Here is a 110,408-nt window from a genome sequence, read left to right as displayed (position 1 = left end):
GGCCCGTGTTTCCTCCAGAGAGAGTATCCGAACCGTGAGAATTCCAGGACTGACCAATCCAGTTACTAAGAGGACTGATAGCATTAATGAAGGGTCCTAGAATGGAATCTTTTTATTTATCTCTTTCCTTTTAAAAAAGGTGCATATATTTGTATATATACATAGATGAAGGGACCTGTTCAATTTTAAGGAAAAATCAAAGGAGGCGTGTTCATCCACTTTTAGAACCCTGGTGGCTGTCTGGTTCAACGCCCTCATTCTGCAGTCAGCCGGGCACCATAGAGCTGTCTGCACCAGATCATAGTCGAGAAGTTCTAAGTTCAAATCTAGCCTCGGACATTTACTCACAACCTCTTTCAGCTTCAGTCTCCTAATCTGTAAAATGGGGACAATAATAACAGCTAGAGTTGTTGGGAGGATTAGATGAGAGAATAGAATAGTGTTCTCTAGATTGCCAGTTATTAAATCAGAGGGAGCCGAGGCCTAGAAAAGATAAATAATTTGCTCAAAGGTCACACGGGCCAGGAGGGGAATTGAATTCCAGCGATTGGAAGAATTAGAGCAAGACGAAATAATTCTGATGTTTTTATTTAAGCCTTTGTTTCCCGCCGGTCCAAACCCCAATAATAAGTAGCCCAATCGCTTGACTTCTACAAAGATGTAGCTGTTAGGTGATAAGGCTCTTGAGAACAGAGATTTGCTTTGTTTTCATCCTTGCCTTAAATTCCTTAGTTTGAAGTTCCCGCGAAGCCGTTTTGGTCCCAATTCTGCCCTGACTGCCCCATTCCATCCAGCGGCACCTACTGTGCGCAAGGCCATTCACATATGGAGATACGTTTTGATTGACCATGTGTAATAGAAATAAAATTGCTTGTCTTTTCAAGGAGGAAGGAGGGAGAGAAGTTGGGCATCCAAAGACAAATGAAAAAATTATCCCCATCCTCAAGCCTGTATTCTACTTGGGGGAATTACAGCGAGAAAATAGCTAAGTACGTTCTGGGTAACATGAGAAGGAGAGAGAGAGCCCCAACAGGGAAGGCTTCCCATTGGAGGTGGCCCGTGAGCTGACCCTTGAAGGGAGGGAGGGATTCTAGGAGTGCCTCAGTGGAGATCCGAGCTGGAGGCTTGAGTTCCTAGTCAGATCGCAGCTGACTGCCGAGACATTGAACACATGACCCGACTTCTTCGCGTTTCAGCTCTTACCTCTATGTCGGGGGAGCAGCAATGGTTTTCTTACAGATCTGTGGGAGGGCCAGAGCACTATGAGGAGGAGACAGGCTAGGAAAATGGGTGGTGACCAAAGTCAGGTGGAGAATGTGTAAGGGTCCTCCAGGGAGGCGAGAACACGCTCGCCTTTCCATGGCAGGCTGGGGAGCTGAGGGCAGAGACTCTGGCACCCGAGGGCACACTCGGCTAGTGTCTGCTTGGCTTGACCGGACTGGACTCTGTATTCATTAGAACTTTGAACCGGGCTGGGTTTGGGTAGTCCTTTTACTGTAGTTATTATGAATAAACTTCTAATATAATATACTAATATATTATAACATATTAATTTCATATTATAGTAATATTGCTATTACTATAATAATATAAAATATAATCGTTGTTGAATATTAACTTGAATCATTACAACGCTTTCATGCCTTTTCTTCCATTGTATCAGGGATGCTGGGAGCAGGAAGGAGGGTACTTTGTGAAAGAAAGACTCTAAGAACGAAAGCTATCCGAAATTGTAAATAGACACCCATACATGTCTACACATCTGTATGTCTATTTATACACATGTATTTTCTTCATCTTCTACTAGGGTAATAAGAGCCATGGAATGGGGACGTAAGCTGGAACGAACCGGGGGGAAATATGGAAAATGTAAAGAGGTGAAGGGGGTGAGGGGTTTTGTTTGAGTTTTTGGTTCTCTTTGAAGGGAAAACAGAAGGGGGCAGCTGGGTGGCTCAGTGGGTTGAGAGCCAGGCCTAGAGACAGGAGGTCCTAGGTTAAAATCTGGCCTCAGACACTTCCCAGCTGTGTGAACCTGGGCAAGTCACTTGGCCCCCATTGCCTAGCCCTTACCACTCTTCTGCTTTGGAGCCAATACACAGTATTGATTCCAAGACGGAAGGTGAGGGTTTATAAAAATAAATACATAAATAAAAAGCTCATTCTGGGGCAACTAACAGGCTCAATGCATAGAGAGCTGGACCTGGAGATTGAAGTTTAAATCTGGCCTCATACACTTCCTAGCTGTGTGACCCTGGGCAAGTCACTTGACCCCCATTGCCTAGTGTAAAAAATAGACTTGAATACAGGACTACAATCCCCACGAGCCTTTGCTCCACTTCCCCAGAATGCCTTGTAATCTCACCTGGGCCGAGATCGAGAAGGTATTTAAGCTGATTCAAAGGCTTTTGTCTCTCTCTCTCTCTCTCTCTCTCTCTCTCTCTCTCTCTCTCTCTCCTCTCTCTCTCTCCTCTCTCTCTCTCTCTCTCTCTCTCTCTCTCTCTCTCTCTCTCTCTCTCTCTCTCTCTCTCTCTCTCTCTCTCTCTCTCTCTCTCTCTCTCTCTCTCTCGGCTCTTTTTGGACTTCCGTTTTGGAGCAGGCGGTCTCTTGCGTGATGTGAAGTTATTTTGTCTCGGCCTCTGGCCTAGGCACATGTTTCTTACTTGTATATTCTTTAATCTTTAACCTTTAATAAACCTCTAAAAAATATAATACTCCTTGCAGAGAGAAACTAATTTCTACCTGCCTCAGTCTCCCCATCTCCCTAAATTTTAATCTTTACACTGGCCCTTACCACTCTTCTGCCTTGGAGCCAATACACAGTATTGATTCAGGGAGGGAAGGGAAGGGTTTAAAAAAAGTGAAGGGAAAACAGAAGAAAACAGCCAGGAGGAATACATGAGGGGCTCTCGAGTTTGATGAGTGAGGAAGCCTCGGTCCCTGCACACTCGCCTTAGCAAACCCCCTAAAGAAATTAACTCTGGGGGGAAAAGCAGTCGCTGGGCTCTCCTGGGATTAAAGATGAAGCCTGTGGAAAAAGCTGAAAGCACCTTCTCCCTTCACCCACTCCCACCTCCCTCCCTCCCATGTGGGTCCAGGAACCTTCAAGTATGGGAGGTTCAGACCGAAGACAAGGAAAATCTCCCCTCCTTGCAAGAATGTGCCATTGTTTTCTTTCCATCCTTCACTGAGGATCCTGGTCCCACGCTGGAGGCTTGACAGCCTGAGAGCCGTAGAGCCCAGCACTCCCCATCCGTGAGGTCGAGTCCATCTCGTTTCCCACAATTCTGTTATCCTCCAAAAACTCTTTTTAAAAAAAGCTCCTTAAAGTGATTTATAAGGCCCGCGCATGCCACTCAGGGTGCTTTATGGTAGCCTCCTTCGACTTCACGATACACGGCGAGATCGGCAAGAAAATCTGGAACATTCCTCCCCCGGATCGCGAGTCTGGGGCGAGGCAATATGAAACAGGAACCTCACGGTCCAATTAGCCGCCTCCCAATCGTTTCCACTCCCCCCAGATGGCCGATACTGTTGGGCTCAAATGTTCAATCGGAGCCCTGCTTGTTTCCATGGTGGATTTCAGCCTTTGCTCCATTCTGTGAGGTATTTGGGCAGGAGGCCTGGCTTGGGGATTTATGTTTTCTTGGTGAAGGTATCGAGAGACCTCTGGGCACAGGTAACTATAAATTAGGAGTTATTATTGCGATTAATAATAAATGCATTTTGTCAGGCCCATAAAACACAACCGTCGGCCCCGAGATGAATTATCTTGTAAAGGCAACAAGGCTTTCTCTTCACAGATCCTCCGTGGAGGAGTCGGGGGGGGGGGGGGGGGGGGGGAGAGAGAAGGGAACCCACTAGACGACGTTCGAACCCGCTTCATAAAGCCCGCTTTGAAACTTGACTTCGGGGGCTGATTACCAAGGGAGGCGTTATCGGCAATTTGTCGGGCCTCGCGTTCTCAGGGTCCTCCAGTTCTTGCTAGCCTCCACTCATTTAAATCCTGGAATTTCAGCATTTATCACCCTTTGGGGGCCTATGCAGAATTTATTTTCATTCAGAGTTGCCATTCTCCTCGACAAGCTAATTTAACAAATAACAAAGTGTAGAACGGCGAGGATAAAAATTAAAAAAAACAAAAAATGCCCTGAAATGTCGCCCCACAAATGCAGTTCCTTCACAACCAACAGCTAAGCTTTTTTTTTTTAAGAGAAAAATCAATGCCACCTGCAAGCTGTAAATATGTGTATTTAATTTTTTTTCTTTTCAGTATTTGCTTTGGCTCTGACCTCTTCTAACATTCAGCTGAACAAGAGCTAAAAATTGTCAAACTGAATTCTTGTTTGAGAGCGCGGCTCGCACGGCTGCCAGTTTCTGAGGAGCCCCGATCCAGGCTTGGGGAATGTGATTTGTTTGTTTTGGCTGTGACATGGGGCAGAACAGTTTCCATCCCATCCGAATGCAGTCAAAAGGTTTTGAAATATTACACAATAAAAGTCATTCATTATATCTGTCTCCTCTCCCTTCCAAAAACAAAAATGGCTGACCAGTTCCAAATCTGCACAGGGGGCAGGAAGATGGGAGTCAAAGGTTCACTGGAAAGGACCCAAAACTAACACCAGGTTTTTCAGGTTGGGACTTGGGAATCTGTTCCGACTCTGCGTCCTCCACGGAGGCTGGAGGTTTTCTCTTCCAGCTCTCTTGGAGCCGCTTATTGTCGTCGTTGTATGAGATTTGCAAGACTTAATTACAAAATGAAAATGTCGATCTTGTTGGAGCCAGAGACTAAAAAAGCCCCCAGAACAAACCCAAGCACCCCGGGCTGTCCTTTGCATCGTGGGGATAGCTGCTGAGTGATCCAATTCTACTTTTGTCTTAAAAAAAAAAAAAAATATATATATATATATATATATATATATATATATATATGTTTGTGCTTCTCCCAGAGTTTAAGGATTTGGAGTAAATCCCACTCTGTCCCTTGTAGGTATGGGATCTAGGAGAAAGAATACTGGCTCTGGAATCCAAAGGACCAAGATTCAAATCCTACCTCTTATTAACTGTATAACTACAGACAAGCCATTCAGCAACTGGGTCTCAGTTTCCCCATTTGTAAAAGGAGTTGACTTCTGGGGTCACTTCTGCCTCTATATTGAGATAACATTGATCCTACAAACTTGTGTGATCTTGAGCCAATCATATGGCATCCCAGAGCTTTGGCTTCCATTTGTAAAAAAAAAAAGGGGGCATGTGTGGAGGCCCCATTAGGTAAGAGAGGTGGAAAGAGTTCACCTCTAGGTCCATGACTAATTTTGGGGGGAATAAGAGCCTCCCTTCCTTGTTCTAGGTGGTCGTTGGAAAAAGAGGCACGTGTCCCCAATAAATATCTGAAGCGCCACCAAGCAAATGGACAAATGTTTATTTTATTTTAATTTTTGGAAATTTTTCTTTAATTTTGAATATTTTCCCCATGGTTACAAATTCAAGTTCTTCCCCTCTCCTCCCCAATCCCCCTCCTGTAGCCTATGCTTAATTAATTCCATTGGGTTTTATGTGTCATTGATTAAGATCTATTTCCATATTATTGATATTTGCACCAGGGTGATCGTTTAGGGTCGACGTCCCCAATCATATCCCCATTGACCCATGAAATCAAGCAGTTGTTTTTCTTCTGTTTCTGCTTCCACAGTTTTTCCTCTGAATGTGGAGTGTTCTTTCTCCTAACTTCCTCAGAATTGTCCTGGGTCACTATGTTGCTGCTAGTAGCAAAGTCAGTTACATTCAATTATGCTACAATGTATCAGTCTCTATGTAAAATATTTTCCTGGTTCTGCTCCTTTCACTCTGCATCAATTCCTGGAGGTCTTTCCAGTTCACGTGGAATTCCTCCACTTTATTATTCTTTTTAGCACAAGAGTATTCCATCACCAGCAGACACCACAATTTGTTCAGCCATTCCCCAAAGGGCAGCCCCTCGTTTTCCATTTTTTGCCCCCACAAGAAGCACAGCTATAAATATTCTTGTATATGTATTTTTTTTCCCTTTTATCTCTTTGGGGTACAAACCCAGCAGTGCTATGGCTGGATTAAAGGGCAGATAGTCTTTTATCGCCCTTTGGGCATAGTTCCAAATTGCCCTCCAGAATGGTTGGGTCCATTCACACCTCCACTAGTGTATTAATAGACAAATGTTTATTGGCACCTCTAGTGGCTCAGATACTGCACTACTATGCTGGGTGGTACACATCGAGGAGGAGAGTTCTAACATATTTGTACACAGGTTTCATTTTTTATCTATATATAAATGCATACATTTCTAGATCTATATCTGTCGATCCACATACACAACCTCTAAATAAAGAATGCTTGCCCGCCAGAAGAGTGTGCTCTACTCCGGATGAGATGTGTCCATAAATGACTGTACTCAAAGGAAGGATTCTCATGAATAGGCACAAGAGAGCATTGGAGGCTGGATGAAGGAAGGCTTCCTAGAGGAGGGGGCATTTAAGTGAAGCGAACCTAGAGCTTAAGTTCTCTGCATTTTCACTGGCTGTTCCCCAGACTTAAAATGTGGTTCTTCCTCCCTATCTCCTGGCTTCCTTCAAGTCTCAGCTCAAATCCAGCTTTTGGCAGGAAGCCTTCCTCTCTAGTCTTTCATTTGTCCTCTTTTGCTTGTTGACATATACATTGTTTGCATGTTGTCTCTCCCCATTAGAGTTCCTTGAAGGCAGAGGCTGCTTTTGCCTTTCCCTGTATCCCCTGACCCACATTTATGCTGTCTATTTGTACCCTGTCAATTAGGTCAGTGCCTACTAAGGGCTGGGCACTGGCTCACCCCCAGCCCATACCTGGTCTGCTCTTCTCTAATCCTGAGGTTGGAGGAAGCCTCGCTGGAGGCCGAGGGTCCGTGCCGGTCTTATCATCCCTCCTGGAAGCCTTCTCCTGTGCCATAAAGCCTTTGGTTTTCCTTCTCTGCTGCCTTCCTGGTGGCTGTGGGTGCCTTGGTCCCGTGATGGTTCTCTAGAAGCAGCTGACTCCCTCACTCCCCCCCGCACATCTCTGCCTCTTTTCCTTGCCAACCATGCTTCTCCCATTTCTCCTTCAGGAGTTTGCTTCATCAGCCCTCCTCTGCCTCGTTTTCCCTCCCCAGGGGTTCTTTTCCCCCTTCCCTACTTACTGAGGTCTCCCCCATTCTTAAAGAACCCTCATTGGATTGCCCCAACCCGGGCCCTTCTCTTGGCCTTCTTCCATCATCAGGCCTCAAACCGCCTCTCCTTACCCCATGAAGACCGCCAGATCCCCTCCCTGGACTTACTCGCCAAAAGCATCTTGTCCTGCGTCTTCTGAATGTGCATTTCCAGCCTTACACCGTGGGGCTCGGGGGAGGGCCAATTCAGGCTCCTGAATGTCTAGTTTCTTGGAGGCCCAGACCCACCGGAGCCCACTGAAACCCACTTCGAGACCCAGAGAAGAAATGACCGGGTCGGACGGAATGCGGTTATCCACTTGGTTTCCCCAGGGTGGATGGCTAGACCCATCATTTCCGAATCTCTGAGGCTCGATGCAATGAGCATCGCATCTAAACGGGAGCAAGTGGAGCAGCTCATGCTGGATGAGGGTCGCCTTTTGCTCGGACTCTTGCCAGAGCCTCGGGATCCGACCTCTTCCTGGACGATTTCAGCAGCCTCCTGTCTCCCCGTCTCCAGTTTCTACCTTCCAATTTATTCTCCAAAAAGTAGTTTTCATTTATTCATTCCTTCGTTCAAGCCCTACCTTCGTCTTGGAGTCAAGGGGATCATTGCCGTGAACTGAACAGAAAGGCCGCACGCCGTGGGATCCCGTCACCCACGTGCCCTTTTCCAGCCTCGACGCTTCCCTCCCGGGTACAAGGCTCTGGAGAAGGGCCCCGTCTCGCCCCAGGGAGTGGGGCCGGGCCTGCGAAGGCCCGCTTCCGTGACGGCGGCCATACAGACGAGAAAACGTGCCGCCCCAAAGGGGGAGCCGAGCTTCCGGGGCTGAAGCGGCGCGTCCTCCACACAGCGCGCACCAGGAGAGCCGAGCGATCAGGGCCCAAAGAGGGAACACGGTCCCGGGATCGCGCCTATCCGGCCTCCTGAGGAAGAAGCCCCACACAGGGATCCGGCTCCACACAGGCTAACCTTTGACCCGGGAACACAGACAGTGCCAAACGAGGCAAGATCTGCGCGGACCGTTACCGGAGAACTCGCTCAGCAATAAGAAACAAACAAATGGTAAAGAAGAGTGAACAGCAATTTGTTTTATTTTCAGAATCCAGCCAAAGAGGTTAGAAAGTGAATTTCTGTTTAACCTATTTTACTGGTAAGAGTCCAGGACGCTAGATGAAATCTGACAAAGAAGAAATGATTCTAGGCCGGCGGGATGTCTCTATTCTCTGACAGGCCCCCAGACCCTTGGTTGCGTGGGGAGAGCGGCATCCCTCTCCACAGCTGTCCTACCCAGACTCCCGGCACTCTCATGCTTTCCCAGATGGCCCCCCGGGGCTCCTAGGGGGGTGGGGTGGGACGGGGAGGGCTGGCTCAGCAGCAAGGAGAAGAGGGAAGAGGAAAGAGCAGGGAGAGAACGCTAAAGCCAGAGCCCGGAGGAGCTGGGGAGGAGCGGGCCCTCCTCGGCACAGGCTTGCTGGACCCGACGTGACTTAGATCAGCCTGCCTCCACGGGAGCTATCGGGGAGGCTAAGAAAACAAAGGTCTGGCGAGCGCTCGAGCTGGAACTGGGTTCAAGCAGCCTCTCCTCCCTGCGCCTCCCCCGGGGCATCGTCCCTGAGCTGAGATCGAGCACTATCGTGACGGTTCTGGGTCTGCATCGAGCTGGAGCTGAGCCCCGAACCAGGACTGCGTGGAACGGGAGCGGAGGGAGAGGGACCCCGAGGATGTCCGTGCGGGAGGGGAGCTGCCGGGGCTGACTGGCTGGGAAGGATCGGTGGGGCCCATTTACCTAGTCTTATTTTATACCAAATAATCGGGGGTCATTTGAAGCACGAGCACACAAAATGAAGAGGGGCTGCCTGGAGTTAGAACTAAATACAACAAGAAGCCTCATGTCAGGCTGCCATCTTCTGGTACAAAGCAGAATGTACATCAACATAAAAACCAATTCAATGACTCCATCTGAAAATGTTAGGATACAGGGAAGACTTCAAGAAAACGTCCTTCTGGGAAAGCTGCTTGGTAAGCTTAGCAGGCAGAAAAAATGGACACAACAGAAGTACATCATGATCTTTGTTTTTACCACCCATGAAAAAACAGTAAAAGCAAACAAGCATGATCCAATACAGAAATCTTAACAATTAAAAATTTTACAACACAAACAGTTTTGTTGGATGAAATGGCTTCTTAAGTTGCTTTATTTCTTCAGATCTTCTGGTTTTTTGGGCAAACTGCCTATTGTTATCTGTAGAAACCAAGTAAAATATTTGTAATGAAACATTTGGAAACCAACAGTAATGCAAAAGCGTATTCTACGATACAACACTTTATTTTCATCTTTAATCTGACAAACACGTTTACAATGAAAGATCAGTAAGAGATAAAGGAAACAGATACACATACCAAATATTTTCCCTTCCCTATTAGTAATGGCTGAGAATTGAAACAGAGAAAATTAAGTTTTAAATCGCACAAACATAAGAGTCATCTGATGCTGCGTTTTACTCTGAAAGACAAAACTGAAATCTAGATTATATGTCAGAGCCATTTTACCTTCATGTGCTACAATTAAGAAACAAAAGACAAAATACTGAGAGCCACAGACTAAATTTGTTGTTGGAAAAAAATGGAACCAGAAACTGAGCATTGTTTTTGAGGCACAGACGACTCGCTAACCATATCATCCACCATAAGGAGAAAGAAAAGAAGCTCATAAATGTTTTATATTGCAAAAAACCCAGTTTTGGAAACAATCCACCCTTTAGCAGGAGTTGGGATCACTTTGAGTGTTAATGTAAAATACATTAGTCTTAGCAGCAGGAGTTCCAGACCTACTGGTGCCAAGAAGGTAACGCAGTCTCTCCACAGAAGGGAAAAAATGCTACAACACAGCAGGAGCTTTTTTCCTTGTTGTGTTATTTATAAAGAGTTCGATTTGTTAACAAGTTAGTGCTATCATGGTAGAAAGGTTCAAAAAGGACTTCAAAGAAGACTCTGTAATGATACAATGATTTATATGGATTTTTATAAGTCCAAGACGTACAAGGTTTGGGGTCTTCCAAGTTACGCGTGCCCATTCGCCCAGCGACTGAGGAGACCCAACTCTAGTGCTGGCGGAAGCTCCTGAGTGGAAATGCTACGGGATAAAGGCAAGGGCGCTGCTTTAGAAGAGCAAACTTGGACCTACTGCCATCTACACGCTAGCAGACTCCTTGTCTTGGGTCTGACTTAAATTCTGACTATCAATTAAATGACTTCCTATTGAGAAGAAAATGTTCAATTAGCTTCCAAGTTAGCTATAGCTATATGGGTGATTTGGTTGCCAAGAATGACGTAACACTACATCTTAGCCAAAAGCCTATTCATTTGAAGAGATATAGATATCTTAGGTGAAAGCAAACAATGCCTTCTAGTCTAGATCATTAAAAAAAAAAATCTCAATGGTGAATTTATTTTTTGAAAACAAGTCAATGAAAAAATCACTTTAAAGATTATATATTTCATTTGGATCTTAATAATTCTATAAAATTTTCACTAAATAGACATAACATTATTGAGCATTTGAAATCTGAAAAGTGAATTCTAGCTTTTATCAATGACTAAAAAATTTTTCTTTAATTTCTAGATAAATGAAGTGCCTTAAAAAAAAAAAAGAATCTAGAAAAACTGTCTCAGCATGCTTACGGCATTTTAAAAGTGAACCCTAGCCTCTTTCTACTATTTTTTCATAATCTAGAGTTCATTTGATTCCAACGAACTCAAAATCCCTTCTAACTCTTACATAATGGATATCAATTGACTATTTTTCTTTCATTCTTACTTTGAGTCTCACTAAAGCAAGAGGAAGAAAAAAAATGATGAATTATTTTCCTTTAAAAAGATAATTACAAAGTCAAACCTAACATATTTTTAACTGGTTCAGTTTCTTGACCTAAGATGTTACAACTCTAAAGCATTCTGAAGAATGTCAACTGCAAAAATAAACAATCTTTGAAACATATAGTTACCTTCCCCCTTAGAAAACGAAGGCTGGAAATGTCAGATATTGTTTGGATTCTCTAATACTTCCATTTTTTCTAAGTCATTTGGATGGTTTTCCTCATTCCTATGAGAAACGCTTGTTCTTCTGTAGTATTTGGGACGAGAGGCATTTCTGTTCTCTGAAAGAGCAGATGTACAAAAGCTCTTCCTTCTGGAAGCCCCAGACACAGAATCATTCTCAGAGTTTTCTCTGCCTGAAACAGAGGACAAAATACAGGATGACCCTTGGGTGTAGGGCAGATTTTCAAGCTCTCCGCTATTAGATGAGCAAATTGTCCTCCTTTTGGCTTGGTGAGAAGTAAAGGAGGTGGAAGGGCCTGGAAGTGAAACCCAAATAAGGCCCTGATTTTCTGTATTTCTTTGAAATCTTGTGCTACGTCTGACTTTGACTCCACCGGCGCTTAATCTCTTAAAGGCTTCTTTGATAGACTCGGCTAAATTGTTAAAGAGTTCAGATTTATCCAAAGGTAAGTCTTCTTCCATGGGAGAGGAGGTAGGCAACTCATTTCCACTTTCTTCAAAATCGATCTTCTCATCATTTGGACAATAAATAGAGCTTCTTCTCAGCCTCTTTAAAAGATTCTTGTAACTTAAGAGGTCACTGCTTGCTTGGGGTTTTCTTCCTTTCAACTCTTGATTGTCACTTTGGGTTTGGTCCACGTCCTCTCTCATATCAGCATCTTCCAGACTATTCTCTTCCCTCTCTGAAGCAGCTGCTAAATGACTCATCTCTAGCCCTTCGCTGGAAGTTACTACAGAAGCATCTTTTTGCTCTTCACATCCCGTACTCAGTCCTTCATCTTCTTCCTGCGTGTTGTCAAAGCTTTCCGATTCACAAACACTTCCCACATCTGGAAGAAGAGCCTCAGGCGGCCACACAAAAAAACTGGAATTAGGCACCATCGGTGTTATCTCTTCCTTGGTTGTCAGAGTTAATGTCGGGGACAGAAAGACATTTTGGCTCTTAGTCTTTTTCTTCACGTGGTCTTGCTCCAGCAGCTGGTTTTTATGTTGAATATGGCCACTTCCATAAAATGATACCGTACTTACACTTGAAGAACTTTGGTCAAAAGAAACAGGACCAAAGGAGGATTCGCTTTCAATATCAGAAGTGGAGTGTTCCGAGGAAGTGGTTTCTTCATACAGTTGAGACAGAGTCAGGGTTTCTGGGTTCTTGGACAAAAAGGATTTTCTGGATCTTTCTAATGGTTTTTTTAGATCAGAGCTCATGGCATCCTCTTTGGAACTGTTGTAATCATCTTTGTGCATATCAGGACCCTCAGCTAAAATGAACAACCAAAAGAACACATGAAAACGGTTAAAATTGTGGATGTGTGTGTGCACGCTTTACTATAACGAAAGCTATTTTCTAACAAAAGCTCGGCCCACAGGAAGTGCCGCCTCCTCCTTCTCTCCCATAACAGTAACGCGAGAGGCTCACGAGTCAAGGAATATCTCCCGAGTCTATGAAAGCAGCTCAACTTTATATAATGCTTTTCAGGAGATATATATTTTGTATAGAATTTTTTAAAACTACTTTAATTTTTTCCCCATTTATAAAAAAAATATTTTCAATGTTTTTTCTTTAAATGTTGAGTTCCAAATTCCTGTCCCCCCGTCCCGAGAAAGAAAGCAATTTGATACAGGTTGTCCACGTGCCATCCTCGAGGAAGCCCCGATTCAGCGTGGAAGAGGCCCCCGATCGAGCTCAGGCTCGGGCGATCCTCCCCACACTAGGAGCTGCTCAGAGAGGCCGCACGGCCGAGGCCGGGGCTGGCGCTCGGGTCTGGCCCGCCGCTCCGCTCTAGCCGCGGGACGAGCCTTTAAGCTCTCCGGGGCCGCCCGTTCCAGGGACTTTATCTGTCACAAGTGGCCTCACAGACGGACAAAAATGAGTCCGAAGCGCCTCTCCACTAGCCAGGAACCCCGTCCAAGTGGAGGCTGAGTTTTTAGGCCAAGCCTCGGTTTCCACGTGCTTGAGAGGCGCTGCTGCTGCTCACACAGTGCACTCTCCAGTAAAACGGGGGAAGCCCGCTACAATGCAGGCCGGAGGAAGCGGGAGGCCTCTGCCCAGCGGCCCGGCCACGGCCCTCCTCATCTCCTCGAGCTTCTCTGCTCCCCATTGGGAGAGGAGGAGGGTCAGTGGGAGCCATGGCAGGCGCCGGAGGCACAGGGCAGGTGCAGCTGGCGTTCATGACTGCGTCAGCTGAAGAAGGGACCGGCAGAAGGAAACCGAACGAAGGGCCGTGCAGAGCCCCCTGCCCATCCCCAGGGAAAGGCTGCGGAGAAGCGCGTGGCCGCCCTACCTGTGCACCACAGAGCTGGGGAGCGTTGCGGGGTGGGGCTCTCTGGAGACGGGCACTCGGGGATCTCGGGAATGGGACTCAGAGGGGGTTTCCGGGAAGCCACCTCTCGTAATCCGTAGAAAGATTTCTTCAAACTCTTTCCCCTCCTTTTCTTCCTCCTATAATTTTTTAACACCTGAAAGAGGGAATCAAACGCCGTGGGTGAGGCCAGGGCGGTGCCAGCGTCCTCGCCGGGCATCACTCCTGCTTCCTACAAAGGGCCAGCCTCTTCCCAGTCAGAACAGAGGCCTCCCCCGCAAGCACGGGAGAAGGGCAGGTCATAAAGGAAGGCCACGTGCTCGGCTGCACGGCTGAGGAGCGCATGAGTGACTGGCAGCCAAGCAGCCCAAGCCAGAACCCAACAGAAGAGGGTTGGGAGGACAGGGAGGATGGGGAGGACGGAGAGGACAGGGAGGATGGGGAGGACAGAGAGGACAAAGAGGACAGGGAGGATGGGGAGGACAGAGAGGACAAGACGACAGGGAGGATGGGAGGACAGAGAGGACAAGAGGACAGGGAGGATGGGGAGGACAGAGAGGACAAGACAACAGGGAGGATGGGGAGGATGGGGAGGACAGAGAGGACAAGACAACAGGGAGGATGGGGAGGACAGAGAGGACAAGAGGACAGGGAGGATGGGAGGACAGAGAGGACAAGAGGACAGGGAGGATGGGGAGGATGGGGAGGACAGAGAGGACAAGACGACAGGGAGGATGGGGAGGATGGGGAGGACAGAGAGGACAAGACGACAGGGAGGATGGGAGGATAGAGAGGACAAGACGACAGGGAGGATGGGGAGGACAGAGAGGACAAAGAGGACAGGGAGGATGGGGAGGACAGAGAGGACAAGACGGCGGGGAGGATGGGGAGGATGGAGAGGACAGAGAGGACAAGATGACAGGGAGGATGGGGAGGACAGAGAGGACAAAGAGGACAGGGAGGATGGGGAGGACAGAGAGGACAAGACGACAGGGAGGATGGGGAGGACAGAGAGGACAAGAGGACAGGGAGGATGGGGAGGACAAAGAGGACAGGGAGGATGGGGAGGACAGAGAGGACAAGACAACAGGGAGGATGGGGAGGACAGAGAGGACAAGAGGACAGGGAGGATGGGGAGGACAGAGAGGACAAGACGACAGGGAGGATGGGAGGACAGAGAGGACAAAAGGACAGGGAGGATGGGGAGGATGGGGAGGACAAGACGACAGGGAGGATGGGGAGGACAGAGAGGACAAGACAACAGGGAGGATGGGGAGGACAGAGAGGACAAGAGGACAGGGAAGATGGGGAGGACAGAGAGGACAAGAGGACAGGGAGGATGGGGAGGACAGAGAGGACAAGAGGACAGGGAGGATGGGAGGACAGAGAGGACAAGACGACAGGGAGGATGGGGAGGATGGGGAGGACAGAGAGGACAAGACGACAGGGAGGATGGGGAGGACAGAGAGGACAAAAGGACAGGGAGGATGGGGAGGACAGAGAGGACAAAGAGGACAGGGAGGATGGGGAGGACAGAGAGGACAAAGAGGACAGGGAGGATGGGGAGGACAGAGAGGACAAGACGACAGGGAGGATGGGAGGACAGAGAGGACAAGAGGACAGGGAGGATGGGGAGGACAGAAAGGACAAAGAAGACAGGGAGGATGGGGAGGACAGAGAGGACAAGACAACAGGGAGGATGGGGAGGACAGAGAGGACAAAGAGGACAGGGAGGATGGGGAGGACAGAGAGGACAAGAGGACAGGGAGGATGGGAGGACAGAGAGGACAAGAGGACAGGGAGGACGGGGAGGACAGAGAGGACAAGACGACAGGGAGGATGGGAGGATAGAGAGGACAAGACGACAGGGAGGATGGGAGGATAGAGAGGACAAGACGACAGGGAGGATGGGGAGGACAAAGAGGACAGGGAGGATGGGGAGGACAGAGAGGACAAGACAACAGGGAGGATGGGGAGGACAGAGAGGACAAGAGGACAGGGAGGATGGGGAGGACAGAGAGGACAAGACGACAGGGAGGATGGGAGGATAGAGAGGACAAGACGACAGGGAGGATGGGGAGGACAGAGAGGACAAAGAGGACAGGGAGGATGGGGAGGACAGAGAGGACAAGACGGCGGGGAGGATGGGGAGGACAGAGAGGACAAGATGACAGGGAGGATGGGGAGGACAGAGAGGACAAAGAGGACAGGGAGGATGGGGAGGACAGAGAGGACAAGACGACAGGGAGGATGGGGAGGACAGAGAGGACAAGACGACAGGGAGGATGGGGAGGACAGGAGGACGTAGAGGACAAGAGGATGGGGAGGACGGAGAGGACAAGAGGATGGGGAGGACGGAGAGGACAGGGAGGATGGGGAGGACAGAGAGGACAAGATGACTGGGAGGATGGGGAGGACAGAGAGGACAAGAGGATGGGGAGGACGGAGAGGACAGGGAGGATGGGGAGGACAGAGAGGACAAGACGACAGGGAGGATGGGGAGGACGGAGAGGACAGGGAGGATGGGGAGGACAGAGAGGACAAGACGACAGGGAGGATGGGGAGGACAAGAGGACAGGGAGGATGGGGAGGACAGAGAGGACAAGAGGACGGGAAGGATGAGGAGGATGGAGAGGACAGGAAAGACGAGGAGGATGGGGAGGACAGGAGGGCAGGGAGGATGAGGAGGATGGGGAGGACAAGAGGACGGGGAGGACAGGAGGACAGAGAGGCCAGGAAAGACGAGGAGGATGGAGAGGACAAGAGGACAGGGAGGACAAGAAGACAGGGAGGATGGGGAGGACAGGAGGATGGAGAGGACAAGAGGATGGGGAGGACGGAGAGGACAAGAGGATGGGGAGGACGGAGAGGACAGGGAGGATGGGGAGGACAGAGAGGACAAGAGGACGGGGAGGACAGGGAGGACAGAAGGATATGTCCTGATGAGCCTAATGATCAAGGTCCTCCATGCCGATGATGACAGCTGAAGGATGCTGCTAAGCAGGTTGGGGTCTCATCAGAGACGTCTGAACAAGCCAGTTCATGGGGAAGGGGCAGTCTGCGAGGAGTGGCCTCTGCTAGGGGATGGCAATGTCAGGATGCTAACTCAGGAGGCAGCTGACAAAATGTGCAAAAATGAACCAGCAGAAGCTCATCTAGAAGCTCTCAAGTGGCAAAGTGCCGGACGGTTTTCCACCTGGTCCACAGGATAATGAGTGAAAGCGGGCTGCATCCTTGCGAACAGCCCCACCAGGAGCAGCTACGCCATTCGCGGAGCCCTGCACTACCAGGGTCCTCCCAAGCCCTCCAGGGCCCTCATGTTGCCTCGCCGGGGCCAGACCGGAGGCCACAGCTCGGGGTCTGTTTCAACATCTAGCCTAAGACGGACTTTAGACCAGACGCAGAACCCCCAAGTGAACTGGAGTCCAAGTCCCAGAGCGCTCACAGAGTCGTTTTCAGGTCTTACTGACCAAAGGAAGCACAGTGCCCAGCGGGGCTGCGCATCGGGATGCGGAGGAAGACAGAGGCAGGGGTACCAGGGGCCTGGAGAGAGAGGAACTAGAAGAAATGGGGATGCGGTGCTTTGAGAAAATGAGCAGCTATGGGGCTCAGTGGATAGAGAGCCAGACCTGGATATGGGAGGTCCTGGGTTCAAATCTAGTCTCAGACACTTCCCAGCTCTGGGACCCTGGGCAAGTCCCTTCACCCCCATGCCCAGCCCTCACTGCTCTTCTGCCTTGGAATGGAAGCGAGTCTCGATCCCAGGACAGAAGGTGAGGGTTTAAGAAGGCTCTCCTCTAGCTCCTTTCTAGTGGACCCACTGCAGAGGGAGCTTCGTCCCAGTGGCGCTGCACACACTTACCGGCATCTTTTTCGATGTGGATCTGCTTGTGCTCTTTGCTGCTTGGGCTTTCTTCCTATGCGGTCTCTTTTCCTTATTCTTAACATCTATACTAACTAGGTTGCTAAAACCGTCCTCTTCGGTAACACCGGCCAACTGCTATAGCAAATAGAAAATTTGAAGTGAGAGAAAGATGATAAGTTTTAAAACTCAAGTGTGAGTCATTAGCTATGGTGCTAAAATAAACAAAAAGCACACCTCCTGCCTATTGCATAATTCTTTTTGTAAATTGCCCCTACTTTTCCATGTGCTGGTTTCCTCAGACCCACTAAATTTAAAGCTTGAAGAAAAAAATTGGTGGAAAATCCCATGACAATTTATCAACCATTTCCAATCTGATCTTGAGCTGACACAGAATGCTAAGACTGTTCTGTAATACCATTTCCATCTAAAGAAGGAATAAACTAATCATTTATTTTTAAAGATCAGAATTTATCAGATGAGGTAAGTATTTTTTGATTGGAATACAAAGAGATAAAAATCAGAAGGGGGTACTGAAATATTTTGAAATTGCAAATAAGATTCGATTAATTAATTCAACAGCTCTTAAATTGGAATCATTCAGAGAACATTGTTTATAAAACAGCTCTTAGATCTCATCCCCCTCCCCACCCAAGGCTGCCTACATCCCCCACTAAAATTTCATAAGACAATACAGCTACAACAAATGGCAAAAAAATTTCTAAATAGAAACAGTTTTCATCAAATTAACACGTCTTGGAGAAAACATCAAGTTTTAAAGGATTTTTCTTTTATAAGAATTCACTGGGGGACAGCTTGAGAGCAAGGTCTAGAGACGGGAAGTCTTAGGTTCAAATCTGGCCTCGGATACTCCCCAGCTGTGTGACCCTGGGCAAGTCACTTAACCCCCATTGTCTAGCCCTTACCACAGTATTGATTCCAAGACAGAAGGTACGGGTTAAAAAAAAAAAGAATTCTTCACTAGAACCCAACTAAAATGGATTTTCTAAACGTAGGGAAAGGGAAAATTCACTTCATGAAGAAAATTTTTTTCACTCAGAAATCCAGAAGTGTTAACACTTAAAACCCCCCCCACAAATGAGAACAAACCCCCCCAAACAGCTCACCTTCCGTCTGCTAGAGGACCGTGTTATTCTATCAACTTTAGAGGGGGAAGTTTTTTCATAGTTATTTGAAGAATTAACAGCATCAGTGTCTGAATGAACAAAATACAAGCAAAATCAGAATTTTCATTCAAGCTGCTCAATAACACGAAATGTGTCCTGTCGCACACATTTAAGCCGTAATTGCTTCGTGCCATCGTAGACGACCAAGTTAGGTGGAGCACACCGCACCTCTATTGGGCCCAGTGAACTCTGCTGTCCTGCAAGGGCCCCTGTCGCCTCTCGGTCTGCGCTCTTCAAGATTCCGAGGCCATCTCCGTGCATTCAGAGAAAAGGCTGGATTTAACGTGAACTCTCACAATATAAATGTAAGCACGCTACAAATACCGGGAAACGTGTTTGCTGAGGGGAAAAAGAACTGTGTGGACTTCCAGTAACGTTCCCTAGAATGGCCAAAGCCAACGGAAGCTCTTTGTAGGCATTTTTCATTTGTCTTTCTTTCGTATGAAGAGTGACAATTTCAGAAATGTCTATAGAATGAGACGGTGTTTGGGTGTTATAAAGTCCCAAAGACGGCCTCTATCGAGGGCTCTCTCTTGTGAGCACTTCTCTACGCTGTCATCTTGCTCAGAGGAGAGGGTTCCCATCTGCAAAATGGGGTGGCCGCCAGGGGTCTTAGGCCTGGGAAGGGAGCCAGGAGTCCGTCTAGTTCAAGCTATCCCTCAACCAAACCATCTGCGGCCGAATCCCCACTGAGTCAGCGGGCACAGTCTTTCTTTGGCGCCTCCCACCGCCTGGAACCTCCCAAAGGAACTGCTCCTTGCTCCCCTGGGAGAAGTCTCTGCAGGTAGGCGGGGGCGGCGCAGAACAAGAGGTTGTGCCCCCTCCCCTTCCAGATGAAATCTCAGCTCCGGAAGTCGCAGCAGCCCGAGGGGCTTCTCTGGGATGCTGCTGCTACCCACCCCTGCAGATGTGATCTCAGCGAGCAGATGCTCCCGAGGCTGATATGGTCAGGATCATCTGAGACATCTGAGACCTCTCCCTGGAGGGTCTTCCCAAACCCTTCTGAATAGATTAGAACTTCCACTGCCTAGCTTGGGCCTTCCGGTCTCCTCTGGGATCTCATGTCCAGGGGAAAGCCTGCCCTGAGGAGCCCGGCCTCTCCAGCCTCCCCTGGCACCTCCCTCCATCCTGTTGGGCTCAGCACCCCAGTATCCCTCGCCAAACCTTCCAGCTTGTCTCTTTGGCGGCCCTCCACTGTCCACCTGGCTCGCTCCTGCTTCCAGGGTCTGGTTACATCTGCCTTGACTGAGGGTCCCCTGGCACCCCACAGGTCTCTTTCCCTTCTCCCCAGAGCTGGGTGAGGTTTAGGGCTCCTACAGAGCCAGAGGAGCAGCTGCAGGGCGCACCCACGACCCCACCCCTCTCTTGGAGAATTCCTGCCACAGCGCCCCCCCCCCCCCCCATCTTCAAAGACAGTCTGGTCGGGGGAGTTGGGTTTGTTTTACCCTTGAACCATAAATCGTACCTTCGATAGTTTCAGAGGATGAAGAGTTAGAAGCAGGTCTGAGAACCGCAAAAGATACTTCCAGGGGTTCCATGCTCACCTGAGAGTGCAGAGGAAAGGAGGGAGGACAATGAAGATTCTACCATCTGGGGTTTAGCAGAGCCCGAGAGAAAAACAACCTCCAAGAAAGGCCCCGTCAGCAGGGATCCCCCACTTAACCCGGCAGCCCTAACGCAGTGTGCTCCCTCCCCGCCCTGCTCAGGGCAGAGCAGGAAGCCGGAAGGGCCCAGGGCTCACACTCCACCTGGCTTTACCTCAGGCAGGGTAGGCCTCACTTTCCTAATCTATAAAATGGGGAGTAACTGTTTGTGCAGAAGACAATGAAGGAGTCTATAAAGTAAGCCAGTGTCATGATGGAAACATTTATTTTCTGCTCCCTTGGCCAGCAAATTGAGGTTAGTGCCACACGCAAGCCATCAAAATTTAAAAATGTACAATTAGAAGCAATATACTCAGTCCGCTATATTTTATTGAGAAAACCCACTTTGCTTACCACCCCTCCCCCCGCCCCAAGAAACAATAAGTCGTTCTCGAACAAGACAAACGATTTCCAGGATAGATGGCGGCACAAAGATGGCATTACTCAACAGTGCTGGGATCTTGCCTGAGAAGAGGTAATGGAGGGGTGGGGGTAGAAGTCCCAAAGACATCTCCTCTCGTTTGGGGGGTTTAGAGTTTACAGTAAAACCTAGGTTTGATACTCCCAAGAATGATCCCCCAAGATTTCATGAGAATAACGTCATTAGAAACCATCCAATACTGACGGCCATATTTGACTTGAAATTGGTCACACATAGCATTAGAACCCCACATGACAACGTTACGTAACTATATATGAATCATTTTCCTTGAACTCCTCACCTTCTGTCTCAGAATCAATGCCGTGTATTAGTTCCAAGGCAGAAGAGTGGTAAGAGCCAGGCAATGGAGGTGAAGTGACACAGCTAGGAAGGGTCTGGGGCCAGATTTGAATGCAGGACTGCCCCCGTTTGTGAACTCTGGCTCCTGATTTTTAAACAAATAAACAACACGAACCTCTTCTAGTTAAATGAAGACACCAGAATTCTCAAAAGGAAGAGTAACAAATCTAGGTGACTCCAAAAGGGGGGCAAGCTGGGCTCCTGCCCGGCCTTTTCTCACTTACCAGATCCTGTTCTGGCTCTTCGAAGATGGGCTGGGATATCGCCTCCGAAATGGTCAATTTGGGGAAGAAAGGAAGATTGCTGTTTCTTACACCTTGTTGTCGAGCAGGTGTACCTCCTTTCCGCAGTGGAGTATTTGCTGGCAGCGATTCATCAAATACTTCTGGGCTTAGCTCTTCTCCAAACGTAACTCTCTTTTTGTGCCATGATTTTTGGACTTTAAAACTGCTTTTATCTGCAGCACACAAAGAATGGAAACCTCCATTATTCAAGAACCAGGCAGCGCCACAGAACGCAGCAGCAATATAAAGTGAACAGCAACGAGGATCACTGGACATTTCTCCAATGTCTTAAATTCATAAAAAACAAGATGCAAAGCAAAATTCTATTTAAAACTTTGCCAGAGTGAAGGAATGGAGAGATCAGAAGGCAACCAATTCAGACTTGGTCCTCAATGGCCAGGGAAGCCCCAGGGCGACACCCTGACCCTCACCCCACAGGCTGAGCCCACAGCAGGCAGTCACGAGCCGACTTGAACTCGTTTCTCGGCGCTCGGTGTCCTTCCAAAACCCTGCGGCAGCTTGAAGCTGGCTGTCATTCTTATTCTCTGACGCCATTCACTGAATCTTGGCATTCACTTGGCAATCACTTGAACCTGCCCTCCTGTGAGCACCCCAACCTCCCCCCAAACCCTTGCCCAGACCCAGCTGTGCACAACAAAGACAGCCTGATGGCCCTGATGTTGCACCCCCACACTATGCTCTGGACTGAGCATCCTGGCGCCTCCCCCTCCTCATCCCGCGGCAGTTCCCACGGAGCTCCTGGTCCCTTCTCTTAGGACTTTGATGAGCCCCGCTCTCCACTGCCTTCATTCTTACTAGGTAACAACACTGGAAAAAATCCTGAAACTGTGCTTCCTGGATCCACTCCTAACTTGTTACATCATCTCAGTCAGGCCCTCCTCCTCCCAGAGGCCCTCCCTGAGCATTCCCTGTCCCGCTCTCTGCATGGCGGCTCTTCCTGTCCTGGAGAGTTTTGCTTGGTGTCTCACTGGAGCCTTCCCCTCACCTAGACCAAGCGGCAACAATGAGCGCAGCCTGCTCTCCACCTTCTCTCCAATCTCTCCCCGTCTGCTGCCCTGCAAACTCCTCACCACTGACCTCTTGATGCTCAAATGGCAAATGACCTCCTCACGGTCAACTGATAGCTTCTGTCTTCTGGCCATCCCCCCGGTCCCCTCCTCTTTAAGCTGTCAGGACGCTTCTTCCCCCTTCCCCCCCTTTTCTGGCTCTCTTCTCTCCCTTCGGACCCACAGACCCAGGGCCACTCCTTAAGGGCGCTATCTTAGGCCCTCTTCTCTCTTGGGGTCATCTATCACCTTCCATAGCAAAAGGACCATTTCTAGGCAGAAGAATCTCCCATGGCCAGCCCTGCCTGCTCTGGCCTCCACACTCGCCTCATCATCTGCCTGCTGGATGTCTTGTGCATCAGGCACTCGTCTTTGCTCCCGAGTCCTTCACTCCTCCTAACTTCCTTGTCACCATTTTGGGGGGGTGGGCTGAGGGGTACAAATCCTCAACACTTTCTGCTTGCTCCCCACATTCAGCTCAGGCTCTGGATCTGCCTTACGCCTCTCCCCATATCCAGCTGCCTCACTAACCTTCCTTAACAGGTCAGAGCACAGGTATAGTCCCTTCCTACCTTTCCAGGCTGGTTCTATTCTCCTCCCCGCCTATGACTCGGCCAACCAGTCCCATCAGCTTGTCTCTACTCCAGCCATCGTCACTGCCTGACTCTCCCTCATGCCTGGAAGAGCCTCCCTCTTGGTCTTTGCCTCCTGGCTTCCTACAACACTCAGCTGGTGCCTTCTGCAGAGGCTTTCCTGGATCCTCCTTCCCTCCACATTTGTGCCTATTAATTTGCCTACAGCCATAATGGTGAACCAATGGCATAAATGCCAAAGATGGCACACAGCGCTGTGTGGGTGCACAGCCACCCCATCCAGTTCCTTACTAGAAAGGCAGACTTGAAGGGAACTACTCCCCTTCCCCCTCCCCCCCACATCTCCCCGCCCTTCGGCCCAACAGCCCAATGGGAGCTCTTCCTTTCTCCCCTGTGTGGGATGGGGTGGGGCACACCCAGCACTGGCTCTGAGGGGTGGGGTAGGGGCGTGGCCTGGCATTGGGTCTCTAAAAGGTTCACCATCACTGGCTTATAGGTTGTCTCTCCCATTAGACTATGAACTCTTAGAGAGCTGGCACTGGTTTGGCCTTTGTACCCACAGTCCTTATCACTGTGCCTTTAAACACTTATTGATTTGTAAGTAATCCTGAAAACTGCACCCACCAAATCATTATTTGTAGCAAAAAATAATTCTTAGAATCAGAAAATATAAATTTCCTTACCATTTTTCAGTTCCTCACAACCTTTTGAAAGATCTGAGAATGAAAATGATTGATTTGCATCATAACTGGAGGTGTCACAATGTTCCTAATAAAACAAAAGCCAGGGACACATTTTAGAAACCAAACATTTTTAGCAGGGTGGTTTAGAACTTTTGCTACCCAGAATAGCACCAGGGTTTAAGATTTGCTTGAACTCCAGTGTCACTGTGGATGGGGAAGCACACAGAGTGAGTCCATTTCTGCCTCTCACTAGTGAGCCTGGGGGTAAAACTGCTTCTTGCCAATACTTTGTAGAGCAGGACTTGAGGGAATGTCTCTACATGATAAAGCAGAAGAAAAGGGGGGGGGGGGCTCCCTCTCTGTCTAGCCGTGTTCTCTTCACTCTTATTATCACTAGATTTCCAATTCCTTTTCTCTTCTCCTCATAAGGCCTCTCATCTTCAAGGAGCCTGGAGGAGGATGTGGGACAGTGTGCCTCACAGGAGGGTTGCCAGATGCCATCCACAGAATTGGCCTGGCAGCCTTTGCCTCATCTCGGATGAGAAGGACCAGAAAGAAAGCGCTCTACCGCTCTCAATAACCCTGTAGGGGAAGAGGTTAGAAATCTCACTGAGGTCAGCACTTAGTGATTAAGCAGACAAGGGAATTATGGCATGATATCACTTCTAACCGGCAGGGATAGTCTCAAAGTCTCTCCCCCTCTCTCTGCCTGTCACTTTCAAAGACCCAGAGATAGTGGACATGATTTGCCTATGAGTAGAGATAGAGGGGAGCAGCTAGGTGGTACAGTGGTTAGTTCTGAGCTTGGAGTCAGGAAGGCCTAACTTCAAATCTGCCCTCAGAGACATACTCCCTATGGGACCCATGGCAAATCACATCACCCTGGTGGCCTCAGTTTGCTCATCTTTAAAATGAGCTGAGAAGGAAACGGTAGCAAGAAAACCCTAAACAGGGTCACCAGTGAAATCACTGAGCACCAGTAGGTAGAGGCACAGGGAGGATCAGCCTGGATAGAAATGGCTCACTGCTGGTCACAGCTCCTGCCTCCATCCCCCTCCATAAGTGGAGAAAGATGGTGGGGGCGCAGGCCCCCTTTCTCTGCCCCTCGCCCCCACCAAGGAGGCACACACTTGACCAGAGAGCCCAGAAGATAACGCCAGAAGCCTAGGTACCAGCTCGGCCTGCATGTCACCAGGGAAGAAGGGAAAGCTAAGGAGCACCCTTCAACCCACAACTCCCAGACGACTCCTGGCTTCTACTTTTGAAGGCGACACCATTCCAACCTGACTCTCCTTCATCAACCCTCTGACACGGCCCTCCTCGCCTGATGAGGCAACCTCCTGGCACGCTCTGTTCAATGCCAGCCTGAAGGCAGTGCAGCTCACAGGGACGACTTTCTAATCCTGAGCGCCCGCAGGGGGAGGCTCGGACTTCTCACACCTCTTTAGCGGTTTTTTCCACAGGGAGCTGCAGGGCTCAGTCAGGACAGCTCAAAACCCTTCCTCAGACAACTGGCCAGTGCCCTGGGCCGCTATCAAAGGGTCAGTCATGGTCCATCCCCAGAAGGGTACCCAGCACTGGCCCTGGGACCAATGGCCCGTCCTGAGGGTGGGCAGGGGAAGCAGAGTAACTACAGCTGGAGGACACCCCCACCTCCTGTCACAAGTGATGCATCAGAGGCATTGCAGCGACTGCTCACTAACGAGGGAATAAAGCCATTTTCACAATGACAAAGTCACTCGAGCGAGCCGGTATGGGACCAAGGGTCAAGCTCAGACATAAAGGTCTCAGGTTCAAGTCTTGTTTCTGGGTAAACTGAATCAAAATGTCTAGTGACCTGCGCTATTCTAGAAGACTAGAAATTGCAGATACTCCGGGTCCATGTGGGGAGAGGTGTCCTCCCCAAGGACTTCCTATTAGACTGAAAAAAGCTCCCTCATTGAGTATGCGGGGAGATGGGTGGCAGAGAATTTCGAGTTCTCCCAGGCTGACAAGGCTCCAGAGTTTTGTTTTTGGATCATTCTCTGAAGAATTCTCTTTGAGCCCCAATATTCTGTTTTCAATTCTGGTACCTGCAAGCTTTCCAGAAGCAGCTTCACAGGGGTCTTCTTCAGGACAGAGCGAAGGAAGGAGGACTCACAAGATGAAAGGTCCCCTTTGTACACAGGCGCAATTGGAGGCATGATCTCACCAAATGTTTCCGGGCTCAGTTCTTTCTCAAATTTGCCTCTTTTTCTACAGTGTCTTGACGCAGCATTACTCGCTCGTTCTTCCTCTGTACATCCAACAATGTTCTTCCCTTGAAAAGGAAAATACAAAAGCTTAAGATTTTAGGCCTGGGTCAAGCTCCTATGAATTTTTTTAAAAGGTCATTTGTTTACATAAAAGTAAGCTTTGGAGAAGATTTTTTCCCCTAATCTTTAAGTAAAATGTCTTACCTTCTTGTTTGGAAGCACACTGGGGAGGAAAGCAGGATCTTTGTTTTAAGTCTTTTCTCGTCAAAGATGCCCTCACTATAAGACAGCAAAATGCTGCCGCTGTTCCTCAGAGGGGCTGCTGGGCTGAAATAGCTCCAGACAGCTTCTGATGTCCCTGGTACTGACCTGCCTGACCACAGAGCCCAGAAAGGCTCTGGAGGCTCACATTATGGCTTACAGAGACCAGAAAACTAGAGTTGGGGCAGTCTGTTCATGTTAAACACAGAAAATAGATATTTAATTATAGATATGGACCTTGGTTTGGAGAAAAATATTTTAAAGTACCATTACAGATAAAAAGTATTAAGTAAAAAAAAATGATTTAACTTTGAATTCCCAGCCAAAGCATGATGGTGGCGCACACCTACTGTCTGCTACTGGGGAGGGCTGGAGCTGCGTTGGGTCCACACTTGCTTCAGCACCCATGGAGGACCATCGAGCAGCTGAGGAGAGGCCACCAACCAGGGTCAGACACTTGAGTCCCAGCGGCTCACTGGTCAGCAATGCAGAATGGGCCAGAGACAGGGAGGAGATGCAGTAGAAGTAATGATGACAAAGAGGAAAATAGCGCCTGGGAAAGAGTCGATCTCTTCCAGCTTCTCCGTGGACTTGGGCACGACAGATGCCCAGGAATGGGGAATCAGTGGGAAGCGCTGGACAGGGGTCAGAGGGCCCGAGTTCAGGCCTGGCTCGGCGGGAGAATCAAGCGCTGGGTTCCACATGATCTATGCTGACTCCCTTGGAAGTGGTCCGCAGAGCACCCAGGCCTCCGAGGCTACAAAGGGGAGCTGTAGCTGCCACAAGGCTTGTCAATGACGAGGTAAAGGTAGGGCCCTGGGGGCCAAAGAGAGGGTGAGCCTGTACAGAGCTGAGAAGATGGTGGGAAAAGCCCCCACGAAGCCCAGGACTGGTCACCCAAGGCTGTCTGGGGAAGGCCTCACAGAATGGCCTTTATGAGAAAGAACTTGCCTCACTTCCACAGGGAGTCAGAAACACCTGTAAATCCTCTTGAGCCACTCTGAACAAGATCAGGAGGCAGGACCATTCCTGGAGGAGGGGCTGCAGAAGAGGAGCACCGCTGGGGCTCCAGGTGTCAGAAATGGGGCACCTTGACTCTTCTCAGCAATATGAGGACCTGAGACAATTTCAAAGCACTCGGAGGAAGAACTGACACCCTCTTTTGAACTTTGTTTTTGGTGGGGGTGGGTTCCTGTGGTTTTTTTCACAACACATTTTTGTATGACAACACACATGTATAATAATAATATGTATCAAATTGTTTGTCTTCTAAGTGCGGACAGAGGAAAGGGAAGGAGAGAATATGGAGTTCAAAACTCTTAAAAACAAATATCATGGGTAGCTAGATGACTCACTATTCATAGTTAAGACAGGGAGGTGGGGGTATGAGGGTGGGAATGATCTGGGTACAAATCAGGCCTAGATGCTTTCTATCGAGGTGACCCTGGACAAGTCACTTAACCCCAATAGCCTACCCCCTTACCACTTTTTGCCTAGGAAGCAATACTTATTATCAATCCTAAGATAGAAGGTAAGGGTTAAAAACAAACTTTTTACATGTAATTGGAAAAAATAAAATTATTATTAAAAAAAGATGTGATGAGAAAATATCATGAAGAGGCTGCAATCTAAATGGGGGAAACAAGTGAGCTAAGAGGAGCAGCAGCGTGTTGAACACATGGAGCTGAATATGCTGCCATTGGGCAGGAAGGGGTGGGGCGCAGATCAGGCCCTCTTGTAGGTCATCTGAACTTTACTCAGCAGGCTAATTCAGAACACTAGAAGAATTTTGAGCAACATATGAACATGCACGTATGAAATGCAGCCAGTTCAGTGCTGATGAATGTATTTATTATGAGGAACAAAGAAGAGAGGCAGCAAGCCTGGTGGAAACTTGAAATAGTGAACATGAGGTCCTAGATTAGGATATAACTATAGGAACAACAGGAAGGTAAGAAAATTAGGAAAGGTACAGAGAAAAAAAATATAGCACCAAGTTTTCAAATATGAGAAATTAGCTGAATAAAAAAATCTCACTTAGTAAAAGATTTATCTTCAGGAGTTCAAATCCAGCCTCAGACACTTCCTAGCTATAAGCCAACCACTGCACCTGTTTGCCTCCACTCCAGTATCTTTGCCAAGAAAATTTCCAAAGAGGTCACAAAGACTGGTCACAATGGCTGAACAAATTGGGATATCTGATGGGGATGCACTGAAAGGAATGTTGAACTGGAGAAATTCCATGCAAACTGAAAAGACCTCCAGGAACTGATGCAGAGAGATAGGAGGAGCAGAACCAGGAGAACCAGAAACTGATACACTGTAACATGATCAAATGTAATTGACTTTGCTACTAGCAGTAATGCAATGACTCAGGACAATCCAGAGGAACTTAGGAGAAAGAATGTATCCACATCCAGAGAAAGAACTGTGGGAGCAGAAAGGCAGGAAGAAAAACAAGATCAATCATGTGGTTAGATGGGGATATATGATTAGGATTTTTGGTGTTAAAGGATCACGCCAATGCAAATATGACTAACATGGAAATCAGTTTTGAACAATGACACATGGATAACCCAGTGGAATTGCTCTTCAGCTCTGAGAGGGAGAAGGGAAGAAAGGAGGGAGAAAATCAGGAATCATAACCATGGACAAATTCTCTGCTGCAGGGCACAGGTACCACCCAGCCAGGGAGTACCTTTTTGTGCTCAGTGGAGAATTACTTGAATCTCAGCCTGAAGGCCTCATTGCCCTGTGTCTGGTGGAGGCAGGGGTCCTAATAGACTTGCTTTACAAACAAGCAAGGACTTTCTGTGATTGAATATGGTTTCAAGAGTCCAGAAACTACATTGTTGTCTTGCAAATGATTATGGTCAGAATAATCCAGTTAAAATCTCTAATTTCCATAGAAGCCAAGAGAAAGCATATGGCAAAAGGTCTAGGGAAAAAGAGAAAGGAAGGTTCACAAATGGTTAGAAACTGGGCAAGTAGTAAAGGTGAGGGCAAAGGAGCTAGTCAGCCCCATGACTTGGAGGCCGAGAAGACCTGAGTACATCTGTCTATGGACAGAGCAAGAAGACAAGCTGGAGATGGTGGGAAGGGGGTGCAAGGGCACCAGAGGTCCTGAGAGACCTGCCAGGAGAGCTTGAGAGACAAGCAGGGTTAGCCTGGCATAAAACTAGAGGCATGTGGGGGAGAAGTGAGAGTAGGGAGTCTTGCTGCCTCAGTATTTGTCTTGGGGGAGCAGGGGCTGGGCAAAGAGAAGGTCTAAATGGTGGGGCAGAGCCTGAGACAGGAATTTGTTGAGCATTTTTATCTTTCCCCCAAAGCAGGGAGGATCTAATACTTATCAGTCTGACTGAATAGATTATGGTCTCTGGTGACTATTCAAACCCTGTTATCTGCTCCCTCTCCCAGACAGATTATTCTCATTAACATTTGAAGTGCTAAGGGACTTAGAAATATCCTATTAGCATAGGTTGATAAAAGAACTGGAGAACAAAGTAGAAAATATCCCAGAGTAGGAATTCTAGAATAAGGGCAAGATATAAAGAAGGCTTGGGTTCAAATCCAAGCTCAGATAGGAAAACAGGTGTGTGACCTTGGGTAAGTCATTTAAACTCTGTAGGTTGACTCAGTTTCCTTATCTGTGAACTGGGGATTCACACCACCTACTTCCCAAGGATGTCATGAAAATCAAGTGAGATAACAGGAAAAGCATTTTGCAAACCTTAAAATGCTATATAAGGGGGGGGGGGGGGGGGAAGGTGTCAAGATGGTGGCTTAGAAAGCACAGAAGTAGAACCCTCTGTGACTCTCTTTTCATACCAATCTTTAAAAAAGCACTTCAAAAATCCAAACCCAACAAGACGAAGCCCCAGGACTCTCCCATAGAACACAATTAGAGAGTTGGGCAGAAAGGGGAGACCTTCACAGTAAGAGGGAGAGACTGGACACACCTACCCCACCCACTACCACATCCTGGGACTGCCTGTGGGATTCTGGGCTGAGGGCTGCAGCCATAATGAGGCACCCTTCAGTACCTGCAAAGCTCAGGGCTCAGATGGCAGTAGGCAGGGAGGAATGGGGGAGGGCCAGTTGGTTGGGATCCCTCACAGCCTCTAGAGCAGCTGATGATTTGGCTTCAGGACAAATTAGCTAGGCAAGTCTAATCCAGTATACCAGTAAAGCAGAGAAGACCTAAGATTCTCTCTAGGGCAGAGCAGCTCAAACACTCAGAGTCCAGTAAAAAGGAAAGCCAGTGGAAAAGAAAAAGAGTGAACAGAAGAAAAAAGAAAAAAAGTATGAATAAAAGCTTCCAAGGGAATAAAGAAAAGAACTAACAGAGGAGGATGGGATTCAAAGAACATCAAGCAAAACCTCAAAAAATCCAGGGAATTGGACTCAGGCTATGGAAGAGCTAAAAAATGAATTCAGACAAGTTGTAGAAAATTGTGAAAAGGAAAACAACAGTTTAAAATAAAATCAAAAGAATGAAAAATGAAAAAAATATGAAACACACCATCAGGAAAAAAAAAACTGACCTGGAAAATAATAGATCCAGGAAAATTTAAGAATTATTGGACTACCCAAAAGTCATGACCATAAAAAAACCTAGACATGATAATTCAGGAAATTATCCAAGAAAATTGCCCTGATATTCTTGAACAAGAGGGTAAAATAGAGATAGAAAGAATCCATAGATCACCTCCTGCAATAAATCCCCAAATGACAACTGGGGCAGAGCCAAGATGGCAACATAGTAGCAGGAAAGTCTTTATGTTGCTCAGAACATCTTCCCAAATCAATAATTACAAATCGTCTTAAAAGGGCAGAAGTCAAAGCAAAATGAGTAAAGAGGCTCTTCCACAGGACACAGTGTGAAAGATGGGCAGTGAGAGGGGATTTCCAAAGCTAAAAGGGGGCAAACCAGCTGAAGGAAAGCACAGGCTCACCTCCCCTCCTCCACCGATGGCAGAGGGCAATCTCCAAATTTTAGGGGGCTGGCTAGGAGCACTACAGCTTGATAGTGCCTGACACAGTCCCAGGAATGGAGACAGTAGCCCAGCCATAGGGGGAGCACTGGGACCAGAAGATAGCTCAGGGCAAAACACTGCAAGACAGTATCTAAGAAAGAATTGACCACCAATATGCAGGACTCCCAACAATAGCAAAAAAAGCTCCTGAGCCTGGAAAATTTCTGGGGAGAAAAAGAGCAAATAACAGAAGCAAGAGGAGAGAGTGAGAAACAAGAAAACATGTTAACGCTCAAAAAAAAAAATTTAAACTGGACACAAGCTCTGGAGGAACTCAAAAAGGAGTTTAAGAACCAAGTAAGACAGATAGAAGCAAGATGGGAAGAAAAGTGGAAAAAGGAAATTAAAGTTATTCCAAAAGACAAAATCTCCCAAATAGAAAAAGAGAGACACAGAAATCAAATGAAGTAATAAGGAAACTGGAAACCAAAATTAACCTACTAGAAGAACAGGCAAAGAGGCAGTGAGGAAAGGAGTGCCATTGAAAAAAGGGATAGACCAAATTGAAAAGGAGAATAATATCATAGATGAAAATCAAGTCTTTAAAGGCTAGAATTGTATAAATAGAAGTTAATGATTTCATAAGACATCAAGAAATAATAAAACAAAATCAAAAGAATGAAAAAAAAGTTAACATGAAATATCTCATTGAAAAAAACAACCAACCAGCAATTTGAGAATTATTGGCCTACCCAAAAGCCATAAAAAAAAAAGCCTAGACTTCATACTACAATAATAAAAAAAAAAGGCCCTGATATTCTTGAAAAAGAGGGCAAAATAGGCATTGAAAGAATTCATAAATCACCTCCTGCAAAAAATCCCCAAACTGCCTAGGAATGTTGCAGCAAAGTTCAAGACCTTCCAGGTCAAGGAGAAGATACTACAAACTGCTAGAAAGAAACAATTCAGATACCAAGGACCCCAAGTCAAGATTACACAGGATCTGGCAGCCTCTACATTGAAGAAGGCTTGGAATATGATATTCCAGAAGGCAAGAGAACTGGGTCTATAACCAAGAAACACCTACCTATCAAAACTGACTATATACTTCTGGGGGCAAAGTATGGGCATTTAATAAAATAGATTTCTAAGCATTCCTAAAAAAAAGAACAAAATTAAATAGAAAATGTGTTAACCAAATACAAAATTCAAGAGAACTATAAAAATTTAAAAGGGCTTCAAAAAAGTCAAATTGATTATACCCTGATATGGAAAAATGATATAACTCTTGAAAATATTTTCATTATCATAGTACATAGAAGAAGAAATATACAGAGGATATGGTATTAAGCTGTTTAGGATATGTTAAAAAATAGGGGAAAAAAAGAGGATCATACTAAGAGAATGCAAAGAAAGAGGTAAAATGGGATAAATTATATCACATAAAGAGGTGCATGGCGAGGGTGGTGGTAGTGGAGAATATTACCATAATGAGAGGATAAGGGTGGTAACAGTTAATGCTTAAACTGTTACTTTCAATGGAATTGGTTCAGAGAGAGAACAGTCAATCTGACTGTTAGTATAGAATTCTATCTTACCCTATAAAAAGTAAAAGGGGAATAAGAGAGGTGTGGGGAGGAGAGTGATATAAGGGAGGGAAAAGTTGGAGTGGTTGGCATTTAAGAGACCCTAGATAGAAACAAGGAGGGGAATAAGAAGGGAGAGGGTGGGAAGGGGAGTAAAATAAGGGATAGGGAAAGAGGAATTGATAAAAAGCAAAAAACTGAAAATGAAAGGAGAAAGGGCAAGATTAAAAGAGGAAATCAAAATGGTAGGGAATATATAGATGGTAATCATAACTCTGAATGTGAATGGGATAAACTCACCCATAAAACAAAAGTGGAGAGTAAAGTGGATTAAAAACCAAAATCCAACTATATGTTGTTTACAAAAAACATAGGAGGCAGGTAGACACACACAGGGTAAAAGTAAGAGGCAAGAGAAATATTTATTGGGCAACAACTGAGACAAAGAAGGCAGGAGTAGCAACCATGATCTCAGACAAACTTAAGTAAAATTAGATTAGATTAAAAGAGATAAGGAAGGAAATGACATCCTGATAAAAGGCATAGGTATAGGATCCAGATTTCTTAAAGGAGAAACTAAAGGAGTGCTTAAGGAGCAAATATATAGTAAAACTACACTAGTGGGGACAGACCTCAACCTTCCCCTATCATAACTAAACAAATCAAACTAAAAAATAAATAAGAAAGAAGTAAGGTAAGTGAATGAAATGTTAGGAAAATTAGAGTTTATATATATCTGGAGAAAACTGAATAGGGAGAAAAAAGAATATATCTTCTTTTTAGCAGCACGTGATACACATACAAAGACTGACCATGTACTAGGGCACAAAAATATCACAAACAAATGCAGAAAAGCTAAAAAAAATAATGCAACTTTTTCAGACCATAATGCAATAAAAATCATAATTAATAAGGATTCATGGAGAGTCAAATTTAAAAATAATTGGAAAGCAAATAATCTTATTTTTCAAAATTGGTGGATCAAAGAACAAATCAAAGAAACAATTACTGATTTCCCTGAAGAGAATGATAATGAGGAGATAGCATATCAAAATCTATGGGATACAGTCAAAGCAGTACTCAAGGAAAAATTTATATTCTTGAGTGCCAGTATTAACAAAATAGAGGGAGATTAATGAATTGGGCATGCAACTTAAAAAAACTAGAAGAACAAATTAAAAAACCCCAGACAAAAAAACTAAATTGGAAATCTGAAAAATCAAAGGAGAAATAATAATACTGAAAGTAAAAGAACTATTGAACTAATAAATAAAACTAGGAGCTGGTTCGTTGGAAAAAAGTATTAGTTAATCTAATTTTAAAAAAGAAAATCAAATTAACAGTATCAAAAGAGAAAAGGGCGATCTCACCTATAATAATGAGGAAATAATAATTATTAAGGAATATTTTGCTCAATTATGTGATAATAAACGACAATCTGGATGAAATGGACATTTACAAAAAATAAATTGCCTAGATTAACAAAAGAGGAAATAGAATACTTAAATAATCCCAGCTCAGAAAAAGAAATTGAACAAGCTATCACCCAGATGAATTCACAAGTGAATTCTATTACACGTTTAAAGAACAATTAATCCCAATACAATACAAACTCTTTGACAAAATGAGCAAAGAAGGAGACTTACCAAATTCTTTTTATGATACAAATATGGTACTGATTCCCAAGCCAGGAAGACCAAAATCAAGAGAAAGAAAATATATAGACCAATCTCCTTAATGAACATAGATGCAAAAATCTTAAGAATACTAGTAAAGAGACTACAGCAAGTCATCACAAGAATTATTTAATTATTATTCACTACTGATCACATCAACAACCAAACTAACAGAAAGTACAAAATACAACACCCATTCCTATTGAAAACACTAGGAAGCAAAGGAATAAAAGGGCCTTTCCTCAAAATAATAAGCAGTATTTATTTAAAACCATCAGCAAGTATCATCTGCAATGGGGACAAATTAGAAGCCTTCCCAATAAGACCAGGAGTGAAACAAGGATGCCCATTCCCTTATTATTTAATATCATACTAGAAATGCTAGTTGTAGTAATTAGAAAAAGAAATTGAAGGAATTAAAGTAGGCAATGAGGAAACTAAACTATCGCTCTTTGCAGATGATAGGATGGTATACTTAGAGAATCCTAGAAAATCAACTAAAAAGCTAGTGGAAATATTTGATAAATTTAGCAAATTGCAGGATCTACCCATAGAAATCATTAGCATTTCTATACAGTTCCCAAAAAATCAGCAGCAAGAGTTAGAAAGAGAAACTCTATTTTAAAAAGACTCTATAAACAATATAAAATATTTGGGAAACTATTTGCCAAGACAAACTTAGAAATCATATGAACACAACTAAAAAATACTTTTTCACAGATATAAACTACCAAAAACAGCAAGGGAAATAATGAAAAAAAAAAGAGAGAAAGATGGGGATCTAGCAGTACCAGATCTTAAATTGTACTATAAAGCAGTGGGCATTAAAACAATATGGTACTGGCCAAGAGACAGAATGGTAGATAGAAGGGTAAATGACCTCAGCAAGCTATTGTACAAGATAAATCTAAAGATCCCAGTTTTTCTTTTAAGAGTTTACTATTTGACAAAAACCGTTGGGAAAATTGGAAAACAGTATGGGAAAAATTAGTTTTAGATCAATATTGTGTTCACTCTATACCAAGATAAAATCAAAATGTGTAATTGACTTAAATATTAAGAAAATTATAAGTAAATTAGGGGAACATGGAATAATATACCTTTCATCTATGGGAAAGTAAAGAATTTAAGACCAAAGAAGAGATAGAAAACATTACAAGATGCAAAATGAATAATTTTCATTATATTTAATTTAAAAGGTTTTGTACAAACAAAACCAATGCAACCAAAATTAGACAAATGGTCAAGAATATGAATAGGCAGTTTTCAGATGAAGAAATCAAAACTATCAATGTTCTTAATCTCTCCTTATTAAAGAAATGCAAATTAAAACAACTCTGAGGTACCGCCACACACCTAGCAGATTGGCCATTATGAAAGTAAAGGAAAATAATAAATGTTGGAGGGAATGTGGCAAAATTGGGATGCTAATGAATTGCTGGTGGAGTTGTGAATTGATCCAACCATTCTGGAGGGCAATTTGGAATCATGCCCAAAAGGTTGTAAAAGACTGCCTGCACCTTTGATCCAGCAATACCACTGCTGGATTTGTTTGTACCCCAGAGATAAAAAAAAAAAAACAACTGGGCAAGGACCTATTTGTACAAAAATATTTATAGCCACGCTCTTTGTGGTGGCAAAAAAATTGGAAAATGAGGGGGTGTCCATCGATTGGGGAATGGCTGAACACGTTATGATAGCTGGTGGTGCTGAAAGAGATAATGAACTGGAGGAATTTCATGTGAACTGGAAAGACTTCCAGGAACTGATGCAGAGTGAAAGGAACAGAACCAGGAGAATGTTGTACAGAGACAGATACATTGTAGCACAATCAATGTAACTAACTTCGCTACTAGCAGCAATGTAATGACCCAGGACAATGAGAAAGATGCTCTCCACATCCAGAGAAAGAACGATGAGAGCAGAAACACAGAAGAAAAGATATAATTCATCACTTGCTTATACGGGTATGGGATTTAGGGTTTGGGTTTGGGGTTTTAAAGAACTACTCTATTACAAAAATAAATAATATGGAAATGGACTCGAATGATTATATATATATACACACAGACAGACACACACATATAAACCCAGTGGAAATTGCTTGTCAGCTCCAGAGGGGGGGGAAGAAGAAAGCGTGAATCATGGAACCATGGGGGGGAAAAAATTAAATAAAAAAAATGCTATGTAAGTGCTAGTTTGTATCAGTGCCTTCTGCCCAGGACAAGAGAACACCACAATAAAAATGGAATAATTACCTTTTATAGCACCTGAGAGATCTTTGCGTGGAATGTCCTCTAAAATCAAGCATTCAGACTGGGCAACAAAGAATGGATCCAAAGATTCCTAGGGGGCAAAAGAACCCATTACTGACAATTAATTGTTAAAAATAAAGGAATCAAAGGTGGATTTCTTGCCCAATCTGGTCACAAATGGTTTTCCATTTTATCTTAAAGGAAAAGCTGGGGCAGCACAGGCACATTCAGTGCTAAGCATTTCAGTTTACTTTTTACTCCAAAAAAACCAGAGTCAAAGTCAAATTTAGAGGATAAACATACATATTCTTTCCACCCACTTTCTACAAGTAGTGCCTTTTGGAATTTGTTCAGCAATAAGACTGATGCTAGGAGATGGTTTATTTAGCAGAATATTAATACACTGTCAGAAATGATTCTGCAGCTTTCTTCTTTAAAATTTATCAAGACCATATGGTAAATTTCTTATTTTCACTAAATGCAGAAACTTTAAAAGTATGCAAAAGTCATATATATATTTCATTAAAGAAGGCCATCTGAAGTCCCCAAAACAATGGAACCACACGGAAATTTAAGGGACACTCAGAGGCCATACCTCCCAGTTCTACCCATACCTCCCTTTAGAATGGCCACAATAAAGTAAGCAGAGTCAATTTGACAACCAGTAAGGCTGGATGTTCTTTATCTGGTAATTCCTACCTTAGAATGATCTGGCGTCCAAGTTTCACAGGTATAAGTTCGATTTGTGTCAGGCAAAGTAGCAATATGGCATATCTGGATGTCAGTCAGTTTCTTTTCACCATCGGCTATATTTTCTTTTAAGTCTCTCTGGTAAGATATTCGCCGTCGCTTGGATGCTAAGTCTCCACAATGCTTGGGCTGGTCACAACGTTTTGGATTTTTGTTCTTCGCTAAATTTCGAATGGGGGTTAAAATGACATATTACAGATGATACAGATAAAGAGGCAAGCTTATAATGAAATCCAGTAACCAAATCTTTCGAATTAGTCAATATTTTATTAAAGCCACATAAAAGATGCTAATACTGATTCTGCCTTTTTCTGAGGGGTTCTTCAGATCTATTTGGGGAGATCACTATTTAGAAAATCTCAGCAGTTTCTTCCCCACATTCACACTTCCAATCTCTGGCCTCCAAGGCCCTCCCTTATCTCCCTAAACTGGAACCACCACCTTCCCTCGGACAACCTGTTGCCACCAGATATGCCACCATGACTCAGTCAGATTTTCATTTTTCATAGCTTTTGTGATTGCACAATTAAAGATGACCACTGCATTATTAGCAGTTTAAATGTTGAGGTGAGGGATGATCTATGATTATGAAAAATAGTTTGGACAAATTCTGGACAAAACTAACTTTTGTTTACTTAACTGCAGTCTGTTGCCTGATTGTCCTCCCCTTAAACACGTTCTCACAAATGAGCTGTATCATCACCTGTACTGTTGCCCACATCCATCTCTTGCCTGCTTATTATAAGGGTTTTGTTTTTCTTTGGTCATTGATCAGAAGGGGACTGGAGTGGTGATAGGGAGAGAGGATGATAAAGAGAATAGCCTAAGAAGGTCCTGGAAGCATTTTTTTCCCCAAATGAATAGAGGGGTATATAGTTAGGTAGCACAGTAGATAGAGTACTAACTAGGCCTACAGTCAAGAGTACCTGGGTTCAAATTTGACCTCAGATCTTTCATGGTGTGTCAGCCTGAGCAAGACACTTAACCCTGGGCAGAGGGGTGAGTGATGAGAGGAGAGGGGGAGGAGAGTGGTGGAGTGATCTGCTCTTCTCTAGCTATGTGCCATACTGTGAATTCTGCTCCCTCAATCCTAGCTCTCATGCATCATGTGAGACATGCCCCCCACTACCACTCTCAACACCTTACCCCAGACAGAGGAGTGAGAAAGCTCTCCCATTGGCTGCTGGGCAGAGGGGTAGGGGAAGTGAGGAATATCCTCAAGTGCATTGAAAGGGGGAGGGAAACAGTTCTGTCCCAAGTCCCTCTGGCTTTCTCATAAGGAACTCTGGTAGGCGTGCCCAGAGAGGCCTCTGCATGCCCTTTTTGGCACACATGTCATGGATTCACCACCACTGGCCCTCACTGCTGCTCTTGTAAATTACACAGAACAAATGATAGGCTACAAAGTATCGGAGACAAGTTTTGGAGGTTACCTAATTAAACTGATTTTATATTTTGAAAAAGGTACCAAAAGTACCAAAGTTATATTTGAAGACGGTTCCAAACCAATTATTGGAATCTAACCCACCAAGGTTGTATTACCATGACAACAGGCACAGCGACGTCAAGTTGATTTTCATTTTTCATAGCTTTTGTGATTGCACAATTAAAGATGACCACTGCATTATTAGCAGTTTAAATGTTGAGGTGAGGGATGATCTATGATTATGAAAAATAGTTTGGACAAATTCTGGACAAAACTAACTTTTGTTTACTTACTGCAGTCTGTTGCCTGAAATTCTTCCTCTGGCCCCGAATGTCCAGGCTTTCCTTCGTTTTCCTTTACTGGCTGAAAGGCAGATTGGAAGGCAGAAATTCGCTGCCTTACTGAATCACCATTTCTATGTCGAAAAGGGCTGGCCTGCTGAAATGTAGGAAGAACAGATGAGGTCAATCCCAAATGTACATTCTATATTCAATGCCTAAAGCTCCATTTAAGGAGTTTGCTGAACAAATACATGCTTTCCTTTCTGAAATAATGCATTTGTTATTTGAAAACATCTTACATGCAGCCTTCTCTCCCAGACACAAAGTCCTCCCTTCCCCAGGACATAAGGGCTACTTGCAGAGAAGAACATGGAATTATGGGAATATACTACTTAATGACACCCGGGTATGCTTAACAAAAATGTCATCTATTTGGGAAACGGCTCCCTCAACATCAAAATATCCCTCCTCACCTCATTCTGTCTATTCTAGCTATGCATTTTAAACAAGACATCATCCACAGAGGATCCATCCAATGAGCTGAAGGCTGAGTTCTTATCATCTATGTGTTCTAAGGATAACAGTTTCTCATCCAGCTTGTCCAGGGATGATGCTATGAATTTTACTTCTAGTTTGATGTTGCAGAGGTGAATGGGAAACACGAAGCTGCCCCAAAGGGAAAGGCATGAGAACTGGAATAAATGAAGCACACCAGGGGCTCTCTGCATTCTCTTCCAGAACATCAGGAAAGATAGATTTGCAAAAGTTCCTTGTTTAGGTAAATTCCTCTAAAACTTCAAACCTCTCTGTCTCTTTAATGAGATTAACAGCTACCATGAGGCTGCTGTTGGAGGAAGCAGAATTTCAGTTCTAGGCAGGGGATGCTGTGAAACAAGGGGTTGAGGGGGGAGCCTGCTATGCAAAGTTGGGAATCAGAGGCAGAATGCATGAGGGGGAGAGGGAGAAGTGGAAGATGGGAAGAATGAACAAGTACCTGGTTTTCAGTTTGGCCAGTAACGGCTTATGAACATGGACATGACTCAAGCAAGATGGCCCAAGGCATTATTTAACAAGAAGATGGTGAGCTCAGAGCATGAGCAGCACAGCCCCAAACCTGAGCTGGGCTCCTGAAGAGCACTGTGCTACTCAGCAGTGCTGAATGCTTTCTCTACATTTTCTCCCTATCTTCGTCAGGGCCTCTTCTGCTGGCGGTTCTGTTCCCAGGGAGCCGAGTGTGTTCAGGAGGGCATTATCAAAGATGGAAGCCTGGAAGGGCTCTTAGTTGCCATTTCATTTGAGGGCTTTGGAGATTAGGTCACTCGCTTCAAGCCGCAAAGACAATATCAGAAGGATTTGACCCGAGTGAGGCTCCGCATCAAACCCCACTCAGTATTTTTTCCCCACTAAGTTACTCTGACTCCTGGCTTTCGGCACTAATCAGGTGTTTGTCTCTTCAAAGTATGCACTTCATATGTATGCCAAAACAAATTATGGATAGTTAGGTAAAACTGGGAAGGTGTGTGTGTGTGTTAAAAAACGACTAAAAGCCTGGTTTGTATAAAATTTCGGAGCTTACGATAGTGCCCTCCCAGATTGGTTTATTTTCTGTACTTATGACAGGCAATTCTTATATTTCTCAAAGTTTCATGATTCTAGCAAAATGACTAAAGCTATTTACCTCCCCTAAAAGAAAACTGAGTTTTTTAAAGCACTTATTTGAAAAACATTATCTTTTGCAACACACAGAATGCCTCTAATACTGTTAGTTTTAGAATAAATCTGATCTGAAATCTCTTAAAAGCAGTATTATGACATTTAGGGTCATTAGGAGCAGGCAGTTAAAAAACTATTTCAGATGATTTCACAAGAGTTCTACCACTAGCAAAATTGGAGAATCCTGGCCTCGGAATCTTCATGGAACCAGTGAAGAACAGGAAAGGAGTTTCAGCCTAAGAGTGACTAAACAGGAGGCTACAACACCCCAAAGGGAGAGAAAGACATTTCCCCCATCATGTGATTTTTTCCATTCTTGTATCCCCATGTCTTCTTCTCTATCTTTATCATAATGTTAACAATTCCTGGACTCAAAGGAGAATTTGAGTACTCAAAGTCTGTTCTTCAGTTTAAATCCCAAATACATAGGTGGGCAGGTGTTCCAAGCTTCAACAGCAAACGGGGCATCCAGTTTTAGGAGATGGAAATAGGGAAAGGATCTCTGCTTTTGTTGCTACAGGAAACTCCCCTGTGCTACAACTGAGGTCAAGTGACTTGCCCAGGGTCATAAAGCCAGCAGGGATCAGAAATGAACCTTGAGCCCAGGTCTTCTTGACTTGGAAGCTAGTTCTCTATCCATTAAAGCATACTACTAAGTTCAAGGGAGAACATAAGACAATACAAAATATTTAACAAAGAAATTTAGTCAAGGACCTTGAAATGAATGAAATGCTTTCAAAGCTCACAAATGAAAATAGTTCATATTAGAGTATCTCTTCTTTAAAGTCTAGCAAAGATCCATCCAAGTTTGAGGTGAGCCAAACCATTTTCTGTTTCTGCTCATCCTTTCCCCACAGCTGCTTTTGATAAGCTTATTGACCTTAGAGAAGTGTTCCACACTCTCATCTGGACTATTATGGATACTGATTTACTAAGAATTACAGAATTATGGAGTTAGGGAAAAAATGGAAGAAATTACTTGAGCCTTTATCATGAGATGGGAAGTGACAAGCACAACTGGGATCAAAGAACCTGATTCACTGACTCCTGGGTCGACAGAAAGGTGGGAAAGAAAAAAAAGTCAACTCCATTTTGATGTGACTTTAAATTTCATCGAAAGGATTTATAGGAGAGAAAAGGATGTGCAGATTTACAGATATGAAGCTTTTACACTGTATACTCAATTCCTTCATCAAAATTTCTGCCTGTAGTAGTAAATAAAAAACTCCCAAATCATATAAAATGATAATTATTTATGTAGAGTAATGGAGGAAAAAAAAAACACTATTTACAATTTCTTCAGCTTTTCTCATTTGAGTAAGTGAAATGCCTAACAATTCCCCATACCCTTATTTTCTTGAATTCTATTCTTTTGAAAAAAGTCTAATCAGCATAACGTTCCATTTCTATCAAAATTTATACTAACGGAACAGCCAAGTATTTTTCCAATTACAGCAAATATCACAAATGAAACGTTAAGCGAAGCTTTCAAATTACCTCCCATTAAGTTCAAGAGTAGAAGAAGATCAGTTAAAATCTTGATGCCATGTCTGATGGTGAACTGTTTGCACACTGAATTTTACTTTCAGCCACAAGTGGTCATAAAGCAAGGCTGCTGTTGTTACCAAGTCAGTTTTAAATCCAAATGAGGCCATATGCTTTTATGATGTAAACTGGACCTTTATGACAGACACGAATATTAAATACTCAAAAAAGGCAAGCCAGCATTCAGTCAAGTCCTAAATGATCTTTACTCATGGAAGAACAAATATCCTTCAGCTTTTTCTTTTAACCCTTACCTTCTGTCTCAGAATCAATACCATGTATTTTTCTGAGGCAGAAGATTGGTAAGAGCTAGGCATTGGGGCTGAAGTGACTTGCCCAGGGTCATACAGCTAGGAAGTGTCTGAATCCAGATTCAAACCCAGGACTTCCCATCTCTAGGCCTGACTAAGCCACCCAGCTATCCCCTTCAATGATTTTTTATCTAGAAATGTGCTTTTCTAACTATGTTTGAATATGAGAAAGTCTATATTCTGGGAATTTATAGTATTTCAAACAAAACAATGAAACCACTGAAAAAGGAGCCATGTGTTCCATTGCAGAGATTTCCCTTCTCAATGCCCTACTAAGGAGCTTTAGCTCTTTATAATTTCTTTCCAAATGATTTCTCCTACCTCCCCAGAATCAAAGGCTCTTAGGATTAAGAGGCTTCTTCATAAATATGGTGTGTTGTCGAGGTCCTTTCTACCTCCCAGATTCTATTCTAGAATTCTGTACTCCCTACCCCTCCTGAGTCCCTTGATGGGGGGATTCTCATCCCCTGGCACAGATGGGAGGCTGCTGGGCCACAACCCTTCCTTTGGTGGCATTTTTAACCGTCCCCACCAAAGGTGAAGAAGGGACGCTCTATAGTCAAGGGGTTGGAGGCTTTCTTTCCTTTTCAGGTCCCATTCCATGGGGACCAACAGAGCGTGTGAACTGTCCCTTCTCCTTATATGACTGATGTTTTGTTTCTGGATTGTTCCTGGCTCAGAAACCCCTTCAAATGCAGACTATCACCTCATCTTGCCTGCACATCTGTGTCCATCCCCCATCAGGTTATTTCTGAAATGGATTGCAGGGACCTGAAGCAGGAGCTGGGGGCGGCTTTCCTTACATGCTCAGCATTGAAGGGACCCCAGGAGGCACGACCTTCCAGGACAAGCCACGCCAGGGGGCCAACCACAGATTTTCCGTTGACGTCACTGATCCCAAGTAATTCCTGGCATCTAATATGTTGCCGATTTAATACTTCATGACCTTTGGTTTATCCTGGATTTTAATTTTTTGGGAAAGGTAGTCTTCTACACCACTTTTTGGAGGCAAATCACAATTACCTATGTTCTATAACCCACTTATATGTCTTTCCATCATTGTTCCTGGTTCTCTGGCAAGTCTAGCATGGTACTTAGCACATCGGCCCATAATAAAAATTTACTAATTAGTTTAATATTCCAAAAACTAGTGTTCCAAGTTTCACAGTTATTTTTATGTTTCACAGTTTCATCATTAAAAAATAGTAATATGAGGGGGAAGCTGGCTCCCCTGGCATCCCACTGAGGCTCAGTGGATGAGAGCCAGGCCTAGAGGCAGGAGGTCCTGGGTTCAAATGTGGCCTCAGACACTTTCTAGCTGGGTGACCCTGGGCAAGTCACTTCACCCCCAATGTCCAGGCCTTTCAGCCCTTCTGCCTTGGAACCCATACACTGTATTGATTCTAAGATGGAAGGGATGTTAAAATGATAGAGGTTTCCATTCTAAAATTTCACTTTAGACCTTGCAAATTGCCAGAGATGAAAAAGTTACCTCAACCCGCACTTACTAAGTGTCCTAAAAGCTGGGATACAAAGAAAGGCAAAACCAAAAACAAACATACAAAAAACCACAAGAGTCCTAGCCTTCAAGGAGCTAGTCTTCTGCTGAGTGAAACAAAGACAGACACAATATACACAGGAGAAATGGGGATAATCTCAGAGGGAAAAGGGAGTTCCAGATATGGGGTACAGCAAGGAGGCCAGGGCCACTGGACTGGAATGGGAGAAAGGGGCCAGGTTATAAAGGGCTTTTGGAAGTCAAACAAAAGAGTTTGTATTGGACTCGGGAGTCAATGAGAAGCCACAGGATTTTATGAAAAGACCAAATGGTTAGCTAAACAAGAGTGGACTAGAATGGGGAAAGCCTTGAGGCTAAGAGACCAACTTGCAGGTTTTAATCATAGCAGTCTTAAGTGTGAGGAGAGAAAGGACCTATACTAGGATGGAGGAAGTGTTTGAGAGAAGGGGGCACAGATGAGAAATGTTAAAAAGGCAAAACTGATAAGTTTTGGTGAGGGATTGGATTGGAGGGAAAGGGGAGAAGAACAGTCAGAGTGACATCTAGGTTGGCAGTCCAAGTGACTGGGAGAATGGTGGTAACAGGGAAGTTGGGAAGCAGGAAGAGTTCAGGAGGGGAGAGAGACAGAGACAGAGCGGGGGGGGGGGGGGGGGGGGGGGGGGGAAGAAAGGGAGAGTGCGAGCCTGTCTTAGGAAGCGGACTACAAAAGGCTGTTGCTTCACAATGAACAGAGATCACTAGAAACTATGGAGAAAGCAGTTTTGACTCAAGTCAGAAGCCAGAATGCAGTTAAGAGAGTGACAGGAAAGAGAATGGAGTCAATCCCACCCACTACATACAGCTTTCTGGGTAAGTTAACTTAAAAAAAAAAAAGGAAGGGAGCCAAAGAGAACAGGAGCCAGCAGGGGTGCCTATAGACAGTGAGCTCTGTCGGAAGGAGAAAGGAACACCAAGAGCTTCTGGTGAAATGGCTACAACGGGCACCCCCGTGAGGCTTCTGCCCCAAGGGATGCGACACAGAAAGGTGCCGCGGGGCTCGCTGCCCTTTCCCCGGTCACAGCACTCTTTCCGGAAACCCAAGGAGCTGTGAAAGGACAGTCCAGTCGAATGGGACAATGTGAGGATGGGAAGTTTTCTAGGAACAGAGGAGAGCCGGGAGGGAGGGAAGGGAAGGAGCACATGGAGTCCCCGATGGTCTGTGATGAGGATGGCTCAGGGCACCCCCTGCTCCTCTGGCCTATCTGGGCAGGAGTGGGGGAACGTGAGGAGGGAACGTCACACAAGTGCAGCCTGGGCTCAAGTGCTTCTTGCATTTGGTCATCAGATCGGTGGAAGGCCATGACTGGAAACAGGCTCCCCGCAGCAGCTCTCGAATCAGACGTGACATCAGAGAGAAGGTGGGCTGGAGAGGGGAGGGCAGGCTCACCGCAAGGGGGTTCTCTTCATTTAATAAATTCTCCCAGTTGTTCTCAGCCCGCTTGCAGGTGAGGGAGTCATCCACAGCTCAATGGGGAGCAGGCAGCAGGGCCTGGCTCTTCAGCAGCAGGCTCTCTTGGTTTCACTTTACCGTCTCCCCAGTCACGCCTGTCTGTTCAAGCCTCTGCATCTCCTCCATTCTCTCTGCTCCTACTTTAGGCCTCCTCACCTCTCAGCTGAATTAGGGCCTTCAGCCTGCCCCCCAGCACCCACGTGGCCCCGAGGCCCACCCCCAACCACCTCTGACCGCACCATCCCCTCGGACACACTCCAGCCCTTCTCTGCCATGAAGCCCCTGGCTGTGGGTCAGGGGCCCTTCCTTTCTCATAATGGCCTTACAGGCGAGGGAGCTCCAGGATCCCCCCCGGCCAGCTTGCTTTCCAGATTTAGGGCGTGTTACTTCCTTCCACCCTCCATTCGACACCCACTTTGCTATCCCATCTTTGCGCCTTATTTAAGGGCCGGAATCTCCTCTGCTCCCCTCTCCCTGGTAGGGAAGTTGCCCCCCAGAACACCCCCCCCCTTGGATTTACTTTATGTTTGTCCTTTCATGGACAGTGTATACAACATCGGGAAAGGCCCACACAACAATGGCACGGGGTGGCTCCATGGCATCCCTCCCACAGATTCCCAATGGGCCAGGCACTGTGCTAGGAGTCCTCGCCCTCAAGGAGCTTACAGTGTAGACTGTGTGACAGGGAAGCCCATCAGGTCCCTCCTATCCCCAGAGAACTGGGGCAGGACACGCTCCAGGATCCCAAGTCTGTGGAGATCGGCGGAGAATGTACACACACAGCATTAACAGTAAGACTTAATGTCTGCTAACCAAGTACACACGGAGACATGAGGAAACGTGCAGGACAGAAAAAGCAGTCTCTGCCCAGAGCCAGAGTGTGGGAACAAACAGAAGGCAGAATAAAGCGAAGACAATTTATACTCTTTTTACTACTAATAGATCATTTCAAGAAGGTACAAAAAACACATACCTGTATTGAAGGAGAAGCCTCTGCCAAAGGAGATTCATTTGCTTTTTCAAAATTCCTTTGCTGAGCAATGTATCTAATGAGAAGATTTGTTTCAGAAGAACCTCTGACTCCAACTGTGGAACGGCGCCTTGATTTTTTTAGCAAGGATTTTCCTGGAATGAAAATTTTCTTGTAGCTTAGGAAACTGTGGCCCATCCCCAAAAGCTCAATAGAGAACATGGTTCTGCACACAATCAGGACGTATGATTTTTAATGGACATTTCATTTCAGCCCCTATTTTCTTCTACACACAAAAAATCCTGGGCTTTCCCAACTCTATATTTCCTATGCATTAACTACATACCAGTCATAGCACTGAGGATACCAAGAAGTAAAGTAAATTCATGGCCACCAGGAGAGGGCATTCCTAGGAGAATTAACTCCACATAAATACAGGCATGTGTACCACAGCACATCCTACCCGAGGACAGGGCAGGGAAGACGCCACAAGCAGCTCCTGGGTAGCAGAGAGCACCAAATGCAGAAGATGGTACTTGAGCTAAGCCATGAAGAAAAGCAGGATTCGAGGATGCAGACACGGGGACAATGGACACTCCAGTCTGACCCAGAAAAGCTTTTTCCCAGTCCCACTAAATGACCAACTAGCCTGAAGACACATGCACCAGCTCCTTATAATGGTCCCTAACACTAATCAATAATAAGCTGCTTCCTCCTGGCAGAGAGGATGTATTGAAGGTACCGAATGCAGAGTAAACACAGTAAGGTGTGGGAAATGGTTTTGACTATTAATATTAGATTTTTTCCCCTTCATTTGGAGGATAAGAGAAGGGAGTTAAGGAAGAGGCAGCCAAGAGAAAAGAAAAAGGGGGCACTGAAGCATCCTTTTGAATGCACAGAGGACAGAAGGTCAGAAAGAATCAGATGAGCCTGACAACTTTGAAAGTTATACATTGAGTTTATTATATGTTGAAAAGCCATGTAATTAGAAGTAGAAGTTCCCATTTTCAAGAACCCTTTTCCTAATATATTTATGTAGACAGAAAGAAATCTTTATTTTAGTTTTTTAATAATTTTTTAATAAGTTAAACAAAAATCTTTCTGCCTCAAGAGTCTGTTCACGGGTTAGTTCAATCTTACTCACTTGAAAATGTGCACACTGGCCAGAAAGCAAAGTTTTTGATACCTATAAACTCATCAAAGAACAAATTTTTAAACACGTCTACTTGGATTTTAAGTTCCTGATGAGGCAGACCTATCCACTCATTTTACAGACTGTCTCAAAAGACCTAGCGCAGCTTTAACCTTTAAAATTGAAATGAGATTTTTGGGGCACCCTGTATTTACATATTTAAAAAAAAAAGGTTTGCTTAATTCATACAAATATAACATAGACTTGGAAAAAACTCTTATTTGACTAGTCAGATCTATCTACCTGTTATAGAAATCTTTATACCAACTGATAGTCACCTGTAATGAAATCAATACTCTCCAAGGCAACCATTCCCTCTTGAGAGAACTCTAAACATTAGTTAGGTTTTTCCTTGCATTGGTAGTTGGAACAGATGAATATAAAAGCATTCAGAGGTGCCTGCTAGGTACCGAGGAGATGCGAAGCACTAGGGACACACAGAGAGAAGCAAGGAGAGCCCCAGCCTCTCCCTCACTTTCTAACTAGGGGAGAGTTCAGTTGCAGGGCTGAGGAAAGGACAGACATCAATCACAGTCACCCTCTCTCTTCCCTCGTTCCCAGGCAAAGCAGCAAACACCCCATGGCGGCCTGGGTTCCCAGACTCTCACCAGCCTTTGGTCTCAAAGGACCCCGGATTAAAACTCCTTTATGAGGCCAAGCACCTATCCTGCACATGGCCTTCTCTGACCCATAAGGTCTTGATGCTCTCTCCTCCTCCATCCCAGTACCCCAACCTTTTGGTACTGTTTCCATTTACTTATTGGTGGACTTGTTTGCTTTTTCCAAACTAGAATGAAGGCTTCTAGCAGAAGAGGCTGCTTTGAAGTAGTCTTTGTGCCCAACACAGTGCTTGACACTGAGAGATGTTCTCTAGTCCAACCCTCTTCATTTTACTGGTGAGGAAACGATGCCCAAAGGGGGGAAGCAACTTGCATCACTGAGAGGGTGAACTAAAGTTAGAATCCAGAAGCAGGACTTCTGGTGACAACTGGTCTCCACTAAACCAAGCAGAGTCTACATTTCCATTCTAGAAATGATCATTACACTTTCTCCTAAACCATGGATTTGTGGTGACCCTGAATTGGCCCCAAATGTCTTTCCTTATCCTTATACTACAACATGAAAATCTCTTTAAAATACCTAACTTCCTTGGCTGAACAAACTGTGGTATCTGATAGTGATGGAATACTATTGTGCTATAAGGAATGATGAATTGATGGATTTTTATAAGAACTGGAAAGACCTCCATGAACTGATGCAAAGTGAAATGAGCAGAACCAGGAGAATGTTGTACACAGAAAATGAAACACGGTGGCACTATCAAATGTGACATAATTTGCTACTAAAAGCAATGCAATGATTCCAGGGCAATTTTCAGACTTATGAGAAAGAATGCCATCTACATCCAGAGAAAAATCTAAGGGACTAGAAATCCAGAAGAAAAGCATATGATTTATCACTTGGTTATCTGGGTTTGGGATTTGGGGCTTTGTTTTTTAAAAGGTTTTTCTATTATAAAAATGAATGATATGGAAATAGGTTGAATAATAATACATATATAATCCACTGGAATTGCTTGTCAGCTCTAGGAAGGGGAGGGGGTAGGGGGGAGAGGAGATCAAGTAACCATGGAAAAATATTTTTAAAATAAAATTATATTAAAAAGCAAAAACAACCCCAAGCCTGATTTTCATGTACTGAAAACTTACAAAAAATTCAGAACCAACAATCCCCTCTCATAGTGATGATTCCTGCTTTCTGTTCACTCCTTTTCTCTTCAGAATATATTTTGAGTTTGGACTGAAAGCCCTGGGAGCCAAGAGTCAGGTGATGTTGAGTCCTGTTATGCTCTGCCCCACATGGACCACTGCTGGAGTGCCAGTGCCCACAGTCACAGAGCACAGCCAGGATGGGGAGAGCTGCTAAAGGCACTGGGGAGGATTGGGAACCAGGAACACTATGGTAGAGACAAGCTGAGGCTTGATGTCAAACAAAGGCTCCCAAGGTACAGAAGAAGCAGAAGAGATGCTTCAAGAGTTAGAGAAAGCTTTATGAGCTTCTGGATGGCATTATGAAGGATTTTTTTTCCCCTCAAAGGTGGGTTGGGGACTGAATGGCTTCTAAGAAGATCCCTTCCAACTCTGAAATTCTTCAAGTGTATTCTGTGTGCATGAATCACAAGAATGCATTAATTATCCTGTGATTTCTTGAGGTCAGTCTTTCTATTCTGTTAATGTATAAGTGAAAAAATCTGTTACCCTAAAAAAGAACTTCATTTCCCTGGAGTTCACTGACTTCCTGTCATTATGTACTTCCTGTAGACAGGGGATATTAGGCGGGAGAGAGGTTCTCAGACTAGTGGTTGCCGAAAATGTAAAATCCAAAATTAATCTTAAATAATAAAATGTTATATTTTAAGAGATTAATGATCATTTAGAAATAAAGGAATAAAAAAGATACAAAACAAAGATCACATGTCCATGGCTGATTAGCCTATTTAAAAATCCCTGCTCTTACTACCGCCACCATGCTCACTGCAAGACAGAGACCAGGACCCTGCGCTTCCTATCAACAGGAAGTAAGTAATGACAGGAAGTCAGTGGGCTCCTGGGAAATGTAGTTCTTTTTTAGGGTAACAGATTTTCAATTATACATTATTCAACTGTTGCATAATTCTATTGTAACTAACTAAATAATTTTTTTTTCCTTTAGGATATTTTTGGGGAAAAAAAAATCTTCCTTCCTAACCATAATAAAAATATTTACAATTAAAAAGACCTTCAAACTGGCTCTGCAGGTAACATGCAAAAAAGACTTGACAAGATAGGCCTCTGCATTTGAACTGGGGACAATTCAACCCAACAGAGCTTCAGTATGTTCTGGGCAGCTATTCTTTGACCAAAAAAAAAAAATCTAGTGAGGAGAAAAAAAAGCTAGGGATTTCAAAATGTAATCCTCTGATGGCAGGAGCTCCCTATCTGCAGACTAGTGACCATTGGGGGTACAAGAAGCTAGGAAAAGAGGAAGACATGGTAAATAACTAGGTTCCATTTATGTGTAAAAGGGTGATAAACTCTAAAATTCTCTTTCATGTTGACTAGAAGGTATGGAGAGGTTTAACAAAAGTTGAGGAGTATGAAGACCAGGAGGAAAAAAAAAAAAGGATTGGGAACCTCTGCCTGAAGTATTTCTATTTGGCCACTTTTGAGAATTTTGTCTTACAAAAACAGAATCAAATTAAGCAAGTAATATACTTGGATCACTTGTACTCAAAGATAAATATATGGGAGAATTCCAAATCTGGCCCTGCCTGGTCTTTTAGTATCACATAAGTGCTTCTGTTGCTGGGTCTTATTTCTATGGTTTTGACACAATAGAGCCCCAGTCATTAAGTTCATCTCATCGTCCTTTCTTATCTTTTTTTTTAAACCTTTACCTTCTGTATTGGTTCCAAGGCAGAAGAGCAGTAAGGGCTAGGCAATGGGGAAGAAGTGACTTGCCCAGGGTCACACAGTTGTAAAGTGTCTGAGGCCAGCCACATTTGAACCCAGGACCTCCCATCTCTAGGCTTGGCTCTCAATCCACTGAGATACCCAGCTGCCTCCCCTCATTGTCCTTTATAAGAGGCAAATCTTAGAAGGAAACAGTATTCCATATGATAGCTGACAAAGACTTTTTGTTCAGCAAAATATCATCAGTCAGCGACAAAATATGATCTGACTTCTAACATCCTCTGGCTTGTGTATCCAAACTGACCAGAATCTGGACACATCTAAGAATATTCAATGATGTCCCCCGAAATCCTGCTCTTATCAAGATGTGTGAATGGCACATTCCATCAGATTAGTATAACCCTAACTACCACCTACAGGAGTCCATGAGCTCAAACATCACCAGCAATTGGCCACAGAGCTGTAAATTCTCATGGCCAAAGCAACAAAAAATGGTCACACAAATCACAGAAAATGTGGGTGTTGGAAGGGGCTTCAGAGGCCTTTTGGTCCAACCCCAAGGCACAAGAAAAGGAACGACCACTAAACATTCCCCAAAGAGGTTGCCCTGTGGAGAGCCCATTCCCCACTCCAGGTAGCCTCCTCCACTGTGGGACAGTTCTAATTAAAATTTGGAAGGGTTTCCTGATATCCAATAAATTGGCTTCTTTATAATATCCCTTCATTGCTCCTGGTTCTATCCTCAGGGGTCAGAGAAAAAATCTAATCTGTCCTCTACTTGTTGATTTCCCTGCAAAAACACAACAACCACTAACCACCAGGCCACTCCAATCTTCTCTTTTCCAGGCTAAAAACCTGTTTCTTTGAGCAGTCCTCTCATGAGCATGAGGCCTTTCACCATCCTGACTTCCCCTAAACATTCTTTAAGAATGGTGTGTTTACTCTTCTGCCTTGGAGCCAAGACACAGTATTGACTCCAAGACAGAAGGTAAGGGTTTATTAAAAAAAAAAAAGAATGGTGTGTTTAGGGGAAGTCAGTCAGGACGGTGCCCAGAAATGAACACGGCACAAGACAAGGTTGAAGAGCAGAGAATCAAAGGGGAACAACAGCCCAGGCTTCTTGATGTAGCCTTTCAAACTGCCTTTTGGACTAACAAGACAGCTGGCTCCGACTGAGCTGGAGGTTCACTTCAAAGCCCGAACAACTGCTGTCCAACTGTATTCAATTCAGCCTAATGCTCTGGGTGAGCTCTCTTTTCTAGTTTTGTGTCATCTGTAAACTCGGGGAGTATATGGATGTTTTTCCCAGTTATTGATAGAAATATTAAAAAGCACTAACTGCTGGGCTGATCCACCAGATACTTCCTGCCATGCTGACATTGAACCATTAACAACACCTCTTTGAATATGGCCAGCCAGCTCGTTCTGAATTAGTCTACCAGTGTTAATGCCAAGCCTACAAATAAAGGAGAATTTATTCAAAGCTTTGGTAAAAATTCAGGGCAACTCTGTCTAGTACATTGTCCTTGCCTACCCACAACTTTCCTATTTAAAAAGTCCATTAAGGGACAGCTAGGTGGCTCTGTGGATAAAGCCAAGCCTAGAGATGACAGGTCCTGGGTTCAAATATGGCCTCAAGCACTTCCTAGCTACATGATCCTGGCCAAGTGACCCAACCCTTATTGTCTTGCTCTGTGATGGAGAACCTTTTAGAAGAGCAGGAGCCCTGGGAGAAGGGGAGGGGAACAGCCTGGCCCTACATTCCTTTGGTTTTCTAATAAGGAACTCCAGTGAACTCTGGCTGGGGAGACAGTGCATGCCCAAGCAGGACTCTGAGTGCCTGCTCTGGCACCCGTGCCATAGGTTTGCCACCACAGGCCTAGCCCAAACTCCTCTTCTGCCTTGGAACTGATACTTAGTATTGATTCTAAGACAAAAGTTAAGGGTTTTTAAAAAGGCAATGAAGCCATTCTAGCAAACTCAAAGGCTTCTCTTTCTGGATGCCCATCTCTTCCTATTGTTAAAGATGATGCATGATGCTATGGGTTCAACTGTCTACAGTCTAGGATCAACATTAGAAGAGAATCCAAGGGGGCAGCTGGGTAGCTCAGTGGATTGAGAGTCAGTCCTAGAGATGGGAGGTCCTAGGTTCAAATCTGGCCTCAGACACTTCCCAGCTGTGTGACCCTGGGCAAGTCACTTGATCCCCATTGCCTAGCCCTTGGAGCCAATACACAGTATTGACTCCAAGATGGAAGATAAGGGTTTAAAAAAAAAAAAGAAGAGAATCCAAAATGATGAAACCACACACTGTCTGAAAGTAAGATGATTTGCATAACCTGAAGAGAACTTTTTTTCTCCTCTATAGGAAAGGGACTTAAGAAATATTAAGTAAAGAGTTAATGTGTATTATGATAAACTATAATTCCATGATTAAACTCTGTTCTGACTGAAGAAGTTCTCTTGTGAAAGATAGTCTGAATAGCAAAATAAGTTACTCCAAACACCAGATCCCTATATAATTTAGGCGGATTAAAAAGACTGTCCAATATTTCAAACTCTCTTCTTAAAAGATAGACTACAAAGGCCCCTTCTGCTCTTACCTGGAGATTGCTTCACAAAACTTTCTGGTGTAATCCCAAGCTGCTCCACTGTTACAGTAGAAAAATTCATCGGGGTCTTAAGTTTTTCTGGTGTAACGAGGATTGGGTCCATTGCTGCTTCTTGCTTTTGGTGGATTACATGCTTCTCATCAGTTAAGGACCTATTTTCTGAAAGCCAAAGTAATACATTGTACAGTATAAATTACAGCACAAAAATTTTAAGACTCCCAAACCCTAAATTCCAAAATAAGGAAATCAATCCCACATACCAATATTGTTAACAACAGACTCCTTGATTTCAAGGCCATTCGTGGCTTCTGAAATGATGTCCATCTAAAAAATAAGTAATATAATGGCTACTGGCAAAAAGTTTAAAATAGTCCTTTGATTAATTTAGGAAACTTAGTTGAATTCTTGGTACAATTACATGGAAATTACAAATATATCCCCTTAGCTCCAAGGAAAGTTTTGAAAATAAAATAGTCAAGAAAAGTATTCACAATATTGATGAGATGCTGGTGGTATAATAAAAAAGGATAATGACTTACTTATAGCAATTCTTTTTAAGGTTGCAGAGAACTGAAAACTGAGGGGTGCCCATCAATTGAAGAGTAGCTGAACAAATTATCACTTATTTAAGTGATGGAATTCTATCATGCTATAAGAAATGTCAAAGGGGAGAAATCTGGAAAGATTTGTATGACTGATGCAGAATTGAACAAAGCCAGGAGAACAATCTATACAATAACAACAGTATTGTAAAGACTTTAGGACTGTGGTTTTTTATTTTTTTGACACAGCTAATGGGAGATCCGTTTGCTTAACTATACATGTTTGTGCCAGAAGTTCTGTTTTTCTTTCTTTTTCAATGCAGGGAAGGTTGGGAAGGAAGAGGATGAAGAGAGAAAGGGAAAAAAATTTTTAATTAAAAAAATTTAATGACCAAAATTAGAATTAAAGAGGAAAAAAATAAACATTGAATTTAGAAGTAGGTAAAAATTTTAGCTTATATTTAATGCTTGGGTGACTTGTTAAGGTTCTGTTGAGCACATCCTGAGAATCCCATCTCTGAATGGCCCAAGGACCCAAAGAGAGAAGGTCTCAGAGCAGGGACCTAAACCCAGGCACTGGGTCCAAATGCAGCTCTCCTCTGACTATGCTCTGGGAGGATGCAGAACACTGACCTAAGGTCATGGGATTTAGAGCTGGAAGCAGTCTTGGACATCATCTAAGAGCTGACATCTCCCATATGTTATTATATGTCCCTCTTAAGGTCTGTGAAGAACTACACATCTCATTTCATTCAGCATCATAAAGTGAGGAAGGCATAGCATTATCCAGATGAGGATGCTGGGGCTCAATGAGGTTCAATAACTTCCCCAGAGTCTGAGATGGAATGTGAACTCGGGTATTTTTTTAATCTTATTTTCTGTCTTAGTGAGGACACTGGCGCAGCTAGTAGGACACTTCCTAGCTGTGTGATCCTGGGCAAATCACTTAACCCCCATTGCCTAGCCCTTACCATTCTTGTGCGTTGGAATCAATAAATAGTACTGAAGACTGAAGGGAAGGGCTTAAAAATTTTTTTTGTAAACTCTAAGACAAATGGGCATGGGCTAGGCAAACAGGATTAAGGGACTTGTCCAGAGTCACACACCTAGAAAGTGTCTGGGGACAGATTTGAATGAATGCTCTCTACTACATACAACCCCATGATTTTATAGATGAGACCTGAGAAGATTTGAGTACAAGTGAGTTAACTCTTGCTAGCCCACTGCCCTGGAAATCTCCTCTCATCCCTCATTTTAACAATGAGAAGTGGGAATTTAAGTGCCTTGCCAAGGTCATAAGTAGCTATAGTGGGATTTGAACCTAGGTTTTCTCCAACTTTAAGGGCCCTTGTTTCTAAGACAAAACATCAGCTTTTGTGGCCTGGCCCCAGCCTTCTTGTCTGTTCCTCCCCTTCCCACAGCTTTCTCTGTCCTCACACAGGGCATTACACTTTAGCTATGAGGACCCCGTGCCTGCCATGCGTGTCCTCCTTATAGCCACCTTTAAGAATTTAAGACACATAGCTCAAACACACCAGCTTCCACATGAAGCCCTTTCTGATTCCCCCAGATTGATTCTGCACACATGGTCCTACTTCCCTAACAAGAGAGCGCAGGGACTGACTGGTGGGTCTGTCTTTTCTCCTCAGGGTCTTACACTGGGCACTTAATGTAGCTCCTGGACTATTCACGAAGGTTTCTCTTTCATTGGTAAGAAGGGCAGTTTGGCTGGGTTAGGAGTGGTTGGTCTGTTGTCCTTGTACATCACATCACTGATGTCTTTTGATGGATTTAAGTGAGGCATTTACAGTCATCAGCCTCACTCTCTCTTCTAGTCATAGCATATCCTGAGCAATGGCCCAGGATACAGTGGATAGCTTTGGTTTCTACGATGTCTTTTGTGGAACAAATTGTTCTCAGCCACCCATTGTGGCGGGGGCTGGCGCTCCCCTAACTCAGGGATGGATTTGAGCCCTGTCAATTCCCCACAACCTGGTTTAGTCCATCTGCTGAGATAGTCTAAGAGCTGGGTGGCAGATGGACAAAAAAAGGATAAGCAGCCTCGTAAAAAAGGGACTACTCTTCCCTGAATACCCTTTAAGAGTTCATGAAGGGCAAGTGTGTATGACAAGGCTGGAGAGTTGGTGAAAGCCAAGCTATGATGATATTAAATGGAAAAAGTAGGCAATTGTCTCTGATATGCATTGTTAGGGAGTACCTGTAGTATTCTGAGAAGAGACTTGGCTAGACCTGTACTTTTGTAAAGACTGACAACTGTGGAGGATGGATCAGAGAAGAGAGGCACTTAAGAGAAATGTCAATCAGGATATAAGGTATGCAACCGTATGTTAGTTCATGTAAGCCTCATGACCACCATGTAAAAGTGTTTTTATCCCAATTTTACAAATAAGGGAACAAAGACCAGAAAGGTAGAATCTTTCCCAGGGTCACACAGCCAGCAACAGTCATGGAAGGGAATGGAACCAGGCAGGCAATATGAAGTTATTAAGAGCTTACAATGGGGTAGCTAGATGGCTCAGTAGATAGAAAGGCCAGCCCTGGAGTTGGGAGGTTAAATCTGGCCTCAGAAACTTCCTAGCTGTGTGACTCAGGGCAAGTCACTTGATTGCCCACCCTTTATAGCTCCTATTGATTCTAAAACAGAAGGATTAAAAAAAAAAAAAGCTTACTCTGGTCTAGGCACTCTGTTAAATGCTGATACATAGAAACCGGTAAAAATATCTTTCACACTGTAGTCCCTACCCTCAAAAAGTTCACTTTCTAATGGAAAGACAACATGAAAATACTATGTCCATACAAGCCACAATGACTGTCAAGGAAAGGTGACCTAAAGAGACCCTCAATCCAACAACACTTGCATTCTCCAACATCTAGTAAAGAGATAAACACAGACTTGGTAACAAGGTCAGGTTCAGGAAATGGATCTGTGATTTTATTGGTACAGGGAACTCCCAGGGAGGAAACTTCCTGTAACAGTTCTGTCACTCACTACAATCTTAAGAATAAGGTTGGTATGTTTAGTGAGTTGCCTGTATGTCATTAGGAGAATGAGACCAGCTCTCTAACTCCTGAGAAACATAGGGAATAAACTGGAGAGGGGGCGGGGAGAGAGAGATGGAGACCCAGAGGTAAGCCCAGAGAAACATCCTGAGATAGTCAGAGATATACAGAGAGGCAGAAACAAATGAACATACAGGATAGGTACTTGCAGAGAAATAGTAACAGATACACTGTCAGAGATAAAGATAAAGATGAAAGATACACCGATAAATTGATGTGCAGGTAGAATACGTAAGAGCTAAGATACAAGGGGAGAGACCGAAATTAACGCACAGAGATAGAGATATAAGGCGAGAAGTACACAGAGAGGCCGGGGAAGAGAAGGGTACAGACAGCTGGAGATTCGCACTCAGACACACGCAGAAATAGAGACGCGGGCGGACGAAGACCTCCCTCCCGCCCGGACCCAACCCCATTCGCTGTTGCAGCAGCGGGAAAGGAGCCGCGGAAAGACTGCAGAGACAAGCATCCTTTAGGCGCCGCCTCCATGCGGAGCTCGGGGAAGGCTAAGTCACCGAGCTAGGCGGCCGCCTTAGATTGTTTCCCGACCCCCGCCTCCCGCCGGTCCCAGGACTGCCTAGGATCCCTCACCTCCCGTGGACCGCCACGGCCATGTCCCGCCGTCAGGTTCAAACGGCCGGCGGCGTTCCCCACCCACCACGAGCGCCTCCGTCAGCGCGTTGGCACTCGCGGCCAACCGCCTGGGCTCAGCGAATCCTTCCGCCGGCCGCCCGCGCGCCTGCGCAGTCAGTCGAACACGCTCCGCCACTGCAAGGATTCTTTCGCCTGCTGGGCGTAGTGATCCTTAGACAAGTCCTCCTGCTAGTGAGGACTATTCCCGCCGGCTCCAGATACTCCTTTGGATTGGCTCCCGCGATTTCGAAAAGTAGCCTTCGAACCAATCGCAACCAGATGCCGGGGCTCGATTGCGCCAGTAGGCAATTCCGGATGGATGACGCTACCGCGATTGGTGGGCCGAGAAAAGAGAGGGGCGGGACTGGGGGCTGTCCGCGCGAGTGAATTGCAGTTCCCCTTGCTCGGATTCCCTAGCTTCCCTCGCACTGCTTCGCGATTGGACGGACGCAGGAGCCGTCATCTCCAAGTTCCCGCCCCGGGCCTGCCTCAGCTTCCGATTGGACTTTTTCTTCGTCCCACTTCAGCCTCCTCCCTCTGCCACGTTAAATTCGTATCCGCCCTCTCCTCCTCACGATTGGGTGACTGGTCGCCGGTCCTGCTCAGTGATTGGTCTGGATCTCCGCCAGTCTCTCTGAGGGCGGGGTGAAGGGGAAAGGCCAGGAACGGGCGGAGTAGTGGGGTGTGGAGAGTGGGAGGGGACGTCTCCCGGGGGGTGTGTGTGAATCGGGGTCTGGGGCGGAAGGACCCCCCCAGGGAGGCGGGTCAGGCTGAGGGCTGCCTCTGAGTCCCGGGTGGGTGGCGGGGGGGAGGGGGAAGACGGGGGGGTGGCGGCTCCCTCGGGACCCGGCGCGGGCAGCGCGATGAGGCGGGTCACCCTGTTCCTGAACGGCAGCCCCAAGAACGGCAAGGTGAGGGGGAGGGAAGGGGCCGGAGGGAAGGGGGAGGGGAGGGGCGTTGCCGGAGGAGGGGGAGGGGGGGCTACTGCGGTCTAGCTGCGATGGAGAGGGGCGGGGCCTCGGGACCCCCGTAGGGAACCTCGCGGACAACTCTCTTCAAGTCCTCCTGGGGACCCCTAAGAGGTTGATCCCTCTCCACCCAAGCCCCCGGCGTGCGAGTCACCGCGGAGCCTCTTCATTTTACACCTCGGGAAACTGAGGGCTCCCCGGGCAGTGCTGGAAGGGACCGTAGAGACCACCGGGTCTAGTTAGTTACCTTCACTGTACTGAAGGGGAAACTGAGGTCCAAGGAGATGAGGTAGCTTGCCCGGCAAATAGAAACTTCTGGCGTTTCCCACGGGGCTCAGCCCTACTTTTTTCAGGCATATGACATTATTCCCCCTTCACCTGCCCCATGGCCCTAATGTCCCAAAGAGGGTCCCAGATGTAAAGCTCGAAGGGAGCCTTCTAGGCAAAGGGTAGTACTGTCGAGTTCCTCCTAAGCCACCCCCACACCCCCAGCTTGCCAGGTGGGGAGGACACAGGTCCAGGCAGTTTTAAGTGATTTCGCCCTCTTCTGCAATTCTCATCTCTGTGCCCTTGCATTGACCAACCCCTGGGTCCTTAATGCCCTCTTCTCACCTCTTAGAAATCTTCCTTCAGTTCCGGTGTGACCTTTCCTGGTTCCTCCTTACTCCTCCAAAATCACCTTGTATCTATTCTTCAGGGTCTTGTATGTTGGATCCTTTCATAGGAGTAAATATCTATACACACATCATCTTCCATCTACTGTAATTCTAGAGTTGCTGGGACCTTGAGAAATTAAGGGACTAATGAGATGATTAATACTTTTTATCTGGCTGGGGATACCTAAACAAAAAATGGAAACCCTGTACTTTAGGAGCCTCTCTTCTTCAATGGAAACTGTGAATTAACTTTTAAGTATTTACAAACTAAAGGAAAGGCCTGGGGTTGGGGAGGGATGTGAAAGGCTCAAGGGTATGCAAGAGAGGCCTAATGCTTTGGGCTTGCTTTCACTATTGTAGGATTGAAGGTTTCCACCTCTTCATTTTCTTTTAAACCCTTACCTTCTGTCTTAGAATCTATATTATGTGTTGGTTCCCATGATAGCCAGTGGGGGTCTAGTGACTTGCCCAGGGCTGTACAGCTAGGAAGTATCTGAGGTCAAATTTGAACCTAGGACCTCCTGTCTCTAGGCCTGACTCTCAATCCACTGAGCCACCTAGCCACCCCTCCTTATTTTCTAATTGAGAGAAGGAAGGCCAGACAGAAGTGCAGGGTCACAAAGGTAGTTCTGGATTCCGAACCCAAATCTGTCATTCTTTTCATTGTATTATTGGAAGATGGGGTTGGCAAAGAGGATAAAAGACTAGGGGGTTCTCTGGGAGAGGGAAGGCCCCTAAGATATGAAACCCTTAGGACCAATGGATGTAGATGCCATTGGAAGGGGTCTTATTGATCATCTAAGGTTAGAGTTTCCATTATTTATCAGTCCCCGAACCTCTTGGCTTTCAGTAATATAGCAGTGATAGTTTGGTTTGGTTTGAAATCTTGGTCAGTAGAGGAAGGAAATATCCTTTCAGATGAGATAGAGCTCTCCAGTAGTCTGGCTTGGGGGCCAGAGGATGTGGCAGTAGGGAGGACAGTTAGCAAGAAGATGGAAGATAGTGTTGCTGAGTTGTTTCAGTTGTGTCCAAATCTTCATGAACCCATTTGGGATTTTCTTGGCAAGGACACTGGAGTGATTGGCCATTTCCTTCTCCAGCTCATTTGACAGATGAGGAAATTAAGGCAAACAGGGTCACAGCTAGTAAGTCTGAGGCCAGATTTGAATTTGGGAAGATGAGTCTTCCTGGTTCCAAACCCAGCTGTATTACCTATGTCAACTTTGAAAAACACAAAACCACTAAAATAGTCAGAAAGAACAAGTTTTTAATCAGGACAAGAGACAGTATTCAAGATTCTGCAGCCAGAGAGTCAAGGGCTTACTTAATACCACACAGTGCCAAAGCTCTGGGACTCTGGGAATAGTGTCTCTGGAAAAACACGGCCAAAGATGATTTTTTAAGGAGCAATAGAACTTGGGGGTCTTATATAGCTTTTGGAGGAATAAAGGTGTCAACTGGGTTCTTTTGGCCCCCAATTTTGCCCCCCTCCCCTGAGAAATCACCCCAAGGGAAATTCCAGCCTCATTCATTTCAGACTGTACAATAGGTAGACCTTAAGCTACTTAATGATCCCAGTTGGTTGGGACTAGTAGATCTAATCAAATGTTAAGTACCCTTGTATACAGATAGTTTCTCCCTTAGTATCAAAGTCCTCTCTCAGGTAGCCCAGCCCTTGCCGGGACCTTTCCATTTTGTGTCCTCTCACTGATAATCTTGTCTTGGACTTCTCTTTTCTTTGTAGCTATGGTAATGCCAATTAATCATACTTGCCTGTCCTTAGTTTCCCAGATGGTATATAAGTTCCCTAAGTTCTACTATTAGTTGGAGGATCTTCTTGCACCTTGGTTCTCCCAGAGCCTCAGGGTTTTGACTGTGAGTTTGTGGCACTTGGCTCTGTGATGGCCTCCAATTATTGGACCTGTCTCTTTCCTGATTAAAGACTTGGTTTTATCTGCCTACTTTAGTGGTTTTGTGTTTTTCCAAGATGACAAAGAACAGGGAAGGATGATTTATTAGCTTTACCTTTGACCTGAGGAAATGAGTCCTGGGCTGGATCTTCAGGGAGAGGCTAATGCTTTATGATGGATACAAAAGGATGCTTCCATCTGGTCTATCAGGGAAAGGATCTCTGATACAATGGGAGACTTCTGAGACAAAAAGGGTGATTGAGGTTGGAGTATTTCTACCACTCCTATTCAGGACACTTAATGGAGGCTTCCTGGTCCATTATTAAGTCTCAGACTTGTCTGTCTGGGATTTCATTAATGCTAGTTTCCTTGGGACTGGGACAAACTTGGGAGTTCCAAAAACTCAGTTGACACCTAGCTACCCTGGGATACTATATGTGAGTCCGTTATTTTCCTTATAAGATTTTCTTGTTTTTCTTTAGCTCCTTCCCCTGAGAAACCAAAGGTAACGTGGTTCTCTTGTAGATTCTCATCTTTTGGTTTGGGGGAAACTTTTGGTGTGTGCTTAAATTCAACTAGATTTAAAGAATCAAGCCTGGCTGAAGGCACTTATGAAACTCTTACCAGGGCCCAGGCCCAGGCCCCCGCCCTGGGACTAAAAGGAAAGGCTTCTAGCCTGGCCCACCTTCACATCCAAATGGAGTAGACAAAATGTAAATACCGAGGCTGCTCCAAGCCTTAGGCAGAGTAGATAAAGGAAATCCCCAGGACCTTAGCAGACCAGGAAAGTTTTCTTGCCTGAAGTAGGTTTTAGGTCCCTCCTGAAGGCCACTGTTGTGGTGGGAGGGAGCATTGCAGGCCAGGGCCCTGAGATGAAGAGAGAGTGGTGTGCTTGAAGGACTACAAGCAGGCTAATGTAGCTGGACTGTCCCAATAAGGGGAGGGGGAGGAAGGTGATCGGGTCGCCACCTGAACTCCTGGGGGGAGGGGAGCACCTTTGGAGAGCCTGGAGGCCCAGATTCCAGTGAGAAGGCTGTCACTTTGAGGCCTGGCTGCAGTTTGACGAGATGAGGGCCTTGACCTAGGCTTTGGTTTTGTAGTGGAGGGAGGGAAGGGGCCAGAGCAGAGATGCTGGCAAGGTGAAAACAGCGAGGTGTGGCCCATGATTAAAACAGAAAAGGGAAGTCAGACAGGGGGGGGGGGGCGGAGGAGGAGGAGAGTCGGTGCTCCCTGGAGCCCTGGCTTGTCTGGGAAAGTGCCTTGAAGGACCATCTCACTTTCATTTTCCCAAGTTAACTGTTTGTGCCCCTTGTTGAAGAATGCTAGTGTCAACTGGGAAAAACACCGAACTATTAAACAGACAGAGAAACCAGAGGTACAGAGCACGGAGTTCTGCTCAGTTTACTGGCCCCGGGAATGTCAGGCTCACTAGATTGGACAATTCCAAGGAGCCCTGGGGAACTTGGGGGGGCTGAGGATGAGAGGAGAGAGTTGATTGGCTTTACAATGGTAATGAAGAAAAATGGAGTCCCAGAAAGGAATAACAGTGAAGGGCTGATGCTTTACAATGGACACAAAAGGGAAAGATCCAGCCAAAGGACTGGGCCACCTTTGTAAAGGACTTCAGCCTTAGGGGAGAAATCCTTGGGACTAAAGAGATACCCAACACCTGGTTAGCTCTGCCACCTAAACTACTTTAAAGTCTGTTGTTAATCTGAGACTTTCCCTCAGGGAGAAACTCACTTGACAAGGTCAGGGGGGGGGGGGAGGGCTTTCACCTTCACGCTAAGTAAACTGGGGCTCATTCCCTCTTTCCAGGCTACAAGTTTGGGGGCTTCTAGATTCCAGCCCTCCACTAGCCAGTAATTGTCCCATCTACTGCTAGAAACTGTCAGTCTTTGGGAAGAGAGTTTGACTGTTCAGAACTACACTTGCTAGGTCTCTGACTGGCAGAAAAGAGAAACTGGATCTTTAGGAGGAGCCTGTATGCCCAGGAAACATCTCTAAAGCCCGGGAATTTTGCCACTCATTGGCAGGCTGAATTAGAGCCAGTATTTGTAGGGGGAGATTTGAATTGGGTCATTGACTAGAAAGCTGTATTTTACTTTCCCCTACAATTGACATTATTTACTCGGTGTGGGGAGTAAAGATTTTCCTGAAAGTTAAATCTACACTCAGTTCAAAGGGAACCATTCTCTGAAACTTACTTCTTTTCTTTTTGTCTGCAGTCAGTCAGTCTTTTTCAAGTTTACATTGATACAAGTCTAAAACCACTCCTGAGTTTTTGTTTTGTTTTTTTACTGTTATTGTTAATCAGCTTTCATTGTGTGGGAATGAAATAATTAAAGAAGACAATTCACTGCTACCTTAATTTGGTCTCAAGTTTTCATCTCTGCACCACTTTTTGCAGGCACCCTTTTCTGTTTTTCAAAATATGAAATGATTGCATTGTCACTGGGAAGAAATGATTTAGTATATCCGGAGCCACAAAACATTGCTGTCCCTAAACACAGGCCTCCGATCAACCTTTTGTTTATCTAACATCTCTGGTATGTTACTACTGGTGAAATGCCAACTAGCTAGCCAAAGTCTAAGGCCTGCTCATGGATACTTAACTATATTTTTCGTCTCCATGGAATCACAGGGGTTTGCTTTTGTTTTCTTGGTTTGGTTTGGTTTTTTAATGCCAAAACTGACTTAGGTGGTCTCTACATATATTTGTGCAAGGGTGTTATTTTTCTTGAAAAGGATTAAGATTGTTAGATTTGAGATTAAAAATATAAACCTATTTTCCTTTCATTTTTTCAGAGAATTTTAGGATAGTAATCAACATTTCTCAAGTATTGAAGTAGAATATTTCCAGATGGTGAAATTTATTCCAGAGGGATTAGCATAGTAAAAGGTGAAGACAATCGATGTTGCATTAGTACTTCAGAAATAAATGGTCCTTAGTTAACCCTTTTGTGTAAAATATCCTATGACCTGCTAGTAGAAACAAAATTGTCCATTTTTCTTTTTTCAGAATTTAAAAGAACTTGTTAAGAATTTTTGTTTACATGTAATTGAGGGAAAAAATGACATAAAAACCAAATGATTAGCAAATTAAAATTATAGTTTTCTTTTTTTTTTCTGAGAACAAAAACTACCTAGAATTATTTCATAGATATAATTGACATTTGGGTGGGCATGATTTTGTTTCAGATTTAAAACTCACCATATCTAAAAGAGAATTCATCTTTCCCTACCCCAAACTATTCTCTCATCCTCACTCCATATCACTCAAGGGAGGCACAATCTTTTCAGTGATCCCAGCCCAAAACCTAGTTGTCATCTTTGACTCCTTACTTTTATTTCCTATAGCCACTATGTTACCAAGTCCTGCCAGATTTGCCTCCTTAACAGCATCTATTCCCTCCTCTCTCCTCTGATCCTGCCAGCATCACCTTCCACTTAGACTACTGTATTACCTTTTCAAATCTCTTTCCCTGCTGCAATCCCTTCTCCACTCACATGTCCTAAAGTAATCTCCCTAAAGCTCTAGTCTGACCACATTATTCCCTACTCGGTGAACTTCTGGGACTTCTCTAGGGTCAAATACAACATCCTCTGTGTGCTGTTCAGAGTAGCTGCTCCGCTCCTACCTTTCCATCCTTCTTACAGCTTAGACGTGGACTCTTCTTCAGTACAGTGACAGGAACTTCTTGGTAGTTCCACAAACCAGACTTTCCATCTCTTGGCTCCCAGACACTTTGATTGTCCTTCTGTCCTGCCTGGAAAGCTCTCCCTCCTCCTCTCTACCTCCCAGTTTCCTTCATGTTCCAGCTAAGATTCCCCTTAAACACTAGTGTCTTCCCTCTGTCTTATCTCGGGTTCATCCTATATTTATCTTCTTTGTGCAGTTATTTGCGTGCTCTCCCCTGTAAAATTGGGAGCTCAATTTATTTAAATTTATTTAAATAAAATAAGAGCTCAAGGACAGCTCTTAGCACAATGCCAGACTCAAACCTCCATCTCCCCCAACACTTAAGAGTTCTCCAGGAAAGGGATAAGAGGTAGCTAATGTACCTAGGATGACCTGAATTATTCACGGAGAGGATACTTATCATCGCAGCCATTATGGCCGGGTCATCCTCCTTCCTTCCTGTGTCTTCACCCCCTCCTGCCCTCCTCACCTCTTCAAAGGTTGCCTTTTGTTTCATGTTCCAGAGTCGTAAGAATCAATCCCCTTGGGTCACCCAAAGACCTTGGGATCCTTGGTATTTTTTAGAAATTGGATTGAGATTGGTCCTTGGTCTGACTGCTCTGTTAGGGGAAGCTTTGCCCTAGTTTTCCTCCTTGTAGCTTTGGTAACAGTGGGACCCCAAACCTGCCTGCACAGAACTGCTCCCCATTACCCTGGTCCTTCTGCAAAACATATTCACTGGGAATGCAATTCCGATTTCTGAGTTTTAACTTCATAGTACTCTCCATTAGGGAAGGGACAGGCAATCCCAGGCACCCTGTGCTCGGCAGTTTTGACATGCTTTCTGGCAGGTAAGGCGTGTTTCCTGTTCAAGTCATGTCATTGCTGGTGTGGTTACGAGCTCTTGCTTTGGCAAAGTACAAAGAAAGGAAGGTTTGAATTATTGAACCATTTCCAATGCAATACTAGCAAAAGGAGTCAAAGGGTGCTGCTGTAGTAATAGCCTTTTGAGTCACTCAACTCTGTATAAGCGAACATGCTCTTACGCGCCATTATTTTAATCATTGCTCATAAGGCAAGGTGAGCTGGTCCAGCGAGGTTACTGAATATAAGCGGGCGCTGCTAAGTTTGTGCCGTCATTTCCGTGACTATTGAACAGGGCCTCCAAGGACCTTTCCTGCATTGGCTCTATGATCCAATACACACCAATTAAGAAAGAAGAATAAAGTCTTCATGGCATCTCTGGGTGCTTTGCAACGTCAGTACTTGAGGACGTCAGTGTGATACACGCAATCTCTAAGTGCGTTTAAAACACAGACGATTGCCCCCTGACACGGATGCTTCCGACCCTCTGGCTCAGCCATTTTCCCTTCGAACCTTCATGCATTCTGCACAGTCACCCAATGAAGCTTCTCCAGCTGTACTAGAGTAGCTTTTACATGTAGTCCACAGAAGGCCTCCTCTTTGCTAAGCGCCAACGCCATACCCGGCTTTTTAAATGGCCGCTCCCTTCTGATGGGGAAGACCACCCCTGCCTAGAGCAGGAGCAGAAGGAAAGGCCCATTGGGGGGCAACAAATGAAAGGGCGGAGCCCAGGCCTGCCGGACCTCCCTTACTCCCAAGCCTGGCATTTAACTTTTTTAAGGAAAAGGCTTCATAAAACTTAAGTTATTGAAGTTTAAAAGTTAAAAACTGAACAGGTATCATTCTATTATGGTCTCGCCATGTCCGGGCACCTAGTGAATGTTTCCTCAATACTTGTAGGATTTAATCCTAGCAGACTTGCCCAAGAAAAGGACATGATGAATCCCCCAAGACCATCTGTCTCTCTCTTTGCCTCCCCCTACCCGAAGCAAAGTTTACAGGTTCACTTCCTAGACAGCCTGATAGCACCGTAGAGAGAGCACTGAGCTTAGAGTTGGGTTCAACACCTACTAGCCGTGTGACCCTGGGCAAGTCACTGACCCTCTCTAAGATGACCCTCATTGGGAACGCGAGAATAATAATAGCCCCTACCTCCCAGGGATGCTGGACTCTAAAAATGGCATTATTAAACGGGCTTCAGACCTCATGTTCCTCTCATCCTATTTTAGCAATTTGCTCAGCAGGAACTTCTGCTGCCCTCGATTCCACAGAGATGTCCCGTTCCTGTTCTAACCCTTTGGCACATTATGGGGAATCCGGGTGTCCCTCAGGGCTTGCTTTGGTGTTTCGGCGTGTGGAAGGCAGTCAGTGCTCAGGCAGTGTGAACTCTGCCTTGCCCTGGCCCATGAGACTAAAGAGTTCAGGGTTGAGCCTTGCATTAGGTTGGCTTCATGGGCCCAGTCTAGCTCGGTGTAGACATGTCACCAGAGGGCTAGCTCCTCCAGCAGCTAGTGACAGTGCCTGGAACACTGAACCTGGAGGCAGAAAGACCCGAATTCTTATGTGGTCTCAGACACGAGTCATTTAACTGCCACCTCAGTCTCCTTATCTGTAAAACGGGCTGTTAACAACAGCTCCTGCCTCCCAGGGTCAGGGGGGTAAAATGAAATCACCTTTTTGAGTGCTAGCCGTCATTCCTAGGAACAATTGTTTTGGCCACTGCATCGCCAGAAACCAAGCTGGAGAGCCTTGCTCGCCAAGATTGCTTCCTCCAGTGACCATCTGAAGTGGAAATCCACTGCTGCTCGGTTTTCACTCACACAAGTATCTCTCACCTCCGTGAAGATCACCACAAAATGGGCCGTGGACTCCTTTTAGAGATGTAGAGGAAGGCCTGCTCGTTGGAAAGGGCTTCTGCTGCTATGTCTAAGGCCTCTGCTGTGGCCATGAAGCCCCAGCTCTGTGCCCAAGTTCTGCTCTTCAATTTAGTTTATGTTAAATGTCGAGGAGACTTTGAGCAGGCCTCTTCATGTAGATTACCCATCAGACATGCAGGTCATACTATTAGAAAATGATCCATAGAATCAAACTGGGAGTGAAAAACTAAGGGAAACTCTGTGGCTTAAAACTCCGTTGGCTTAGGTGTGGGGAAATGGGGAAACTACTGGCCTCTGCTATGATTGGCGGCGGGTTTAGAGCCCTTTTCTGCAGCTGGTGCTCCACTGTAGATTTTATTTTAGGGGGGATTCTCAACTGCTAGTGTTCCTTTAATTAATGTATTTGTCAAAATTAGAAGCTCTGGGGAAATGGATGGATTTCAGATTAATCAAAGTATCTGACCCTGCTAAAAAGCTGGTTTCTTCCCAAGCATTAAAGCTGACTCATAAAACCTTCAAACTAACATTCAGCCAAGGAGATCCTCCCTTTTACAGGGACTCCAAAGATATTTTCTAGATCTCAAGGGCTGATAGAGAACATAAAGTTAAATTAAATATAAGGCACAGGAACATACTTGTTCAGTCATGCGCATCAGCCTTGCCCTTAGCTATTTGCCTGTGTACTTTAGAGATAATAATTTATGACAGGCTCAAGCTAGAGAATGTTTGACCCCTTCAGTACTAGCTGCTTAGTTAGAATAGAAGTCAGATTGGAAAGCGTTTTGTGGAATAATAAAGAGAGAGAGAGAGAGAGAGAGAGAGAGAGAGAGAGAGAGAGAGAGAGAGAGAGAGAGAGAGTGAGAGTGTGTGACTTAAATGAAAGGTTCTAACCCATCTTTCACTTTGGCTTTTGTGTCCAGGAAGTTTATCCCCTCCCCTCCTGAGGAGCTTTACCTGTCTATCAAACATTCGTGACATACCACAGCTGCCACAGGGTTGCATCTGTGTATGTTTGGTACCTCAATAAAAGTCAAGGTTGGGGCTGCTAGGGGAGACCCAAGAAGAGACAGAGCAGGCAGGTGAGGGAGGGAATGAGGAAGAGACTGGCAGGCTGGGCACCATGCAGTCTGGTTACTTAGAGGAATAGTTGTCTACCCTTTCCAATAAACTTTATGAAATATCTATCTGGGTAGAAATATTATTTTTAATTCTTACAGCTTCGTTTTATAATTTTTCCCCCCTAAAGCAAGGCCCCTCTTGGGCTCTGATTGCCCCATGAATCAGGTTTACTGCTCTGGGTGGGTTTTTTTGGTTTTAGTGTATTTTTCTGTGGCATTCGCTAATCTGGCTTGAACACGAGAAGAAGATGGAAACAGCCCAACTCTTAGCCCCAAGCCAGCAAGATCAGTTTTAAGAAAGATTGTGTGGACTTCAGCAGTGTTCTTGTGGGTCTACTGAACAGCTGAACAAAGCAAGTTGCTAAGACATCTGGTTTTAACCTAGAATGAACGTGATTCTTTCTGCATCCTTGTAAATAGATTACACAGTGCTGTTATACTGTTCTTTATTTCATTCTCTTCTTTAGAGGAGTGATGGAAAACTCTTTTGACAGTCACTGACTCAAATGAGGACTACGTGAAGGGAAAAAAGCAACTTAACCTCATTTGGGTGTTTTTAGTCTCTCTTTTGAGGGGTAACTTGTAGTACAAATAATGAAAATCGCCTTTCTTCATGCCGAGGAGGGAAATGTATATACATACATATATATATATATATATATATATATATATATATATATATATATATATATATCGATATGGCAGTAATGCTTTTGTAGAGCCCGATAAGAGAGTCTACAAGGAGGGGGTTGTCCTTTGTGATGGGACCCGAGGAGAAGTAGGGAATCGGCGAACCTGGGTGAAGAATGGCAGACACGGACAAGTCAGTGTTTAAATAGGGCAGGCAACCCCTGTGATTTTCCCCTTGGGAGGAAAATATGAGGATCAATGGAAAGGTAGAGAATGTAAGCCGACAAGGGCTGGAGCCTCGTGGAGGAAGAGATTCAGAAAGGAGAGAGAAAGAGGGAGAGAGTATTAAGAGCCGAGTGGAGCTCCATGGAAGGGGAGAGGAAGTCCCAAGAGGAAGTTCATGGGTTTGCCTCTCAATTTAGTCCTATCCTGCTTGGGCGGTACTCCCAAGCACGGAGCAATCACATCACAAAGTATAGACACTTAAGATTGGGTGGCAAGCTAGAGGGAACACCTTTGGGCGCTGTCCGAGCATGTTAATGAATTTGTCTTAGGCAACAGGCCGCACGGCCAGGTCAAGGTTACAGTCACAAACCTCCGAGTATAACCTTGTGTCTGAAGACACCGTAACCCTACAATCATTTCTATTTCATAGATGTGAATGTGCTTGGCAGGCTGCAGCTTTAAACAAAGTACTGTATACAATGCCATGTGGTAGTCAATGGGAAGGACAGTCTAAAGGAGGAGAAAAATTAAGAAAAGCAGCCGCAGAGAGACCAAAAGATGTGGTGGAGAGGGTGCGTGGTGGATAGAGCAGCAGGCCTGGAGATGCCTCCGGCACTTCCTAGCTTGTGACCCTGGACTAGTCTCTTAACCCCAGTTGCCTACTTACCATTCTAAGGCCTTGTACGTAATACTTAGTATTGGTTCAAAGACAGTAGACAAGGGTTTAAAAAACCGATCACATAGACATGGAAAGAGGCAGATGGGTGATCAAGAGGTCCTAAAGTAGACTGACACACGGACTGTTCCAAGGAGCTTCAGGTCCCCTCCTTCCCCAAGCTAGAGGGCTTCTGGCCTCCACCAGGCCCCCAGCACCCACCCTGCTTCTCCAAGATTTGGCTTGGACACCTTTGAACCGTCTTTGGTCTAGTCTTCTCTGTAGAATTTGGGGGTCTGTCAGTCTGGCTCTTCCCTTTTACCACTTTTCTGACTTGCTAACAGCCACTTGCTGCCTGTTCTTAAAGAGGAGGCTCGTCGCCCTGTGCAAACTGTCAGAGGCCTTCCCTTCTGGTTCCCCCATCTTGTGGTCAGGCTGCTGCGGTGCCCACAGGAGCACACTCGCCTCCCCCTGGTGCTCCCTCAAAGTTTGGGGGCAGGGACGGCTCCCGGACGGACTGGCCTCGCTTTCCGACCCTGCCTCTCGTTTGGTTTTGTGTATACTTTCGGGTTCCTCATGGATTCTCAATTGATGACACGGGCCCATGCATCTCCTCTCCTCCCCAAGCTTCCTACTCATTCCCTTTTCTGCGTTCCCCCTTCCCAGCTAGAAGGCAGAGCTGCCCCCTGCCGTGGCCCTCAGGCCCGCTTGCCCTCCCCCCTCCCTGGGCCCTTCCCCGGTCCTGATTAGAGACGCATGGAGCTCTTCTTCGGAGCTTGGGCTGTACCCTCCAGAGCCTCGGCCTTGCCCGCTGCCCCTGGTAGACCTAGAGGGCAGTCGTGCTTTTAAAACCGTTTGTCTTGTGAATGTGTCTCAGCTGTCCCCGTCAGACTCGAGGCCACTTGAGCTCTTCAGTCTGCCCTAGCAGGACGGGCTTGGTCTAGCGGGAGCACTCCAGAGGTCCATCCGGTCACTCCTTTGGGGCAGTGGACGGGCCTGGAGCACCCGGGACAAGGCCAGGGGCTCCTGGGGGAAAAGGCTTTCTACCACCGCAGAAGGACCTGATGGAGTCTGAACACAGACTGAAGCGTCCCAGTTGTCGCTGTTTCTTTAGTGTAAACAATATGTGTCTTGTTTCACAGCATGATGAACATGGACATGTGTTTGTGTGATATCACATTACCTGCCTTCTGAGGGCGGAGGAGCACGGATTGCAAAATGTCAGAAAATAAACATTAATGATTTCAACATTGTATTGACATGTAAATCTGAAAACAATGTGAATGGTATCTTCATGTAAAAACTTTTAAAGATGCTTAAAAAAAGAACCCCTGGGCCTGGAGTCAGGAAGAGTTCAGACCTGGCCTTCTGATACTAACTAGCTATGTAACCCTGGACAAGTCACTTCACTCTGTCTGCTCCGTTTCCTCATCTGTCCAATGACAAACCCTCCATTCTCTTTGCCAAGGAAACACCAGAGGGGGACCTGAAGAGTCAAATGCCACTGAACACGTCATTTTGGGGTTTCCTGATGACAGGCTTCCTTCATATATCTTCTGTTACGGCTCCTGCACAGGCCAGCCGACCCCTATTCTGGTGCAGATGGACATTATTTGTGAGTGATGACGTGGCTGCGCTAACGGTGTGTTCTTCACAGGTGGTCGCTGTCTATGGAACTCTGTCAGACTTGCTTTCTGTGGCCAGCAATAAGCTCGGAATCAAAGCAACAAGTGTGTATAATGGAAAAGGTGGCCTGATTGATGACATTGCTTTGATCAGGTAACTTGTGCAAACAAATTCAATTTTCTTGTGCTGCCAGGCCACGGTTGGACCTTTGAGTTAGTTGATTGCTTCTGTGCATGGGGGATCTCCGTGACTCTAGACCACTTTTTTACATGCTTCTAAAATAATGAGAACCAGGATGTCTTTTGGGTAATCTGGCAGACCTAGTCAAAGATGAACGAAATCAGTGACGTTTTCTGGGAGTTTATGTAGTAGCTGTTTTCTTTTGCACCAGAGGAGGCGTATTCTTGCTTCTTCTGCTAGAACGTAAGCACTTTGCAAGTAGGGATTTTCTTTTTTTTATATTTGTGGCCCTGTCGCCTAGTATTGTCACAGAATGCTCATCAATTGATTCACAATTCGGTAATACACAAATCAGCTTGGTGGCTCAGCTGATAGAACATCAGGCCTGGAGTCACGAGAACAGAACCTAGGTTCACATGTGACCTCAGACACGGTGTCTAGCTGTGGATCCCTAAGCGGGTCATTTACCCCGTTTGTCTAGCTCTTGCCCTTCTGTCTTGCCCTTGAGTCATTACTAAGGTAGAAAATAGGGGTTTTAAAAAAGTCATTCTGGAGTGAAAAGGCAATCGCCATATTGCCCAGGTCCTCTGGTACTGTGGGAAGAAGGCAGGATTAAAATCAGAGAAGGGGGCTGACCAGATGATCTCTCAGTTGGTGTCCCTCTCAGTTCTGATACCTCAGCTCAGAGCTGACCAAACTCTTCTGTCTTTAGCAGATGCTCTCGTGTTCCGGGGCTTGACACAGCGAGGTTAGTATCATTCCAAAAGCAGGACCTTTTCATGGAAATCAAAACTCCTCCAGAGAAAGTGTCCGCTGTGCCCTCCTGCGCAATGAAATTCTCGCTCTAGGCTTCCCGGTTAGCACGGGCTCCGCTCAGTGGCAGACTCTAGTGGAAGACAGTGTTGACAAAGACCGTCTCTAGCACCGGCATTTGAGGCAGGGGACAGGCCAAGGGGCGGTTGATCTGGCTCATTCTTCCCTTTTGTTTTCTCAGTGAGCTTTCAGTAACTGATGGCTAGCATAGTTCAGAAGTTTATGTAGCATAAGGGGGGGAAATCCACGGATTAAAAATGAGATCTGAAGAAAGTTATGAGGTGACTGATTTTTTTAAATTTTATGTAGCCAATTTAGAACATTATTCCTTGGTTAAAAGAATCACATTATTTCCCTCCCTCCCTCCCCTGCCCCCACGCCTTCCCATAGCCGACGCGCCATCCCACTGGGTATTACTTGCGTCCTTGATCAGAACCTATTTCCAGGTTGTTGGTGTTTGCACCAGGTGATCGCTTAGAGTCTCCATCCCCCATCCTGTCCCCCTATGAAGTGACTGACTTGAACCAGTCCTTTGAACGCATGGGTAGATTTTGAATTTTGAACTGAAATTTACATTCAAATGAGTGGTTATGTTCAAGCCCAACAAAGTATTAAGATTTTGCACTATTCGATCTTTCAGCATCCATTACGTGAGACCAAGAATCATCTAACATACTGATTCTTACCGTGGGCCCATAACTTTATTTTTACATGTTTACAATCCTATTTCAATATAATTAGTATTCCTTGTAATGCTATCTATTTTATGCATTGGAAACATCCTTCTGAGAAGGAGTCCCTCCCTAGGCTTCATCAAGCTGCCAAAGGGGGCCAGAACACAGAAAAGATCCAGACGTCTGGATCAAACGGCAGAACCGGTTAACTAATGTGATTTTAGAACCAGTCTGAATCCAATTGTACTGACAGGATCTTTTTCTTCCCCCAGAGATGATGATGTTCTCTTTGTATGTGAAGGGGAACCCTTTATTGGTAAGTGGCCGAAAGGCTAAACTCTTTTGATAAAATGTTGATTTTTGGCAAAATTTGGCATTATGTCCTGACATCAGCATTCTGAGTCTGTATCGTATTTAATACCAAAGAAATGGCCTTTTTTTGGTTGGGGATGACTTTTTTTATGTGTTTAAAAAAGCCACGGATGGGTCTAGAAGTAAGAAATAAGGTTATTCTGTTTTTTGAGAGTTTAAATTTCTTTTCAGATTTTCTTTGACAGTGATAATATGGCTGTCTCTTTTACTACACATTTAAGCTATTTCTACGTATGTAAGTTTTCTTTCTGACAGTCAGTGACAAAGATCATCGGTTGGGGGAAAAACGTCTCTTAAATTCAAGAGAAATGATGTAGTTTTTGTCTGTTGAACAAAAATGTTTAAGGCTACACTAAGGCATTATTTCAGTAAAACTTAAATTTGTTTCATTGTAAACAGTGATGGCTGAGACAGCAATTGAATGGGTCAATTTAGAGCAAAGAGCCTTCTGGGGCAGGGCCAGTCTTGGAGGAGGGCCTGTGGTGCAAACTGAAGGCCTTGAGAGTCAGGGAAGAGTGAAGGGGGCAGACGGGAAAGGAGGCAAAAATGTTTGCTCTATTTCACGATTTTCCCTTGAGTTGTCTCTGCCTTTGGGAAAGATGGAGCAATGTCTCCTTGGAAAACCTTTTGTAGTTTATAGACTTTTACAGGGTAGCCTAGAAACCATGTTTCTGGCATTATTTCTTTTTATGTTTAAACCCTTATCTTCTGTCTTAGAATTAGTATTAAGAGGGGCAGCTATGTGGCTCAGTGGATAGAGAGCCTGGCCAGTACACAGTATTGATTTTAAAATGGAAGGTAAGGGTTAAGAAGAAGAAGAAGAATTGATTCTTGATTGTAAGGGCTGGGCAATGGGAGACTTACCCAGAGTCATACTGGTAAGAAGGTCCTCCCATTTCCAGGCCTGACTCTAACCACTGTGCTAAGCTGACTGACATTATTTCTAAGGAAAGACACATTCCTAGTTCCAAATACAATAAATACAATTTTGGAAACCTGATCTGCCTCCCATTGAGGGCCTCCTTATGCCTCCACGTGGCTCTACTTTCTCCATGTCTTTGGGAAGTCAAACTTTGGGAAGTTAATTCTTTCATCTACAAATTAGGGATAATGTTCTTTGGTTGTCCGGTGCTGAGGATGATGCAGTCCCATCGGGAGGGAACTATCAAATTCCTCGTCCTATCTTTATCTTCTTTATCATCTGTCTAGACCCTCAGGCAGATATGAAACTATCTGAAGGCCCAACAGGATCGCATACAGACTGGCTGACTCTAAACGTAGGAGGACGATACTTTACAACCACAAGGTAGGAATGTGCCTTCCTGATTCTTTTTAGAAGACAGTAGACGCCCTAGAGGTCTTTGAATCCTCCTTATTGATGACTTCCCAGATTCTTCAGATGCTGATTGACTAAATAGCAGCCTGAGATCAGTTTGTTCTGGGAACGATTAGGCTACCGAGAACCATTATTTGGGATCCTTTGGCCTATCTCCCCTCATTTTTCATAGAGAAGATTTAAGGGAAGCACTTTGTCTAAGATCTCACAAAGAAAACTGATAAAAGACTTCATGTGGTTTGGGGAGGAATTTTCTCTGTACTTTTTCAGAGAAAACATAAGAAATGTGGCAGAGGAGGCTTTCTGATGTCATCAGTTACGGAGTAGCCTCTACTTTGACAAAAGTAAAGCTCCAAACTTTTGAGATAAGAACTTGGCTATCTGTTAAAAACAAATTGTTGGGAAGACTGGAAAGCAGCCTGTCAGAAACTTAGCCTACAGCAGGGATTCCAGAGAAATGCCAGGTAGAACCTGCAGAAATGGAACTCACTCAGGGGGCAGCTGGGTAGCTCAGTGGATGGAGAGTCAGGCCCAGAGACGGGAGGTCCTAGGTTCAAATCCGGCCTCAGCCACTTCCCAGCTGTGTGACCCTGGGCAAGTCACTTGACCCCCATTGCCTACCCTTACCACTCTTCTGCCTTGGAACCAATACACAGTATTGACTTCAAGACGGAAGGTGAGGGTTTAAAAAAAAAAAAAAAGAAATGGAACTCACTCAGCATTATTCCTACCAGCTCAGATCTGGTGCCTTTTTGAGAGAACAGCTGGGATCCACTAGATTCTTAACCAAATAGCTTTTTATTCTTTTTAAGACAAAGGCAAAGTCATTTTTTCCCTCTGACTTCTTAGGAGCACTTTAGTGAATAAAGAACCTGACAGTATGCTGGCCCACATGTTTAAGGACAAAGGTGAGTAGGACCCAGCTTTCGCAGACTCTGTGATGACCAGTAACACTGGTGTTCTTTGTCATTTTATGAGATGAACAGTTCTTGCAAGAGTTAGTCAGGATACTATACATTTTCTTTTCTAAAACCTAAACTTCTGTTTGAAAATATTTTTCTTTAATGGGTCCACAGGTGCCTGGGGAAATAAACAGGACCACAGGGGAGCTTTCCTAATTGACCGAAGTCCTGAGTATTTTGAACCCATTTTGAACTATCTCCGTCATGGACAGCTCATTGTAAATGATGGCATTAACTTATTGGGTAAGGCTTTCAAAGATTCATTTCCTTTAAAATCCTCATCATTTGGGAGAGTTTTCCATGCTTTGTGTTCTTTTTTCCCCGCTGTGGCCAAATTTCCCTTAATTTGAAAAGAAGATAGAATTAGCCTGGGCTCTGCCCAGAGAATGCAAGTGCTGGCTTGGCGCAGGACGCTAGAAGGGACTAGAGATGGACCGTGTGACTGTTTGCTAATCCTTCTAATTCTTGGCTGGCCCAACGGAGCTCTTTGAAGAGCTTCTGGAGGGGTTACTGCCCGGGGGTGACCCCTCTGCCAAAAGGGGATGTAGTCAAACAGAGCCCCGAAGCATTGTGGCCGTCTTGTCTCATGGTCCCTCCTTCCACCACACGCCGCACGTTCTGCCTGTGGAGCAAAGCAGTTGAACCCAGGGACCCGCTTTAGTTCTGATGCGGAAAACAGCATGCCCGTTCTCTGGGCGCCTTCTGATTGCGCCCACAGGGCCGCGCGTTCCCTTCAGCAGCCCGGCTGCAGCTTGTCCCTCCCTGCCCTGCTAGGAGCGCTTGTCTGTATTGCGCAGGGCATGCGGATGGGCACTTCTTGGACTCGGGACCTGCTTGTGCCTTTTTCCTGTGTGAGTCCTCCACCACAGTGAAATGCCCAGGCCTGCAGATGTGCTCCTGTGGGCTGAGCAGCGAGGGTCGGGGCTGGCCTAGAGATCTGGGGAGGAAAAGATCAGGCCACTGAGGCACGGCTCAGCACACTGAAGAAGGGCAAACACAACTGTCTGGAGTCAAGACCTGAGAGCAGGCAAACCCTGGCCAGGGACTCCCGGGCTGCTTGTGAGGGTCCAGGGAGAAGAAGGTCGTGTCGGTCAAGCCTTCTGTAGACTTGTCTGTGCTGTAGCGTGGCTGCTGCCGCTGCTCTTCTCTTCTGTGGACGGCAAGGCTGGGTGAGTGGGAAGGGAAGGCCCAGCAGAGCTCAGAGTAGCCCACAGGGAGGGAGAGGGAGCAGAAGGGCCCTCCCCGAAAGGAGCCGAAGGAGCTTTGGATTGGAGCTGGAGACCCACCCTGCATTCTGTGCCTCTTTACTTTGGGATTTTGCACAAGACCTTTGCGGGCCCCAGTTTCATATTCTTGAAAAGTTTGGACTTGATAATCTCTCTTGTCCCTTCTGGCACTAATCTGTGATCGCCGGATAAACCCCAAGTTACTCACTTGACGGGCTGAGTAAGTGGTGATGCAGCCCGCAAAAAAGAAACACGGCAAAAAGAGGGCATGCTCACGTAGTGAAGCATTTTGTTTATTTTAGCACCACAGAATGCACTGGAGCCGCCTGGGAGTAAGAATTTCAGCAAAAGAACCTCAGATGCCTCTAATCCAATCCAAACTGAATAGGAAATCCTCCATCCAGCGGCCTTGTTAAGAAGTTGCTCAACCTAGGAAGATGACCAGATGGATAGAGGGGCAGGCCTGGAGAAAGGAGGGCTTGGGTTCAAATCGCTTAGCCTCACGTGTCTGCCTTGGAACCCATACTTAGGACTGATTCTAAGCCAGAAGAGGGAAAGGAAGGAAGGAAGGAAGGAAAGAAGGAAGGGAGGGAAAGTTCCTTCCAGGAAAGTTTTCTTTATGCTAAGTTGAAATTTGATTGTTTCCTTTCCCTGCCCTTTCGTCCTGGAAAAGAAGAACAAATCTTCTCATCCCTCTTCAATGAAATCAGTTTGGGAAGATGACTTTTTTTTTTTAAGCAGCACTTCCTTCCCTGCCCCTTATCTTTTCCAGATTACTTTGTGCCAGGCACTCTGCTAACCACTGCAAGCAGAAGCCAGTCCTTACTTTCTGGGAGTTTATAGTCTAATGGGTGAAGACAGCACTCCCCAGGGAGGTGGACAGCAGAGTTGGGGGGCAGTGGCAGTGGCTTTGAAAAATTGGAATTTCCTATACAAATGTCTCTTTAGACAATTGCCAACCCCTTCTTCCCTTTTCTCTCTTACGAGGATTATATTTCCATGTATCTTGAAATTTTAATTTTTGATGACTTTTCAACCCCTTTTATATGAAGCATTTCCTGATTTCCCCAAATGCTAGTACATTCTCTCCCCAAAATACTTGTGTAGAAAAAAAGAAGTGCTTGGAGAATGGGGGCAGAGGACCGAGAGTGCTAGACTCGAGTCAAAAATTGAATCCAAGTCTTGCCTCTGGCAGTTAGTAACTGTAAGGACATGACCACGCCGGAGGATTGATTTCCAGTAGAAGGAATCTGAGAAATCATCTGGCTCAGTCTCTATCCTATAGGTGAGGAAGCTGAGGCTTGCCCGTGATCTCGTAGATAGTAAATGTCAGAAATGGAGCAGAGGGGGATCAAGAGCCACAGTGGTCTGCGAAGAGCTCAGAGAGGATGAAGCCCGAGACACGGCCATTAGCTGGCAAGGAAGAGATCCCTGGTGACTGGTGAGAGGCAGGCAGCTGTTCTCCACAATCTCCAGGAGGTCAACAGTCGGGCTACAGAAGGTTTAGAAGAGAGTAAAATGAAAGAAAGTGGATGTGGGAGTGGTAGATTGCTTTCTGAAGGATTTAATTGTAAGAGAGAAGAGAAATTTGGGACAACTACTGGTGAGAATGGGAGAGACTAGCTGTATGACCCTGGGCAAGTCACCTAACCCCTATTGCCTAGCCTTTATCACTCTTCTACCTTGGAACCAATACACTGTGTTGACCCTAGGACAAAAGGTAAGGGTTTTTACAAAATACATAATTTTCATCTCACTTCTGTTTTGAAGGGTCAGTGAAGTTTTAGGACTTTTGAGTGTTTTTCTCCAAATTCCAGTCAAGCAATTAATCCAATTCTACCCATATTTGTTAACGAGGATTGCTTTCCTCTGTCTTCATAATGACAAAAATGATCAGAAATATGTTTTAAAAATACACATTTGGGGGCAGCTGGGTAGCTCAGTGGATTGAGAGCCAGGCCTAGAGACGGGAGGTCCTAGGTTCAAATCTGGCCTCAGACACTTCCCAGCTGTGTGACCCTGGGCAAGTCACTTGACCCCCATGGCCTAGCCCTGACCACTCTTCTGCCTTGGAGCCAATACACAGTATTGACTCCAAGATGGAAGGTAAGGGTTTAAAAAAAAAGAAAAAAAAGAATCTGAATTTCAGGCCAGTCCAAGAGCTGGTTAGCTTCCTTTTTTCCTTGTGCAAAGTGAAATCTTTGGGGTTTTGGTTCCAAGGTTCTTTTATCTTTGAGAATGTTCATTTTGGGAATATGCTGAACATTATGAATTTCTTCTCAATGTGGAATCCTGTATGAAATGGAAAAAGACTCAAGATAAATGATGGCTGCTCCTCGGTTGTTGTTTTTTTGCAAACACCAGTTTTTTTTGTCATTTTTGGTAGGTGTGTTAGAAGAAGCCAGGTTTTTTGGGATTGATTCATTGATTGAACATCTGGAAGTGGCAATAAAGGTACTTCTAATGTTTACTCCTAGTACTTAGAACACCCTTACAGGTGTCATAGCTAAGTCGGAACAAAACCACTGACGTATTCACGCTTGCTTTTTCAAGAATTCTCAGCCACCGGAAGACCACTCCCCAATATCTCGCAAGGAGTTTGTGCGGTTCCTGCTAGCCACGCCAACCAAGTCAGAATTGCGATGCCAGGTACTCAAAGCAGCCATTTGCTCCATTTAGCAAAGTCGTTAGTCATTCAGGATGATGTTCTTAGAAAAACCTTTTATTAAATCTTGTGAATCGTTTTTAATTTTGTTTCATTTCCTTTTGAATCCAGGTTAAAAATCCTAAACGTGCCAGCATTTTATCCCAAACAGTGGTTTCTTTTTCTTCTTTTTTATAAAAATACTTGATTCTCTTAAGTGGCTAATATAATGCTAATACATCATGTGTCAATTCATATGATGCTTCTGTAGCATCCCAGAGTACTGACAACCACTCGAATTCCATACAGTGCCGTCTCTCTTGGGTGGACAATTGTCAGTGAACAGTGGGCCCCTGTTGCTGCCAGTCACGGAATTGACAAGATACTTAAAGCTGTTCCTCTTCACTTCAAAGCACTTAAGACCACGGGAGAGGCCGTGGGTATTACATGTGGCCACTTACTAGCAGGAACACGGTGTTCCTCCGCAAAGTCAGCGCAGGCCACGTCACGGGCTTCGGGTTCCCTGGGGAGAGCTGACTGGCCGCTTCTTTTAGGGGCTAAACTTCAGTGGTGCTGACCTTTCTCGGCTGGACCTTCGCTACATCAACTTCAAGATGGCCAATCTAAGTCGCTGCAACCTCGCGCACGCGAACCTCTGCTGTGCGAATCTCGAGCGAGCCGACCTCTCCGGATCAGTGTTGGATGTAAGAATGACTTTACTCCTTCCCCAGGGCTGGGACACCCCACGCAGAGCCTGGGCTCTCCTGCCTCTCCAGCCTGGCTTCTCTGACTTCCTTTAGGGTCGGCGGAAGGCCCCCCCTCCCTCTGCAGGAGCCTCTCCTCGGCCCCAGCCTTCTGGCTCCACCGTGCTTCACGTGTTGCCTTTCCCGCTAGCCTAAGCACACTGAGCACAAGGTCTGGTTTGGGCCTAGCCCAGAGCCTGGCGCCCAGTGGTGCTCCCCCAAATCCTGGCTGACTTGTCATCGTGTTGGCCTAGAAGCAACGAGCGGGGATCAGTCGTTTCAGGCTCTGGGGAGGACAGAAGAGGAGCAGGACCTGCTCTCCAGCAGCCTCTCGGGTTTGCTAAGGGGGCCGCCCTTGAGACACCCGTGGGGGGAGGGGGAGGTGTACGTGCGTATGTACATACATGAGCTTCTTTTTTCTTAAACTCTCGCCTTGCTTAGAATTGATGCACACTATACTTGTCCAGGCTCACACTGCTAGTTAGTGTCCTGAGGTCAGATTTGAACCCACGACCTTCCATCTGTGGCCTGCTCTGTCCAGAGTCACTCAGCTACCCTTTCTAATGAGGCTGTAACAGGGAAAAGGGGCAGAGAGGTTCAGCGGTGCCGAAGAGGCCTAGTTTGTAGCAAACCAAGGCAAAAGGTCCCCCATCATAACTGGAGGACCAGGACAGCTGGGGAGCTCAGTGGGTGCAGTTCAGGGCTTGGAGGTGAGAGGACCTGGGTTCCAATAGGGCCTCCGAGCTTCCTAGTTGTGTGACCCAGCGCAGGTCACTTACCCCCATTGCCTGGCCCTCACTGCCATGAAGGAGAAGCAGGGGGGAGGGGGGTCCCCATCGCTGGCATCAGCTCTGCCTCTTGGGCATCCCTGAGGTCATGGGGACATCCCGAAAGGGAGACCAAGGAGCCTGGAAAGGGACAGAAAGTAAGAGGTCCAGAGGGAGAGCAGGGGAGTAGGGGGGCCGGGATGGTGTGAGCAAAGTCGGAAAGGAGAGAAGACCCCGCCCGCCCTCGCGACATGGATCGGAGCGCCATGGCCACAGGAACTTGGGACCAGAGGCCAGAAACGGGCTGAGAGTTGGAGGAAGAAAATGGCGGGGCTCCTGGGGGGGGGGGGCCAAGCTGAGGAAATGACAGGGCCAAGGACACGTGTTGGTGCGGCACCTCTCCGAGGCCCCACAAAGGGTGGAGAGTGCGGTGTCTCAGCGGGACTACGAGGGTGGGAGAGCTCGTGCAGTAGGGCCAGTGTGTGGAGAGCTTCAAGGGGCTCTTTCCCATCCCTTCATTCACGTCTGGGGGAGGAAGGCAGGTGGCTGAGGGTTCGAGGAGCCTCAAGTGGATGAGTCGGAAGCGGAAGAGCACCGGGCTCTTATTGAGTTCGGGGTGACTAGACTTGAATTCTAGTGCCAGGGACACTCGGGGAGGACCCCACATTGGCTCCGTCTCCTGGCGGGGCTGCCAGAAGCGCTGTGCCTGCCCTCAAGGTGCGCGTGCTGTTCCCGCCCTTTTACTGTAACGCTGACCAATCAGAACCCGAGAGCCTGTGTCTCATGGTGCAGCCCGGAGCCCCAGCATCCCCAGCGCTGCTGTGGGCAGGGCCGGGGGAGGGGCTTGTAGGGAAAGCCCTGGGGAGGCTGCGACAGGCTAGTCTCCTCACGTGACCCTTCCGCCCACAGTGTGCCAACCTGCAGGGGGTGAAGATGCTCTGTTCCAATGCCGAAGGGGCCTCTCTGAAGCTGTGTAACTTCGAGGATCCTTCAGGTCTTAAAGCCAACTTGGAAGGTGAGCTTTCACTTCAGGACGGGGCTCCGAGGCCTTTGGGGGGTGGGGACGGCCCAGAAAAGGAAAGTGGTGAGAGCTCCAGAGCTGGAGCCAGGACGTCCTGGGTTCAGACTTGTCTGGGTGACGATCCTCACCCCGTTTGCTCAGCCCTTGATCCAGCCCCAGCCGCCTGATTGCCCTGTGACCGAGGGCGTCTTTTCACTTTCCTTCACCTCAGTTTCCTCATCTGTGAGATGGGGATAAAAATAATAAAAATTAAATTAAAAAACCTCCCTCCCCTCCTTCAGTGAGGATCAAATGACATAATCATGGTACTTAGCAAGGTGCATGGCACATAGTGGGTGCTTAATGACTAGACACATATTGAGCATGTCCTTCCCTCCGTATAATGCTCATCAGCAGGGCGGAACTGCTCCGTTTTAGTATTCTCCCTCGACATATTGCTATCATATAGTATTATCGGTATATATGAATATAACATGACTGGCATAATTGGCGTTGTATCGGTAGGACTGCACGATAAAAATAACATTTCATACTTTTCCTTGTCAGTAAACAAGCTGCTCTTTGTTTCTCTGGGTCTCGGCTTAAAACTAAACCCCCCTGAAGTCAGACCTGAGAGGAAAGTAGCACCGATCTATTGCCAAAGGGATCTCGGAGCCTGATGGACACGTTCTGCTCAGCCATGTTCCGAGCTCACAAATCTGCAGAAAGATTTTTTTACAGCCTGTAACTCCCTTTACTGTCTTCCAGCTGGCAGCAGCAGTTCAAGAAACTAGGCCTCAGCTATCGATTTGTCACAAATATTAGTAAGATAGAATTGTGTGATCTCAAGTTTTGCACAGATAAAAGCATGGATTTTCCCTTAAATTCCACTTTAATCCATAGAAAAGGGTCTATCTGGCACCTTGCAGTTTTGAAAATTTGCTACTCCTGCTACAGTTCTGGGAGGTGGGAGTCCCGAGTGGCCACAGACTGCTGGCAAACTATCGTCCCTCCAGGTGCCAACTTGAAAGGTGTGGATATGGAGGGAAGCCAGATGACGGGGATCAATCTTCGTGTGGCTACGCTAAAAAATGCAAAATTGAAGAACTGCAATCTCCGAGGAGCAACCCTAGCAGGAACCGATTTAGAGGTGAGCTGGCCAGGGGTGCTCTGCTACCCGGTTATTGCTGTTCTGAACGAGAGAGTTGGTGCCACGGGGACTCGCGTAATTTCCTGCCCAGCTAAAGGAAAGTTTTCATTTCATTGCAGTTTTTAGTGAAAAATAGTATTTGTTTTGTATGGCCTACATTTCCCATTCTGTCCTTTCCCTCTTCTCCTTCCAGAGAGGCATCCCCATAGCAGTGGGGGGGAAATTGAACAAAATGAAGCATCTCTTGAAGAATTCTGACATGACATTCATAGTGACATACCCATGGTCTCTGCCTCTGCAGTGAAGTAGGAGGAACAAGTCCTTCCTTTCTTTTTAAACCTGTTTTACAAAGCAGATGTTGGCTCTGGGATATAAATGGAGATACGTCCATAGCTGGAGATCCCACATTCTTTGTGTGTATGTGTGTGTGTGTGTGTGTGTGTGTGTGTGTGTGTGTGTGTGTGTGTGTAAGTTACTGATATAAAAACGTTTCATTCCTTTTCCTGTTTTCCCTGAAGCCTTCACACAGGTGACCTAAACAGGAGCTGGATGTCCCATTCCGTGTCCTGTTCGTAAGACAAAGTCGACAATAGGGCCCCATTCCTGTGTTTAGCATCAGATTCAGGATAAAGCTTGGCAAATCCTTTCCCTCTCCAGACTTGACCCCAATGCCTAGCCTTTGATCAGCCCTCTTAAAGTGGAGACTCTTGGCTTCTCTGTCTATATGCTAAGCTGGCCGGGAGAAGTCTAACCACCACGCCTCAGTGACTGAGTATCAGATCCGCGAAACCATGATCTGGGCTGCCTTGGACATACAGAGAGCTGCTGCCCTTCAGCAGAGTCCCTGGGATGTAAGCATTCACCAGACAGGAAACCTTAGTTTATTTATTTTGATGGCAAGTAGATCATGTTTTAAAAAAGAAGGGGGGAAGGGGCGAGCCTGGGGTCTGGCATAGGACCTAGTCACCACAGGGGCCCCCGTTTTATCCTAAATTTGTATTGCCAGGAATGTAGAATCCCTTCTTTCCCACTGCTCTGAGCTCATTGGACATCTTAGGGCTTTGTAGTGTAAATGTCCATCATGCTGGAGGCCTACACAGTCATTTGATCTTAAACACTGATCTGCTCGGTTGTAGGGTGGCAGCCATTGGCATGCCTGCCTTTTGTTAGGGGTTCTTAATGTGAGGTCTATAAACTGGAATGGAGAAAAAAATTGCTTCTTTATTTGAATAGAGCTCTTTTTCTATTATTTTATGCCTATAAAAACATTGATTTCACCTGATTGCTGAAGACATCATGGAAAAAAAAAAGTTGTGGAGGGGTTTGCAATTAAATGAGAAGTTTGTCACCATTTTTATTTTTATTTATTTGTTTGTTTTAAGCCCTCACCTTCCGGCTTGGAATCAATCCTGTGTATTGGTTACAAGGCAGAAGAGTGGTCAGGGCTAGGCAGTGGGGTGAAGTGACTTGCCCAGGGTCACCCAGATGGGAAGTGTCTGAGGCCAGATTTGAACCCAGGACCTCCCATCTCTAGGCCTGACTCTCCATTCCCTGAGCTACCCAGCTGCCCCTTGTTACCTTTAAAAAAAGTAACCTTTACCTTCTCTCTTAGAATATAAGAAGTAGGCACATTGGAGTTACATGACTTGCCCAGGGTCACATGGCTAAGACACGTCCAAGGTCAGATTTGAACCCCGGCCTGGCACTCTTATCTACTGTACTTCTTAGGTACTCTACCGTTTCTTTAAAGCATCACCACCAAACCATTCCTTTTTCACTTTTGTGTGTTCCTGTGATAAACATCCAGAGTCTCTGCTGGCTGGTTGACCAGATGGCTCAGGTGAAAGTCAAGTCCCCATAATGGCTCGGCCTTAGGGGCTGTGCATCTGCCATTGGAGTTAGCATTTGCTTCTACGAACGCAGGAAGGGTCATTGGAAGGCAAGTCCTGGTTGGGACACTGTTACCCTGGGCCAGTCATTAGCCCCGTTGAGTGCCTCTTATTGGTGGATGAGGATAGTGGTGAGGCTTCGCAGGCACGCGGTGCCGGGTGGAGGCTGCCCTTTCTGTGCTCGTGTTTTGGGTCGCGCGTTCAGATGTTCATTGGCTTCTGTTCCTGCCTTGTAGAACTGCGACCTCTCGGGCTGTGACCTCCAAGAAGCCAACCTGCGAGGCTCCAACGTCAAGGGCGCCATCTTTGAGGAGATGCTGACCCCGCTGCACATGTCCCAGAGCGTCCGATAAGGGCCGCGGCGGCGGGGGAGCGTCTCCCTCCACCTACTCCTAGTCTAGAAGAAGTAACTGTCAAAGCCGTTAGACAATAATGTATATTCTCAGTAGTGCCTACGGGGGTGTCCCCTTTGCCTCCGCTGTAAAGAGGACGCACGGACCCACGAGCCGCCTGAACATGAGCCTCCCGGAGGAGGCGTGCTTTGGGATGGGCTTGTTCTGGAGCCCTCGTGGCGCGGGGTTCACCGAGGGGCAGTCCATGAAAAGCACAACACATGCCCTGGTTGGCTCTCGCCACGCAGTCGGGGGGTGAGCGTTCACGGGTGTGCGGGGGGGGCCGGGGGGCTGCTCCTGCCCCTCGTGGCCTGTCGACGCAGCGCTGCGCTCCCCAGGCCTCTCTTTTCAGGTACATTTTCATACTGTTTATTTTTCCGAGCAACACAACAGCTAAACTAAAGAAATTCTCAGTTCTCACTGAGGGGGCGGGCGGGGGCTTCATCCTCTGGCTCTGAATTCAGGTGACGGGATGGAGCGGAGGGCTTCGAGCGGGAGGAGCGCCTTCCCCCTTGGCTCCACGCGCACCTCCCCCATCCCGAAGCAGACAGCGAGTGGGTTTGCACCGGCCGGCCGGCCGGCGGGGAGCGATGCTCGTATAACCAAAAAGAACCCAACCATCACGGTGCATCATTCACCGCAGGTGCTGAGCCCTGTAGACAATCGCCGCGGAGGAGGGTGGTGAAGGCACTCCAGGCCCGGAGCAGCGAGCCTTGGGCAGAGGGGAGAGGCGCGCGTGTGTCGTGGGGGGTCGCCGCGGTCCGGGCCCCCCGCCTGGCGCTCGGCCCGAGCAGGGGCTCTTCTACATATGCAAAGCTTTCCTCGTGGAGGCAGAGCGGAGCCCTCGGGAGCTGCGGGAAAGCGACTTCGAAAAGGAGTTATTTTCTTTGCTTTATCATTTTTTATCGAGACAGAGAAGCAGAATATTGTATTGAAAGAGCTCTATTTTCATAATCAGTCTGTGTGCAAAGTCTAGGTCACCAATTCCTTCCGTCTGTCCAGAATGCGTTGTTGGTTCACCCAAAGGTACCTCTTGGGACGGGACTTCACGCTGCAGGCGGCTCCAGACCTGGTCTGCTTCCCGTCTGCAGGGTTCGAGTCTACCGTAACGTGTATCAATAAAAGGCCATCCAGGACCCACGAGGCTGTGTGTGTGTGCTGGGCGGGGGCTGGCGGGGCAGGGAAGCAGCTTCAGGGGCCCGGCGAGAGCCAAGACCGGCCCTGCACGCTGAGGAGGGAGGGATTTGTACCCCTGAAGGACCGATTCCAAGGCGGGAGCGCAGAGGGCCGGGCCAAGGCTAAGTGACTGGTCCAGGGCCACGGAGCTAGGAGCCCAGGTCCGCCCCTCTTCAGTCCTAGCTCTCCACCCACTGAGCGACCCGACTGCCCCTTGGTGGGGAGATCTTGGTGGAGATTCTGTGGAAAGACCTGGAGCAAAATCCAGAGGATGAAAAGGGTCAAGAGTCTGGGGGGAGCGTTCAGCTTGGTCAGGTGGCAGATGCAGCAAAGCCAAGGGGGGCCTGCAGCACCCTCAGACCTTGATGACTACCGGCTCCGAGGACGGGCGCTCATCTCGTCCATTGGCTTTCAGATTCACCTCACTGGGGAGGCTTAGACATCAAGTGGTCAATCCCCAGTGGATAGAACACTAAGCTTGGAAGTGGAAGGTCCTGTGTTCAAATGTGGCTTCTGGGCTTAAGTCTTGTTCTTCTGTCTTAGAATTGACAGTAAAACAGAAGGAAAAGTTAAAATAAAACTTTTATTTTCAAACATAGAAAGGGGGCAGCTGGGTAGCTCAGAGGATGGAGAGCCAGCCCTAGAGACGGGAGGTCCTGGGTTCAAATCTGACCTCAGACACTTCCCAGCTGGGGGACCCTGGGCAAGTCCCTTGACCCCCATTGTCTAGCCCTGACCACTCTTCTGCCTTGGAGCCAATACACAGTATTGATTCCAAGAGGGAAGGTAGGGTTTAAAAATAAAAAACAAGAAAAAGTAAAAAAAAAGCATTTTTAGCTCATGGCAAGGCCAGACCAGGCAGAGCCTCAGGCCCACCCTCAGCCCTGGGCTCAGATGGTGAAGTTCAGTTAAAATATAATTGTTCCTTTTGTTTGCTAGCAGCAGGGTGAGTTTGAAAGGGGGATGTGAGCAGTTGGCATGGTTTAGGACCAGAGAATGTGGCCTCTGAGGGACCCATCTCGAGCCAGTGGGCTTCGGAGATCTTCTCGGGCTGAACTTGGACAGTATTCCTCACCCTCTTACCTTCCCCTCAGCCCCAAATAAATTGCAAATAAACAATCCCTCCTGCCCTCATAGAAAGCCCCTTCAGCATCTCCAGAGGTGCCCCTGGGAAAAGCAGTGAGCGTTTATCCCAGGCCCACACCGTGCCAAGGGCTTTACACAGACCGCGTAGAGACTCCACAAACCACCTTGGGAAGTAGAACTATCAGCAACACTTTCCAGTTGCCTGAAGCCGGGTAAGTGACTTCCCCAGGGTCACTTCGCTACTGGGCGTGTGAGCACCGATTTGAACTCGAGTCTTCCTGACCAGACCCAGCGCCTTAGCCCCTGCCCCCCCAGCTGCCTCGAGGCAAGCTGGTGCCTGGATGCAGTAGAATAGAGAAAAGCGAAGCTCATGCCCAGGATCCTTCCTGTGAAGAGACTGAACTCCCCATCTATTGCGCTGCCCTCGTCTCCTTCCCAGCAGCGCTCAGGAGGGATAGTGAGGCCTCTGGTGGACATAATCTCGGGCCTCTGGCTCATCTCCACAGCAGAGCTCAGGCCTATCGCCCGACAGAGCCAACCAACACAGTGGGTCTGTTCTGCAATTCCTGCCAGTCGCGCATTGTGTACAAAAATGTGCCAGTTCTCCACATGGACAGAACTCGGAGAGCTCGTCTTCAGAAACGACCCTCCCTCTCCTTAATTGTTTTCTTAGCTTTTTTCCAATTCAGCGCCGAGGCAACAGCAAAAAATGTCACTCGTGTTGCCATCATCAGTCAAGATCTGCAGTATTTGTCCTGGTTCCCAACTTGGGGCTGTCTCTGCTCACAACAGACTTCCTACCCTCCTCAAAACATCCCAGACCTCTGAACCTTCCCGTCCATCCCCCAGGGGAACAGTAATGGCAAAGCAAATTGGCTCCTAATTTCTGTTTCTACAGAAAGCATCCTCTACCGAAGATTATTTCTCTGTGCAAACCTTTAACAGCTTAATTAGACAGAGATGCATTCTTCCTGCTGAGATTTTACATTAGGGCAAAAAGGACTTTTCATCTGTCATTTAGAAATTGCAAAGTCCTGACAGTCTTAATCACTCGAGTTTCTTTAAATCCATTTCTAATCTGAGTGAAGTAGACGTGTTTAAAGCGAAATCATTTCTCCTCCAATTTCCTAGAAATGCTGTGCGGTAGCTGACAAAGCCAGAGTTCTCAAATCCTCGTGAAGAACGGCTCTTGTTCATCACGCTGCACTTGCTGTGGGGCGGCTCCCTCCCATTGCCACTGAACTGGAAGGGTTAGAGTTGTTTTCTCATAGGATGGCCCAGGAGCCCCCATCCGTGTCCCTCCCGCCATGACTATCAGTGAAGCTACTTGACCAACCTGACTTTTAGGAAGAAGTATTTATGTAGCAGAGTAAGGTCTGTTGATACAAGGCATCTTCCCAAAAGCCTGTGATATTTGGCCCACGAGGAGGTACAGAGTCCAAGGAATGGGGCTCAAGGTGCTAAAGTGCTTCCCCTCAGGTGTGGCATCACCTTTCTGCTGGGCCCTTGGACCTCTGAAGCTGCCTTTCCTCCTCGTGTCTAGCTGGTCCTTAGCTGCCAATGTAGGCACTGTATCAACTGTTCTGGGCCACTGCTAACATAAGGATACTGATACAAAAAATCACTTATTGGGGGAGAGACGTATACTAAATTTAACAAGCTAGTAACAAAATGGTATAATGGGCAACAAGGTAGCACAATGGATAGGGTATCAGACCTGAAATCAGGAAGATTCATCTTCATGAGCTCAAATCTAGCCAGTATTTCCTAGCTGGGTGACCCTGGTTACCTCAGTTTCCTCATCTGTAAAATGAGAGTTGGAAGAGGAGGCTTCTGCTGTCCTTTCCATTTCTGCATCTATGACATTTTTTTTAGTAGATCTAATGCTCATTATTAGTCCAAAGTATTGTAACAATTAAATTAGTATCTAGTACTAAAAATATTATATTTTATGAAGTTTATTAAGGATTATTAGAAATCAAGGATACAAAATAAAAACCACGTGCCCATGGCTGATTAGCCCCCTTCAAAATCCCCATGCTTAACTTACTTACTACATCATTGCAATGGAATGGAAGAGAGCGTGGGAGGCATTACTGCCAGTTAAATACTAATTGTGATCTCGCCCAGGTGGAGACTCAGGTGAGATTATAGGGAATTCTGGGAAATATAAAGGACTTCTGGGAATTGAAGTCTAGGGTTCAAAATCTCCATTTTTACATTCACCCCCCTGTGATCCTATTGGGAAGCCAGTTTCCCCAAAAGGGCCATGGAAACATAATCAACTTAAAGATTACAATAATTTATGGGTAAAAGGAAAAGAGAACAAAACCAGTGATTACTAGGCGCATTGACAAAAAGCCAGTTAGGGGGCAGTCCCCTTTGGCATAAGAGTATACATACAAAACAATGCATTCAAACCCCATTCAGTTCAAATTACCACATCCCAAAGTTCACTCTGGATTTTCTTGTGCAGTGTGTGGTCTGTGGAGGCATCTTCATGGTGTCTTCTTCAAACAGTTCACTTTCTGGATTTGGAGGGGTAGCATGTTTCTTATCCTAAAATTGCTCTCAAAAGGAATTTAAACTTTGCAATTTAAAATAATAATATTTTATACATACCCCCTTGAAGAGGGTGATTGAAAAACACAGGGACCACTTAGGGATGCTTGGCTGAGTTATGATGTATATGAATCAATTAGCAAGAGAAATACAAAATATTTTAAAAATCCAAAATAAAAAAGATAATTTCTGGATGAAATATAGACTATCAAAGTCTTATGTGTAAAAATTCTAAGTATAGGAAAAATAAATCCATAACAGGTCCTTGAATCAGGGCCTAATTAAAATGATATAAGCAAGTAAGCATTTACCCAATCAGTAGCCAGGACTACAGAAAGTTGCCACATTATGAAAGACAGAAAAGGGACTAGATTATAGGAGCCAGGTAGAAGCCAAATTTGAGATAATTGGTTGAACGTGGAACAAGGAAGACCTGCCTTTAACACATGTTAAACAGCCGCAACCTCGAACCTCAAACATGTTCAAGTCCTCTTGTCATGGCTCATAATTTTCATCAATCCCACCAGGATTGTTTGGTCTCTTTGATCTTGTGCTCTATTAGCACTATGCAATTTAGCTTTGTGCTTCTTTGGCACTGTGCAATGGCTCTTTTGTATTTTCTTGTCCTGGGATCAGACAGAATCATTAAGCTAAGTCCCATAATTTTTTTTTAAAACAATTAATGGCATCATTTTTATAGACTCAAGCTTTTGGGGCATACATTGACATAATAGCAAATGTATTTTAAACTTATATTACTGCAAAATCAAAAAAATTAAAGAAAATCTTAATACTGATGACATGTTTCAGATTTAAAAAGGAGTGAAAAAATAAAAACTGAAATAGTATATTGCACATGCAAGAAAAATATAATAATAAAAGTTTTAAAAGCTCAAAAATATAGCTTATAATTATTGACACACTGTGTCAGCTAAGGAAATGTAGAATACAAAAATTTCTCACCAAAAATTAGATCCATTTCCTCTTCATACCTGGCCATGATCCACTTTGAGTATAAGCAAATGAATTTCACAAGGTAACAGTTTCAGTTGTACAACATGTAATACAAATTCAAAAGGTATCAAACCCCTCCAAAATTCACAATAGCCCAGTTAATTACAATAGCAAACAAACCCACTATCATATTTCACATAAGTTGCTGTATGACATTTAAAGAAAATGGATACTTGTCACAAGTTTTTCAGGTGTAGCAATATTTCAACCTTGGCTGAGATTTTGAAAACAAAGTAAAACTTATTTGGGTCTAGAACATCATTAAGAAATCTAGATATCATTACAAAAATGTGGCAGAGGAGTCTAGGAATAAAAACCAAATCTCTGTACTATTGATGTTGGGTAAAGTGAGCTGAAGAGTTATAAATGAGAGATGCTCCTTTTTGGGAGCCATCTAGGGGTACCATGTCCTGGGATTAACTTCCCAGCTCCTTTGGTATGAGACTGTGATGTCTCATCCATTCACATTTTTATAAATGTGGGAGGTGGGGTTTTAATTGTATTTCACTTCAGCTACTAAAATGGACCTTATCTCCTATTAGAAGCAGGCAAAATGATCAGAGTTGTTGAAAGAAAAATCTAAAAATCATGTCTAAAAAGCCTTTAAAATCAATTAAAGATATTTAGCTCATTAAATTTTCCAAAGGTTGTTATACAATTGTAACCAGTTTTGATGAAGTTCATCCATCCTCTATGTGGCAATTTACAAAGCCAAAATAGAAAAAAAAAAGGCTATTTTTTAATGGGCTTATTCAATAATATTTGTTCATTATAGTTATAGGGGAAAAGCAACAGAATATAACAGTAGTTAAAACCCAGTACATTAAAATGATTCAGTGTAACAGAATAGTATTGAATACATTAATATATGAACTTAAAACCAACAAAATTAAATCTTAAACAAAACAATCAGAAAAATGCAATAAAATACAGATTTTTATAAAACAGTGGAGTCTGAAATACCTTAAAAATATAACCTCCAGTCTCTTTAAAGTTCATTTTTTTTCCATTGAGATATGTTTTGTCAGAATTCCCCATATTGAGGAAGAATATGGGTTTTAGGAATCTCAAATTGGGCATGCCCAAATGGCAAAGAGTTGCAGAGAGATGAATTTCTCCCCTGAATCTCAAGTAATATAAGTAAAAATATCCGTGCACTCAAAAAATATCCTTTGAAATAAGAAATGCACTACTCTCTCATAGAATATGCCATACTTCCTGTTTGGAAAAGTCTCTTCCTTCTCCTCATTCACCCCCTGAGGTCCCCTGCAATGTGGAAGCTAATTGTTGCCTAAGGAAAGAACACCCCTGTTTTTACCAGCTGGTTTGTGATTCAGAAGACACAGAAGCAGCTACCAGCAGCCTGGGTCCTGGAGCTGGGCCTGAGGCAATCTGGCTTGGAGGCCAGAGAGTTGCTGGGACTGGGGCCAGGGCTGGGAGAGAGATCTGGGTCAAACAGGTCTGGAGCGGATAACTGGAGGCAGGAGCGGATGGCTGGAGGCGGGAGCAGGCGGCAGGAGCGAGCTGAATGAATCAAGAGAGCCTTGGCAGGAGAAACATGGCTTAAAATAAATTATCAAGGCTATCTTAAAAAAAAAAATTGAGAAGTTCTTGTCCAACTTATGGTTGCCATTAGCAGTAACAATTAAATTAGTATCTAGTACTAAAAATATTATATTTTATGAAGTTTATTAAGGATTATTAGAAATCAAGGATACAAAATAAAAACCACGTGCCCATGGCTGATTAGCCCCCTTCAAAATCCCCATGCTTAGGTTACTTACTACATCATTGCAATGGAATGGAAGAGAGCGTGGGAGGCATTACTGCCAGTTAAATACTAATTGTGATCTCGCCCAGGTGGAGACTCAGGTGAGATTATAGGGAATTCTGGGAAATACAAAGGACTTCTGGGGATTGAAATCTAGGGTTCAAAATCACCATTTTTACATTATGGCATGGAAACCCCCTAAAAGCCAGTTTAATAGTAACATTAATAATCCAAGGCAAGGAATCATACTCCCCTGATCAAACCACATCTATGCTGTACTCAGTTAGGAGCACTGCATATTGGGAAGGACATGGATGATGAAGCACATGCAAAAGAAGGTGGCTAGGACAATGAGGATTGAAAAGAGCTGTGTGTGTGTGTGTGTACATAAGACACAGAGCCATGTGACAACTGACTCAATGATATGGGCATTTTTTTTAGGAGATGTAATTTACTTTTTAAAGAATCCTTTTCATTAATGTTTCTTATTTTTACATCACTTATTTCTTAACATATTCCTCTTTTCCCCTCCCAGAGACCCATCTTTTATAAGAGAAAATAAGAAAAAGTGGAGGTCAGAGAAGGGATATGGCAAAAATCCAGAAAAACCAAACAACCTCTCAAAAAGTCTGATATTCCATGCAGCATCCCACCTCTCCAAAGAAGATTGAGAGCTGCCCTCTCATAGCTCTTATTTGGCGCCAGCCTTGGCCATTACACTTTTAGGGCCTTCAATTCTAATTGTTCCATTATTGTTATTTCCATTTATTGTCGTCATCCAGTAAATGATTTTCCTCATTCTTCTTGGTTCACTTTGCATCAGTTCATGTGGGTCTTCTCAAACTTTTCTTCGAGAGGGTTACTAGTAGTGCCTGTCCTTCACTGATAGAAGTATGTATGACAGAAAAAGAATATATGAGTCCAAAAGTAGATGGACTGGGGGCAGCCAGGTGGCTCAGGGGATAGAGTGTCAGGGGTCTTAGATTCAAATCTGACCCTTTCCTTGTTACTTAACCCTAATTGCATAGCCCTTCCTGCTCTATTGTCTTGGAAGCAATACTTGTATTAATTCTAAAACAGAAGATGAGGGTTAAAAATAAGTGTTAGAAGCTGGTGCCAATTTTAATCTGTAAACCTCGTTCCATACTCTCCAGCATCATCTCTACATCCTCTCCACAGGAAACTTGGATTCTATCCTTAGGGACCACCCTATTGGGCTCTATTAAATGAGGTTTTGCTTTTATCCAGACCTCTGCTTCCCTTCCTGGTCATCTCCAGATCACATGGCTTGCTGTCTGGCTGGCCATCTTCATCACCTCCAGGACCTGGACATTTTCAATCTGGGTAACAGAAATTGTACTAGGAAGCCAGCTTTATTTATTTATTTGTTTGCTTGTTTATTTATTCATTTATTCATTCATTCATTTAGTCATTCATTCATTCATTCGTTTGTTTGTTTTTGCTTTAGTTCTATTTTTTGTTTTCTCATAGATGAACAATTGTACACAATTTGTAATGTAAAAGTAGGGAAGTGTTGAGGAGAAAAAAGGCAATATTTTTGCCTCTTACTCATTCCAGAGGTGAGGAGGAAATTTTTAAATGGGCACATTGTGAGATTTAACACTGGAAAAAATACAAAGGAAACAGGTTGAACTGGCTCTATTTGGGCCAGGAATAGCACGATAAATGTAGAACTGGGTCATCTTAAAAAAAAAAAAATTGTCGTAAGCCTATCATATCACACTCTGAGGAAAGGAATAAGATCGGTCCCCTAGTCTGAAATTCTATAAGCCCCGGCACAATGGTGGATGGGCACCAGCCGTAAAGTCACATGGTTTCTAGAACAACTTCTCATATTCAGACATCATCCTTCTCAAAAGGAGATGCCTCTGCTGGAAGTTCAGTGGACGGACAAATCTTGGTCCTCTTTCTTCATCGGACCATTGATTCCTACCACTTGTCTATTGGTCTATGGTAGAAAAAGAAAGATCTTTTGATGTGTGGAAAGTCTTTTGGAATCTCTATTGATCTTAGGGTCACCGGGGAAGAGGTTGCCCTGGAAACAAAATGATGAAGCAGGACCATGAGGTCTCCAGCTCAACAATCCAATGCATCATTTCTCCTATCTGGCAATTTGTTGAAAAGGTAGCACAGGAGCAGTAATTCAGTGACTCAATGAATAGAGAGCCAGGCATAGAGGGAGTTCTAGGTTCAAATCTAGCTTTTTAACTGCTTCTACCTTGGCTATGAATTTGATTCCCTCAATTTCTTGGAAAGCTGTGTGGAATACTGTTTATTCTCCTAGGCGAGAATTGCACATCCTCTTGCTTATAGTACTGACCAAGTACAATGCTGTTCACTTGTCTACAAACAGTGCATTTGAGCAAGGGATTATTAACAAAGACCCAAGAGCCCTTTGAACATCTGGCAGGGGAAACAGAACCAATGGTCAATTTAAAGGAATGTTTTTGAGATACAAAATTCCTAATAAAACACAGAATTGCTAAATTCTCATAAAGTTCATACATTTTGATGGGGAGAGGGAAAACTGGAAGGCTGACTGTCAATTGCAAATGTAGTCCTTCTGGCCAATGTATAGATTGTTAAGAATTTGAAAATTATCGCCAAATTAATTTAGATGTCTAGAACTTGGTTAATTCATGAAGTTTCATGATGCTGCCACAAGAGAGTTACTTCCTCCCTAATCTCTTGTTTTTACTGAATCTTTTGCTTTTGCCTTGATTCAATGCGACAACTTCCTTTTCTTCATGGTACTTCATTTCCAGAAGTTCCTACAGTAGTGCTGGGTCAAAGTGTATGCACAGTTTTTTTTTTTTTCAAATTACTGTCCAGAATGATCACTTTGCAGTTCCACCAACCATGTATTGGTGTCTCAGTTTTCCTACATCTCCTCTGACATTTATTACTTTCCTTTACTGTCATATGGCCAATCTGATATGTTGAGAGGTGGTACCTCGGAGTTGTTTTAATTTACATTCTTCTAATCAATAGTGATTTAGATCATTTGTGTCATATGACTTTTGATATGACATATTGATAGCTTTGATTTCTTCATCTGAAAACTACCCGTTTATATCCTTTGACCATTTATCTATTGAGGAGTGATGTGTATTCTTATAAAATTTGACTCAGTTCTCTATGTTTGAGAAGTGATTCCTTTATCAGAGAAATTTGCTGTAATATTCTCCCCTCCCAGTTTCCTGTTTCCCTTCTAATCTTGGCTGCACTATTTATTTCTGAAAAATCTTATTAATAATCCAAATTATCCATTTTATATCTCATTATGTTTTCTATCTCTTGTTTGACTATAAATCTGATAGGTAAACTATTCTATGCTCTCCGAATTTGCTTATGATATCACTCTTTATGTCTAAATCATGTGCCCCATTTTGACCTTATCTTAGTATATGGTGGGGTTTTTTTTGTAATTAGATTGTTATAACACTAAGTACACAAATTTAGGTAGAACTGTCATTTTTATCATATTGGCTCAGCCTACTCATGAGCACTTTATCCAATTGTTTAGATCTGACTTAATTTGTGTGAAAATTGTTTTGTAATTATATTCATGTAGTTCCAGTGTTTGTCTTGGCACATAGATTCCCAAATATTTTATATTGTCTGGAATTCTTTTAAGTGGAATTTCTCTTTCTCTTACTGATGGACTTGCCAGTAGTAGTGGTAGTCTCTCGGTGACAGAGAATGACTATAAAGTACCTAGAAATATTGATGACTTATGTAAGTTTATTTGATATCCTGCAAATTTGCTGAAGTTGTTGATTATTTCAACTTGTTTTTTAGTGGATTTATCCAATATACCATAAAATAGCAATAAATAGGGAGAGAAATCTACCTCCCCCTTTTCCCTTCCTGTTGTTGAAAGCATCAGGCCAAGCAGGACTACAACTCCATAGCCCACACCTAGGATTAGATCTAATCTTGGAAGGGATATTTAAGGCTATTGAGTTCAACCTCTTTATTTTACAGTTAAGAAAATTGAAACCCAGGGAGGTTCAATGACTTGCAAGGTCACACAGTACCCAAGATGGGATTCAAACTTACATCTTCCTGATTCCCTGGTATTCTAAGTCCATTGCTCTAGTCACTGCCCTATCTCATCTCCAGCCTTCTCCCTCCAGTCTGGATATCTCCTAGATCACCCACTAAATTTGCCAGCAGTTGGCCCATCAATGTTCAGGTCAACTAAAAGACTTTCACTTTCTCTGACTTAGTGATCCTGAAGATAGCTGGCTACTCTGCTTTGCCATCTGTAAAATGGGCCTGAGTATATTACACATCTTTTTATTTTTTAATAGAAGTATGAACATAATTCCATATAGAAATATGGTAAAAAAGAAAAAAAACAATTCAGGCAATAGGTAAATTTAAGAAATTGCTGATGTAATGGGGATCATCTCTTTTCTGTCCTCCACTCTCCCAGATTATGTTATTGCCTTCTCTAATGCTCCCACTGTCATCCTCCCTACTCTAGATATAAGATGAAACCCTGATCATGATTTATTATTTTTTCCCAAGTTATGTGATTCACATTGTCTCCCTCCTCTCTTCCCCCCCCCCAGTTGATAAGCAATTCCAATATTATTACTCAAATCCCATTGCCATATTATTCATTTTTGTTACAATCTTTTAAAACCACAACCCCACATCATATACCCATATAAACAAATGACATCATGTTTTCCTCAGCATTTCTACTCCCACAGTTCTTTCTCTCGATGTGGATAGTGCTCCCTCTGGATTGTCCTGGGTCTTTCCATTGCTTTTAGTAGCAAAGTCAATTACATTTGATCATTCCATAATGTTTCAGTCTCTGTTTACAGTGTTCTCCTGGTTCTGCTCCTCTCACTCTGCATCAGTTCCTGGAGGTCGTTCCAGTTCACATGGAATCCCTCCACTTTATTATTCCTTTGAGCACAATAGTATTCTATCACCATCAGATACCATGAGTTGTTCAGCCAGTCCCCAGTCGAGGGACATCCCCTCAGTTTCTCATTTTTTGCCACCACCACAAAAAAGAGCAGCTGTAAATATTTTTGTACAAACAGGTCCTCCCTTCCCTTTTTTAAAATCTCTTTGGGGTACAAATCCAGTGGTATTGCTGGATCATGAAGCCCTGATGTGAATAATCCACCCTGTTATCCCCATGAAGACTTTTGGTGAGTAGAGGGCCTTTGTGGAGTTTGCATGCACCCTCTGAAAGAACAACTACTCATTTGATGCACTCTGTTCTGTTCTCCTCCTCTTTCCAATCAAACTTTCCTACAAAATAAATACTTTGAAGTAGGTACTAGCACCTGGAGAGATGGAAATCCATTTCCTGAGTAGAGGCTATGGATCTAGTGAGGAAGAAAACTCATAGAGTATGCTTGGGCCCTGAGATCACTTACTTGATCTAATACTAAAACCTATTTCACTAGAGGAAAGAAGATATAGGGACTATATGTGTTATTTCACAAGAATTAAGAAACTCATTCAAGCCAGTCCCTCTCTGTAACTTGGAGTCAGAGAATAATCTAGACTACTGGGAAGTTAAGTGATTTGCTCAAGATCACACAGCCATATGTGTCAGAGGCAAGACTTGAATTCTGGTCTTGGCTCTGAGATTGGCTTTAATTGATTCAACATTTAGGCATTTCCTTTGACTCCTAATAGAATCAGAAGTTCAGAATGAAAGGGACTTCATCAGTCATTTAATCCAATACATAACTATAAAGAATCTCCATGATAACAAATGGCCCTTCAGACCCTATTTTAGATTCTATTTAGGTTTTGAAGGAAATGGTAAAAAACACCCTGAGTAGGTTCTGGGGTGCTTGCCCCCCATTTTTATTTTTAAATTTCTTTATCTAATGAATTAATCTAGAATAGTTTCCCATGGTTTCATGATTCATTTTCTTTTGCTCTCCTTTTCACTCCCCCTTCCTGTAGCTGATGGGCAGTTCTCCTGGGTTTTACATGTATTGTTGATCAAGACCTATTTCCATATTATTAATTATTTGCACTAGCGTGATCATTTAGAGTCTACATCCCTGATCATATTAACATTGAACCATGTGATCAAGCAGTTGTTTTTCTTCTGTATTTCTGCTCCCACAGTTCTTCCTCTGGATGTGGATAGTGTTCTTTCTCTTATAAATACCTCCGAGTTGTTCTGGATCACTGCATTGTTACTAATGGAGAAGTCCATTACATTTGATTGTGCCACAGTGTATCAGTATAAGGTTCTCCTGGTTCTGCTCCTTTCACTTTGCATTAGTTCCTGGAGGTCATTCCAGTTTACATGTGTAAGGATTAAAATAGGGGTTTTGACAAAATAAGAGCAGCTTTTAATAATTTGTTTTAATGAGACTATAGTAGAGTTGTAAATTAATATTATCCCTTTAAGTTAGAGAAAATAAAACTTCTAGCAGCTTTAAACAATCAACAATTTAGTTTAATTAAAATAGAGATAGTAAAATATATATATATATATATATATATATATATATATATAGTAAAGGAGAGAAATATAGGAAAGAAGTAGAAAAAGAAAATTTCCTAATGTCTATACTAGTTATCCTATAACTACCTATAATTACTACCTAAAACTGCCTATGTCTACCTATAACCGCTGTTAGAGAAGGTCCAGCTGATCACTCTTCAGCTCAGCTCACCACACAGAATCAATATCAATTTATTTCCCAACCACCAACTAATCATCAACCCACATCACCAGCAACCAATCCCCAACAACCAACTCACACCCAGCAGCCAACTTCCCCACAACTGCCAGCTCTAACTGTCAGCAACAGACAGACCAACCAACTCCAGCTGGCCCCTTTTATCCCCTCTTTCTACCTCAGTTCCTATCTCTATTGTCTCCCTTCTTCTCTCTATGGTTTCTCCTTCCTGTCACTGTGGGCTGGTTAATCCCTACACATCTCTATGTGGAGGACCTCCAGGTCCTCCATTAAATTAAAAAAGGAATAAAGAATTCCTTTTTACACATGGAATTCCTCCAGTTCATTATTTCTTTCAACACGCTAATATTCCATCCCCATCAGATACCACAATTTGTTCAGCCATTCCCCAATTGAGGGACACACCCTTGTTTTCCAGTTTTTTACTACCACAAAAGAGTGCAGCTAAAAATATTTTTGTACAAGTCTTTTCCTTTATTATCTCTTTGGAGGTACAAACCTTGCAATGAGTGCTATGACTGGATCAAAGGGAAGACAGTCTTTTGAAGTCCTTTGTCCAAAGTTCCAAATTGTCTTCCAGAATGATTGGATCAATTCACAACTCTACGAGCAATGCATTAGTGTCCCAATTTTGCCACATCCCCTCCAATATTTATTACTTTCCTTTGCTGTCGTATTGGCCAATCTGCTAGGTATGAGGTGGTACCTCAGAGTTGTTTTGATTTGTATTTAAAACACTTTATGTGCTTATTGATAATTTTGATTTCTTTATTGGAAAATTGCCTGTTTGTGTCCCTTGCCCATTTATCATTTGGGGAATGGCTTGATGTTTTATACAATTTATTTAGCTTCTTGTAAATTTGAGTAATTAGACCTTTGTCAGAGGTTTTGGTTATGAAGATTTTTTTCCCAATTTGTTGCTTCCCTTCTAATTTTGGTGGCATTGGTTTTGTTTGTATAAAACATTTTTAGTTTAATGGAATCAAAATTATTCATTTTATATTTTGTAATATCCTGTCTCTTGCTTGGTCTTAATTCTTTCCTTTCCCATAGATCTGACAGATATACTATTTGATGTTTACCCTGATTTACTTATAGTTTCCTTCTTTATATTTAAGTCATTTATGGGGCACTTTATTTTGCAGAAAGGTGCTGGCCTGAATTGGTAGCAAGAAATTCCTTATTTTTATCCACAGCCTTTAACATTTCTACTTTTGCTATAACTTATGTTTCCTCACAGGACAGACCTTACTCTTTTGAACAGCTCTCATTGTTTTCCCAGATATCAAGCCTCAATTTCCCTCTTTATAACAAACCCCATTATAGATTAACAAGGACAGCTAGGTTTCATGTGCTCCCAAACATCATTCCCTTTATGAAATCTTTCCTTTAAAAAAAGGTGTATTAGCCTCACCTCATCTCAAATAGACACTCCACTGTAGGGGGAGGTGCAGAGAGACAGATGAGCTCCTGAACCCACTTAGTGAGGCTCTAATCTGTGATTTGTGATGTGGACTAGAAAAGGCTTAAGTTGGGTTTTAGCATCAGGATTTGATAAGCTCCCCAGGGGTTCTACAATTAAGTGTGCCATTAAAAAACTGGATGAGAGATTTGGGGGGGGGTTAGCCATTGTGTAAGAAGATTAAAATAATTTACCCAAAGAAAGGACTTTGGTGCTATAGAGGGTGCTCTTATAAAAAGGAAGTGAGAAGGGCAGGAACAACAGACCCAGAGCCAAACTCCAAGGAAGGTGGACATCCAGAATTCTTCCCCATCATCACCTTCAAAACTCAGGTAATGGGCGTTAACCAGAAGGAAATTTTACTTAAGATAACAGGTCCATGGGGAGTTGAGTTACCATCTAAAATGTCATCTTAATTAACAAAGCAATGCTCTGAGGGAAGTGTTGAGGGGGTGGTGCTGTTGTTTTGTGTTTTTAGGGGTCATGAGAGTCTTAGGAGAAGCTTTGCCATTCACCAGTTCTTAAGCCAATAACCAGGCTCTTCTGATTCTTGATCCAACTCCACTTAACAAGGGGCAAATTGAGGCTTAAGGAGATTAGGTGAATTGTTTGAGCTCACACAAGTAGTCAACTTCACAGGTGGGATTTGAACCCCAGCCCTACCAATTCTGTAGCCATTATACCCCACAGACTCCCACCTTTTGTCTTTGATTTTATGACAACCATCTCTTCCTTAGGTTCAGGCCAACAAAGGGTAGATTGAGGACCTGTTATCAGTGAGGAGGAAGTTCTCTCCCTCTACCAATACAGGTCATCACCTTCTCTGAAACTTCAAGAACTGCCTAAAACATTGAGACTTTAGGGACTTGTCTAGGGTTACAAAAAAGGCCAGGATGAGCCTCAAACTCAGGACTTCATAGATCCGAGGTTGGGTGTCTAGTTGTACTGCTCCTCTGAGACTTAAAGTAAATTAAAGAGGTGGAGAGACCTTATTAAAACTCACCCTCACCTTGACAATTTGAATCCCCAAAGAGCAACCAGCTCCATCTCCCCCTCAGAGTTCTAGGGGTACCCCTGAGGGACAGTGAAGGGCCTTCTCTAATGCTATCAGCTTGAGTCCAACACTCTGGCACGTTGTCCTCCATATAATTAATACTAGTGATTAGCACCCTGAATTCCTTTAGCTAATTTACATCAATTAACTTGTCCAAAGTGATACTTTGAGAATACATTGGGCTTGGCTGTTGGCAAATTCTTGTGAGGACTTTTGTATCTAGATCTTTGGCAACTGAGGCCTCCAAACTTTCAAAGCTCACCAGGTCATAACTCTCCCCAGTACTCCTTCACCCAAGAAAAGGAAAGAATAGATCCAACAGGGATAAAAACCACATTGGTGCATATGGCGACCCAGAAGGGGCGGGAGGGCTCCCAGCTTGGCAGCAGTCTTCTCTTCAGTCTAGCTATCAGACTGCTCTGAAGAGCCAGGTCCCTCCATGCTACATCAGATGCATTTGCTCCAAATACTGGGCCTTTGTTGGTCCTGTTCCAAAAAAAAAAAAAAAGACTTAAAATGATAAGTTTTTGAAAATTCTGAGGATCTCATAGCATTCCTTGAGATAATTGAAAACACCATGTTTCCAGGATAGTTACTTAGCCTTCCTTTGATGGACTTTCTCTCTGTCAGACAGTATAATGGAATTTAGGTCCAGGATGTGAAATGCTAGGTTCTGGTTGGCAGGGGGTGGGGGGGTGGGAGGGGATATCGGATGACTCTGTGTAAGATTGTAAAGAGAAATTGTTCTTGTAGTCAAGAGATCCGGGTTCATATCTTCCCTTGCAGACTCATTACCTATACGATCATGGAGAAGCTCTGAACTTCAGTTTCCTCCTCCGTTTTTACATTTTGGGAGATAGTAATATTATCTCACCTACGTCACAGAGTTATGGAGAAGGAAAGAGCTTTGTAAACATTAGAATATTCTCCAGATATGACTAGTTGTTATTCTATGTGACTAATTCTCAAGTACATTTTTAAAAAATGTTAAGCACTGTATAATCTCATCCTGTGAGCTGCTTTTCAGGATAGAGATGATGACCTGCATGGAAGTAGACAAAGCATTGGCTCTGGGGTCAGAAGATCTGGGTTCAAATCCTACTTCTCTTGTCCACTCTCCATGTGACCTCAACCTGTTGACCTCAGTGTCCTCATCTTTGAAATGTTACACTAGATTAGTGGAGCTCTGGGTCCAAGATCCTACAGTGCCTGAAGGTCAGCAATGCACTTTACCTGCATTATCTCTTTTGAGCTATAAAAGGGGGGATTGGGATTGGGTTTGATGACCTCAGAAGTCCCTCCCAGCTCTGAATCCTATGATTATTTGATCTAAAAAAGTGTGCAAGGGGAGGGTCAGTGACCTCAAAGGGCTTTCCCCACTCTAAATCCCATAATCCTCATAACAGACCATTCAGGTAGGTACAATTGTTATCCCCATTTTAGAGATGAGGACACAGAGGCTCACAGTGAATTTCCTGATGTCACACACCCTGATTCTCTTAAGCTAAAGTTCAGCATCCTTGCCACTTGCCACTTTGGAAGGCATTTTGGAAATGGCCTTTTTATTGGCGAGTTTATTTGTCAGAGGACCTGGGTTGGAATCCTGTTTGTGGGACCTGGCGCAAATCCCTTACTCGTCCTGGGCCTCAGTTTCTTCATCTAAAATGAGAAGCTTAGACTATATAGCCTCCCCGGTCCCTTTAAACAGAGAACATAGAATACCTTGGAAATCTTTCTCAGGAGGCTGCGTAACTTGACTCAAGTCCCATGATTTTATGTTCATCCCCCTAACATTTACCTGCCTTCCAATATACGTGCTTCCTTTCACGTGAAGTCACAGCTCCCAAACATAGAAGAACGCAGATGTGGTTCCCATCGTGCGAGTCAGGGTTCTTGGAGAATTGGCAATGCTAAGATTTCAAATGGTGAAATACATGTTCATCCAAAATACTCGTCTGTTTGGTAATCTTCAGGGACACAGAAAAGCAAATTTGGAGCTACCCTATTCATGGATTTCTAGAATCGATAACGTTTGGGTTTCTAGACCTGTCAATAAGTATGGCTAGACTGATCTTGAGAGAACTGCGGAAAGAGAGGGAAGAAACTTTGGTTTGGAGATCCAAAGGTTTGGAGATCCAAAGAGAACAACAGAACTGCTAATTTAGTGAATGTGGGGAGGAGGTTGCTGAGACATCCTGGGCTTTTGAGTTCCAAACTCGACTTTGCCACCCACTTGCTGTGCAAGGACTAATTACTGCGTGTCTCTGTGCCTGGTTGTTTTTCTCAGCAAACATGCCGAAGACCTTGTCCTGTCTTGCAAGGTTAGCTTAACTCATTTCTGGGCTCTTTGCCAACCTCAAATAAATAGTTTTTTCCTTTCATTCATCCCTACTTCTTCAAGTATGTTTTAGTGTCTTTTTTTAATGTCCCCCAGAATGGGGCTGACCGTGAAGCTACTTACTGGATGCCTTCTCCTGACTCTCTGTGTGATGATCAGCTCTGGCCAACACTGGTCCTATGGCCTTCGCCCTGGAGGGAAGAGGGATGCTGATACTTTGATTGATTCATTCCAGGAGGTATGTTGGTTTGCTACCGACCTCTAGACAGAGAGGGGCTGCACCCAGGATGCAGGAGATCAGTGTTTTTGGAGTTGGCCAATACACGTCTCCGTGGTACTTGACTATGTATATTTATTACAGGGGCTTTTATTTTTCTCTCTTCACTGCCCCCCTCTGTCTATGAAGGGAAGATGGGAGGGAGAGAAAATAGATTTTAGTTGAGTGAAAAAAATTGTCAATGAAAATGGAAAGGTATGTTTTCCCTGTTCAGAAATGGAATTTAAGTTTTAAATGTTAACTTATCCAACCTTTGTCAAGCACTGACTATGTGCCTATCAATCAACAAGTATTTATTATATACCCACTATGTGCCAACAACTGTTCTAGGGATACAAGGACAAAAATGAAAGCATATGGGCCCTCAAGAAGCTCAAATTCTACTGGGGGAAGACAAAATGTATACCCAGAAGAAGAAAGAAAATGGAGCCAATGTAATTTTGGAAGGGAGGGTAGGCATGAGCATCATTTGGGTAGGAGATGGACACCAGGAAGTCCGATATTCAGTTCAATTGTAGTTGCCACATTTTAGGAGAGATATTGATAAAATGGAAAATGTCTAGATTAGGGCAAGTAGGATATTAAAGACCCCCGACTCCATGTCATATGAAGATTGGTTGAAAGGCTCCAGGAGTTTAAAATCAAAGAAGAGAAGACTCAGGGGATGCTTGATAATTAAAATCAAGAATTTGAAGGCTAGAAGAGAGATTTGCCTGGATCTGCTTAACACAGAAAGCAGAACCTAGAATAAAGGGGGTGGCTGTAGAGATAGATGTAAGGGAGAAAAGACTTCCTAGCAATACCATGGGCTGGCTCGACAAAGGCATGCTTTGGGGGCAACATGGTAGCACTTCCCAGCTGTGTGAGCCTGGGCAGTTCAATTGACTCTCTTTGACTAGCCCTTGCTCTTCTGCCTTAAGTTGTTACTAAGACAGAAATTAAGGGTTAAAAAAAAGTAAAAGAAGAAGAAGCTATGGGTTCTTCTTCACTTGTAGAATCCTGAAGTGAAGCCTGAATGACCTCTTGTTGGCTATCATAGATGGGAAACCGAAATCTTAGTGGATTCTGAAATTCTGTTATTTTAGGGACATGGATGAAAAAAGAGAGAGAAAAAAATTGCCAAGTACCTGTTTAAATAAGGGTAATATTTGGGGCCCATTTGCATAAAGATAATTAAACCCAAGGGATCCGATGAAATTTCCAAAAGTAGTTCTCATTACATCCATCTTGGGTCCTTTGTTCCTTTGCAGAGAGAGGAGTTTTTATGGAATCAGGACATACCACTTACCTTTATGCCATAATTCCCATCCTCCTTAGGTGCCCTTAAGATTCACCTTCCTTGAAAGCATGCAATTTTAGCCATGGAAATATACTTCCAATCTATTGCCTGTGTGCTTTCCTTTTTATGGATTTTATTTTCAGTTCCAAATTCCCTCCCTCCCTCCTTTTCTCTCTCTCTCTCTCTCTCTCTCTCTCTCTCTCTCTCTCTCTCTCTCTCTCTCTCTCTCTCTCTCTCTCTCTCTCTCTCTCTCTCTCTCTCTTCCCCCTCTCTCTCTTCCCTCCTCTTCCTCTCCTCTCTCTCTATCTCCCTCCCTCCCTCTCTCTTCCTCTCTCTTCTCTTCTCTCCCTCTTCCTCTCTCTCCTCTTCTCTACCTCTCTCTGTCTCTGTCTCTCCCCCCCCTCTCTTCCTCTCTGTCTCTGTCTCTTTCTCTCTCTTCCTCTCTGTCTCTCCTCTTCTCTACCTCTCTCTGTCTCTGTCTCTCCCCCCCTCTTTCTCTCTCTTCCTCTCTGTCTCTGTCTCCCTCCCTCCCTCCCTCCCTCCCTCCCTCCCTCCCTCTCTCTCTCTCTCTCCCTCTCTCTCTCTCCCTCTCTGTCTCTCCTCTTCTATACATCCTCTGTCTCTCTGTCTGTCTCCTCTCTCTCTCTCTCTCTCTCTCTCTCTCTCTCTCTCTCTCTCTCTCTCTCTGTCTCTCTCTTTGTCCCTCCCCCTCTCTCATTTTTCTGTCTTTCTGTCTCTCAACAATAATATTGAGGAGACAAGGCAAGATTATGATACCTTTTGTACATGTGAAGTTGTGAAAGACATATTTCCATATGGGCCATGTTACTCTAATAACAGAAACAAAAAATAAGAAAAACAAAGTGAAAAAAAATCTGCTTTCATCTGGACTCAAAGTTTATCAGTTTTTCTTCCTGGAGGGAATACCATTAGAACTCTCTTAGATTACTATATTGATACAAATAGTCAATATTTGGTTATCATTACAATGTTGCTGTTAATGTATACATTGTTCTCCTGGTTCTGCTCACTTTATTTTGCATCAGTTCATATAAGTCTTCCTTAAAGCCATCCCCTTCATACAATGTATTTTTCATTAATCTCTCTGGTGTATGTCTTGTGGTCTGGTCCCATCATTTTAAAAAAATGCTTATCTTTTGTTTGGATTTGATACTAAGTATTGGTTCCAAGATGGAAAAGTAGAAAAGGCTTGGCAACTGGGGTTAAGTGACTTGCCCAGGGTCACACCACTATGAAGGATCTGAGGCAATATTTGAACCCTGGACCTCCGTTCTCTAGGCCTGGCTTTCTATCTACTGAGCCACCTCATTGCCCCATTTGGAAGAGCCTTGCCCAAGTTCTTTTTCTCCTTGTCCAAGAATTCTCTTGTTTGCATTCAGATGGCCAGTGAAGTGAACCAGATGTCAGAGCCTCAGCGTTTTGAATGTACCATTCACCAGCCACATTCACCACTCCGGGATCTGAAGGGGGCTTTGGTGAGTAAATGAACAGAATTTTCAAATTCCTGAGCTGAAAGGACCCTTGAAAATCCTCTAGTTTGGTGGCAGGATGTCCTCTTAAGTCAAGTCTTCTTTACATGCAGTCCCTGGATAGATTTCATGGGGGTTGTGAACTTGGATGGGGAAAAAAGATGGCGCCCTATCTTCATGCACCTCTACCTGAAGTAGAACACTTCCTTCAATTATTTTCAATCATTATCATGAGCAGGGTTCCACTGGCTGCACCAGACTGCACCAGACAAAGGTCCCTGATTCTTGGACACGCAGAGATCCCATCTTCTCTGGTGTCCCAAACAAGTGATCCATCCCCTTTGCTTTGAAAAGGAAATAGTTTCTCTTAAGGTTCTTCTTGAATTCTTGTTACTAGAAAGAGGTGTGTTTGTTTGTTGACCCTTCTTATAACTCCTAGCACAGGACCCTGAGCACAGAAGGAATTGCAAAATGTTTGGTAAGTGAATTAATGAATGAACTCTTTCTAGTAAGCCCAAATCAACTTCCCTCTAACCTTGGACCATCCGCCTCACATCTGACATCCAGAGCAGTCACAGAATGAGTCTGCTCTCTTCTCTGCCTGACCATTTTTCAGATTGCTATTATGTTGTGATTAGATAGAGAGAAATGCCAATAACTTGGGATTATTAGAGGCAATTAGTGCAGTGGATAGAGCACCAAATGTTCAAGCAATTAAGAACTCAATCATCAGCTGATCCAGAGTTCAAGTCTTGACTTTGACGACATTTGGTTGACTTTTTGGGGGGAATAGAAGAGCAACATGGCTAGAAAGCATCAAAATTAGGATTTAGCCTCCAGTCTTCTGACTCCAGGTCTAGCGTTCTGTTTATAATGATTCCCAAATCTTCTTTGCTCCTGGATAAATTGAAGCCCAGGTTTGTTTAATACAACAGTTACTGGCAGGGTCAGGATTTGAATTGACATCTTTTGGCTTCAATTCCAGCGTTTTTTTTTACTCTATCATGATGTTCTGTTTTCCTTTAGTTTACGAAACTCAACTAAATCCATTCAGTGATGAAATTTAACTAAGGGAGTCTGCCATCTTGGCTTCAGGAGAAACAAGTCATTGCTTTGGATTGGTTTGGGAAGCCAGTAAATTCAATGATGCTTCATATACATGTGGTCATTTCCAGGCCAGCCTGATTGAAGGGGAAGCCGGGAGGAAGAAGGCTTAACACCGCCGGACCGAGAGAGACCCCCAACATATCTGTGTCATTGAAATAGTGACCCATTTGATGGTATCACAGTATGTGGAGATGCAGTTGGGAGCCGCTCTGACAAAGCACGTTTCTGCCTTGAGAATATCCTGGACCGAAGGGTCCTTTTGGAATAAAGTGGTTGTCAGTATTTCATCTGATTTTATAGTTCAGTATCTCTCTCTCTCTGGTGTTGGAAACCTGAATAGGTTGGGCTGCCTGGTTCCCTGAAGGACAGGCGATGGTCCATTTCTCATGGGCTTTAGAAGTTGGCCCATTTTGTTTTTCTGACTGGGACTGGGAATCTCGAGAATGAAAGCTGTGACCAGTAATAATCCCTGCATGCCATTCACCATCCTGTCAAAATGACACTCACACCTTCACTTCTCTTCCCAATATCTGTACTGCCTCATGATTTACCTTA

The 110,408-nt window shown here is 44.8% G+C and overlaps 3 protein-coding genes across 14 annotated transcripts; 2 read left to right on the top strand and 1 right to left on the bottom strand.

Moving 5' to 3' along the window:
- Nucleotides 1-8,253: 8,253 nt before the first annotated feature.
- On the bottom strand, nt 8,254-58,320 carry CDCA2 (cell division cycle associated 2). Of its 5 annotated transcripts, none has more exons than XM_007477815.3 (16): nt 58,115-58,267; nt 54,161-54,224; nt 53,892-54,059; nt 46,648-46,799; nt 39,110-39,254; nt 37,340-37,551; nt 36,644-36,731; nt 25,725-25,951; nt 23,653-23,737; nt 21,250-21,482; nt 20,067-20,145; nt 18,542-18,630; nt 17,415-17,549; nt 13,535-13,709; nt 11,195-12,511; nt 8,254-9,432 (listed from the first exon to the last, which is right to left on the bottom strand). In XM_007477815.3, exons 2-15 carry the CDS (start codon nt 54,222-54,224, stop codon nt 11,226-11,228), a joined length of 3,138 nt encoding a protein of 1,045 aa, XP_007477877.2. In that variant the 5' UTR covers nt 58,115-58,267; the 3' UTR covers nt 8,254-9,432; nt 11,195-11,225. The 5 variants fall into 5 exon arrangements, with proteins under 5 accessions (XP_007477877.2, XP_007477876.2, XP_007477875.2 ...); XM_007477814.3 differs by having other exon boundaries at nt 8,254-10,323; nt 17,415-17,552; nt 58,115-58,265; XM_007477813.3 differs by having other exon boundaries at nt 17,415-17,552; nt 58,115-58,265.
- A 491-nt stretch (nt 58,321-58,811) lies between these two features.
- On the top strand, nt 58,812-87,651 carry KCTD9 (potassium channel tetramerization domain containing 9). 8 transcript variants are annotated; one of them, XR_008915922.1, is made up of 14 exons: nt 58,814-59,067; nt 72,399-72,520; nt 73,260-73,295; nt 74,307-74,350; nt 75,616-75,712; nt 76,592-76,650; nt 76,819-76,947; nt 80,317-80,384; nt 80,484-80,579; nt 81,129-81,278; nt 82,994-83,099; nt 84,101-84,234; nt 84,753-85,085; nt 86,360-86,493. XR_008915922.1 is itself a non-coding variant. In XM_056814588.1 (13 exons), exons 1-13 carry the CDS (start codon nt 59,020-59,022, stop codon nt 84,536-84,538), a joined length of 1,200 nt encoding a protein of 399 aa, XP_056670566.1. In that variant the 5' UTR covers nt 58,812-59,019; the 3' UTR covers nt 84,539-84,718. The 8 variants fall into 8 exon arrangements, 7 of the variants coding, with proteins under 7 accessions (XP_056670566.1, XP_056670564.1, XP_056670559.1 ...); XM_056814588.1 differs by lacking the exons at nt 84,753-85,085; nt 86,360-86,493 and adding an exon at nt 84,428-84,718 and having other exon boundaries at nt 58,812-59,067; XM_056814586.1 differs by lacking the exon at nt 84,753-85,085 and having other exon boundaries at nt 58,816-59,067; nt 73,263-73,295; nt 86,360-87,651.
- An 18,146-nt stretch (nt 87,652-105,797) lies between these two features.
- Nucleotides 105,798-110,135, top strand: GNRH1 (gonadotropin releasing hormone 1). The gene is made up of 3 exons (XM_001372453.5): nt 105,798-105,938; nt 108,657-108,752; nt 109,922-110,135. The coding sequence occupies exons 1-3, from the start codon at nt 105,798-105,800 to the stop codon at nt 109,961-109,963; spliced, it is 279 nt and encodes a 92-aa protein (XP_001372490.4). The 3' UTR covers nt 109,964-110,135.
- Nucleotides 110,136-110,408: the final 273 nt, after the last annotated feature.

Source organism: Monodelphis domestica, chromosome 1, assembly GCF_027887165.1.
Source record: "Monodelphis domestica isolate mMonDom1 chromosome 1, mMonDom1.pri, whole genome shotgun sequence".
NCBI lineage: Eukaryota > Metazoa > Chordata > Mammalia > Didelphimorphia > Didelphidae > Monodelphis > Monodelphis domestica.
This window is presented reverse-complemented; position numbering and strand designations above follow the sequence as displayed.

Coding starts and splice junctions, on each gene's coding strand:
- KCTD9 (XM_056814581.1), top strand. CDS start 59,020: ATGAGGCGGGTCACCCTGTTCCTGAACGGCAGCCCCAAGAACGGCAAG. Junction 76,948..80,316: donor TGATGGCATTAACTTATTGG/GTAAGGCTTTCA, acceptor CATTTTTGGTAG/GTGTGTTAGAAGAAGCCAGG. Junction 83,100..84,100: donor TCTTAAAGCCAACTTGGAAG/GTGAGCTTTCAC, acceptor TCGTCCCTCCAG/GTGCCAACTTGAAAGGTGTG.
- GNRH1 (XM_001372453.5), top strand. CDS start 105,798: ATGGGGCTGACCGTGAAGCTACTTACTGGATGCCTTCTCCTGACTCTC. Junction 105,939..108,656: donor TGATTGATTCATTCCAGGAG/GTATGTTGGTTT, acceptor GTTTGCATTCAG/ATGGCCAGTGAAGTGAACCA. Junction 108,753..109,921: donor GGGATCTGAAGGGGGCTTTG/GTGAGTAAATGA, acceptor GGTCATTTCCAG/GCCAGCCTGATTGAAGGGGA.
- CDCA2 (XM_007477814.3), bottom strand. CDS start 54,224: ATGGACATCATTTCAGAAGCCACGAATGGCCTTGAAATCAAGGAGTCT. Junction 36,732..37,339: donor GGACGCCAGATCATTCTAAG/GTAGGAATTACC, acceptor TTTGCCCCCTAG/GAATCTTTGGATCCATTCTT. Junction 20,146..21,249: donor AAGAGCCAGAACAGGATCTG/GTAAGTGAGAAA, acceptor CTGCACTCTCAG/GTGAGCATGGAACCCCTGGA.